This window comes from Alligator mississippiensis, chromosome 6, assembly GCF_030867095.1.
Source record: "Alligator mississippiensis isolate rAllMis1 chromosome 6, rAllMis1, whole genome shotgun sequence".
Lineage (NCBI taxonomy): Eukaryota > Metazoa > Chordata > Crocodylia > Alligatoridae > Alligator > Alligator mississippiensis.
Window position 1 is genome coordinate 24301425 of NC_081829.1, and position 144179 is coordinate 24445603.

General features: G+C 46.3%; 2 protein-coding genes and 1 pseudogene across 4 annotated transcripts; 1 reads left to right on the forward strand and 2 right to left on the reverse strand.

Moving 5' to 3' along the window:
- Window positions 1-4949: 4949 nt before the first annotated feature.
- On the reverse strand, window positions 4950-19306 carry ECHS1 (enoyl-CoA hydratase, short chain 1). Its single transcript, XM_059729703.1, has 8 exons — window positions 19180-19306; window positions 15258-15455; window positions 12939-13066; window positions 11959-12058; window positions 9954-10058; window positions 7486-7605; window positions 5510-5577; window positions 4950-5425 (listed from the first exon to the last, which is right to left on the reverse strand). The coding sequence occupies exons 1-8, from the start codon at window positions 19289-19291 to the stop codon at window positions 5360-5362; spliced, it is 897 nt and encodes a 298-aa protein (XP_059585686.1). The 5' UTR covers window positions 19292-19306; the 3' UTR covers window positions 4950-5359.
- A 23164-nt stretch (window positions 19307-42470) lies between these two features.
- On the forward strand, window positions 42471-51650 carry LOC102559439 (zona pellucida sperm-binding protein 4-like; annotated as a pseudogene).
- A 9397-nt stretch (window positions 51651-61047) lies between these two features.
- On the reverse strand, window positions 61048-121668 carry LOC102558739 (uncharacterized). Of its 3 annotated transcripts, none has more exons than XM_059729704.1 (8): window positions 121057-121668; window positions 99473-100347; window positions 85227-85388; window positions 78484-78670; window positions 76601-76749; window positions 72921-73039; window positions 64758-64877; window positions 61048-63600 (listed from the first exon to the last, which is right to left on the reverse strand). In XM_059729704.1, the coding sequence occupies exons 1-7, from the start codon at window positions 121106-121108 to the stop codon at window positions 64781-64783; spliced, it is 1641 nt and encodes a 546-aa protein (XP_059585687.1). In that variant the 5' UTR covers window positions 121109-121668; the 3' UTR covers window positions 61048-63600; window positions 64758-64780. The 3 variants fall into 3 exon arrangements, with proteins under 3 accessions (XP_059585687.1, XP_006275645.2, XP_014456957.1); XM_006275583.4 differs by having other exon boundaries at window positions 99473-100272; window positions 121057-121666; XM_014601471.3 differs by having other exon boundaries at window positions 99473-100275; window positions 121057-121666.
- Between the last annotated feature and the right edge of the window lie 22511 nt (window positions 121669-144179).

Below are 144179 nucleotides of genomic sequence, written 5' to 3' on the forward strand. Positions count from 1 at the left end.
TGAAATGAAACGGAACAGTGCTTTCGAAATTAAATGAAACTCGAAACAAAACACTGTTCTGGTGAAATGTCGAAATGGAAGTTGAAGCAGAATGGTGCTGTTTCCCACAGCCCTATCAAACAGCAGCTAAACCTGCAAGTTAAGTATAGTTAAGGATGTGCTCAGAAATGGACATGTGATGGTATTTCCAATCCTCTTGGATTCTTGACCAGTAGTGGATGGGAGCCTTTTGTCGTTTGACATGCAGGAAACTAACAGGACAGGCAAGTCTTGACAATTCCCAAACCAGTGGGCAAATACAAGTCTCACAGAACCCAATAGTGACAATGATAGTCTCCCTACAATTGGCTTCCACATCTTCCCTCCTCACTGGCAGTACCTTTGGCAAGATAATGGGCATTATCCCTGGCATAAACAGCATAGCTCATAACTATGTCCCCTTACTAAGCCCCTATATCATGTTTAGGGAAGAAGTGTAAATGTGCCCCTGTGGCTGAGAGCCCTGTCAGCAGAGGGGACTCCCAGTTGCAGAAGCCTGCTTCTTAACAGGATTAGGCTTCCCTACACCAGTAATAAGGCACAATGGGATCTAAAGAGCAATCCCACAATCATGCCTCCTGCCATTGCAGGAGGTACGATTGTGTGGATGGTGTATTAGGTCCCATTGCACATTTACCCACCCATATAGAGGGGACCATAGAGTCTGAATGAAACAAGACTCCCTCTGCTCTCCTGGTCCCATCCAGTTGTCCACTTGAAGAGAAGACACAGTGGGCTGCACACAGCTGAGCTGTGAGCACCACCCAGTGGTAGCTTGTGGCATGTACACCCAGAGAAGTTCCTGCAGCAGGAAGAAGCAATTAAGAACTGATATATGTGTATGACAGGGCACACACCCTGCATCTTGGAGGGGATGAGGCAGTCAGACACAGGGATGTCAGAGCAACTGTGCTGTGGCCCTGCCAGGGACCTGGGGATATGGTGCTCTGCATTTCTGGAGAGTGTGCTGTTGGGAGGAGGGTGCTATAAATGAAGAATGGGAGGGAGGGAAAGGGGAGGGAAGCACCACGGCCATACTTCTTTGTCCCATGGCAGGGTGGTACCCATGGGTGCAGGGATGGCGATTTCAACCATTTACAAACCAGGAAAGGGTGGTCTTGTCATTTGGTCTCTGGCCTGGACCTGTAGTCGATGTGGGTTCAATTCTGTTTGCCCTGTGAGCTCTCCGTGGCTGGGGTGCAGACATAGCTAGGTGGTTCCCTGCTCTCAGATAGACTTCTCCCAGGATCACTGCGGCTCTCACGCTTACCGATTCACACTCCTGTTCTTCAAGCCACAACCAGAACTAGGCAAGGGACAGCTGCTTCCTTGGTACCCAGTGCACCTTGTGCTGGCAAGGGCTACATCAAGCCCCAGCGTGGAGCAGAGGAGCCCACAGGATGCCCAAGCCAGCACCTGATCACCTGCAACCCCAAGGAACTATTGTACAAACTAGGACTAGGCAGAGCACATCAGTACCCTGGTCACTCCTCCTTCCACTGCTCTACTACTGACATGCCCTGTGCCCCTTGGTCTCCTTCAGGGACTATTTTAAAGCTAGCTCCAGAACCATGGTGAAGGGGTATACCTGACCATATTGTCATGGGACTGAAGCCAGTAGGTGGTGTTCTAAACTCCAATTCTCACAATAATCATCTTCAGAAGCCTCTACTTACCCCACAGTTACCCTGATATTGCTCTGTTGCCCTTCCAGCTTCACTGCCCCCATCATCCTGAAAGGACACCCTTCTTCCCTGAGCACAGCAAGCACATGCCCACTGCTAGTATCAGCAATTGGGAGGGGAAGGGGTGAGACGGAGGCAGCAACTTCAGCTAATGAGAAAGCAATAAAAAACCAGGTGGGCCAACAATCAGCCATTGAATGGGAACAATGGGCATTTTTTGATTAGCTTGTTCAATACTGTGGGAGAGGTAAGGTGAGCCCCTAAAGCACAACTGCTGAAAAGTATACACACCAATGTGAAATCCAAGGCATATGCAGCGCACAATCACATCTGTCATCATGGATGGCAGCTCTCACAGGGGGCAGCATTAATGGCTAAGTGGTTTTAGCTAATTAGAATTACTGCTGATTAGTATGGGGGGGGGGGAGAGAGAGGCAATGGTGAGACAGTCACCTGGCTTGCAATTTGCCTTGAAGGCAGCATAACCAGTCACTAACACTCAGAAGTCATAAGCTGGGTTTCAAAAAAGTTTTAAGAATCCCAAAATCATTAAGCAATCAGGATTGCTTTCTACTTCTTCTGGTTCCAGACCCCTAGATCATATATTTGGCTTTTTCTCTGGCAGCAGGAGCAATAGAAACTGAAACTGTTAAGTCAGCTATGATTGGCAGGATAACCTAATGCAGGAATGGGCAATTATTTCGGGTGGAGGGCTGCTTACTGAGTTTTGGCAAGCCATTGAGGGCCACATGACAGGCAGCCAGGGGCAGATAAATATTAATTTTCTAAATTTTTTAGGGGCCCCATGGGCCAAATAGAATGGCCTGGCAGGCCACATCCAGCCTGCAGGCTGCATTTTGCCTACCCCTGACCTAATGTCTCTCAGGGCTGGAGCAGTAAAAGGGGAGGGACCCCTAAGTATTGAAAAAGTGGCAAGGAAGTGGTGAGAGATTATTCAATCCAAAAGCAGGAGCAGCAAACCCAAATCCTCTCTCCTGAACCCCTGGGAAGTCAGCAGTTGTTAATGCCAGATTTACATTGCAGTAACTGCAGCAGATGACTCTGGAGGCAGTCATAACAACAGTAGCCACCGGAGATGGAAGGGCAACAGGGACTTGAGCATGGAAATAGAGACATACTGCCTGCATAGAAATGGGGAAGTACAAGCACACCAGCAGGGGATTGTGCCTATGACCCCAACTTGAACATGCTTCCACGCCCCATCCTCTATCAGAGCAGCATGAGCCACCCTGGGGTATACTTGCCATAACTAATGCTTCCAACAGTTCAGTTCTGACACCCAGATACAAGCAGGCTGCTAATTAGGGTGCTGACCTGAGACTCAGATCTGGGTCCTAGTTTCAGCTCTACCAGATTGTTTGTCCTTTTGCATGTCACTAAACCTTTCTGTACCTCCATTCCCTAGCTAGAAAATGAGGATAACTACTTATCAGGGCTGTGCAAAACAGCAGTGTTCTGTTTCAACCAGCATTTCGACGGAACAGCATTCCATTTCGAATTTTGTTTCAATTTGAAACAGCTGTTCCGATCCGTTCCGTTGAAACAGGGTCGAAGCGGCTAAACTTTCGACATTTCGCCCACAGGATATAATCAGGAAGGTTGAAACAGCCTATAACCTTGTCATATCTGGCCTGATTTGGATGAAACTTGCAGCAATGGTAGCCCCTGCTGAGGCCACAAAGAATGCTAAGTTTCACTAAGATAGGTGCAGGGGCTTGGGGAAAACTGTACCTCAAGCTGCAGACAAGCAAGACTCGTGACATGGGTGACATCGTGTGTCAAGGCACAGCAGGGTGAAAGCTGCTGGCATGGTAGCCCCTGCTGAGGCCACGAAGCCTGCCAACTTTCAAGGAGATAGGTTGAGGGGTTCTGGGGCCTGTACCTCTAGCTGCTGACAGACAAAACTTGTATCATAGGTGCTTGTGCAACTGTGTCTGTCTTGGGGCACAGGGTGGGAGGAAACTACTGCAGGCCTGGCTGCTAGGCCCTGCTAAGGCCACAAAGCCTGCCAGCTGTCAAGGAGATGGGTGCAGGGGGGTTCTGAGGCCTGGAAGAACTGTTTCAAAGCCATATCTCCTAAGACTAGGCTCCAGTTACTCATAGATTCATAGGCTGTAAGGGACTTTGGAAGATCATTGGGTCCAGCTCCCTGTACCAAGCAGAAAAGATAACTGGGGGTCAGGTGACCCCAGCAGGGTGCCTGTCTAGTCTCCTCTTGAAGATTTCCAGGGTAGGTGATCGCACCACCTCTGGAGGGAGCTTATTCCAGTCTGGACACCCTAGTCGTGAAGTAGTTTTTTGTAATGGTGAGCCTGAAACGAGCCTGAAACAACCTTCCAGGAGTTTGTGACCAGTATTTCTTCAAATACTGAAGAAAAAGCCCTTGCTTTCTGGCTACCGGCCTTCAGCCACTGCTTACTTGGCTTGTGGCAACAGCTGCCAGTCTCCAGCCATGCAACACTACTATGTCCAAAGATCTGGGGTTCCTCCCTGTTGGCAGCTGACCACTGTAGGGCAGGATACAGCAATAAAACCCCAGAGCCCTCCTTACGTGTTTTTCCCAGTGGGGAAGCTAGTCTTTCCAAGACCTTCTCTTCAGAACCAGATCTCTTTGATGAGTATAACCCTCCTAACACAACAAGCCCAGAAACCATCTTGGTTACTTGAATGAAGGATAAGGACCCAGGCCAACCTACAGGCCCGACAAAGGCAGTAGGTTTCTCTGGGTAGATGCTGCTAAAATGCAATGCTTAATGGTGTCCTTTAACATTAGGCCTTCAGCAGTGACCAAGGCAAGGATGAAGGGTCTTTCTTTTAACTTTTTTAAAAAGTTCTTCTGATTCAACTGTTGTGTTTGTCGAGGAAATGGGGATAAGTTAGGGGTTGTGGATTTGGAAGGGACATTGGGAGAGGGTGTAGGGATCACCCCTTCAGGTGAGGCAGGGATGTGAGAAGTGGGGAGGAAGAGGTTTCTCATATCTGGATGTAAATAGCATCTGGAAAGCATGGTTGGGATTGGCCAGAGAGGGTTTGCTTGTATACGGGTTTTGGTATGGAAATGGTAGATGTTTTGCAGGGTAGAGGGAAGAAGAAGGGGAATTGGAGTTCTCAAGTTTTGGGAATCCTGTCTGTGGGTGTCTGTTTATTCTAAGTCATTCTGAGCCTTATGAAGTGGGCAAGATATAATTCTAATAAATAAATAAATAAACCAGAAAGACCCCTTTATTTTAAATCACAAAACAATTTCCATTTTACCTTCTCTAATATAGCCAAAAGCACCAAGATATTTGAAATTAAGATCAGACATGTTCCTGCTCCCTGTAAACTGATTATACTGAAGGGCCTAAATTAGTAGGCTGAAGTGCAGCATCCCCTTCTCCAATGTGCCTGAGCAACAGAGCTTTTGTTTCCAAGGACCTTTCACCAAGGTTCACTCAGAAGTTATAGATTAACAGAATTAGGCATGTGTTATGATTAATAGGGTGCAACATTTGCTATGATGACCATTTGTCAATTCACACATTCTGAGGAGAAAAAAGGAGTCTCCACCTCTGTTCTATGCCAAGTCAGCAACTCTTAGAGCATGAACCAGCAACCATTTCACTCCAGGGGGTTCAGTGGTCCTTGAAGTTTGCCTTTCTCTTCTCCACAAAAGCAGTCATGCCTTCCTTTCGATCATCCTGGGAGAAAGAGTGAGAGTTCTTAGAGGCCTGGTCAATACAGTAGGGACTACAGATGAACTGCCTAATAAACTATGTACTCACTGTAGCAAAGGTGGCATAGAAGAGTCTTTTCTCTGTTTTATTCCCCTCAGATAATGTTGTCTCAAAAGCTGAAAAATAAGAGTGTGGTAAGTGCAAAGGGATGTATTTCGTAGCCGTCTTGGTCTGAAACAAAAATAAATGCAAAAAACTCTAGAACTCTTGGTTCAGAGATGATGCCTTTTACAAGACCACCTAAGAAATCACAACAACAAAAATCTTTTTCTGCAAACTTTTGGGCGCGAGCACACACACATACACACACACACTACCCTAGGCTCAGGGAAAATTCAAGATGGTAAAGAGTTCCCATAGGTAGAAACTAAACTTCATTTTTGCACAGAGAAAGCTGAAGGTGGAAGTCTGTTCCTCTGGATCCATGAGAGTGTCTTTATGAGTTGCTCTTTGATGTGCAGATAAGGCAGAATGCCTTCCCTTGTGGTGTCAGATGGCAGAAAGGCAGGAAGGTATAGAAATCTTTCTTGCTGTGCAGCATGGAAGTTTAAATCCAAAATCAGCTAAAATTCAGTATTATCCATGTTTCAGGGATGTGTTTAGAGCCATGTTGGTGCAAGACAAAAAGAAATGCAGAACTCTAGAACTCTTGGTTCAGAAATGATACCTTTTATTAGACCAATTAAGAAATCACATAAAAGATCATCTTTTGCAGAAAAAGATTTTTTTTTTTTTTTTTTTTTTTGCGATTTCTTAGTCTAATAAAAGGCATCATCTCTGAACCAAGAATTCTACAGTTTTGCATTTCTTTTGGTCTCAGACCAACACTGCTATCAAATACATCCCTGAAACATGGAAGATGCCAAATTTCAGCCACTTCTGGATTTAAACTTCATTGCTGAACAACACGAAAGATTTCTGCACCTTCCTGCCATGAACCCAGAGGAACAGACTTCCACCTTCAGCTTCCTCTGTGCAAAAATGAAGTTTAGTGTCTACCTATGGGAACTTTTTACCATCTTGAATTTTCCCTAAGCCTGAAGAAGGGTGTGCGCGCCCAAAAGCTTGCAGGAAAAGTGTTTTTTTTTGCAATTTCTTAGTTGGCCTAATAAAAGGCATCATCTCTGAACCAAGAGGTCTAGGAGTTTTGCATTTCATAAGCACAAAGGTCATTTAACAAGCCTAAGATAACCTGACCCCAGAGAGTAGAGTCCCCAGTGATGACTATAGGCTTGATACTGCCTCACCTCAAATTCCACAGAGTGAAGACCAGAATTATCCACATCACAGCTCCTCCTCCCTCCTGCACCCCAATTGGGATTTCTCTAGAAATTCCTTGGCATTTAGGAAGCAAAAGACTTATCCCCAATGCCACATGCAAAACCCTAAGATACAGCAACAGCTTCATTTACATGAAACAAATGACAATTAGAACACCATGCTTAGTACAGATTCTTCCAAGTGCTCAATGACACTCAGCTCTAGGCTGTTCCCATTTCAAGATGCAGATATTTGTATCAACAGAAATAGACTGCCCACATTCTCAAGAGGGGAATCTGGGGGCTTTGGCAGCAGGGTTGGGAAAAGGATGGGATCTGGGCACATGGACAAGTGAGGGAGGCTGCTTGGAGCTCTGGATCAAGTATATTAGCTAGATAGTTCTGCTAAAGTGATCAGAAGTGACAATGTTAATGCTGACATTCACACTGTCCCTGTAAAGCTGTGGCATGAACTAAGAAGCCACTCTGCCCCGAGAGTTCAGGCAGCCTCTAAATGCACCCCTGTACCAGCTACGCTCAGTTCCCATTTTCAAGGGCTACAAAGTATTTTTCTCTCATTACTACTTCAAGTTTGGGGTGCTTCTCCTAGAATGGATCAAGTCTGCAGCCACAGGACCCAAGTACCTTGCCCCCCCATTACCATAGGCACTCCCAGTGTGAGGATATGTCCCAAAAAACACACACACACACACACACACACACACACACACACACACACCCCCCCTCAGTAGGAATAGCTAGTACCTGCATTGACCGCTTCTTTGGCTATTGCTACCACCAACTTGGAATTCCCAGCAATTTTCTCACCGCAACTGATGGCTTCTTCCAGCAGTTTTTCCACAGGGAATATTTTACTGACAAGGCCTAAGAAGAACAAGGGCAAGTTACTGGACAGACATTACAATATTGCAGTCCTAACATCCAGTCTAGCACAAGAAATCATGCCACAGCATAGCAAGTTTGTCAGGCACAGACAACACACAGCAGCCCGAACAAGATCCAGCACCTCACACTGACAATGCAGAGCTTTTAGGGCTGCTGCAGGTCCACACACCAAGGTCCAGAACCTCAGATCAATCTGTTGGCTCCACAAGTGCTGTCCCACTGATATGAGGTTTAGTTGTAGTCAGAGAAATGCTTGTATAACATAATTTCTTTTTTCCACAGAGATGCCCCTTTGGCGCCACATCCACTACCATCCAGCCATTTTGTCTCAAGTGGTTCATAGTGCCCAACACCACCATGCTGTCATGCTAGAAGTGGATCAGTTGTTAGCATGGAATCTGAATCTGGCCATTCAAAGGCCTGACTACAGCAGTTCACTCCATTCCCATGAGGCCTGAAGGGCTGGCAGAGCCAAACAAAAGGAAGTGGAGCCTACTCTTCAGGATCTTTATTGCCAATTGCTCTTGTGACAGACAGAAGCCAGCTACACTGAATCTGCAGTTCAGAATGTCTTCAATGTCTTCAAATTGAAAAGCCCTCTTCCAAAGCAAGCATGTTTAATTTGATCTTAGCAAGAGAGACAGCAGAGCCACACTTCATTTCAGAGTTGATTTCAAAGAATGTCCAAGTTCAAACTTTCCACTTCCCTTGGAATCACACTCCTGACAGAGAAGTGACAGCTGGAAATGGCCAAGCGATGCTTGCCAAGGCTATTAGGAATACAAGTAATGCAAGTCACACAGCACAGGGCTTGTATATACAGGCATCAAATAGCCCAACAACAGGCATCCATCAAAGCAAAACACCCCATACTGAATGGAATTTATACTCAGGGCTCCTGGCTGAAAACGCATATTAGACAGAAGCAGCCATAGCATGGAATGAACCATAGCATGTATAGTCCAGTTCTACCATGAAGATGGCATGAAAGGGAGATGGATGGGGTTCCTGCCCTCTTATATTTTTAGCAGCACAGTAAAGCTGTGGGTTTAAGAGAAAGAGAGCCCTCTACCATGCACCTGACCACAACTCCAGCTGGAAGCATCAGCTCCCTTCACCCCCAGCATGAGCAGCAGGTCACAGAGGAGACCTGACAACCCACAGCATCCAAGGACTGCATTCTTCCCAAAAGTCCTTAGGTCTTTGCCCCTTGTTGTGCCCCTTGAGCTGACCTCTCCACTACCACAGTCATGTGAGACTGGAAGCACAACATTGAAGGATGAATAGTTTTTATGACCAGGAAGAAAGTTTTCCCTCACAAATGCTTTTTTAGTTTGTTTTTCTTCACTGCCCTCCTCTGAAGCACTAAATGTTACTCACAGAAAAAGCTGGGGGGGGGAGGGGTGCATTAGCTGGGATGTACTGGAACTTGAAAACCTCTGAGGTTCCTGGCTCTAGGGTCTTGCTCTGCTGCTCAGGATCAAAATGCTCACCAAATACGAAGTTAGGAAGAAATATTATTTCTAGTCAGACTGACAAAGACTTGTGCATGTGTGGCAAGAAGGGAAGCTGGGTGGAAGCAGGGGGGAGGGGTTGCCTTTTTCTCTAGTGTGGGGTTTCATTCTTTTCCTAGGGTCCTCTTAGTATGAATTGACCAAATATTTCTCTGCCACTGCAGTAGTAGTGCAATGGCAGTAGCCTTATCTCCTCTATTTTTCCTGTAGCAGGTTGCAAGATATTTTTGGCTTGTAGTTGTGGGTGACAGTTGGGAATAAATGTTTTTTAAGCACCTGTGTAAATGGTCGCCTATGAATGCAGATGGCCTGGAAATCATCAGTCATTAGGCTGCATCCTCTGATAAAAATCCAGTCAGGCATGCTAATATGATACCTCATCTTCTGGTTCTCCAGCACCAGGGGTGACCAGGCCAAAAATGTAGCAGAAAGAAGCTGCTGCACAGAACACTTGTTATATGTGTTTTGGTAGGGCTGGAAGCCTAACGTGGACCAAGGGCCCCGTAGACCAGGCAACCAACTGAGGAAGTACTCTTTATCCCAACTATATTAAGTATAGGGAAGCAGACAGCCATCCATGGGCAGCATATCCCTAAGGAAGGCCATGAAGTAAGTGATATGGGTTCCATTACCTATCTCAGAGCAGAGATACCCCAATAACTAACAGTGAAGAAGCTGCAAGCTGGCTTGGGCTCCAATATCTAGCTGAATCACCTCCTCTCTCCTACTGCAGAAAGGATTCTGCCTCCATCTCTTGCCATACAGGGCCACCTGAAAAGGGCCCAATTAGAAGGCAGACACTTGTGCCCATACCTGCCTCTTTAGCTTCCTGAGCAGAAATTCTATCCCCAGTGAGGACCATTTCCATAGCTAACGATTTGCCCACTGCTCTCGTGAGTCGTTGAGTCCCACCAGATCCTGTGTTTGAAGAGGAAGACAGCAGTTAGATTACAAAGTTCATTAAGAAGGAACTTCCTAGACCATGGGTCAGGTGGTTTTGCTGCTGCTTGTGAGCTGGAACCCTGTTGCAGGAACCAAGCAAGCAGTAGGACCCTAGGGATGCCCCCTCTGCTGCCCTGGCTGCAGCATGCTACCAATTCTCCCAAGCTGCTCCAGATCCAGACTCTTTGCAACTCAAAACCTGCCCCCAGTTTGTAGGTTGCCAACCCTTGAGCTTGACAAACATACTCTGATCTCTCACAGATTCAAAGGCAGCAGCACAGCTGGGAGGGGGAAAAAGATTGTGCAAGGAAGGCAAACTGCTGGATCTTCATGGAATACACAGGTGGAAACAGGGATTTTTCCACTGGCTAGCCACTGCTGCCTCACTGAGTTCTAGGGACTAGCTCTGCCCTTGTGCTTGGATGTCACCTTACCCCGCTACAGAATTAGAGGACACAGAGTAAAAGACAGAAGAGTGTGTGTAATTCACTCAATTATACATCACAATTATGCTTGACATGCAACATGTCCCCTCTAACAGGGCCCCAACACAACTGTGTAATGGGTATTCTGCGCATAATGCTCTGATGTAGATGTAAACTAATTAAAATGAAAGTATATCCAGCTACTAAATGACCACAAGGTTCTAAATGAATCAGCAATCATATTATCAGACCTACTAGGGGGACAAAACTCCTTAGTAGATGAGAAAGCAACCAACAACATATATACTGCTGGCATCAAGGATCATCTTGACTTAGCAGAAAAAGAGAAAGCGGCTTTCTGTTTTATTGTTAGGGCACACAATAGCATAGCACATCATTGGTATGGGACAGTTCACTCAGATCCAATTAAGAAAAAGAAAAGAAAACCAAGGTTAACATTCAGACCCAAAAATGTCTTATAGTACACACACAGAAACAAACACCATATTTACTGAATTCAAAGATGAGGGGTTTTTTTCCCCATTAACATGCGTGGGAAAGACAGGGTTAGGTATGGAGATGGAGCTGCTGCCTGTACCTCCACCCCTGTAGCTTTCGGCCCCCTGTCTCCCTGTTTCCCAACACTTGGAAGCCTCTGTTGTCCTGCAACTGCTACAGGGCAGGGCTGGGGCTGAAGCAAACATATGATCCTTCCTCTGGGCTGCAGTAGGGATGGAGCCCACCAGAGCAAAAGTAAGGGTCCCCCATATGACCCCCTCCTGCCCCACACCCTTAGGGCCCCCTTCCCATCTCCCCCTGCACCTGGGCAGCCTCTGCCTCCCCACCTCCTGCCCACCTACTTCTGCCTTACTGCCTGTCCCCCTGCCATTGTTTTCCTCACTGCAGTGGTGGGAGGCACAAATTTAAGGTGACCCACCAATAATTACATTCTATACATGGAAAATTCTAATAGAGTTCAGAAAAGAAGTGTTCAGAATCATTCTGGCATTTAAAGGATCAATGGGAACAAACATAGGTATGGCCATTTAAACAGAGAAGTGTGTGAGAAACAGCTAAGGAAGGATCTTTTCTAAAAACAACGTTTCTCTCTGTGACCGCTATGCATGCTTTCATAGAAGCATTTAGCAGCCACTACATAGTTAGAAGCCATTTGACATTTGCACTAGAAAGCCTGATAAGTAAGGACTCAAAAGTCATAAAAGTTGCCTTGGTTTTAACTGGTCACAGTCACATCTATATCTGTAGGACTAGTCAGCATCTTCTATACTCTGGGTGCAGGTACGTAGCAGGTCTATAATACCATTATTACTAAAATGCAACCATGTCCAGTGGCTTTAGGTAACTAACAGTGATAGGGGCTGAAAGAAGCTTGGCCACACTAAGTTATGCCTAGCGAACACAAAGAAAGGAATTCACTCAGTAAAAGTTACCTGGAATGGTTCCCAGCAAGATTTCTGGTTGTCCAAACTGTGCCTTCTCACCAGCATAAATGATATCGCACATCATGGCCAACTCACAGCCACCACCCAGCTTTGGAAGACAGAATAGAATTAGGACCTGTTCAGTGCCACTTCGTGCACAATGCTAACTTGATCTACCTACCTACCAGTCTCCATCACCATCGTATCAGAGGCCCCAGCACAACCTACGCAACATTCTTTGGAGGTGGGAAAATGCTATTATCCACATTCCACAGTGGGAGAATGAAGGCAAAGGACAGATTCAGAGACCTGCTCAAAACCATAATGGAAGTCTGGGGCTGAGCCAGTAATTGACTTTGTAGTTCCCAAACTCTGTCCAATGGCTGAGCCACTGACAGCATCCCAGGATTGGCTCAGGAAGCCCAAACCAGTATGGTTTACAAAGATAAACTGTATAAAACAAACTGTTTCAAATTCAGCTCCTTTCTTGTATGAGGACCCCAAAGGGGTGAGACGAGAGGAAGTTAAAGCAATAAACTCCACAGCCAGAACTGCAGGGAGCTCTTTGATAGACATGTCTGGATGTATTTTCTTTATTTCACTGCTGTGACTCAGTCTTTCTGCCCAGATTCAGTCCGAAGTCTCTTATATGTGTTATTGAACAACCCTTACCTGATTTTTATTTCTAATTTACAGAGATGGAAGAAAGCTCCCCACTGATGCCACCCTCAGCATAAGGTATTTTATTATCCTTCAGCAATCAGAGAATAACCCCAAATGTCCAAACCTTACAATAGTTAAATATGGAGGCAGCACAACAAAAGTCTTAAGAACATTAAAACTCCCATTGGAGCTTGGCTTGAGTCTGCATGGAGGCACCTGTGACAAGAATATAAACTATTCCTATGGTATGACATTGACACAGTAGCATTCTTGGTCAGGTGAATGTGGGGAGGGAAGAGATTACAGAATGGGAAACCCAGACTCACAGCATAACCATTAACAGCCGCTATGACTGGCTTTCTGACTGTAGAGACTCTGTTCCAACCAGCGAGGAAGTTGCTCCTATAACATTCCTGAAAGGTGCTGTTCTGCATTTCTTTTATATCTGCTCCAGCTGAAAGACAGATTATTTTTTATATGGGATAAGCCAGAAAAAAAATCACTGTGCTTGATTCTGTAAATAAACAGCAGTGGATTAATTTAAATAAATTTTAAATAAAGTTTCAAGAAGCCCTTAATTAGGGGTCAACTTGAAATCTTGTCAGTTCCAAAAAATAAACCTAACCCCACCCCACCCCCAATAAGTACTGTAGTTTTCACATATCACCAAAATCTTCCCTACTACTTTCTCTTCCCTATCACTACATGAAGGTATCAAACAAACAGAAAACATGACATGTTTTTACCAGGGGAATGAATGAATTGGTTGGAAAAGAAAAATTATTTTCTCTGATCACTTTTTCAGTGATCTTAGAAGTTACTTGTAACAGTAAGCAAGTAAAAGTACACAGACAAAGATATGATGCTTAAGCCCTTTTGCAAGAATAGCTGTCACATGACAGACCTAAAACGCATGGTTATAAAATATTCACAGTATTAAAAATAACCTTCTCCATCCTTGGAACTGTACAGAGTTGCCAGCCACAATTCAAGACTGACTTGTTTTGTTTAGAAACTACGTTGTTTCCTAAAGGGACTGGATCTTGTAACATTTGGAGCATTTAAAATAAGACTCAACAAAAAGCTATAAAGCATTCTGTAGGGAACAGCCCTTCACTAGCCTCTGAATGCAGGATAAGACCAAAAAGATATTTGCTAGTTCTAAGAGCCTGGAAGATGATATACTGATATTTGCACAGGTGTAACTTACATGGGTTTTCTCCACCAATGTAAACTGCATTGGGATCTAAAACATGTAAGTGAGCAGCAATTCTGGGGTAGCTGCATGCAGTAGGCAGCTATCACTGTGTTTCAGCAGTAAGTGGTAAAGTACATACTTTGAAATTTTACGACAACAACAGAAGACAGAAAAACAGGAGCAGCAGAAACAGCATGTTGTGGACTGAACCAAGAACCCACAGCCACCCACCCGGCATGAAAACATGTGCATGAGCTGCAACAGAGTCTGCTGATCCCATGTAGACCTTGTCAGCCCCCTTCAGACCCACAGATAAAGCAATCATCTTTGACTGTGAGGAGGACAATCATCCTTGACTGCCAGGGATTGCTGATGATTGTAAAGTGTACAAAACAGCTCGTCTATCTTGGGCAAGTGGCTACCCCAAGCTAAGTTGCAGAGACACCTATACTGGTGTAATTTACCCAATTCATTTGGGGGTAATTCAACACAATGGGATTAAGCTAACCCAGTATAAGAGTTTACCCTGTCTGCCTGTTCCTTTCTTACATCTGCATAAACATGTCATCTGCCCAGGTCCTAAAAGCTTTTTTACCTCCACTGCCATTGCAAAGCATGGTCTGGCAGAAATGTTTGGGGAAATGAACGGCCTGGCTAATCCAGCCTGTCTCCACCTGGAGATCAAGCCTTTTTCAGTCCACCGTGATAAGTTTGCCATTTTGCAGACAAAATTGCTCATATCCAAGCAGGGCTTGGGAACCACCACTCTTGCTGCAAAGTCAGAGTTTAGGATTGAGGAAGTGAAGACTTGTCCCATTTTTATGGGTTGCTTTACATCGCTGTTACTCTCTGATGCAGAGGATGTGCTTAGAAGGATATAGGAGACCAACTATGAACTAAACCTATGTCTGGGCTGGCTGGCGAAAGTCAACCAGGAGACACTGCACCCACTGCTGGCATAGGCTGTCAATGCCTCCCTTCAGGAGGGCAGGATGCCAGACATTAAGTCTACAATTGTCTGGCCCTGTCACAAGAAACCCTTATCTTGTTGCCCCTCCTATTCTGTCTGTATGAGGCCACTGGGCAAAGTCGTGTGGAGATTAAGAGTGAAGTGATGACACCCAGATCTACCTCTCTCATTTGATCCCAACTCTGGGGTCTCCATCCATTTTCAAGTACCTGGTAACTGTGTGTCAATGCATTTTTGAAGGAGAGATGACAGCTGGACTCATTTTTCCCTTAATTCTCACATACCCTCCTGGAAATAAAGGTATCAAGAGCCATACAAATCTGTCTTTCCATAAGAGTATGATGTCCACACACTTCCTCCACCAGCAACAGGTAACACATGAAGCAGACCAGTACCAGCTCTAATTCCTACACATCTCACTTTCAGAGATGCCCAGTTTGCTGCTCTAGAGATCTACATGTTGCCCACTATCCTTACCTGCAAAGGCTTTCTCATTTCCTGTGATGACAATGGCTCCCACTTGAGGGTCATTCTCAAACAAGTCCAGGGCCACCTTCATCTCATTCATCAGACCATCACAGAGGGCATTTAAGGCCTTGGGGCGGTTGAGCTGGATCACACCTATATTCTGCTTAGTTCCTTTCTTCTGAACCATGATGTACTGGAACTGAGAACCTGACAGGAAAGGAAAATAATTAGTCATTGCAAAAATAAGCCTCCACTCCCTCCCTCCCACCAGAATAGAACTGCTTCCTTGATGACTGGATCCTACCCCAGGAATTACTTTTCTGTCCTCCTCTGCTAAGCCCCATCTCCCAATATACTTCTACTGATGCCTCTAACATCCATGTTTCCCTGCATCAGTAGGGAGCAGCCTCCACTACTTGCCTGTTCTAGGCGTTGAGAGTCTGGTCTGTCAGCTTGTGTCTTGCACTAACAGTAAGTCAGGACAGAACACAGCTTCCTGGACTTTACATGGCAACAAGCACATAGCTGACACACACTTTCCCCTGAGAGTCTTGCTCTTTGCTGAAACCATTGACTGGATGCTAAGAGATCTGGGAAAGCTGCAAAGACAGACTCCAAGGAAACATGTGGATGAAATCTTACTGAGGCTCTCCTGGTACCTTGTAAATGCCCATATCTCACTTCAGATTCTGGCCTCATAAAAACTTTCCCCCATCTACAAAAAGGGAGACAACACTCTCCATCTCTCTCCTCCTCATGACTAACACAGTGGAGGGTTCATTACTCTGCCCCTCCCACAGAGCATGTGTTTGAGAACAGAAAGGAACATGATCTCTTATTCTATAACTCGCCATCTCCTCCAGGGTTTTTCCAAATGCTTGCCTCTTCTACTGCTCACAGCAGCATGACATGCTCAGATTCATGCCTATTTCACCTGGTGCAGGGTGCCAAACATCATCCCCAAACTGACCATCATCTTGCTAATTTCACTCTGTCACTGCTTAGGAAAACTTTGGACACAGAGAGAAGGCCTGGGATTCCTGTCAGCAAACACAGGCAGAAAGGGCTACCCAGTGGAAAAAATAATTCATTACCATTAAGCTCCTGGTAATATCTTGTTAACTAAGTCACGCCTTGCTTTTATTTTGAGATTATCAAGAAATCTAAAGCTTTTTACAAAGATGGGTCCGTTTCATTACCCCTTTACCCTAGACAAACCCTGCTTGGAGAGTAATTTGGCAAAGACCACAGCCCAATTCAATGGCAGAGGTCACGAGTACAAGCCTTGGAGACTCCACTCCAGTGAAAAGCTTAAAACCACCAGCTTCTTCAGAATTAAACAGAGCACCCCCCCTCACTTTGCCAAGATTTCGGACATGGCTCTGACAAGTAGCATTACCAACTCATGTAAAATGGACATCAATTATATTCATATTCACATGGTTCTACTGCAATAGCAACAAGCTGCTGTAGCAGCAGGTAACAAAGAGACCACTTATAGTAGTATATCACAGAGGACAGTTTCAGTTGGTCAAAGCAACAAGTTAAAAATCAACCTTCACATGCAAGAATCTCTAATAAACTGCACTGTAGTAGAATGGAAACCCTTCATTTGGTCAGACTGCATTTGCTCTTGTATGTGCTCACAGGTACACTTGACTCTTTTCCAGACTAACTGCTCCTTTCAAACTGAACCTTCCAGGCAGGTCAAATGAAGGCACTGCTTTTGTCATAACAACCTGCTGGAAGGACTATTTTAGGAGAGGAGGCATTCAGCTCTATGGTGCCCACCACCCCTATTCCTGACATGCAGGGTGTGGCACAGTCATCATTTCCATAGATAGGCACCTAAATGAAGTAGTCTGTTTTGTACAACTGCTAGGCATCTACAAGACCCACTGGTGTCAATGAGCAATACTGAACACATACACCTGCCAAAGTCAACCTGCTTCTATGAGAGGAGCCAGCTATGGACTTTGAAATCCAACATTAACCAACATCAAAAATTTTAAATCAGAAAAGCCATCTCCCCAAGCTTGCATGAATCTGGATGGTCAGAGGTTGGCTGGAATTGGCCTGGCCTGGACCAGTTTTTTCTACCCTTACTCACATTCCCTCCATAGCTGTAGCTTTTTAGCACTACAGCCACAACCAGCAATCCACCAACAGGCCTCAGAATAAGTCAGTCTAAAGAAAGAATTATTTTTCCCCTCTCATTACTAGACAGAAGGGACAGAAATTCCACTTTCACATGGGGACCCCAAATAATCAAGAGAAACACACAACCCTTATTAAGCTATTAATACCTCGCCTGAGTAACTGAAATAAGAAAATGAAAATACACTGAAAAAAAAATCAAAGTACCCCATCTTCAGATGAAAGGAGATCATAACCAGATAACGTTTCCTGCCCAGCTGAGGCTGAAGTCTTCTCTCAAACATACCAGTAGCTTTAACTCCACTGTACCACTCAAAGCAGATTTTCTTCCACTGAGAGCACAGTGTGTGAACCCTGATTTAATAAGTGAATTTGAAAAAAATGACCCTGCCCGCCCCCCCCCCCCCCCAATGCCTTTGTTGGGATGGGTGCCATATAAATCTAAATAAATAAACAATAAATGTTATCTATCTCTTACAAAAGGCATGCAAGCCAGTGACACATGCATACTACAATCTGCATGAAAGGATTATCCAGCAGTTACAATAGCTGGAAATTGCTAGAGATATATACCAGGTAAATATAACAACTTTCCTCCCGCTAAGTCACTGATTTATGTTTCTCAGCAGACCTCAAACTACAACTAAACACACAAATACGTGTGAATACATAACCTAAAAGAATCTGTTTCTCTTCCTGTTATTATTTGGAGGGGAGAGAGGGTTGCAGAGGGGAAATAGGATTTTGCTCCTAATGCATCTGCCTGCTAATGCCTTTGCTGAATCCACTTAACTGTAGATTCAAGATTCCTGTAAATTCAAGAAATCCTTTGAAAAGAAAGGACAAATTATTATGCAGGGTCTCACATAACTGCCTAGCTGCACCTCCAACCTCGGCTCTGACTGCCTCACCCTTCTGCCACCACGCAGACGGCCAACTCAGGTGTTCAGGCAGCTCCTCCTTGCCAGCTGATACGGCACCAGGATCAGTTATTACAAGGGTCTATCCAGATCAGCACTAAGATTTATTCCTGCATGACAAAACATGAAGACCGTACATCTTCAAGGCCCCCTGGATGGCTAGCATACCCTTACAGTTACATCCGTTCAAGAGCCAACGTAAAGGCCTGTGAAAATAATGAGATATGACCAGCTCAAAGGGCTCAATCCAGTAAAGCATCAGAAGGGCAGCAGGGATATTGAGACCCCTCTTGCAGAGTGCATGTGCTGAACTAGGAGTCACAGCACGACTCAACCCTCCTTCCACCAGAGAAAACAGGTCACCAAAAGAGCCCCTTGAGTACAACCCTGGTATCATCGTTACCAGCCCACCGCCCAGGCCAAAAGCCACGTGCAGTGGAAAGCAGCCCACTACCAAGGCTCTGAGCAGTGCCCTGGGAAGGCTGGAGGGACTCCGAGTATTTCGGGAGAAAGCTGCCAGGAGGGAGGGAGGGGTCCCGGCGGTCCGCACTCCGGGAAAGGCAGGAGGGCGCTCAGGCTGCGTCCGGGGCCAGACCGAGAAGTCAGGGGCTGAACTGACAGCAGGGAAGACGTGCACAGCGCCGGACAGGCCACCCTGTCTGCGGGTAGGGGCGAGGCGAGGCGAGGCGGGGCTCCCCGAGCCCACTCCGGGAGGCGTTCCTGCGGGCGGCCCCGGCCTGCAGCCAGGCGCCCGCCCTCACGGCTCGGGCTCGAGCCAGGGCCAGGGCCAGGGCCCAGCCTCGGCCACAGGGCCCAGGGGCCCGAGCCTGCTGGGAGTGCCCCGCCCCGCTCACCGGCGGCGCAGTGCCGGGCCCCGGCGCTGGGGGGCGCTGGCGGCAGCAGGAAGCGCGCGGGGGCGCGGGCCCGGGCCGGGCGGAGCAGCGCACGGACGGCGGCGGCGGCCATGGCTGAGCGTGCTGGAGGCGGGGGCGGGACTGCAGGCACCCGGCGCCGCCCCGCCCCGCTCGTCCCCCCAGCGCCTGGAGCACGTGTTGAACGGGGCCAAGCGAGACCCCGGCGGCGCTGCGCGCCCTGCTGGCTCGTGGGCTGAGCTGCTCTGCTCGTGCGCTGGCTGAGAAGCTGCAGAGCTCCGCCTCCCCCCCACTGCTCGGGCCTGGCTGCCACAGCCGCGTCTGCGTGCGGGCCGGGCCGGGAGCTGGAGGGAGCCGTGTCCGCTTGCAGCGCAGGTTGCTTCAGTGCAAGGGAACATGGTTTCCTTTGCTTCTCCACCAAGCGATCCTGGCAGGGGAAATGCCATGTATCTGGGTTCATGCAGGCAGCTCGGAATAACTGCTTTTCTGGCTGGTTTAGTAGCCCGAGGTGTTGGGGCTTAAAGCCCACGGTATGGAAAGGGGAGGCTCCTCCCTTGCTTGCTCGTGTGGCTGAGCGCAGGTGAAACGCGGGGGCATCCGAACCCCGAGCCTCCGGGCTTGGGCCTGCAAGTAGGATGCCTGCCAAAAGACTTTGGAAATATCTGAAGCGCCTGGTGGGGATGGAGGATGTTTGCCAGGTCAGGGCCACTTATGGTTCTGGACTGGCTCCTGGATTTGGACTTGATTTGGCTTGGAATAACAGGGTGGAGTTTGACCCATAGCTGAGGGGGCAGAGGACATGGGAAACAAGGAGGCCAGGACCAGGCAGAGACAGGGGCTGGGGCAATCACACTGCCTGACCGGGGGGCACTGAAGACGGTGCTCCTGCTGCTGCTGATAGGCGCTGCTCTAGTCTTCCCCGCTCGGAACATGTGGTTGGCAGAGTCCAGAGCCACCCATGTTTTCTTTTGGCGCTCCACATGGGAGAAAGGTGGCAAGGGCCAAGCTGTTCAAAGCGAAACAGTCCTGAGGCAAAGGGATGCCAGATGTCCTGCTCTTCCTCTGGGCCAAGTACATGAGCCAGGTTTGCAAACGCAACGGGTGGGATCTAAAACAGCCAGCTTAAGTATTTTGTAGGGCAGCTGCTGTGACAGTGGCAAGCGCACACAACAGCTAGTGGGAGCCCATATTTTCCCCACGGTTTTACAAGCTTCTGAAGTGCTTTAGAGAGAAATGCAAACTGCAGGATGCTACCCTATGGGGACTAAGTGCAAGTTTTATTCTCCCAGCACAATCAAGGCATATATGCTCAAGAGGGCAGAGAAAGTACTTAAAGGTCATCCTCAAGGCTAGCTTGAAAAAAATGCAATATCGACATCAGCTCATGGGAGACTTACCCAGGACTGCCCCAAATGGAGGAAGACTCTGCTGCAAGGTTCTCAGTACTTTGAAACCTCACAATGACAACAGGAGATGGAAAAGTGGGAGCAGCAGAAACAGCATGTTTTGGACTGAATCAAGAACCCAGAGCCACCCATGGAAACATGTGCCTGAGCTGCAACATAGTCTGTTGATCTTGGATAGGCCTCATCAGTCATCTACAGACCCACAGATAAGATAATCATGAAAGACAATCATGTTTAGCTGCAAAGGATTTTGGATGATTAGTTCAGATGGCCTTTAGCTGGTGCCGGCTCACTTTTTCCTTGTAATAAGCCCTGTTTCATTTGCTTATTTGCTTACAAGCAGGGAAATTTGCACACACTAGAGCACCCAATCAGAATGTACTTCCCCAGCTTTCTGGTTGAGGCATGAACCAGGTTGAGGCTGGTAGGAGCTGTTAAGCTCCTAAATTTGAACCCAGCCCTTGTTACTCGCAGTAAGGTTACTCTTGCTTTGTATTTCCTCTTGGTTTCACATCTAGTGATCCTGCTTCACTTAAGGTCTTGGATGGTCTTGCCTTTGTTAAGTGCTGTTGCTCCAGGTAGCTGTAGCTTTATTCAGCTGCTACTGTGTGCCTACCAGAGGTTCATCTGTAAGTCTCTCGAAATAGGTGTCTTTTGTGAAGTATTCCTAATTGCCCTTCTTTCACAGCAAAGTACTGATAGTCTGCTGTAGTAAAGTTGTGCAGGTTCAACCATATGTTCACAACAATGAATTGTATGGTGACTCCATCCTATTTCTAACCAAGATGGAGAAAGAAAGTTGTAATATCTATTTCCATTGGAGTCTGCCAAAAAGTGGCTTGACAAACATCCCTCTCATGGTTTAGGAAGAGAAAATCTTGCCTTTTGTAGGAAGTTGGACTACAGGTTTCCCTCAATTTATGCAGGTTCTGTATATGAGAATTCGCTCGTATGCGATGACTCTTTTTATACCCCAAATTCGTTATATGCAAGGTAAATTCACTCTTATGCGATCAGCATAGGCACGCTCCCCCCTCCCCCAAGCAGATAAGTCTGTGAGGGGAGGGGAAAGGGCTGGGAGGGGAAGGGAGGGGAAAAGACCATGGGGCCAGGGCCCCACTCACCCCAGCCCCTACTGCAGCTGCTCTGGGAGCGGCCAATGCCAGCAGCTTGCAGCTGTGGACTGCACCACGCCCCAAACCCCCAAGGCTCTGCTTCCCCATTCACCCCTGCTGCAGGGGCCCCAGGAGTAGCAGATGCCAGCTGCCCACACCAAGGAGGGCTGTGGGGCTGTGCCAGGCTCTGCAGCCTCTGCATGCAGAGCAAGAGCAGGCTGCCATTGCAAGCTGGAGCCGGCAGCAGCACTGGGCCCTTCATGGTGTTCAGGGCTGGCGGCTGACTGCTTTTGTCCTGCTGCAGGCTGGGGCTGATGGCAACACTGGGCTCTTCCTGGTGTTTGGGGCAGGCCGCAGTGATGGGAGAGCGGCGCTGCCACCCCTAAATTTGCCGTAGCCCCACCTGCCCTCCAAGAGCTGCCGCCAAGCAGCAGGAAGAGCCCAGTGCTGCTGCCACCCCCAGCCTGCTCTTGTCCAGTTGCAGGCTGCCACCCACCCCGAGCACCAGGAGAAGCCCAGTGCCACCCCTGCTGCAGCACCCAGGGGTGGCTTACACTACCTGCTTGCAGCCACTGGGCTGCACCGCACCCTTCTCCCTGCCCCTTCCCTAGCCCCAGTCTCACTCCCTCCCTCACCACGGTAGGAATGTATCCCTATTTGTTACGTTATAAACTGGGTTCCCTTTATATGAATTCTGTTTATGCGCAGTTTTCCAGGAACGCATCTACTGCATAAATCGAGGGAAACCTGTATGTGACCATGATGGTCCTTCCAAACGTACAGGTAGGAAGGACTTGGGGCTATGTTGAAGTGCCAATATCACTTGAAGCTCTGGCTATCAGTGCAGTGGCCTGAATTGTATTTCTTTTCAAACCGTTTATGTTGTTCCCTGAAACTTGCAGTAACTGTTTTTTATAATATGCAATATAAAAACATTCCTCAATCTTTAAGTTGTTTCTTTTTTCTAGGATTCCTCTCTGATAATTTCCTTGTCCACAAGTGAATGAGCCTTAGCCTCTGTTGGGTTTGTCCTCAAATAATTTGGCTGCTTGATTCTATTTTCATTTACTAATTGTTTTGTGATCTCATGTTACAGTGCCAAGGATTAGGGCCGCTTTGTATTAGGCCCTATAGACACACTTGCAGTAGGAGCTAGTGTCTTAGCGAAGGAGTTTTTGTCCCTTTTGGTTTTTACGCTACTGTTTGTATAAGCTTATATTCAACCTGTATGAGTACAAGTGCTGACCTGTGGGGACCTAATGTTTGAAGAAGTCTGCTTCCCTGCTTGCCCTTCCATTCCTGAAAAACTAAAACACAAAGGCATTTTTCATTATCATTGGGTATAGGGAAGACTGGAAAATGAAATTGTGGGGCATTGGCATGTGATTTTTTTTTTCTTTTCTTTTCTTTTCTTTTTGCCCAAAGGTAGTCAGCCTTTCCCAGAGTCAGGTTACTGGAGCCTGGACTTAGTAGTTTGTCTGAAGTTTTTTTGTATATGAGCCTTAAAAGGTAACCTTTGGCCACATGGGCTGCTTGTACATGTAATGGGGTTTAATCCTCATTAAATTAAATAGGTTTATTACATTTAAAATTGTTTATTTTAAAATGTCGCATCAGTGTGTGCACGTGGTAGTCTTTACAACAAATTAAGCCCAGTGTGCAATTCCCTGTAAATTCCAGCAGGGGGAGGCGCATACCAATCCACTCCACTGAATTACAGCAGGGGGTGCATGTAAATCACTAATCCCCTCCCTCACTCCCGAAAGCTCCCCACCCCTCCAAAGCCAGGGATCCTGATCCTAAGACCCCCAACCAAGACGCAGACTCCTGCACAGTCATAGGCCCCCAGCTACCCACAGTCATAAGCCCCTATCCCATCCCATACCCCCAAAGCACATGAACTCCCACCCCATATGAACTCCTACCCCCGCCCGTCCCCTCTCACCACCCCCCGCCTCCCAAAGGGCCACCTAATGGCCTCCCCGCAAGCCAGGGATCCCCATGCTAAGCTGTGGTCATCACTACCCCACCCACCCCTGAAACGCATGGACTCCCACACCAGTCCATCTATGAAAATGTGGCGGTGGTGGGCGGAGGAGCGGGCCCAATGTGGATTGGGGGAATAGCAGGCGCACCATGGTGGCAGGGGGAGGGGAGGAGTGGTCCTGGGCCCCATGTGGGGGCGGAGGAGGAGGTCTGAGCCCAAGCTGGGGGAGAAGCTGACCCGCCATGGCGGAGGGAGCAGCGGGCCTGGGCCTACCTGGTGGCAGTGGGGGAACAGGAGAAGCATACTCGGAGCCGACAGAAGGGGGAGGAGGACGGGTGGGGGAGGAGTGGGCCCGGGCCCAAGGCGGGGAAGAAGCTCACTCTTCCCCTCCCCCAGTTGCTGCCGCGTCGGGCCGGGCCCACTGCTCCCCCACCGCCACCACAGCGGGCCGGCCTGTTCCCTGGCTCAGGCTCTGGCCTCCTCCCCATCTCAGGTGGGTCCAGACCCACTCCTCCCACACCCCACCTCTTCCCTGCTGTCACCTCCAAGCCTGCTCCTCCCATTCCCCTACCACCACTAGGTTGGCCCGGGCCCACTGCTCCCCTCACCGCAGCAGCCCGGCTTCTCCCCACCCTCGGGCTCAGGCCTCTCCCACATCGGGCCTGGGCCCACTCCTCCCCCCCCCGCCACTGCAGTGGGGAGGGTGGGGAGCGGGCCTGGACCCCAAGCAGTAGGAGGTAAAGGGGGAGCGGGCCTGGGCGGGGGGGCACGAAGCTCCGTCCCCGCACACTCCCTCCCCCCATCATTCCTGACAGGCAGTTGGCTAGTTACCAGTATAAAAATACAGTGTCTGTGTAGAAAAATAAATTTACAGTATAAAAAGTAAAAAAAAAAACCCCAAAAACCTGCATTGCCCCTTTCATGCTTAAACAAATAAATTAAAGCATCAATATGTACCAAGCCACACCCACTCCCTCAGTTACAAACTTACTGGTGGCTGCAATCCTGCAGCAACCGCTCGTCCCAGGTGCTGGGCACGGTGGTGGTGGGAGGACCATGGACGCTACCAGTGGTGCTGGTTGAACCACCACCACCATGACAGAGTACCACAGTACAGGCACCAGTGCTGGGGCAGAGTAGTTCCCTTGCTGCCCCTCCATGTTTTTTCTATCATTACTGGACTATGTTTCCCAGCAGCCCCTGCCATTGCATCTTGGGCTGGTTTCCATGGAGACTGACCCCTGTGGCAGCTGCGCTGTGAGATCATGGCCCAGAGGTTTCTGTGGATTCTGGGCCAGATGCGCGGGGCTGTGCGTGTGGACGTGATAATTTTGGGGTGGGTACAGCCACCCCCCCTTAGCTAGCGGTGGCCCTGCTGTCAAGGCATGTGGTAGGCACACAGCATGGTGTGTTTTTAGCTTCTCTTATAGATCTTTATTCTTTATAATTTTTATTTTAGAATATTTTTATCATTATTTTATACGTATTTCTAGTTGCTGGCTTTAACTCCACATTAAACATTTTTTATCCAAATTTTTATCGTCTCAGAGGTACCTTTATGTAATTGTACCAATGGCCAAAAGAGAGGTGTCTTTGCCAGCCAAGCAATCCAGAGCGACTAAGTTTAGTAGGGGTGTGTGAAATGGGCCCTATTCATTTAGGATTCGGCCCGGATCAGGAACAGTGATTCGATTAATTGATTTGGATCACTGTTCCTGATTCAATTTGGCTGAATCTGAATCTGAAGATTTGCTGCTGATTTGGAGAATCAGCAATTCGGCCATAAACACAGCTTGAAATATTTTTTCTACATACCTCAAGGCAGCTCGTGAACGCTGCGATGCTGGGGCAGATGCAGCATCCCACAGGAGTGCAGGGGAGGCCCCGCGTGCTCAGCAGCGACCCCAGAAGTGGGCAGGAAGTACTTCTGGTCCTCCAAGGAACGCTCTGGGGGCCCCTCCCACCCCCCTGGCTTGGCAATCAGCCATGGGGGCACCCCAGGTGCCCCCCCCAGACCCAGAAGGCACCAGTTGCCAAGCCAGGGGGGGGGGTGTGGAGGGTCCCCCCAGCATGCTCTCCGGTGGACCCATAAGTGGACCAGAAGTGCTTTTGGTCCATTCCCGGGTCTGCTGTCAAGCGTACTGGGGAGCCTCCCATGCTTCTATGGGACGCTCCATGTGCCCCAGCACTGCAGCATTCATGAGCCGCCTGGTACCTTGAGGTACGTGGAAAAAGCATTTAAAGCTGTGTGTATGTCCGAATCGCCAAATCTTTCCGAATCTCTCTGAATCAATTTGAAGGGTCCCGATTCGATTCGGAGAGATTAAAAGGTCTCCTGATTTGATTCGGATTAGAAGATTCAGCTGCTGAATTGGGCCAAATCTCCACCAAATCAAATCAGGGACCAAAGCTTCACACAGCCCTAATGGGTAGGCACCTCACTTAATATCAGCTCAACTCTTACCAGTTCAGTTCACAAAAGTTCAGGCCATTTCCAGCTCAGATGGTGAAAGCTGAATTTGGGTGAGTTTGGTCATCATCACAGTTAACAGGTTAATCCATTTACTGCTCATTAATGAAAATGCTATCCTAACCCTACAGATGTGGGATCAACTCTCAGCTCTGCTGGTGCATGCAAGTTTGGGCAAAAAACTTTGGACCAGTCCAGAATAGGAAACCATTGTTTCTGTTCTATACGTTTTTTCAAGACTTCAAAACTGTTTCTGGTCCTTGTCAAGTGGGGGGACCCAATATTTTTCCAAAGAAAATTTTGAAAGAAGATATACAAAGACTGAAACTTCAGGGGAAATGCTCCCACCAATTGCTTTGAACCTCCTTGAAGCCGGCGTGCCAGGCTGCCATTAGCAAGCCCGCCACATCAGGCAGGCCTGCCAGCCATGTTCTGTGGCTCTAGTGCTTGTGTGGTGAGCTGCAGACCTAGAGGTGGTGAGTTAAAGCCTGGGTATGGGTCCCTGAGTTTACTTAAAACAGTCTTTTCAAACTGTACACTAACCTACCTGGGGAATATGAATCCTCCTTGTTTCTAGCTACTAAGTTGCCTGAAAAGACAGATTAAGCCAGGGATGACCTTGAGCAGGGCAAGAGTGACTACAGGGCTCTGGGTGCAAGGTTGAAAGGGATGGGGCACAGGTGGTATTCTCCTTGACCCTTCTGGTCAAGGGAAAGGGCCCCACAGGAGCAGACACATCCTGCAGATCAATGTGTGGCTGCACAACTGGTGTCAGCAACAAGAATTTAGCTTCTTTGACCATGGGATGTTGTTCCAAGAAGGTTTTTTAGGAAGAGATGGGATCCACCTGAAGAAGAGAGGGAAGAGTATCTTCACAAACAGGCTCACTAACCTAGTGAGGAGGGCTTGAAACTAGGGATGGAGCCAAGGGATGAAGACCAAAGCCCTGAGGTAAGTGGGAAAGCGGAAGACCTGGAGTAAGCACAAGGGGGCAACAGGGGAGGCCTACCCATTCTTCCTGAGAAAGTAGACCAATCAACTACTTGCCTCTGGTATCTGTACACATACACGTGGAGCCTGGGAAACAAGCAGGAAGAATCAGAAGTCCTTGCCCATTCAAGGAACTATGACATGATTGGAATAACAGAGACTTGATAGGATAGCTCACTTGACTGGAGCACTGTCATGGATGGGTATAAACTGTTCAGGAAGGACAGTCAGGAGAGAAGAGGAGGAGGAGTTGTGCTGTATGTAAAAGAACGGTGTGATTGCTCAGAACTCCAGTAGGAAACTGGAGATAGGCCTGTTGAAATGCTCTGGTGTAACAGGGCAAGGAACATCCCTGTTCCTTTGGTGCTACAAAGTTGCAAGTGTGTGGGAGAGTCTGGTCAGGGACAGGGCAAGGATAATTACATAGTAGGCACAGTTGGGGAGAGGGTGAATGTTGCCTGATTAAGAAAGAGTCAGTACCTATTACAGTCCACAGCAGGGGGGTTATTCTTTGCCCCCTGGGGCACTGCATGAGGAAAGTCAGCAGGGAAAGCCAGGAGCGGCAAACCCAGTGCTAGAACAGATCACTGATAAGACCAACTGATGGGGTGAAGGTAACCACAGCGATCAGCAAAACAAAGAGGTGAGAGAGACAGGGGAGATACATACCAGGTTGATCCTCTGGTGGAGAGAAGGTTGGTCCCACAGAGGAAGAATCAGCTGATACCTGTGAAGGAAGGAAAAAGAGAGAAACTGAAGGCAAACCAACAGGCTCAAGGAAGTGGGTTGCATGATGGTGGAGGGCAAAGGAAGACAGCTGTGAAAACAGCTGGGGTTACCCACAACCTGCTGGGAATTCACTAATAAACCAATTTACTTTTATCCTGCTTCTGAGGTGATGTACTACATCCTCTCTCATTGGGGAATTAACTTCTTATTCTTCCATTACATCAAGGCGTGGCAGCAGAGCACCGGGGAGAGAGATTTTGTTAGTTACCCCCACACAGCCACATCTGGGTTAAGGTTAGAGAGGAGACCAACAAGGATAATGTTGTGGTGGGAGTCTGCTATAGACCACTAGACCAAGAGGAAGTGGTAGATGAAGCTTTCTTCAGGCAACTAGTGGAAGTTTCCAGGTCACAAACCCTGGTTCATCAATCACCCTGACATCTGCTGGGAGGGCAATACAGCAGTGCACAGGCAATTCAGGAAGTTTTTGGACAGTGTTGGAGACAATTTCCTGGTGCAAGCGTGGGAGACCAACTAGGGGCCGTGCTCTTCTTGACCTGCTGCTCACGAACAGGGAGGAATTGTTGTAGGATGTAGAAGTGGAAGGCAAGTTGAGTAGCAGTGACCAGAAGATAATCAAGTTTCAGATCCTAGCAAAAAGAAGAAAGGAGAGCAGCAGACTATGGACCCTGGACTTCAGAAAACCAGACTTTGACTCCCTCAGGGAACCGATGGTCAGGATCCCCTGAGAGGCTAGTCTGAAGGGGAAAGAAGTTCAGGAGGGAACAATCCACCCTAATGTGCAGGAAAAATAGCAAATATGGCAGATGACCAGCTTGGCTTAGCAGAAAACTCTTTAGTGAGCATAAACACAAAAAGGAAGCCTCCAAGAAGTGGAAGCTTGGACAGATGACTCAGGAGAAGTATAAGAATATTGCTTGGGCATGCAGGGATGAAATCAGGATGGCCAAAGCACAATTGGAGTTGCAGCTTGGGACATGAAAGGTAACAAGAAGGGTTTCTACAGCTATGTTAGCAACAAGAGGAAGGTCAGGGAAAGTGTGGGTCCCTTACTGAATGGGGGAGACAACCTAGTGACAGATGATGAGGAAGAGGCTGAAGTACCAAATGCTTTTTTTACCTCAGTCTTCACAGGCAAGGAACAGTCAGCATGGATTCACCCAGGGCAAGTCATGCCTGACCAATCTGATTCCCTTCTATGATGAGATGAATGACTCTATAGATGCGGGGAAAACAGCAGATGTGATATATTTGGACATTAACAAGGCTTTTTATATGGTCTGTCACAACATTCTTGCAAGCAAGCTGAGGAAGTATGGGTTGGATGAATGGACTGTAAGGTGGATAGAAAGCTGGATGGATTGCATCTTCAGCAAGTTCGCAGATGACACCAAGCTGGGGGGTGTACTAGATATGCTGGAGGGTAGGTCTAGGATTCAGAGTGACCTAGACAACTTGGAGGATTGGACCAAAAGATATCTCATGAGGCCTAACAAGGAGAAGTGTGAAGTCCTGCACTTGGGACAGAACAATCCTATGCACTGCTACAGGCTTCGGACCAACTGGCTAAGCAGCAGCTCTGAAGAAGAGGTTATCTATTCCACCCCCCTGCTCAAAGCAGGACCATCTCCAACTAGATCATTCCAGCTAGGGCCTTGTCAAGCTGGGCCTTAAAAACCTCCAAGGATGGAGATTCCATCACCTCTCTAGGTAACCAGTTTCAGTGCTTCACCACCCTCCTAGTGAAAGAGTTTTTCCTAATATGCAACCTAAACCTCCCTTATTACAATTTGAGACCATGGCTCCTTGTTCTGTCATTTACTATCACTGAAAACAATCTCGCTCAACCTCTTTGGAACTGCCCTTCAGTTAGTTAAAGGATGCTATCAAATCCCCACCTTAATCTTCTCTTATGCAGACTAAATAAGCCATGTTCCTTCAGCTTCTCCTCAAAAGTCATGTTCCCCAGCCCCCTAACCATTTTCATTGCCCTCTGCTGTACTCTCTCTACCTTGTCTACATCCTTTCTATAGTTGGGGGGGGGGCAAAACTGGACATAGTACTCCAGATGTGGCCTCACCAGTGCAGAATAGAGGGGAATAATTACTTCCCTCAATCTGTTGACAATACTCCTACTAATGCAGTATGCTGTTACCCTTCTTGACAACAAGGGGACACTGTTGACATATATGCAGCTTATTGTCCACTGCAACCCCAAGGTACTTTTCTTATGCACCCTGTTACCTGTTTTATCTTGACGAGGAAGCAGTCAATAAATCCTGAAGTTAGCTGGGATCAAGAAAGCCTTGATGCTTTTTTGGTCTGAGACAAACTCTTTCAAAGCACCGAAGTTTGTGAACAACCTTTTACGAGGGCCAGGTAAGACAGTCATGAGAGATGGTAACAGTAGGTAGAGCTAGAAGGAATAAGAAGGCAACATGTCTGCTACATGTCTGATCATATTGATCACTGGACACACAGAAGGGCAAAGAATGAAATGCTTGCCCCATTGTGGGATTACATGGGAATTGTTTTGGGCCCTAATGTGTCACTTGTATTGAGACAAGTGCAACTTCACAGACCATGAAGAGTATTGGAATTGCACCGTGTTAGATAGAATCACAAGAGCGATCAATAAGAGTAATTCACATTGGTTGATAACAGTTTATGTCCTGGTCCACAACCTGCTGAATCAGTGGGCCTGTTTTCAGTGCCTTGAGTAGATTCTGTTTATGTTACTATGATTATCCATCAAATAAATGAGGCTTTGTGTGGAAATGAATTTGAGTCCCAACTGCTCTGTAGTAGTATGTTGGGCACTGGTAAGTGGGTGCAATGTGTCTTCTAGTGCCCCTGGTCCACTGAAATTGTCTCTTACAACCCAGCCTTTAGGACTTCCAGTGACAAAAGCAGCATTTCTTCACCTAGATAGCTCTTAAATTGAGTGTGGTAACATGTTATCTGTGTGTGGAGCAAGCTACTCAGCAGGTCATCCACCATAGGCTGGATCCAGCCTGCCAAGGGATTTTATCTGGCCTACAGAGGGTCCGTCAGACCAGCCCAGCCCTGGCTTGGGTGGTGCAGTCTAGGCCATGGTACATGGAGCCAATCCCACTGTCCCTGGACATGCAGCAGCACTAGGGCAGTGCAGCTGCCAGCCTCCACTTCCTGGCCACCCCTTGCCACCACCAGCATTGCCACCGCCACCAGCCCCAGCCCTGCTGCCTGGGCACTCCAGCTGGTTCACCCCGCACCTACCACCCAGGGCACTAGATGGAGCCAGTAGGCAGGGTTTCCCAACAGTCAGGGTCTGCTTGGCTGGACAGGTGGGAAAGGGCCATGGGTGGATGGGGAGCAGCACCCAAGAGCAGGATGGGCAGGCAGGACCAGGGCTGGGTTCATGGCGTAGTGACAGTACAGGGCTGGAGCCAGGATAGAGTTGCGATCTGCTCCCTGCATGCACGCGTGTACACATGGCCACCAGGCAGCTTCCGCGAGTGAGTCTGGCAAGGGCGGGGGGGGATTGAGACCCTCATAGGGAAGGAGAGAGGGAGTTTCATAGATTCATAAATTGTAAGGCCGGAAGGGACCTAGGAAGATCATCAGGTCCAGCCTCCTACACCAAGCAGGAAAGACAACTGGGGGTCAGGTGACCCCAGCAAGATGACTGTCTAGTCTCCTCTTGAAGATTTCCAGGGTAGGTGATTGCACCACCTCTACAGGGAGCTTATTCCAGTCTGGATACCCTGACTGTGAAGAAGTTTTTCCTAACGTTGAGCCTGAATCAGCTTTCCAGGAGTTTGTGGCCATTACTCCTGGTTTTCCCCTTGGGTGCCATGGTGAACAGTTGCTCACCAAGCCGTTGATGTATTCCCCTAGTGTAGCGGTAAGCTACTACCAGGTCCCCTCTCAGCCTTCTTTTCCTCAGGCTGAAGAATCCCAGATCCCTCAGCCATTCCTCATATGGCATGTCGTGTAAGACTCTGATCATACGGGTGGCTCTTCTTTGGATTCTCTCGAACTTGTCCACGTCCTTGTTAGTATGGTGCCCAGAAGTGGATGCAGGTCTCACCAGTGCTGAGTAAAGCGGAAGAATCACCTCCTTGGTTTTGCTGGAGCTGCATTGATTGATGCACACCAGAGTATTATTTGCCCTACTGGCTACAGCATTGCACTGCCACTCATATTCATACTCTGATCTATTTCCCCCAGGTCCCTTTCATTTATGGTGTTACTCAGTTTGGTGCCACCAAGCCTGTAGGTGTGTTGGGGGTTGCTCGTCCTGAGGTGGAGCACTTTACATTTCTCGACGTTCAATTTAATCAGTTTCCAATCCGCAAAGCTTGCTAGGTCCCCCTGTATCTATAGCCTATCCTCAAGCGTGACCACACTCCCCCATAACTTGGTGTTGTTCACAAACTTGGCCAGTGAGTTCTTCACCCCCATATCCAAATCATTAATAAAGATGTTGAAAAGTACCTCACTGAGCACCAAACCCTGCAGGACACTGCTGCCCACTTCTCACAAGGATGACACAGATCTGTTCAGTATGACTCTCTGGGACCTATCCTGCAGCCAGTTTCTCATCTACCTGTCTCAGAGTTAAATCCACAATCCTCCAATTTTCTCGCAAGCACATTGTGGGATACTAAATCAAAGGCCTTTTGGAATTCTCGGTATACAATGTCAACCTGCTCTCTCGTGTCCAGGTGGCGAGTTACCTGGTCATAGAAGGAGATGAGATTGGTAAGGCAAAACCTGCCCACAAGGAAGCCATGCTGGTTGTCATTCATAATCTTACCTTCTGCAAGCTGCTTGCAGATAGACTCTTAGATGAACTTTTCTAGGATTTTCCCAAGGATGGAAGTTAGGCTGATTGGCCTATAGTTACCAGGGCCCTCCCTCCTGCCCTTCTTGTGCATGGGCACAACACTGGCCCACTTCCAGTCCTCAGGGACTTCTCCAGAGTGCCACAAGTTGTGGAAGAGTTTCACCAGGGGTTCTGCAATGACTTCGGCCAGCTCCTTCAGCATTCTTGGATGAAGATCATCCAGTCCCGCTGACTTGTATATGTCTCATTTTTTTAAGTAGTCATACACCAATCCTATGACAATAGTAGGAAGGCAATTATTCCTACCATACTCATCCTCTCCTCTACCTGGCGTGGTTTTCCCCTTGGTCCGGTGAAAGACTGAGGCGAAGTAGTTATTCAGAAGTTCAGCTTTCTCCTGGGTGCTGGTAAGGAGTTCTCCTGAGTTGCTGAGCAATGGCCCCACACTCTCATTTGTTTTCCTTCTGTTCCCTATGTACCTAAAGAAGGACTTCTTGTTGTCCTTGATTCCCATTGCTAGTCTAAGTTTGGTCACCACTTTAGCCTGTCTTATCTGTTCCCTGCAGATGCAGGCCATCATGGAATAGTCCTCCTTGGGGCCTGCCCCAAGCTTCCATTGTTTATAAGCTTCTTTCTTAAGAGGACCGTGATTTCCCTGTTTAGTCAAGAGGGCTTCCCAGCCCTTCTGTGACCTTTTCTCCACATAGGAATGGGCTTCCTTTGTGCTTCAGGAATTGTGTCCTTAAGGAACAACCACTCTTCATGCACACCTTTCACCTGCAGTCCCTGGTCCCACAGCACTTGCCCTGCTAGTGACCTAAACTTGTTGAAATTTGCATTTTTGAAGTCCAAGACTTCAGTCCCACTTTGTATGCCTTACGTCAAACAGTGAACATGATGGTTTCATGGTCGCTGTTGCCCAGACTTCCCTCCATATTTAAGTCAGTCACAAGGTCATCTTCTTTGGCCAGGACTAAGTCTAGCATTTGGTAGGGCTCATTGCTACCACACAGTAGTGTTAGTTGGGCAGGGCTCATTGCTTTTTGCTCCAGAGTTAATTGCTCCCAGGTATATGTTCAAACAGCGCATCCTGGAGCAATCAACTCCAGGGTAGTAAGCTCCACAGTTTATTTAGGCACCATAATTGCATGTGTAGATGTTCACCCTGGACCCCAAGTAAAGTCTTTTCTGAAGCTGAATCTTTCCTGCACTGCTTGCCATTACTTAGCATATGAGCAAGGGTCTTGGACCTTATTTAAAGCCATTCTTATTAGGTTGGCAGCCCTTATGAAAAAAACACTCTCCCCACTTTTCAGTAGGTAACAGCATCTCTTCCCATCAGCCATACCATCCCCTGGTCAAAGAAGCTAAAATTCTGCTGGTGACGCCATCCACACAGCCACATGTTGATCTCCAGGATGCCTCTGCTCCTACCTCAGCCTTTACTCTTGATTTTGGGATCTATGACTGTCTGTTATGCAATTTGCTGAAAAAGCTCCTGTGCTGCATTTCTATAATGAGGATAGCTTGCTGATTCAAACCCCAACCTGACAGAGTCTTTGACCCATCTAGCTGGGGTGACCCTAGCAGGAGTTAACACTCCTGCTGGCTCTGTTTCCTGAGTTATTGGAACATGGAAACCTCCATACTGCATCAAGGAACCATCTCCAAGGAAGGGACACAGAAATGAAGGAACATCAATCTAATCTCCAGAACTGCATTTTTATTTTTTTTTTGTAAAACACAAATTTCATTTTCTGGCCAGCTTTCCTTAGCTCAGGGCATACAGCAACACATGGGCCAAATCACATACAGAACCTAGGATTCCAGGAACTCTCCAATTCCATTATCTGCTCCAACCACTGACCAACCATACTACATCCCACCCAGATTCTATCAGCGTTGTTAATCGAGTAATTTACTGGCTTTGTTTGCTGACTTGTCACAATTCTTGTTCTAATTAAAATAAAGTACTTTTGTCTGTATTTATCCCCAATAACTTCTGTAGAGCTATATTCAGGATGACCTTTTTTTGTGTGTGTGACTCCAAGTGTCAACTTCTTTGCTTTATGTTATCCTTATTTTCAGATTAACTGTTTTTCTGGTCATCAGCCCTTTCTCTCTACTGCTTCCAATGTATTTCTTGGTAGGTGGTGGTTTTGATTCTTTGTCATGTTTGCTTTTTAAAAAATCTCTGTTCATGGCCTGCAGGGAAACTGTTTGCTGACATTTCAGTGAAGCTATATATCAACTGAGTTCATGCAAGTTCAGTCAATGTCAACCCAACTGTTGTCTGTTCAGTCATGAAGACAAAGATTGTTGCCAAGTCGCTTCAGAAAAGTTGAGTTCAGGTGAGTTTGAGTCATTACTGCTGATCAAGCAATCACTTCAAGGACAAGGGCTTTTTGTGCTACATTTTTATTAGACTAACTGTATGGAAATGGGTTAACTTTTCCTTAACTGGACCTGGGAGTTGAGGTGGGTCTCTGTCTCAGCTACTAAAGAATGGGCCTGGAGAATAAAATGGATCAATTTGCATATGAAGACACACTGGAGCACTAGGGAATTGAGACCTTTCAGCTGGAGATCCCTTGATGCCCTTTGGTATCCAGGAAAGACTTCAAAGAAGCCCCACTGTGAGAGAAGAGCTTGTCACAAAGAATGCTTAGCTTTCTGGATGACTTCACCAAAATTGGGTGAGTTTTCATAGAAAGGGCAAAGGGCACATTCCTGGCACAAAGGAAATTGAAGTCCATGCTCCATCACATTAGGGTGCTATAGATTAGTTGGGTTAGCAAAAAAGTTGTCAGTAAGAGGAGAGGTTTGTTTTTTTTGAAGTTGAAAACAAACCTTTTAAGATAGGGCATGTTGAATTCAAATATGATTTTCAACAAGCTGCTTGTTGTGCATAAGGCCCTCTACCAAAAGAACATAGTAACACACTGAAATTAGTGAGCTGTAAATCTTTGTTTCCTTTTAACATAGGATTAAGAAAAGTCAGCTGGTTCTTAATGCATTGTAGGTTGTAATACACCTGATCTGAGGATAGGCACCCCCTTTTCTAAAACAACTGAAGTTCAGTTTCTTATTTGCAAGAGGTAGTAGAAATCTTGTAATATGTTATACAACCACAGAGGAATGTGTTTACATCATTCTTAAAACTTGAACTTTACCACCTTGAAACAAAAGTAAACAAGCTGATCTAACAATCAGCAAGTCAACACACAATCTGGAAACCTCTGTTTTCAAAGCGCATTGAAATACTTTATCAGCTGAGCCAGTGGTGATGCATAGGGGGTGCACAGGGGTGCATGTGCACCCCCTGAGAGCACTGGTGCACCCCCTGACCATCTGTGCTCACCACTTAGGCAACGGGCAGGGAGTGCGTGCGGGAGCGCCACTGCCCGTCCCCCACAAGCGCCAGCCGGGAAGTTGAGTGCCATGACACTCCCAGAAGCGGCCGCGGCCACTTTTGGAAACAGCCGCAGGAGGACACTCTTGCCCCCTCCAGTCAGTGGGATCGGCCGTGGGGGACTCTCCCCCTCGGTCAGCAAGGTTGGCTGCAGAGGGATTCCACTCCCCCCCCCCCGGTCACTGACTGGTCGCTGGGGGGCATGTGCCCCCCCCTGACTAAGGTGGCACCAGTCACCCATGAGCTGAGCAGTAAGTAAACATTTCAATGCACACAAGGTGAGCATGAGTACTAATTCAAGAAACCTGGCATACAGTGGCAGCTTGAGTCAACATTGTATTTGGTACCTTTATGTGACACCTCTTTTTATTTGATAATATTGTCCTTAATAACTAAATGCCAGGTACATTGGCATTCAAGTTGCCTACACTGCATACTCCTATACAGACAAATCATGCTGTTGTACAAGTGTATTGCTGATTTTGCACTTTTTTATGCAGCCTCAAATTATTGCCTCCATGAAGACTGCTGCTTTTGGCAGAAATGGCATGAGTGCTCTTCCAGTAGCAGAACTGGGGTGGGACAAGAGGGGCACCAGGAGGGGCCCCCAACACTGGGGGCCCTAGCCCTGGGCACTAGCCCTGGGCACCAACTTAGAGAAGGGGGTGGTATGGATGCCTTCCCCCTCCTCCCCCCGCAAATCTTTCCACAGCACACAAAGCCCTGCATAGCCTAGCCATAGGGAGTGGGGAGGCAGAGTGGGCAGGCATAGTGCTATGCCCAGCAGTGTGTCTGGTGGGAGACAGGGGAGTGGACTGATGCCCCTTTCCCCCAGGGGGCCTTTGCCATGGGAGGCTCAGCCCTATTTCCAGGAATGAATGGGGCACCAGGAGGGGCCCCCAACACTGCTGTTCTTCTGTGGCAATAGCTCAGCCCATGCTGTTAAAGTAGCAGTGGTAGCACCTGCCACTCAAGGGAGGAGAGACTATGCAGGTAAGTCTCCCCTCCCTTGCTAGGGGTCAGTATAATTCTTCCCCCACCTCCCCCATCACTGAAAAAGCTTATTATACTTCTGCCATCTTCTACCCCACTGTACCTGAAGGAAGAGCTAATGGAACCGGACATTGTATCTGTATCCAGACTAGTGACTGGCAATGGCATTTCTCTGTGTAGAGTCTCTGATGATCATACATGTATGTACAGAATGGTCTGTGGTTTATCAGTGCTGTGGACCATAGGCAAACTTATAAATAAACTTTTCTGTGCTTTTTGCCTTCTTTGAGTCATGCATAGCCACCCAAGATGCATGAAGTGATGGCATTGATGGAAAAGTTTCCATGCAGTCTTGGTGTGTCCAGCAATAGAAGACAGCGTATCATAACTAGTCATGACCTGAAATTAGAAGTGCACCGATACATCAGTCCCATATCAGATCAGCATCAATATAAGGAAAATTTACTGTATCGGCAATCGGCTTTTTATGGCTGATGTGGCCGATAATGTCGCTAATAAATGCCTCATGCATGCTCACAGCCTCGTAGATACATAGATTCACAGATGCTAAGGTCGGAAGGGACCTCAATAGATCATCGAGTCCGACCCCCTGCATAGGCAGGAAAGAGTGCTGGGTCTAGATGACCCCAGCTAGATGCCTTTCTAACCCCCTCTTGAAGGCCCCCAGGGTAGGGGAGAGCACCACCTCCCTTGGGAGCCCATTCCAGACCTTGGCCACTCTAACTGTAAAGAAGTTCTTCCTAATGTCTAGTCTAAATCTGCTCTCTGCTAGCTTGTGGCCATTATTTCTTGTAACCCCCGGGGGCGCTTTGGTGAATAAAACCTCACCAATTCCCTTCTGTGCCCCCGTGATGAACTTATAGGCAGCCACAAGGTCGCCTCTCAACCTTCTCTTGCAGGGGCTGAAGAGGTCCAGGTGCCCCAGTCTCTCCTCATAGGGCTTGGCCTGCAAGCCCTTAACCATACGAGTGGCCCTTCTCTGGACCCTCTCCAGGTAATCCACACCTCTCTTCAAGTGCGGCGCCCAAAACTGCACGCAGTATTCCAACTGCGGTCTGACCAGCGCCCGATAGAGGGGAAGTATCACCTCCTTGGATCTGTTCGCCATGCATCTGCTGATGCATGATAAAGTGCCATTAGCTTTTCTGATGGCTTCGTCACACTGATGACTCATGTTCATCTTGGAGTCCACTAGGACTCCAAGATCCCTTTCCGCTTCCGTGCCACCAAGCAGGTCATTTCCTAAGCAGTAGGTATGCTGGACATTTTTCCTCCCTAGGTGCAGCACTTTGCATTTCTCCTTGTTGAATTGCATTCTGTTGTTTTCTGCTCATTTGTCCAACCTGTCCAGGTCTGCTTGTAGTTGTTCCCTGCCCTCTGGCGTGTCTACTTCTCCCCACATTTTTGTGTCATCCGCAAACTTGGACAGAGTACACTTCACTCCCTCGTCCAAGTCGCTGGTGAAGACATTGAAGAGTATCGGTCCTAGGACCGAGCCCTGCGGGACCCCACTGCCCACACCCTTCCAGGTCGAAACCGACACATCCACCACGACTCTCTGGGTGCGACCCTCCAGCCAATTTGCCACCCACCGGACTGTGTAGTCATCCAAGTCACAGCCTCTTAACTTGTTCACCAGTATGGGGTGGGATACCGTATCGAAGGCCTTCCTGAAGTCTAAGTATATGACGTCAACCCCTACTCCTGCGTCCAGGCGTTTTGTAACCTGGTCATAAAAAGAGACTAGATTAGTCAGGTATGATCTACCTGCTATGAACCCGTGCTGGTTTCACCTCAGCATAATTTTTCTTGCCGGGCTCTCGCAAATGTGAGCCTTGATAATTTTTTCAAAGACTTTGCCAAGGGTGGAGGTGAGACTGACTGGCCTATAGTTGCCTGGGTCCTCCTTCCTCCCCTTCTTGAAAATGGGGACCACATTGGCCCTTTTCCAGTCCTCCGGGACCTGGCCCGTGCGCCACGAGTGTTCAAATATTCCCGCCAGTGGCTGTGCAATGACGTCAGCCAGTGCCTTCAGTACCCTCGGATGGAGCTCATCCGGGCCCGCCGACTTAAAGGCATCCAGTTCCTCCAAGTGACTCTGCACCATCTCAGGGTCTACGCATGGCAGTCTGGCGCCCTGCTGCTGGCTCTCTACCATCCCAGTGAGAGACTTGTCTTGCCCCTCACTTAGGAACACTGAGGCAAAGAACTCATTGAGGAGTTCAGCCTTGTCCCCCCTGTCCATCACCAATTGCTTCTGCCCATTTAGCAGGGGTCCTATTCCACCCTGGGCCTTCCTTTTACTCCCTATATAGCTGAAAAACAATTTCTTGTTATCCTTAACTTGGGATGCCATCCTCAGCTCCATGGTAGCTTTGGCCCGTCTAACTGCCTCCCTACAAGCGCGAGCAGAGGAGGTATACTCCTCTTTGGTAATCTCTCCCTGTTTCCACTTTTCATATGCTCCCCCTTTAGCCCGTAGGCTGCTCTGGATTTCTCTGGTCAGCCAGGGAAGCTTTCTGGCCTCTTTCCCTCTTTTTCCTCGCATCGGGATCGTCTCCCTCTGTGCCCGAAGGATCATTTCCTTAAGGCACAGCCACCCTTCCTGGGCTCCTATCTCTTCAAAACTCCTACTCTGCAGTGCATCCTTGACTAATCGCCTGAGTTCATTGAAATCAGCTTTCCTAAAGTCTAGCACTTTCACCCTACTAGTTACCTTACCCACTCGATGTCTTATGATGAATTCTATTATTTGGTGATCACTGTCCCCCAGGTGATCACCGATCTGTAGGTCCCCTACCATGTCATCCCCTATTGCCAAGACCAGGTCCAGTAAGGTATTCCCCCTAGTGGGACCATGTACCTCCTGCGTCAGGTGGAGGTCCTGTACACAGGATTGGAACCTGCATGAACGGTGGGACTTTGCTGTCTGCGTCTCCCAGCAGATGTCTGGGTAGTTTAGGTCCCCCATGACTAATACCTCCTTAGTTTTTATGGTCTCCGAGAGCTGCCTCAGGAGCCCCAAATCTAGCTCTTCCCCTTGGTGTGGGGGTCTGTAGCAGACCCCTACCACCAAATCCCTTTCTCCTTAACCCCCATGTAACCTAACCCACAATCCTTCTACTTTCTCCTCCTTCAATTCCGTCTGGATAAGGGTCGATGTATATTGCTCATTGACATAAAGCGCAACCCCTCCCCCTTTCTTCCCCACCCTGTCCTTTCTGTACAGTTTATAACCCTCAATATGTACCACCCAGTCATGGGAAGAATCCCACCAGGTTTCTGTTAGCCCTACTAAGTCGTAGGTGCTTTCTGCAAGCAGGAGTGCCTGCTCATCCTGCTTGCTCCCCATGCTCCTAGCATTAGTATATAGGCACTTGAGCCCTGTGACTGGCGCCTTTGATGCCCCCCAGCTCTGATGCCCAAAGGGCCCCTTATTGCTTACCTGCTTATTGCTTACCTGTGGTGTACTGCTGGCCGCCCCATGGCTTGCAGGTTCCCGATGTTCTCCTTCTTCAGGCTGGGCTGTCCTTGTGGGTGCAACATGGTTTGGTGGTCAACGGCTTCCCCCACCCTCATCTTCCCCTCCCCACAACGAGCCTAGTTTAAAGCCCGCCGGAGGAGATCTGCCAACCTAGAAGAGAACACACGCTTACCTTTGGGGGCAGGTGAAGCCCATCCCAACTGAGCATGTCCCTTGTTGTGATGTGTGGGTCATTGTCAAGGAAGCTGAAGCTTGCCTCAAAACACCATTGCCGAAGCCGCCAATTGGCCTCTCTAATGCAGTTCTCGTGTCGTCTTCCACGTCCTCTCACTGGTAGGACAGAAGAGAATACCACCTGTGCACCGATCTCCCTCAGCACGCTGCCCAGAGCATGGCAGTCTGTCATCAGGTGACCGGGGCTTCTCCTGGCCGCATCATTAGTACCCACATGGACAAGGACCATGGGGTAGTAATCGTTGGGCTGAATCCTGGCCTGGATTATTCCCATCACATCCCAAATCTTTGCTCCGGGCAGGCAGTATACCTCTCGTGTGGAGGGGTCCTGGCGATAAATGGGCCCTTCTGTACCCCTCAGGATGGAGTCGCCTATGACGATCACTCGACGCCTCCTCCTCTGGGTCCACTTGGTTCTCTTGACCTGTTTGGAGTGTGGAGAATGTGGCGTTGCTTCCTGCCCAGAGGTTTCCTCCTCTCCTTCCATCTCCTGCAGGGTCGCCAGGGCCTCATACCTGTTCTCCAGTCAGACTGGAGGAACTGGTACCGGTTTACTGTGAGCAGCTCTGGTCCTGGATGTGACAGTCTGCCACTCTGCTGTGGAGGACACTCCCCGGGGTGCTTCTTCCTTGGGTGCCTGGTCCTGCAGTGAAAGGAAATAGATCTCGGCACAGCATGCAGGCAGCCAGGAGTGCAGCTCGGCAGCATGGAACGCAGCTGGATCTGGCTGGTAAGTCTGTTGTGAGGGAAGGGGCATGGGGGGGGGCAGATGGGGGCCCCCATGGTGAGAAAGGGAGTGGGACTGGGGCAGGGGCAGGCACTGCACATCCAGGGCAGGGCACAGGATGGACCCATGAGCGGCTTGTCTGGGAGGTGTGGAGAGGGGGGGCAGCTCCTACTGCTGCACACCTCAAGAGGGCATGGGGGGGAGGCGGCTCCTACTGGTATACATACCCCAGGAGGGCATGGGGGCGTGTGCCCCCAGATCTGTGCATGGGGAGAAGGTAGGCTGCCACTGAGGGCTGGGGACAGGGCTGTGCTGAGCTCTTCCCGGCAGGGGGCCGATCCAGGCTGCACTTGGGGTGGGCGGCAGCAGCGCTGGGAGGGGGCATGAGGTGGGGGGGGGCTATGGCAAATTCTGGGGTGGCTGCAGTCCCTCCCCCCCATAGTCCCCTTCCCAGTGCTCTGCCGCCGCCTGCCCCAAGCACAGCCCAACCCAGCCCCTGCACTGAGAAGAGTTTGGTACTGCCCTGGCCCCAGCCTGCAGTGGCAGCCCACTCTCACCCTGCATGCCCTCACAGGGTGTACATACTGGTGAGAGCCACCCTCCCCTGAATGCTCTGAATGAGATGCTCGTGGCTCCATCCCATGCCCTGCCCCACCCCACCCCAGCTGTGCAGTGCCTGCCCCTGCCTCAACCCCAGCCCCAGCCCCACTCCCTCCCTCATTGTGGAGCCTCGATCTGCCCCCCCCACCATGGTCCTTTCCCCTACCACCCCTTCCCCCACAATGCACTTACCAGCTGGATGCTGCTCTCTAAGCTGCCCAGCTACATATCAGCAATCAGATCATTAGCCGATATGGCTCATTACAAATCGGCCATCAGTAACGGCTCAAAAAATCTCTATCGGTGCACCCCTACCTGAAATGGTAGCAGAGTTTCCAGAACAGTGGGCCATAGTGTAGTTTCTCACAAATGAAAAAAATAGGATTCCTTTGATGTACTGGTTTTATCCAAAGCTGCTTACACATCATTTTGCTGTAATTACCCACTGAAAGTATAAGTATCCCAGGATCCCTGGAGGCAACAACCACACAGGATATCTGTTTCTTTCTGATGAGCATACAGTGATTCATATCAAATGCTTTTGTCAAGCAGTGAACTTCAGCTGAAGGCCACTATTGAGAATGATGGCTTTTATCACATGGTGCTTGTGTCTTTAGTTGCTCAGAAAATATTGTGTTGAAGTCTGCGTGGAGGTGAAATGAAAGTCATTCATTGGCACTTACCTGCCTTCCATCTCTTTGTCCATAGTTCTTTTATCTCTTGAGCATGTTTGTCTTTAATAGATTCCTGGTAGCACTTGTCAAACACATCTATTCTGTTGAAGGTTGCATCTGCCCTAAGGACTCATCTGTTTGTATACATGTGTCCCCAAGGTCTTCAAATTACTTCAAATTACTTCTCTAGGGCTTATACCAGTGTTTGTGCACTTATGACTAGGCAGCTTCTCCCAACAGGGCTGTCTGACCCTCGGCAATAAACATCAGTTCTCGCTACATTGGCTGGTATAGCTTTTATGTCTGTTCTCAGACTGCCATTTGTCTGTTCTAATGCCCTAAGAACAGACATTAATTTGTGTTTCAAAATCTGTTACAAATTTACAATCCTGCCACCTTCATAGGCTGTGACTAGTGTGTTGTCTTTGGACTTCTTTCACATCTCATACAGCCGTGATCTTAGCTGAGGCCAGTATGTATTGCTTCTGTACAAAAATAATATTCTAACGATCACTTCAAGAGAGGTGGATAGGGAATACATAAAGAAATTAGCATGGTCTGTATTTGTATTGCTGAAGGCAGGGAAGGAGTGGGCAAGGGGGATAATGAGGCAAAATCACCCCTCTCTCTTCTGAGTATCCAGAGAAAGGATGGGGATGTCACCAATGTTTAAGGTGAACAGCTACTGACATTTTGCAAGTGTTTCCAAGGGATCATTTGCCAAGTGTGGCCACAGGAGGGCGCAGTGCATCTACTGAAGAATTTTAGGCTCTGGACATATGGATCATCACAGTTGCAAAAGTGAGTTTTCAGGCTGTTCTTAAGGGTTTTTCCTGCCACCAGACTAGTAATGCACTTAGAGCACTTTGCCCAGTAGGGTGTAATCTTAACCCAGCACTAATACTACAAAATGTAGAAAAGAGCTCTTGTGAAAACCAGGGCACATAATAACTGCTAGTCCTTACCCTTTCCCTGTGGAAATACATGTAGGTAAATGCAGAATCCTCACAACACTCATTGCAAGAGTGCCTATATGATCACACATGTTCAACAGGGCTACTGTTAGAAAGCTTCCGTGCTTAGTTTCAATCCTGGACCACATGTTGTAATTCTGGGGGGATTTTTTAGGAGTATGAGTTTGGGAGTTGGGATCATATGTAACCTTCCCAGGTAGATGATGGCAACACTCACACAGGTGTTGGGAGGCAAAGCTTTCTCTGTGATTATTAATCAGATGCCTTTCCCTGCCTGTGTCTCACTTCCTGTCTCTCATAGAGATTTAAGCAGGCTGCTCATATGAGCTGTGGGCCCATCACTGCAGATAGGATCCTATGCCCCAGTCTGCGTGTACACTCTGGTGTGGAGCATTGCAGGAACTGTCATAATGACCATAAGCCTCAAGGGAATGGTTCAAACAGAACAATAGCCAGTGGCTGTGAATAAGTACCCCGTTCTACATGTGCCCACTGTAGTTCACAAATGCTAGGTTTCACTGATGTGTCAGGGCTCCAAAAGGAATTACTAGACAAGATTGTGCCAAGAACACAGACTCATCTCCTTCTCTTTCCTGAGGTGGAGAGGCATCACGCTCACCTCTCAAGGTTCCTCTTCACAAAAGCTGAAGGGTGTGGTGATGAGCTGAGCAGCACCAGTTGGGGGCCCTAGGAGGGTATTACCAGGATTTAGGGGAGGAGCTGGGCTGGGCTGGTCTCACTTGCCTGCTGGAACCATTTGTACCTGGGCTCAGCCTACTTCCAGATGCCTCCAGAGTATAAAGGATCCAGGGAATCCATGGGAATAGATATTCATGCTTGTATAGCAGGGAGTAATGTGGGTGTTATGTGGCAGAAGATATACCCATTGGGTGCTCTGTGCTTCTGGGTATTGAGTAGCCCCCTTGCTATTGTTCTGGGGACTCAGGATGGTTTGCTGTCTGATCCCAACTTGCTGGTTTGTGGCCAAAGAAACCTGCAGCTTGCTCTGCCTTCAAGCCAGGGAGATAGTGTTTCCCTTACAGAGAGTGCTTGGGTTAAGTGAAGTCACTACCATGAGAATTTTGCTGTGGTATGTTGCCCCAGGGCCAACTAATATGAGAGAAAGGAGCTGAATCCCCCCCTCCCACTGAGTCCTCTAAAATATCACATTCCTATCTAGAGGCTGGATCATCCCTCGTGACTCTGATTAATTGCTTAAAGGGACTAATATCTATGTACACATAGCACCTCTGCCGTGGTGTGTAACTGCCTTGAAGCTTGGCTACGTGTATCCAGAGCAGGTTGACACTGACTTCAGAATTAGTTTATCTTCCAAAAGGTACAGTTCCAAAAAATAGTTTATTAAATACAGTGAATAATTCTAACTAAAAAAAGAGGCAATTGAGGGTGGAAGGCAGGGGAATGAAGCACCTCCTCTTGGTTTGGACCAACTACGTAGGTTGTCCCTGTCTTTCTCAATTCCATGTTTTCTTTTTTTTTTTTGGCTAGAACATAGAAGTCCCCTGTTGGCACAGCACTATTTCTATACCTCTCTAGTGTAGGCCCTAGAGCTAGCCAAGATCATGTCCCATATGGAAAGGTGACACAGTAGCTAGTGAGCTGAACCTTGCATCCAGCCTCCTCTGTAACATAGATGCTGAAGCCTCTTTGTTCCTTCCTCTTGTGCTCCTAGATAATGAAAGAAAACTGCATGCTCTGCAGAATGATTCCAGCTGTAGTATCTGGATGTCCCAAGCTCCAGATGGCTTTTGGAAAATAGAAGTCTCCTACACTGGCTGTTGTGTTTTTGAGTGGGTGAGTGACCTGGGGCTGGGGCTTCTGCTAATGCTTCTCTAACAGTCCTGACTTCTTTGGTCCTTTCTTCCCCAGAATGGCAGTTATTTGATGTTGGTTGGGATTGAAGGGATAGATACTGTTGGCCAAAGAGTCCTCCATGAAGAAAAGACAGTCAAGTGCCCCTTTGCTCTGCTAGGTAAGAGTCTGACTAGGAATACCTGACTAGGAATACCAGCCTGTGCCAGACTGCTCTGAAAACTTTCTCCAGAGGTTGTGGCTCTCCAGTCAGGAAAAGGTAGACCTTGCTATACCTACCTTGAAAAGACCCTTCTGCTTCCTTTCTCTCCCACCTCTGGTAAGGTAGCTGTCATGGTGCCAGCATCCCTCACCTCACTCATCTGAAAGATCCTTCGAGGTGTGCACCACCCTGCACAGTGAGGGTCTGGACTAGTATTTCACTGGCACCTACCAAATCTGGTTGGGACTGGTGACTTGCCTCTAACAGCACATCTAGCCTTGGCCCAAGGCCTCTGTCCCTAGCCCAACACCTCAACTGATGATACTGCCCCTTTCCATATGTGGCTCTTGCTGTCCTCTTTAACAGACATGGAATTGAATGAGGAGTCTCTGCTCTGGTATTTGGCAGATCAGGCCTCCACTCTGCTCCAAATCAATACCCTCAGGAAAGATGCCAAGCCAAATATGGGGGGGGGGGGGGTGTCCTGCAGAAGGGTGTATGGTCCCTACACCTTTCCTCATCCAGTCTCAGTCTCTACCCTGCTGTGATTTGCTGTGCAAACTCCCAGCTGCTTCTCTGTAGCCCTGGATGCTCCCAGCCCCCACATCTGTGCTGCTGTCCAAAGCCAGGACATAATGTCCTGTGCCTCCCCATCTGTCACTACAGGAGACTGTGAAGAATGCAGCTGTTGTTACAGCCCTAGTAACAGGGTACATCCCTGTTACTATGGCAACACAGGTGAGCTGCAGGTGTGAATTGCCCATCTGAATGACTGACTGCCCCATGTTGAGAGGGGCAGCAACTAGAATATCTTGCATTTAAAGCCAAAGAGGGCTTGTATGTTCCTAGTCCTGCTGGCAACATAGTGCTCTGGTGGTTGGCCTGAGGCTGAGGAATATCTTGCTCCTGGCTGAAGACTTTCTATGTGCTTTGGCTATGTCCATGAACTGACCCAGCTTCAGGGTTCCAGTATCTGCAGTGCATTCCCTATTGGCCACTGTAACTCTCCTAGGGAGCCTACCCTGTCCTGTCAATCTCTGTGCCCAGCACTTGCCCTTTAGATAGTAAGGGTGGGCAGGAGAGGGCAGCAGCAGCCAGGGACATCCAGGAGGACAGGAAAGGCACAGGCTCCTAGCTCTACTAACTCAAGCCTGGCCTGCCTCCTGTGGGAGAGGGCAACCCTGGGCTCCAGCCTGACCTGCCACTTTCTTGCTTCCAGCGACAGCATAGTGTACACCAGGTGGCCAAGTCTCCATTGCGGTCTCTGAGGATGCGACTTTACCAGCCCTGATCTTAGACTCTGCATCTGGCTAGTGGGCATGGGGCTGTCTGCACCCTGGTGGCAAGGAGCAATGCCTTAATTCTGTATCAGTTTCCACTCTATGCCTGTAGTACCACTTCCCAGGTAAGAGGTAGGGGCTGGGATGGTAGCACTAGAAAGAATGTCAGGGACCTTGCAGATCTCGAACAAGTCACACTAACTGGTTCTTCCTGAGGTTAATTCAATGCCAAACCCTACTGGATAAGCAGTGGACCTTCTGGGGAGTATATCTGGTTCCTAGTGTGTCTGCAACATGCCCCCTGAATGGAGAAAAGCTGGGCATCACTGCCTAATCTTACTACAGGTGGATGGACACTGGAGTGTGTATGAAAAAGAACTGGTGGCAGAGAAAGACAAGAGAATCTGATGACTAGGGTCTATCACCTGGGACAGTGCTTTCAGGTAACATCACTGTTTTCTAAATTGCCCCTCAGCCCTGTGTCTATGGAGCTGTCTCTGCTTGTCACATGAGCCCTGAGCCACCTCTCCTCAGTTGGAGGAAGCTCAAGACCAGTATTCTTGAAAAACCTGTTACACTAGAGTGTCCATAAGAGGTTCGTGGACCCCGTAAAGCTGGGATCCTCCCAACTCACACAAAGGGAGACTCAGAAACTCAAGGGAGGTGTTGTTTGAGGGGAGCCAGGAATGGGATCCACAGAAATCTATCATTTAACAAAGATACTGGGTTGCAGCCTTAAGCTAGCAGCCCCTCCTCACAGATGGGCTTGAGAGGTTCACCTGTCTCCTTCCACTCCATACTGAGTTCCATTTCTAAACCTGGACCTGCTCAATTGTCAGACTTGTTGGTTTTTCTCCACATCAGGTTACATGTTTGCCATCACTACCTTACCAGCAGGAGCTTCCTGCCCCTAGGCATCCAGGTCTTCATACTGCCTTCTCCTCCTGCTGTATCCCAGACTGGGCCCCTGGCTCTGGGACTGTGCATTGCCACAGGTTGGGGAATGCCACAGCCCCTGGGAGGGTGCACTTCTGTCCCTGGGTGCAGGTTTTGGTCTATGCTTAAGACTGAGACTCAGTGGGTGGGAAGGCTAAAAGCAATATATGAAGTCCAGGGAAAGGAAGTTACAGGAGCGAGGTGCTAGGTGGAAAAGAATATTAAGGTACCACTTTAAGTGAATGCCCTATGTAACAGGCAAACTAAGTTATGCTCAGGCTCTTAGCATAACTTTAGGCCTTCCCAGAACTAAGCACTTAAATTGTACAGTGCCTTATAAGGCAATGGGAAAGGTGAATGCTGTAATTGGTATGGTGCGCTTACCAGGTACAGGAGTTTCCCTAGAACGAGGGGAAACCAAAAAATGGAATAGGATTGGAGTACCTTATCTAAAAAGATGGGGTAAGAAACTTAAGGATTGGACAGTTTGAGATGAAAAAGTTACAAAAGTAGCAGACAAAAAAAGAGACAGTGTGTGTTTGTGCTGCCACCCTGGGGAGACAGAGCAACCTTGGTGTCCCAGGGGCACCGGGGTTACAGGAGGACCCCAGGCCAAAATAGAAGAATGCCCCAACTTACCTCCTGCAGGGGCCGAAAGATGTGGGTCAACACGCACGGAGAAACCGCCCACGCGGTTCGTCAGCCGCACTCATATCCAGCTGGGGCCAGGTGACGTCACCTGGAGACGCCACCCAGCGGGCACAAAAGGCGGCCCTGAGGGCACAGGAAGGAGGCCGGTGAACGGGGGCTCCACAGGGAAGCCCACGGCCCGGAAGGCGCAGCTGCTGCGTTGGGCAGCCCGGGAAGATGGGGGCGGAGCCAGCAGAGGCACCAACAGAGAAGCCGGCACCAGAGCTGGCGAAGGCTCCAGCAGAGAAGCCGGCAGCGGAGCTGGCAGAGAAGCTGGCAGGAGAGCCAGCAGCAGGAGAGAAGCCGGCAGCGGAGCCAGCGAAGGCTGCAGCAGTGGAGCCAGCAGAGAAGCCAGCAGCGGAGCCGGTGAAGGCTCCAGCAGAGAAGCCGGCAGCGGAGCTGGCAGAGGAGCTGGCAGGAGAGCCAGCAGCAGGAGAGAAGCCGGCAGCGGAGCCGGCGAAGGCTGCAGCAGTGGAGCCAGCAGAGAAGCCAGCAGCGGAGCCGGTGAAGGCTCCAGCAGAGAAGCCGGCAGTGGAGCCGGCAGAGAAGCTGGCAGCAGAGCCAGCAGCAGGAGAGAAGCCGGCAGAGAAGCCGGCAGCGGAGGCACCGGCAGAGAAGCCGGTGGAGGAGCCAACTGGCAAGCCGGCAGAGGACCCGGCAGGGAAGCCAACTGGCTAGCCGGCAGAAGAGCTGACCAGCAAGCCAGCTGAGAAGCCAACAGAGAAGCTGGCAGAAGAGCCGGCAGGGATGCTGACGAAGGGAGCAGCGGTGAGTGGGGAGAGCCAAGGAGGAGATGAGTGCTGGGGAAGCTGGAGCATCTACGGGGAAGCCCAGAGAAGAGGTAACAAGGGCGGGGTCAACGGGAACCCCAACTGGGATAGCCGCGGGGGAGCAGCAGAAGACCCCAAGTGGGGCTGGTTAACGGAGTAAGGGAGCCTACAGACAGGCCCGCAGCATCCCCAAGAAGAGTCAGCCGCGACCCACAGGTCACCATCCCTGGAGTAGGGTTGAGCCTAGGGAAGAGATAGGAGCCCTGAGTGGGGCAAGCAACCAAGTCTGGGGCACTGAGGCACTGGGAAAACACGGAGCCCGTAGACTGAGGGGCACTTTATATTCCTTTGGGGCCTCCTGGCCCGCCGGTCACATCTCTCTGGCAGTCACGGTGGTGGGGATCTCATGATGAGTCAGCGTGGTTGGAATAGGGAGCTAGGGACACGGGATAGATGAGCCCAGGACCAAAGGGCCTCGGAGCCTTCATGCCTGAGCCGTGGCCCAGGGACACTGGGGACCTGTGGCTGGAGATGGCCAGGGTAGAGACCGAGAGGAACCAGGGACGCTAAAGGGTCAGAAGACCCACGATCGAAGGTAGCAAGTGGCCAGGGTGTAGGGGAGGTCAGAACCCCGTGAGTGCCTGCTGAGAGGCCTGACGGCCCTGGAGGCTGCCTCAAAGGGGAACCCCTCCACCGAGGTTCCATTCAAAGTCGTGGCAGGAGAGGTAAGGGGACCCCCGGACGTCAGCCGGGGTAGCCTTTGGGGTCCACTTGCAGGCCTGGGACAGACAAGATAGATAGTCCGGGCCAAGGCTGCAAGAGAACGCCTGATAGAGCAGAGGCGGGCACACTTGGAATTCGTGTTTCAACAACAAGGAATCCAGAAATTAACATCACACACACCTAGCAGAGGATCTGAGGCCAGTACCACCGAATGTCACTGTTGTAATGCCTGAAGGAACCGCTTGCTAGGTCGTATGACAAGGAAGAATACTTGTAATAAGTCTAGGGATTACTAATAAAGATCACTTGATACCAAATCGGATGAGGGACCGTGTCAATCTTTGGGGGTCTCTGGTAAAAGGAATGTTAGGGGCCTGGTCTGTCTGGTCTTTTACTAATGCATTTTTCATTAGGAGTGAAGAAACACCACATGGTTGTTATAGAAAGATACGCTAGTTCTTAGTCCACAGTGAATGTATCCTACAATAATCACCCAAGCTGGCCGTCTACAGAGGGTGCTATTACAGCACGCTGCCACCGGATGGCAGAAGTCACTTGCATTGAGTGAAGGGCTAGGAAGTGAAATGGGCTCCAGGTAGTAACTACTACATGCGAAAGAGACTTGACCCGACTCCGCAAGAGGCTGAGAAACACATGGGCTTTAGAAAAACTGTTGTGTACCCATACACTAAACTACCCCACTCTGAACAGCAGGACAGTCAGGTTCCATCTCTTCTTTGCCTGCATAGAGTAAGGGACAGCACTTTTGCTGCCCTATTTCCTACCCTACCCTAATTCTGGCCAGTACTGGAGTAATGGAGCATACAGCTGGGAGGAGGCCCTCCTTTAGATAGCCTGTGAAGATATTGGGGTGGGCTGGGACCTGCTGCTTTATCTGCTGCAGACCCAGAATGACCCCTGTGAGCCTATCTCCAGCCCAGAGCAGAGTTATGACTCCTACCGCACAGACTGGGATTATCCCTTGGTGAAAGTTCTGCCTGACCCCATCTATGTAGAGGTCAGACTCTGCAGAGACCTGATGCAACCCCCACCTGGTTCTGGCTCTGCGCCACTGCTGGGCCACCCCGGTGCCGGCCCTCAGCAGGAGCCACAGTGGTCAATCCTGGGAAATGGGTGAGTCCCTGGGGAGTGCAGGGTAACAGCTGAGGCCTGAGGGCGTGTAGGGAAGCCTCTCACTGCTGTTCTCCCTCTCCCCAGGTGTCCATATGCAGGAGACACCTACCAAATGCAACTAGTGCCTGTGGAAGCTGACTCGGGGCTGCAGTTCCCCACTAACTATCAGCAGTTTATTATCAAAACATTCACCTCTGTGGATTCTGATATTTTCTGAGTTCAGCAACAACACTCTGGACACTCCTGGGTTTAACTAACAGTCATTTATTATTATCACTCTCTGGAATCATATCCAGGGTGGATCTTGACAATTGCCATCAGTAGATGTATGCAGAACTTATACTCGCTCTGCCTCTGACTTGACCCAATCCAGTCCTGTGGAGGGAGAGGAACCAAGAATATGTCCCCTGGCTCCTCATGGCAGAGAACATGGAGTTTCCAGTGCTGCAAAACTGCCACAAGCAAACTGAACCCTGCAGCGCTGAACATGAGGGCTTTGGCCTTAAAGGGACAGTGCAAGGAAAACACAATACGACTCAACACCCCTTCACCCTGGACAGAATAGTCAGCCAACCATTTGGGAGGACTCTGCTTCCACTGAGGTCTTCCCATAGAACCAGACGCAGTGAGGGGTTCAGCAGATGACGGCCCTGTCAGTCTATCTGGAGAATCAACAGCAATGCTTCCTTCTGACGGTGATGGCAAAGGGTTTGCATTAGTGGAAACAGGTAGGTACTTCCCCAATGACTCCATGTCTGTCAGTGGTGGATTGGTGCTTGGAGATTGCTCACATGTAGGGCTATCAGTAGGAGAACACCCATACAGCTTGTCCACATGACATCTCCAAACTTGGCCGTCATCAGGCTGGACTGTATGTGATATGGGTCCTGTGGCACTTAAAATTTTAGATTGAACCCACTGTGGGGCTGTCCCGTAGTTCCAAGCAAGCAGTCTCTTGTGGAATGAAAAGACGTAAGGTACCAGATGCCAATGCAGAGTCCAGCTCCTTTTCTTTCCTAAATTGCATGTCTCTCACAAGGTCTGGGTTAACACAGTCAAGGCATGTTTTGAGACGACGAACCATAAGAAGCTCTGATGGGCTGGACCTTGTTGTAAGGCAAGGAATTAAATGTTGAACAAACAGAAATCTGGCCAATCTGGTAGGCCAATCTCCTACAACAATCCTTTTCAGTGCATCTTTTGTAGTCTATGCCATTTGCTCAGCTTGCCCATTGGCCTGTGGCCTGCAAGGTGCAATGGTAACAGTTTGAATGAGGCTGCGGCTGGAAAGATCTTGGAACTCTGCAGAAGTGAATGCCATGCCGTGGTCAGAAACAATAGTGTAGGGCACCCCATGGGTTGAAAACAGCTGACAGAGAGCTGTTATAGTGGCAGTTGATGTAAGAGTTGAGACAATAATCACCTCAAGCCATTTTGAGTATGAGTCAACAACAATTAAGAAGCTCTTACCTTGAAAAGGGAACAATTAAGAACAATTAAGAAGTTCTTACCTTAAAAAGGGCCAGCAAAATCAATGTGGATGCGTGACCAACCCGGGAATTCCTGCTAGCATTTTCTCCACGAACTGCTGGAAAAGTCCTGGTGCCACAGAAATTCCAAACTGGAGGCACTTGACACAGAGCGCTCCCCAGTGTATAACTATTGTTTGGGCCTCAGCAGCCTTATCATCCACTATCAATTGCTGATAGGCTTGAGTGAGGTCAAGTTTCGCAAAAACCTTACCTCCTACAAGAACAGACGTAACTGGTTAATGGCAGGCACTGGGTGCAGGTTCTGCTTAAGTGTTTTATTAACAGCACGCTTGTAATCCCCACAAATGTGAACACTGCCGTTAGGTTTTAAAAGAGGAACAATTGGTGTGGCCCAGCTTGTATGTATGATTGGCTCAAGGACCCCTTGCCGGATAAGCCGATCTAATTCTGCATCAATTTTCGGCCACAGTGAGAAAGGTACGTTCTGAGCCTTCATACAGATAGGGGCCATCGCAAGATCTATTTGGAACGTCACAGGTGGACCTGAGTAAGTTCCTAATTCCTCAGAAAATACCCGGAGAAACTCTCTTGCAAACTGTGATGATGGACATCTCGAGTCCGGTACCACCCGTCATCTAGGTAGCCCCTCCCCCTCGTCCCACCTGCCACGACTTTGCTGTTATGATTGATCTGTGAGAGGGTTTCAGTGGAGCTCTTTAGTTGAGGGGTTCCCCAGTGCGGGTGTACTCACAGTTGACGCTTCTGTTGTTCCACAGGGCTCCGCCACCCCTACACCCCATCCACTCGCCAACTAATCACGTGCTGCTGGTATGGTGGTCTACGGTGCGCTGCAGGCCTGCCATTGGTTTTCCTCCGACTATGTGTACCCAGGCCTAGCGATATCACTGGGCCAGCCTGTCTTCTACTCTCGCTGGCTCCTCCGCTAGCTCTGGCAGTCCTTCTTCCTCCCCTTTTCCTCTAGAAATAATATTCCGCCTGGGCGAGGAGACTTCCCGTACTGGTGTCAGGTACCCAGCGATCCCTAGGAAGGGCTCCACCTATCTCTGCCCCTAATTCCCTTAGGGTACCCGCTCCTCCGTGCAGGGAGCCTCGGTGCTCCCCCTGATTCCCTCCTCCCGAGAGGGATCCTGGAGCTTCTCTGCTCCCTACCTGGGGTAGGACAGGAAGCTTCCTGCCCCCTGCCTCCGATACAGGCTTTGAGCCTCCTCCTGCCTCTGTCAGGGGCTCTAAACCTTGCTTCCGCTGCAGCGTGGATCCATTGCAGCCTTGCTGGTGCCTTTCCAGCGGGGAGCTGCAGCACACCGGTTGTGCTGCCCACCTTCACCTTCTCTCTCTCGCTCCGCAGGTGCTGCCAGGGCTTTTGAACTCTCCCACGGCGGCCACATCGGCCGCTGCGATTGGCTCAGCTGTTTCCCTCACCGGGAACAGCTGCTTAAATAACCAGTGTAATGCTGGCTCGCACGGCTGTAATTGCAGCTGCAGCTGCTGCCACGGTCTTGGCTCCAACGCCGCCGTCTCTCCTGGAGGTAAGTACCCCCACCCGGGGCTCTGTCTCGGGGTTGTATCCACCCCACAACCCTTCCTGCCCTTAGCCTGTGCCCGTGATGGCGGCACGCCGCCGTCACACAAACCTTTCCAGACTTTCTGTGTAGAGACTGTGTACACCTTGAATACTGATTCCCAATGGTGAGAACCAATTTCTCCCCTAAAGACTTTTGCAGGAATCCTTAGTGACAATGAGGGGTAGACACTGTCTAACAGATCCATACTGGATATCTACACTGCAGCTACCCAAAGTTTCCACAATAACTTGGGGAGAGGGTGCTGAAACAACTGGAAGAATGTGTTTTCATCTATGAGGGATACTCCTGAACCCAAGCCCCAAGCCCACTTCCATTTTGCACTTCTGTCCCTTTATTACTACAGTTGCAATCATCTCAGAACCTTGAGTTTCAACAGCACCAACATTTTGAATCAAATATAGTTTTTGTACCTCACGTTCTGGGGACACTAATCTGTGAGTGGTTTGGGAGTGAATGCATTTGCCACAGTCTTTTTGTCTCCTGGAACTGGCCTTCAAGAGGAAAACCCCTCTATGTGGCCAAGCAGGCCATCCAGGAGATCACCGAACTCACAAAATTCAGCAAGGCAACAAAGCTCCGCCAGGTAATCTGCTATACCTTCGTTGGCCTTTTGGTCGTATTTAAAAAATGAAATCTCTGCAGGGTAACAGATGGCCTTGGGCAAAAATGTGCCTTTAGCAGGGCAATTAGTTCAGCATAAGACTTAGTGTTTGGTAAGGCAGGTGCTGTGAGGGAACGAACGATGGGCAATGTCTTGGCACCACAGACTGTCAGGAGGATCGCACGCTTCTGTTCTGGGTTTTCCACTTTGTTGGCTTCCAGGTAATAGGATTTCCACATAAGAGTCCCAAGAAGCCAGCTGCCTCGCATCAAATTCTTCTATATGCCCCAATGTAGCCGTTTTAACTAACATCAGCCATAGACAGAGAAAAATAGAAGGAAAAAAACCTTCCCTCTGATCACAAAACACAGCCTGGTCTCAGAATGTTGTCCTCACAATCTAGGGGTGTCTTTTCAGCAATCAAGCATCCCATCCTTGTTGCCAGATGTTATGGTGTGAGTTCAGCAACGCACTCTGGACACTCCTGGTTTGAACTAACAGTTATTTACAATTAAAGCTGCCTTAACCGGCACCTTACAAGCCGGCATGCTCTATTAACCGGCATGCCAGCTTGTAGGGTAAAAGCGAAACTGGAAGTGCCCACTGTGGCACTCCTGGTTTCGCCGAGCCCCCACAGCACGGGGCAAAGCAGCCTGTGCTGCCGAGCCCCCACGGCCTGGGGCAAAGCAGGCTGTGTGGGGCCTGCGAGGGGGCAGCAATGTGGTGGGAAGGGCAGCAACGCCCCGGACACTGTGGGAGAAACGGTGGCCTGAACAGGCAAAGACACCTGTTCGGGCCTCTCAATTAACCAGCATATTTTGTTGTCCGGCACCCCTCATTCCCCAGGGATGCCAGATAACAAAGCTTTTGCTGTATCATTATAATAATCTGGAATAATATCCAGGGTGGATCTTAACAATTGCCCTTGGTAGATGTATGCAGATCTTATACTTGCTCTGCCTCTTGACTCGACCCAGTCCTGTGAAGGGAGAGGAACGAAGAATATGTCCCGGCTCCTCATGGCAGAGAACAGGGAGTCCCCGGGGCTGCAAAATGCCACAAGTAAACCGAACCCTGCAGTGCTGAACGTGAGGGCTTTGGCCTTAAAGGGACAGTGCAAGGAAAACACAATACGACACAACAGATTCTGCCTCCCAGCAGATGCTTGCAGAGATGGTAAGATCCTGTTGTGAAAGCCCAGAATCTGCCCTAACCTGAGGCTTCTTCCTCCTACATCTGTGAGCCTCTTGGAGCAGGCTAGCTCTGAGGTGCACCCACTTCATGAGGAGTATTGCCTCCTAGTGTGTGCTCCCAGCAATGGAGGTAACTCCCCAAGGCTACCTCCAGTAAAGTAACTCCCCAAGGCTACCTCCAGTCTGTGAGGTTTCTTTCCCTCTCTGCTGTCACATGTGGGAAATGCGTGCAAAATCTTGGTCTAGCCTCAAAGTACATATAGACCCAAATAGAAACTAAGCTGGGGTGGGGCTCAGGAGAACCTGACTTGATTTCTTCCTAACCATCCCCTGTCTCTGGCTGCCGTAATTCCTCTGGTAGACTAAGCTTTTAATCGCTGAGGTATAATGAGGTGGCCAAATCACTACCAATTACAAAATCACTATTTTCCTTAAAACTGGGGTTGTTTATCTCCACTTGATGGGTGAATGTGTTTAAAAAGAACTGTGATTGTATGATCAGCCAGAGATCAAAACCTCATTAGACATCCTGCTTTAAGTGTTTGATGGAAGTCTCATGTTCCGTGCTTCTGCTGGGGAGTCTCCTGGTGTAGTCCAGTATTATCCATAACACAACAGCTGCAATTTCTCCCCCTCCCCACCCCCTTCAGTGGAGCCAACAGGAATTAATGTACCTGCATCCAACAACCCTGGAATCCAGTGAAATTCCAGCCACTGGTGTCCTTTTTTGCACGTGTAAGTGCTGAGCCCTTTAGTGCTGTTGTGAAGGGTCAGGCCTGCTGCCAAGCTCTGCATGCCATAGGTAGAAATGCCTTGCTTGATTTGAAGCAGAAAGTAGAAGCAGGCATTCAGGGGCTTAGGGAAGGACGATGTCCAATGAACCTAGTGAGGGGAGCTGTGGCTTTCACCCTCGAGTGCGGGTTGCAGAGGATTGGCACTTAGGATGAGATTCCTGTTCAAGTACGCAGGCTCAGAGAATGTCTGATTCTAATGATCACTATCATAGGATGGGGAATCTGAATTCATCATCTGACACCTTAAGATGCCCTGGACAAAACTGTCAGGTGGTTGTTGTTGTTTTTTTTTTCCTACAGTGTTGTAACTGCATGATTAGTACCTGGCTTTATTACATCTCTTATTGCTGTTGTTATAAGAACCATGCTTTTACATGTTTGGCGTGAGCACCAGACTGCCTGGAACTTAGTGGAAGCCCACAGCTGTAGTTGTGGGTTGCTGCTGCCAGCAGCTGTAGCCTGTCCCAGGCTTGCTTCATACTTGATCCAGCATGAATTTTAATGGAGTCTGACCTGGCTGGGTTTCTAATTAGCCAGTGCAGGTGTGGAGGCTGCCCTATTGGAGCAGCTTAGGTGAGTGATATATAATGCTTTCTAGGCAAGCTTTGAAAGAAAGTAAAGGCCAATGACACTCTACAGAGGACAGTAACTGATAGCTAAAGGGACTATTTGTCTGAAGGCAGGGTAGAGGTTCATCTCCAATTCAATGAGTTCATAAGGTGCATAAGCTTTCATGAGCAGGAGCTCATAGTAACTTCCTGTGCTAAGGCGGGAACCTTGTCCTTCTCCATCCCCAATTTTAATCCAGTTTTGCTTGGCTAAACTGAAACATTTGTTGCAGTTTCTTTTGAGTATCTTGCTCCTTGTACAACCCTGCCTCCAGCTGTGCCTAATCAACAGAAAAAGAATCTGCTTCCATTCCAGTTGGAGAACTTTTGCTTCTTAGCTCTGTAAAATACCAGTCCAATCCCTAACTTCTGCCAGTGCATCATCAATGGCAACATCTGGTTGCTGCTTGACTGTCTGTCAGCTTGAAATAACCTTACAAAGGTCCCATCATGAAACCACCTGCCATCTCGGCAGGTCACTTACTATGATGTATTGCCCTATAAAGCACTTTCAAGCAGGCAACCACCTGAAGTCCTGCCCCAAGCAAGTCTAGCCTTGACCTGTGACTTTTATAGAAATTAACCCACAACAGCTGTTGAGAACACTTGGCGTTATTAGCCATAAGTCAAGCTAGGCCCAGACAGCCCAATGTCTGAAGAATATAAGGGATGATAGTGCTTGTAGACCTATGGCATGCACCTTCATCCTAACTTGTGCAAGTGCTCACAGGGAGAACAAAACAGGCTTTTGGCCTTGAGTCTGCCATTTACCTATGATTTATTTTTTTTAGGAAAACAAGCCGCATCTTGGTTCTTAAGAGGTTTAGCCTATAGCAGGATAGCTGAATAGTGACCCCAATATCACTTTCTTCCTGTAGTTATATAGATTCCCTAGTCTCCTGACTATTGAGAACAAATATAACTATGGCCTTGAATACACAAGCTGGAACTGGGGAAACAAATCTATTTTGTTACCATCTTCTAGTTTGCTGAAGCTTTTGTTTGGTGGCTTTACCCAAGTGCCCTTGTATCGATAGATGAACACACATCTGTATATGCAAATTAAAACAGACATAAACTGGATCTAAGACATGTGGGAGCATGTCCTTTGTCACATACTTGGGAGGTTGTCAGCGGGCAGGTGAAGTGGAGGGAGGGGGAGGGTCCACAGGGGAAGGAGACCTGTGTTTCTGGAAGCATGAGGAGAGAGAGGGGAATCTACTTCTTCCAGAATTAGAGAATGTAACTTATTCCCAGACCTGGCACTGTGTTAAATACTCCTGTTGCAGGACTTGAAATCAGTATCATAAAGTACATTTGCCTCAAACACATCTCCTGATGAAAAGCCACCTTGTTAGCTAGTGTGTGTGTTGAGGGTTGAAAGACCAAAAGAACACTCAAATTCTGATTGCCAGACTTTTTTCGGTTGGGGGGGAAGTGGAGGGGCAAGTTGCAACTAAACTGAAAACCCCATGGCTTGTCTTTCTTCATTAAAGCTAGTTGGAGCTTGAAACTTTTTCTTCCAACACCTGTTTAGAGAACAAACAGGCATGGAGAGGCTGGAGAAATACATAGAAAGGAGTGGTTTAGGAGCCTTTCTCCTTCTTAGGGTGGTAGCTTTAAGTGGACAAAAACTTCATGTCACCCCAGAGCAGCCCTTTGGGTGGCTGGAGGACTGTCAGTTTTCTCAGTACTTAAGCTCTCACAATGTTCTGTGTGCTATTATCTGTCTTTCAATCACTTTGAAAATCTTTATACAAAGCACCATTTTGGTGCCAAGTAACATGGTACTTCTGACACTGATAATTCATCATATACAGGTCACCTGGGTTCATTTAATACCTCTGAGGCACTTATCTTTGTGATACTTGTCTGCTGTTGGCAGGCAAAGAAATGGCAAGCTCAAATGCCTATATATACAGAGTTGGGCATGGAAATGGGTAAAGCACCTGAGAGTCCTGTTAGTCCCACTTTCTTCTAGCTTTCATTAGCATCCTAGAAATGGCAAAGAGCTCTTGATGCACAGTCTGTCTCTTAGACTTCTAATAGTAGATAGATAATAGAAGCTGTGTACAACAAGTTAGTACTCACCACGCCAGTATATCCCCAGAACAGTCATAGCACAAGCATCAATGAGACAACCTCCCACTCTGCTGTCTCCATATTTTTTTGTCCTGCCACAGGAGCACAGGTCCCTTCTTTTCTTCACCTGTATCGTTCATGGCTTCCAGTAAGCCTCCACTCCTTGCATACAGTTTGTATGACTTTATAGTTTTCCTTCCTATTTTGCTCTACTTCTCAATCTCAGGACCTCCCCCCATGTATGTGTGAGCCTGGCTTGCATGTCTCGGCAAAGTTATTCTTACACTGGGGAAAAAACTGGGCTCTTGTCTAGGTTTTTTCTTTTCTTTCTTTTTTTTTTGTCAAAAACTCTTCCGAATATACAGATTTCAAATATAGCCTCTAATGATGAGCATGTCTGTTCCTGGGCACCTATGTAAGCTGCCTTAAGTCTCACTTCAGAAGTGACACATTCTCTCTTCCATCTGGAATCCATGTTTCACACTTCTGAAACTGCAAGGACCCTGTTCAGTCACTCAACATCACCAGCCACTCTTGAAAATGTATATCCAAAAGCTTTTCTAGGGTTTTATCCCGTTCCTCTTAATTTCAATGGGAATAGTATCTTATACCAACAAAATGAGGCGGTCTGACTTTTTTCAGCGGTTGGGGCTGCATCTCCATAGGCTATAGGCTCCCCAGGCCACACATTGCATGGATTCCCTAGCAGTGTCCCCACCCCCGCACACTTCCCTCCCCCACCATGAGCCACTCTGAGCTCCTGCTTTCCTGACCCATATACCCATGAATTCCCCTGTCATGCAGGCTCCCCTTGTTGTGCACCCCACCCACCTCGCACCCCCCTCCCTCTTTGTACAAGCCTCCTTTAGTTCCTACCACTGTGAGGGGCCACCTAGGTCCCTGAGCTCCAGGCTCCCCAGAACTTGCTGTCCTGTCCCTGGGCTGGGGACAGGAAGAGGGTCCAGCAGCAGCAGCTGTAGTTGGAAAGGGGGCTGGCATTTGGAAGGTAGGCTGGGGGCTGCAGTTTAACCCCTTTCAGGCCATCAGTTGGGCAACCCTTCAATAAAACAACTCCAGTTCTTTCCAAATTTGTCAATATTCCTTGAAGCGCAGCATTAAAGAGTAGACCAGTTCTTAGCCAACTTGGTACACCAAACATTTAGCACTCGCCTTCTCACATGCTGAACCTGGAAGAAGCTATTGGTCTCAACTTGGCTACTTACTAAAATAAGACCAAACTTATTTCATAATCGCAATGCTTTTATTAAGCTTGTTACACATGTAATACAATAAATCCACGTGTGGGGAAATATACAGTATGGTGCATGTTATAAATAGATTTCTAAAATATGAGTAAATTTAATATAACATCATAATACAAAAAAAGGAATAATTTGCTTTATAAAACAAGTTACATAAATGTGAAGGTAAGTGTTATGAACTGGGATTTTGACTCCCATCTAGAGCACTTCGGGCCTTATCCAGCACTGATTCACATCCCATGAAGTCAGCAGGATCATGCAGGATGTATCTCAATGCAAGTTTTGGCTTACGTGCTTATGAAGAAATACCGACTATTCACAGAATAATCATGCTTTAAATCTCTACAGCTTTTGGGTGAAGCTGGAAAGATATACAGTGAGGAACAGAAACCCAGACTGGTGGCAGAGACAGCACAACTGAAATATGTTGTAACTGTTGTTTTGGGGGTGGTCAGATTGGAACAGCAAAGGCCTGATTTTTAAGTAGGTTCTAAGCATAAACACTTCTGTAAAACTAGCTTTTGGACTTTTTAACTTAAAAATCAGGCCCAGGCTGTCTTTAGTTGGCCACACAAATTAAAGGTCATTTTTGGAATCTTTTACATGTTTTGGTCTATGTGTCTAAACAGACTTTGATTTTTTTTAAATGGCAGTTCCTCCTTGAATTATGTCATACATGAACACAATTCAAGCCAAATGTCTTCCAACATGTTTTTGCATGTTCTGAATGAAAGATGGACTGAAATCACTGCCTCCCCTCCCCCCCACCACCAGTTGCAAGTAAATTTGGATCCAGATCTGTATCTTTGACTTCTAAACCCAGACAAACCACCTGGATTTAATAGCTTGTTTTCTCTACCTCCCCAACAACTCGTTCACATGCTCTAAATCTGAACCTTATCTGAGCTGGAGTTTGGCTAGCTCTCCTTGTTTCCATTTTCAGCTGTGCAAATAGGCAGAATTACATGAACTCACACCAGAGATTCTGTCATTTAGAGACTTCCTAGTTCTATGGATCTGGAAGTTCAAGATAAGTAAAGGCAAATCAGTTAAGCTTTTGGATACTTATTCTAATTCTGAATCTTCTGAAATTTGCTCAGCTCTGTTGGTTTATCAACCTCCTGGAGTTCTAGAGCAGGTCAGATCTTTAAATTCCTATCTGAGATCCTTTAACTTTGAGGCTTGCTTGACAAGTAGCTCTGCAACATGATTCTAATGTTGCAACATGCAATAAGCAGAAACTAGTTTTCTAAACTTCTACCCCACATGCATGACCCCTTGGACCAAAAGTTGTATGCTTGCTGGAATGCTACTGTAGCCATGGCTTCCCTGGGACCCTTCTCACTATGGTCTGACTGTCTCTTAAGACTGTTCAATGGTGGACATTGGATGATTGGCAACAGTCCAGCTGTGTATGGTCTAAGAACTCTAAGGTAATGAACAGAGTGGAAGGAGTATAGCCCCTAGAAGGAAACAGAAGTGACTTGTAAAAGACATGTCTATCTTATTGACTTTCTTTTCCACTCCTGGCTTCCCAGTTCTTTTGGGAAGAGCTCTAAACCTGCGCTCAATCCAAGAGGGCGTAGGGTTTAGCTAATCTGTCCAGTGTGTGAGCCTGTCCCAAAACCTTTGGCACCTGGCACTTGAACAAGCAAGTTGTCTCATAAAGCCAAAATCTTTGATTTAGACTGCCCAGAACTTTTTTGTTTTAAATGAGGACCTGAGTTTGGCTCCCAAGAGAAAACAGGTCACCTGGCTTTTCTAAACCATGGGTGCCTAAGTAATCAAGGATCATTGTGAGTGTTTCCTCAAAACTTGAAGATAAGGCTGCTTATTTAAGTGTCTTTGGGGCCTCAGTGACCTCAGTATTGGTGTAATCTCCTGTCTACCTGGAGATCTGCTGAATTTACTGGGGCTTCACTGAGATAAAGTGGGTTGCATGTACTGGATTGGGTCTTAATCATTGATTTGAATATAGTTTTAGAAAATCTTAGCTTTCAGGGACTCAGTGATTGCTTGGGTTTCATTAACGTTTCCTTGCCAATCACAGATGGACAATGACTGTTTCAGAATGTGAATGTGGTTTAGGTATGTATGCAGCTGGAAATGTAAAACTCCCTTGAGCCTGACACCCCACAACCAGCAACTTCTACCATATGCAAAGAGTCTATGGAATTTTTGTAAGCTCAAGACTGTTTCCACTGGAGTAAAACTTCAGAGAACAAGGACACAGAACAAGTAGCAGCACACAAATATCTGTGCATAGCCCAGAAAAGAGGTTTCACACCAAATGCTAAGCATACCTGTTATTTCTGTTGCTGTGACCAGTAATTATGCTTGTGATATGTAGCTTTGTTTTTAAGCACACTCTAGATTGGAGAGCAAAGCCATACAGAGCCAAACATGCCACTCTTCAACAAACCTTTCTCTACCTCCCTAATTTCTACTCTTCCTCTTCCTTCCATGACACAGCCTGGAAAATATAGGTGCATCCCAGGGCTTGTGGTTTAGGGTCCAGTAATGTTCTTCTCTGAAACAAGAAAGTGCAGGAGATTAGAAAGAGACCCTGCTGCCTTTGCCCAGTTGACAGCTTTTCAGTGGTGGAAACAAAGTATGAGCTCCCTCTTTTTCCCCTTTTAATTTAACTAAAGGGATGTTGTCAGGTAACAAGCCAAAGGTCTGCCTGAGCCTAGCAGACCTTCAAGGTTAAAGCACAACAGTTTCCATAACCATGGGCACACAAGTGATGTGGCCAGAATCTCATCTGGCTGACTCTACCCCGCCAAACTGAATGACCAGGTGCCCAATTACACAGCTGAGTTAAATGCAGGGGGCTTCACTGCTAATCCTGACAGGGCTTGCATTCACATGTCTAGAGAATGTAGGAAGACAGACCCTCCCTGCTCTGCTACCACTGCCCAATATCATTTGGAGGTCTTAAATTCCATTTATAAGGTCACTGACCATAGCTAAGGCTGGCCCTGCTATTCCACTCAGTCATACCAATAGCCAGATTTGGAGTCAGGCAGGAATTTTTCCTGTATGTTAGAGGCACAGATTATGAGATTTTTGCCTTCCACTGTAGTGTGGGGTTCAGATCTTTTCCCAGGATTGTTTAAGTATATACTGAGCAAGTACTTCCCTGCCATTGCTGTGACAGGGCATTTTATACGTGGTTGGTTTGTTTTGTTTTGTGATGGTGTTGCTGATCCTGTTCCTTGTAGCTTTAAGTGAGGGTTTGAAGTAGTGATTTTCATTCTGGGAGGAGGAGAAGGTGTAATTCCTAGACTGCCTGCAACTGCAGGAGACTAGACTTGATATCCTAGAAAGCATCTTTCTCACCCATTGACTCCTCAATCTACATTTTCACTGACTACCTGTCTTGTATGCATACCAGCCCAGCTGCTGGCTTCTTCACTTTTCATTCCATCCAGCAAGAGCACACACCAACTGCTGAAACTTCCTTAGCCTGACAAAGGGTTTTTGAACCTGAAAGCTTGCTTAATAATTATTTTCCAACTATTTGGGTTGGTCTAATAAAAGATATCCAATTCACCCAAGGAACCTTGTCTGCCTCTTTCCAACCTTGTGTTCCTACAGATGGGTTCTTGAACTTGATGTAGGAATTTCTGGGAGAAATTCTCTGGCTTCTGCTATGCAACCCCTCTCCCCTGGTCATTTGCTTACCTTGTTCCATTCCATCCAGATTATCAGAGAGGCCAGATGTTTTCATTCTTTGTGCTGTGCCCCAGCACTATCATAGAGTTCCTTTCTGTCTTCCTCAGATCTGAAGACATAATATCTGGCCTAAACAAATGGAAAAATGCTATTAATGTTTATAGCACTTGGAACATATGGTGGCATGCTTTTGCACATGTTAGCTAGTGTGCAGGCACACACACCTGAGCTACGCCCAGCTCTATTATTTCCTCCTGCCTAAATTTCCAAAGCTGAGGTTTTCACAATATTTGGGGCAGCTTCCAAAAAGGGAGAGCTATAACATGCATTGCTTAGCACTGAGTCCCAGCATAACAGAAAGAACTGTGAAAATATGGCTCTCTGTGAGAATAAGCAGTGTTTAACCCCCAGAGGTTGGTGGGTGGTGGGGAAATTACAGGGAGAGTCACCTTTTAAAAATCTAGCACTTTTTAGTGGGTAGGAAATAAGGTGTTGAGAAACAAGGTCAATTATCTGTGCTAGGCAGGGTAGATTAGCACCTTAGACCTTTATAGAATAGTGTGCTATTCAGGAAGTTTGTCCTGCTTCCATGTCAAGTCCAGGGCTGCTGGTGAGAAGCAGGACCTGCCCATATGCTCCTGCACTGCGTATGCCCATTCCTGGATGTGAGGCAATGTAGATGCCTCAGAATGATCCGGTGTCCTCTTCCCAGTGGCACTTTCAGGCACACTCATCAGCACACACTCAAAGCTGCTCTATAGCTACTCCATTGCCTTGCTCCAACAGAAGCCCACTCCCATTGACTGCAACATAGACAAACTCTTATTTCTGAATCTAAAACACACTGCAAGTCTATGGAAGGATTCCCTTTGATTTTAGTGAGCTTTAGATTAGGCCCTGTGGGCTAGTAAAAGATAAAGTGTAGAGCTTGCCAAAATACTTTTAATCACATTTTACAGTGATTTTTAAAAAATCCTTTCTTGGAAATAGAGTTTTTGCCACCAAGGAATTATTTGTGAGTTTCTAAATCCAAAATAATTAAAAGGTTATAGATAATGGGTCATTGCTGAAAATCACCATTTGGGTATCTGATATAAAGATTTTGTTTAAATTGTAAAGTGTAAATGTAAAATTAATCTGTTTTTAAAATCTTTAAAATGAGCACAATGATTTCCTACTTCATTTTACTGAAGTTGGTTATTTTCATTCATATCTTGCCACAGAGACTAGGTTCCCATATGAGCAGGAGCATAAAGTATCACACAGGGGCTGTTCCCAGGGTCATTCCCAACCTCTGGCTGTGTGCCACCATAACTGGGAGGTCAATTTGTATGGAACCGCATAGACCACCCCAGCTCGTTGTCCACAATGTAGCCATTTTTCTTGGTTGTTACCAAAGAGTGAGGAATTACCCTAGCAAACAAAGAGGTTTTAACAACCCCAACTCAGCCTAGTCCTACTGAGCTACATTAGCAGTACATCTCTATGTATACATATATGGAGAAATCCTAAGTGATGAGGTTGTAAAAGACCATGGGGTTCCTGATCCCTCAGAATTTCACAGCTCATATTCATCGCTAGAAAGAATTAGCAAGGGGGGAACCAAGAACATATTTTGTTTATAGGGGTCCTTCAGAAAAGCTCAGATCTTTCTGGGAACTGTCTGGGTGGGTCCACTGCTTTTCATATATATGACTGCTTGTGGGATATAGCCAAAACTAGAAACACGTAGTGGGAGATCAGTCATAAGTAAAACTGTCTTTATGGTATATCTAGCTCCTCCAGCAGCAAGAAGCATTACGAATAGCAGGCACATCTAAATATTCGCCCGACTGCACAGTTGTTACTGTGCAGTTATTTAGTACTTGCTTTAGCAAGTACAGCAAGTACTAAATGATTACATAGTAACTGGCATTACTTGGCACCACATGGGTCATTTCTGACCCTACTGCACTGTAGCAACAAGCTACTGCACAAAAAATTGGAAAGGGTCCAGAGAAGATCAGGGACTTGCAAAACAAGTCATATGAGGAGAGGCTGAGGGACTTGGGCCTCTTCAGCCTATAGAAGAGAAGGCTGAGGGGACTTGGTAGCAGCTTACCGCTACATCAGGGGAGTACATCAAGCACTTGGTGAACAGCTGTTAACCAGGGCACCCCCGGGGAAGACCAGGAGTAATGGATACAAACTTCTGGAAGGCCGCTTCAGGCTTAATTCCAGGAAAACCTCCTTCACAGTCAGGGTGTCCAGACTGTGGAATAAACTCCCTCCAGTGGTGGTACAATCACCTACCCTGGAAATCTTCAAAAGGAGACTTGACAGTCACCTCACTGGGGCCACTTGACCCCAGTTGTCTTTTCCTGTCAAGTGCAGGGGGACTGGACCCAATGATCTATAAGGTCCCTTCCAGCCCCTAACAATCTATGAATCTATGAATGAGGGGAGAACTTGGATGAAGTCACAGACCACTCTCAAAACGTCATGCTCTGATACCAGGCCAATGGAAGGGTAGCAAAAATACAGAGGCAGATTCCCAAAGCATTTCCAGTCTGACTCTTGCATCCAGGACTCAGCTCTCACCATAAGATCTGAAATCCCACCAGAATGCTTATCTGTTGCCTAGAGCCAATTCTTGATGTTCTGAAGTTCATTCGTTGCTTAAGAAAATCTTTAAAACAGTAAGATCAGCTCAAGGGAAACAGGTTGGGAAAAACCTCTTCTCTCAAACTAGGGACAGACATTCAAAAAGCTGGAGCCTGAATTGATTTAATCTTTTCAAGTGAATCTACCCTGTGTAGAATATGAACCAATTTGCAAGTGAACAGACATTCACTTTTGACTCTGGATGCAGGTCAATGCCTGCAGTGGCTCAAGCCAGAAGCTGCAGGGCACTAGAGCAAGCCCTCAGCTGGAGGGGAACTAAGCTAAGGGAAAGGACATGGCCAGGCCTGCAGGGACCCCAGCCAGAGTCTGCGTGGAGTGGGGAAGCTGCCTCTGTCAGGGGTCCCCACCCCCCCACCCCCACTCACTTGCTGGCTGGCAGCAAGAGTGGGTGCATGGCCAGACCCCAGTAGCCTGAGAGGAAGCATGGATTTAATACTTCCATTGCAGAGGTGGCGGTGCTTGTGTATCCAGGACCATGGCAGCCAGACTCCAGTAGCCTGAAGGAGAAGGGGGGGAGGGTTTAATCCCCCCATTGCAGTCAGCAGTGGCATGGGCACAAACGCGGTGCCCTGGGCCGAGTCCCTTCAAGGAGTGACCAGCCAGCCACGGGGAGGGGGTGTGGGACCTGGCTGTGGGGGTGGGGAGCCACAGCTAGTTACGGAGCCTGACTTATCGCTGCCTCTGGCTGCGGCAGTGCAGTCCAGGCTGGGGCGGCTACAGGGACCAAGGGTCAGCACCTGCCGTCTCCCATCTCCAGCCCCACGTGGGGGCCACAGTTTGCAGCTGGGCTGTAGCTGCAGTGCAGCTTCCCACCACCATTGCCTCCCAGTGGTGGCAGAGCAAATTAACATGGCAGGCAGAGGTGAAGCACCTGTCACCTGCCGCCTGTTCGGGGTGGGCTGCTGCAGGCCAGGTGCATGAGCAGTGGTGGGGGGAGGCAATGAACTGCCATAATCCGGTCTGACCTGGCCCTGCAGCCCAGGAGTGCAGCCCGGTCCAATCCAGCCGAGCCTGCAGCCGAGGCATAGGCAGCAACTGGTCCACTACAGTCCACCCCAAACACCCAGGTGCTGCCATGAGCAGGCAGCAGCTGACAGGTACCTCGCCTCTGTCTACTGTGATGGTTTGCTCCACCACCACCACCTGGAGAGGGAGGAGTAAGCTACTGTGGGTCAGTCACTGCCTATGCCCCTGAGCCGTAGGGTCGGGCCAGACTGGGCTGCAGTCCTGGGCCATGGGGCTGGGCTGGGCTGGACGAGACTGTGGAGGTCCATTGCCTCCCCCCACCACTGCCCATGCCTCTGCCCCACAGCAGCCTACCCTGAGTGCCCAGTGCCACCACAAGCAGGCAGTGAGTGACAGTGCTTCACCTCTACCTACTGTGATAGTTTGCTCCACCACTGCTGGGACAGGGTGGGGGCAGGGGCAACGTGTAGGGGGTGCACATGGGTGCACGTGCACCCCCTGAGCGTGGTGGTGCACCCCCTGCAAAAAGGCACCGCTGACACTGTCAGCAGCAGCCAGCAGGCGGTCAGCAATCCCCACTGGCCACTGCCAACAATGCCAGCGGTGCCTGCAGGTGGTTGCCAAATGCTGGTCAACGTTCACACACACACACCCCCACTGCTGCCGCCAGTGCCACCGCTGGCTGCAGGAGCTCCCTGCTTGCTACTGCTGTGCTCCTGCCACTGCCGCGCTCCCACTGCCGCCAGCACAGCTGTGCTCCCTCAACCGCCAGGGGCAGGGAGCCACACTGCAGCTACGGCCTACCTGCAAACCATGGCCCCCACATAGGGCTGGAGGTGGGAGGCAGCAGGTGCTGACCCCCACCCACTGCGGCTGCCCCAACCTAGACTGCATTGCTGCAGTGGGAGGCAGCGGTTAGTCAGGCTCCATAACTAGCCCTGGCTGCCCGCACCCCCTGCAGCCAGGTCACATCCCCCCTCCCCCCCATGCCCACACTACCACCTGACCCCCTGCAATGGGGGGAATTAAACTCCCGCTTCCCTTCAGGCTACCGGGGTCTGGCCTGCTTTTGCCACTGGAGCAGAAAGGGGGGTGGGGGGCTGGGAACACCTGGCACAGGCTGCTGTCCCCTTGCCAGGCAGACCTGGCAACACTCCAGAACAGGGTTTCCCACCCCCATCTCTTTCTCAGCCAGCCAGAGCAGCGACAGTGCTCTGGCTAGGGAGGAGGGGGAGGGGCTAACCCTGCTTGGGTGGAACAGGCAGCCCAGCCCAGCCCAGCCCAGGCCTGCAGAACATGATGGGATGCTGGAAGACTCTGATTTAACTTAAACCAGGAAGCAATCTGGGACAGAAGTTCCATAAACTGGCTTGACCTCAATTGGTTAAGTGTGATACTACATTCAACCAGATTTATCTCAAACCAGTTTGGGCCATTTTAAGAGTGGTTTATGTGCACTGAACGTATGTTCCGTTACAGGTTTAAACCAGTTTCTGATCACTTAAACCAGTTGATGTGTAATATCTGTCCCTAGCTTCAATAGACAACTAGGCTGGAATAAGTTCTTTGTCCAGGGGCCACTAAATGATACTTTTGGGGGTGAAATGTATCCCCTTTGAGGGCCGTATCCAGGTCTGTGCACTTCTGCAGGTCCTCTGCATAGGGGTGAACACTGTTCTGTATGAAGGAAGAGTCAGTATGAAAATTGCAAATAAAAAATATTGTCCTGTTTAAAACAGTGCAAAGCAAATCACTATTGCCTGTGGCTGTTGTTTAACTTGGCAGGAGCCCATTTCTCACTGTGTTCAGCCTCAGGTTCTTTATCTAATATATGAATACTTTTGTGGATGTTAAAAAAAACACCCTTGAGCACATCATTCATTGTAACGCACATGGGAGTATGGAAAGGGATTTGCTTTTGACCTAGTTATAAAAAGAAAAAACAAAAGAGACTTTTTTCTAATTGCCTGAATTACTCAAATGGGACTGAGTAAAAAAAAAAGCAAACAGTAATGCATCTTGACTTCTCTCAGGTTTATATGTTAATAAATAAATGTTGACTCTGTGGGTACTCCAGGGCTCAAGCACCCACCAAAAAAAATTAACAGGTGCTCAGCACCCATGAGCCACACCACGGCTGTTTTGGCACAGGCTGTTTGGAGACGTTAAAAAAAAAAATAAATAAAAAAGCGCTTCACTGGAAGAAGCAGCGCATTACTTCAACCTGGCTCTGGAGTGTCTGTAAAGATCAGGCACTTCAGTGGGGCTTTTTGGCACTTTTAGCTAAAGCTGATACCAACAGCTATTAGATAAAAGCACCTAAAAGCCCCACTAAAGCGCCTGATCTTTACAGGTGCTGCAGAGCCGGGTTGAAGTAACATACTGCCTCTTCTGGGCTTGCACTGGGCTTGGCATGGAAATTCACTAAGTTTAACATAAAGTGCCAGTTTTGTTGTTTTTTCACATCTGCAAGCACCCACCAGGAAAAAACAAATTTTGCATCTATGCATTGATAGATGGAAATAGGCTCCACCTGAGCTTATTTCAGTTCAATACCACAGGAGTAGTACTCGAGGTACCAAGGAAGATTAGGTTCATATAATCACTGTCCTACTGTAGCTAATGGTCTGATACTGGAGATCAGATTGGGGCTGAAGCCCAGAATTTCATCAGAGATGCAGGCACCTACACTTTACAAATATAACAAGGCTTGTGGTCCTAAATGCTGGTGTGGTCATGGCCCCATACAGCCAACAACAGGCGAAGCTCCTCCTTTACTTTTGAATCCAGGTTACTAATCTTTTGTCTTCCCCATGTCAACTCCTCTCCTACCACGGGGAGGACACAGCACTTCATGCAGCAGCACCTGCACAGGACCCCTAAGGACCCCTTGCAAGGACCCTTAAGGCCTGAGGTTTCACAGGGGCCAATGGATCAACTGCAGTGTGCCTTTGCTCTTTTAGGTGCTATTGAAACTCTCTGTGTAAACACACATTTGCTCCACCTTCTGTCTGATGGGGAATTTAATCGTGGCAGAAAGAAAGAAGAAACAAAGCATGGAAGCAAGCTAAAGAGGGAAAGATAAGAAATAAAGGTGAGGGCCGGAAGTTGGGGGAGAGAGGTAGCGGAGGTTTATGTGTGCAAACTTCAACTCTGAGATTTCTGGTGCCACTTCCTGCACTTCCACTGGGTTCCAGCTAGAGCCATTAGGAACAAAAGCAATTCTACAATGAGTGCGGCTCTCATTTGGGCCCACTCCCTTCAGCAGTACTATACCATTTTACCCATTTGAAGCACAGACCCATAGTACTCATTTCTCCAGCCCTTACATCCTGTAGAGAGTAGGGGAAAGGCTCAGAAGGAGCTTACAGCCCTAAATAGATTGACAGAGAGCTTTTCTGAATCCCAGGTAAAGTCTGAGTTTAGGCCAGGTTTAAAGCAAAGTTTCTAAATAGCTTGTATTTTCTTCCCAATTGGATTGCTTATGCCACCATCTATTTTAAATGAACTGTTTGATCTCTCTTTGTTTTGTATTTCTTTCACTTTCCCAAACAATAGCAGGAAGCTGGCCTGTTACATGTATTTGGTCTTAAATCAAGTTTGTGTTCCTCCCTCCCCCAGCTGGGAAAATCACCCTAATAGCTGACCGACAGTTTTCCAGCTGTAACTACACAGAACCTAATTTGAACACGTATTTTGTAAAATTGTAACACTACCTATGGGAATCATGGGACATTCCTGAATTATTAAGGCACTGTTCCCTGACTAAAAATTGAAAAAAGCCTACGCTTAGTATAGCTATTGCCTTCAATGGTAGTAAAACCCCAGCTGAACAAACATAGCATGGTTGCACAGTTTCATGTCATGCTCCTGCTGTAGTGAGTATGTAAGCATTACCTAGTTATAAATACAAAGCACCAGAGATCTCTAAAACAGCTGGGAGGCCTTTACAAGATAAGAGAGAATATCTGTACAGGGGGTGACTGGAAATGGACAGTCTTGGAAACACACATATACTCAAGATATGAGTATATACTGAGTATACTCAGGAAGATGTTAAGTAAATAGGTAATCATTATTCCCCCCAATGGGAGATGTACAGAGGAACATAGAGATGTATAGATGTCAGTGTATAGATTGATGGTAAAGCTAAGGAGAGTCTTAAAACAAAAAACGGGGTATGGAGGGAATCCGAACTGGTCATGGCCAGTCACTGTCTGTTGCTTTGAGGTGAACTGCCCAAGAGTCTTAAATTTTGTGAAGAGAAAGAAGGTATTTTTGTACTGAACTTTAGTATTAGCTAGTGCTGTTCACTCAGTGGGGCTAATAACTTCTACAGATCTAGTGGCATCTTAAATCACCAGGACAACAGACATTAATAGCTTGTGTGTGCACCAGAGCAGCAGCAAACAATGAGGATGAGTGGTCTTGGCTAAGACAAGTACTCTCCCCTCCATCAGTAGTCTCAGACAAATGTTTACGCTTCTTTACTACCTCTTCCAAACACTCCTGTAAACATCCCACTTGCATGTGGTGCCATACCTGTAGAGCTGTGGGCAGGACCTTTTCAGAGAAGCTGAAGACAGCCCCAATTTGCTCTGGTTCCGCAGCCTCGTCTTCTTCATGAGATCCCTCACTCTGCCCCAAGCATGGCCTTCACCCTACATCATGAAAGCAAAACCATGATTTATGTGGCAAGGAAATCTGGGATGATGCTGAGGGAATGCCCCTGTCCTGTGATATGGAGGTGACTTTTGCTTAAAAGAGCAAGCTATCCAAAATCTCATCACCACCCTAGATACCACTACAAGACTGTTATTTTCTGGTCCCTTCTTCAGCCCAGATTCTATTTGTTTGGTTAGTTTTGGTTTTAGCTCAGTCTAGTTTCAGGTCAAGACAATAGAATTCTAACAGCTGCTGGTGGAAATTACTTCATAGATTCTGAGGATAGGAAATTAGTCCCCTGGTATTAACCCTGCACTTGTGATCAGAGCCAGTTACAGGGGTGAGCAGCCAGGGCATTGCCCAGAGCTCCAGGCCAGAGGAGACACCACTAGCCTAAGTCAGGTCATATCTACTGAGGAGCAATGCAAGTCATTCAGTGTATGGGTGATGGCAGGAAGGGACCTATTTCTTAGCATCTGTCCAGAACTCCCCTACAAATCCAATGCCAGATCTGATTGTGTTTATTAAGAACTTGAGCCTAACACAGAGAGAAAGAGGGAGAGAGAGGGATGTAACATTGCTGTGCTTATGAGAGGTCTTTCTGAGTTAAAGTTTAAGAGACTGACAGCAATTTGGTGAATGCTGCTGGTAGCTACCTAAAGGCACATTTAACCTAATTGTTTTACTGTATTAAGGAACAGGCTGATCTGATTTCCTACATCCTTACATCTACCCAAGGTGTTGCTTACAAAAAAATTCCCCCTAAAAATAACAGCCTAGCTTTCCTTGCTAAGTTTCAGTTATGTTGTTGTAACTCTCATTTCCACAAAACTGCTTTTTAGTTGACACCAAAGTCAAGGAGCGGTCACTGAGAAACACAAGATTTTTTTCCTGTAACATCAGCAAAAATCCCACCCAGTGGATATCACCATTTGAAACATTAATCACAGTCCATTCTTATTTTCCACAACTCAGAGAAACTCATTAATGCCTTCTAATGTTCCACCTGGGACTCAACTCATCCTAAGAAGTTCAAAAGGGATGTGATTCAAAAGTCTTCATGTTAAATGCTGCATTGTTTTGGAAATCCTGGAGTGAATGTTTGGTAGGAGACCACTGGAAAAGAATTAAAAATAATTTTCCCATGTTAAGGTAATGATGTATATTTAGCTGAGGTTTTTTCCAAGCCATTTGCATTACCATAATGAACTTCATTCAGAAAGCTCCTAAAGTTCCTTACTGTGTTAACAGAGTGAAGAAATCACCCTTACCTCCCACTGAACTGCAACCACCTCTGGAATAGAAGCTGGCAGCTGTTCAACAGCAAACACCTATGCTGCACAAGCTTATGATGGCTGGGAGACGTAATTTTTAGACTCTAGTGAGTTTTCATCCCAAGGCCCTCATGTATCATAAAATCAGATGAAGACTGAAATATTGGTTTTAATGGTAGGGAGTAAATTGTCCTTACCTAACACCATGTCCAGGCTAAAATATCAAATCTTTATATTGTTGTTGTTGTTATTATTATTAGTGTATTTTGTGGAAGGGCCTGACTTCCTTATGCAGTTTGATCCTCCTCCCCCCACCCCAGCCACCCATGTAAGATACTGATGTGGTTTAGGAAAAGCTATGCCCACTTTAACAGAAAGCCCCAATATAAGGCTTGGCTTAGGATGCTTGGGATCATGCTGCTGCCTGTAGTTAATATGGGAGGGCAATTGATCCACCTTCAATGAAGAACACCAAGAAGGGCTACAATGTATAAAGAAGACTAGGGTACCACTAGCTCTGTTACTTAGACTGTAGTTATTTGGAGCTGGTACCATATTTTTGTTCTGTGATTGTATAGAGTCTGGCATTCTGGAATCTAAGATCATCACTGGGACTATGAGGTGTTTCCATAATAATAATAGAGATATCATGTCAGTGGGAACTAGATCTAACAAAATCCATACTTACTGAGATGGCCTTGCTGACATCAGAACCCTATAAAGGTAAAGTGGGTTCCTAGTTAACATGGATGGGATGATCATGTGGTTAGACACTAGATTGGATTTGCTTCCTAACTCTCACTGGGCACATCTACATGTGCAATGAATGTGCCTGAATAAACACTGATGCAGTTTACACCAGAGTTTATTGCTCCCAGGTCCATATTTACATGTTCGTCCAGAGTGCAGCACATTGAGCCAGGGCAGTGCAGCCTCAGATGGCCGGAGGCCTAGAGGGTCAGCCTGCCAGCCTGGAGCCATTCCACCCCAGCTCAACATACTACAGAGGGGTGGCTGAGACATGAGGGTGCTACAGTTCTGGGCTAGCCAGCAGGCAGCCCTACAGTGTAGCACCCTTGTGCCCCAGCCAGCCCCAATCACCATCTACAAATGCATTGTGGCAAGGTAAATAACTCCACCATAGTACTTGTGTCAGGTAGTACTAACCTATGGTGCAGTTAATTAGTTTACTCTGGCCTAATAGCTGCATGTGTGTAAATGGTGACACTTTAATGAAGAGCTCATTAGGCAGCTCTGCAGTAAGCATCTCATGTAGATTCTCCCACAGGCTCCTTGCTTTACCTTGCTCAAGTCCCTTAATCTCTTTATAGCTCAGTCCCCTTCTATAACCTGAGGATAATGACCCTTTCTTTTCCCTATCCTTCTTATGTCTCATCTGTAATGTGAACAGCACAGTATTATCATAATGACACCTTGATCTTGGTTAAGGTCCATGGCCACTGCCATAATACAAATATGGTTATATCCCCTAGCTATATTGCTGTGCTTAAAGTTAAGCATGTGCCTAAACTTTGGCTGGATCCCTGAAGCTCATCCAAATAATCTGAATCTCTGGAGCCTGCAACACTGGTGTGGGAAGTCCATGAGAATAGTCTTTCTCACAAGATTCTACTTCTTCCTCTTTCCTGTCAAGATGTAAATACTGTGATTACAGACTGTAGTCTTCCTGATCTTCCCCCAGAACCAGAAAGCACAGAGGCAGTTGCAAACAATGGAGAAGAATAAGAGAGGAAGAGTGTTCACCTAAACTCTGTCAGGCTGAGGTAAGTTAGTTTCCCTCCCATATGCACTGGGGTGCAGGCTGGTTATGCCAACATGCTCCAGGTCAGCCTCAACTGCATCAAACTCCATGTCCACGCAGCAAACCCCCTTCAGGCCCCTGGGTAGGCCCTCTAGTTGCTAGCACATGATAAAGCCTGTGCTGCTGTGTCTTCACTGCAATTGTTACCTGTCTGGCTAAATCAAGCTAGTGCACAAATGCCAGCACATGCTACAATCCCACTTGCATGTTTCTTTGGAGACACACCTAATGTGTTCATTTAGGCTTTGATCATGAGAAGTGCTAATCACCCAGAACTCTCACTGAACCCCACCAACATCCTTCCAGTTGTCAGCAGCTTTCAAGATCAGCCCCTAAGCTTGAACCATGTCTGAATCCCCAGGCTGATCTCATGCCATTTTGCTGCACAGCACTGTGATCTTTTATCTCAGCCCTGTCATTAGGGCCTGCTCATTGTTTCTGCCTCTGAGTTTATCTCTCACCTTTTTCATAGCTTGGTCCTTTAATGCTTGTACATCAGTTACATTATAAGAATCTCTGAACTCATTCTCCTCTCTACTCCGTTTACTTGATGATTTCCTGAGCCCAGTCACCAGCTGACTGTTTCCAGATTCCAGGTGTCTGTCACTTCCTGCAATTGAATGCACAGACTTAGTCACAGTTCACAAAGTGGCTGGGTATGGACTCCTCTGGGCAGTGCTGTTTACAGGTGGTGACCTGCCAACCCATATGAGAACTCCGGCTGATGTTCTTTCTCTCTTGGAGTACCTGAGCCCTGGTCTTACCACAAATAGCTGAGGCTGCAGTCTCCAATAGAAAGAGGTGTTGTGTTAAAGTCAAGTAGATCTCCATAGCACTGGCCCCTCTCCATCCCTCATAGGGGACTTGTATTCACATGATACAAGGAGCAAAATCGTGGTCCCTTTGAAATCAATGACAAAATTCCTATTGGCCACAGTAGGGTCAGGATTTCATTCAAGGTGTGTCATACACTACAGACACCAACAGTTATGCCTGCAACACCCAGTTTGTGTATGGACATGATCAGAGATGACCCTAGCAGGGTGTGGGGCCCAGTGTAAATCAGCTTGTGCGGGGCCTGGACACGAAGAAGCTGGTGGCAGCCAGATGCGAAGCCGGTGACAGCAGTGGCGACACGGAGTCACCAGCATTAGGCGTGCCCTGCAGGAGGGGCCACAGCTGCTCTGCCCAGCTCCGCGGGGCCCTCTAAATCCCTGATTCGCCCTCCTCCCCCAGGTATGGCCCTGGACATGATACCTCTTTCCAATGAGATGTATGACTGACAAGCTTTCTAATGAGCTTCTCAATAGCATTTTTGGCACTCTTGGTCATAGTCTGAAACCACAAGTTGGGAAGTGAAGGGGAAAAGCTACTGAAGCATTCCATAAACTTAACCTTAGAGATGGGCCTCAAGAGAACCCCTTGACAGTCAACACCATTTACATTCTGTCTGACTATACCTGAGAAAGCTTGTTTTTGCTGTATATGTCCCTGTGTCTAGGAGACAGGGCTAAATCTAACCATGCTCTTTCAACATGTGGGCTAGTTTGTATCCAAACTTCCCAGCTGGTTGTATCCTTTATGACAGATCTAGACTCAACCCTCCAAACTTCTGGGAAAATCTGCATTGGAATAGAAAATTTGCAGCTGAGGTTTATCTCCATCTTGCTTATAGAATACGTTGCACCCAAGGTACATGTTCTATGCCTGTTTGAGATGGTAGGATGCTTAGCTCAAATCACATCTTGTTTGGGGATCTTAAAGCATTGATAAGGAACTAATATACTCACTGGGCAATGGCAAATTCCCACCAGCGATGCAGTCCCTCCAGCTATGTCTACACTAGGAATAGAGCTATGTTTAAACACATTAACTAACCCATGTAAAAAGCTTTGTGTACTTTTAACATATGTTATCTAGCTAAGATGAACCACTAGCAACCCCATAGAATATACCTGGATGAGCTAATATGGCTTAAAAACACATCTTTCCTTGTTTATACAAGGATTTTAACATGTATCTGTTACATTTATAGATGGTAAATATACTTCTTTTTCCTGCTAAAGGTGAGGCCAGAGACTCAGGGACTTCAGACCCCCATAGATTTCAGATTGTTCCACTTTTAAGTGATCTCCATTGCCTTTGCATTTTACCTGTGTAAAATGAAGACAAAGTGGGTATAACCCCCCTCCCCACCAACCAGATCTCACAGAGAAGCATTTTAAATTCATTTTGCATAAGCACTAATGATCACCAAAGGTGTATGGCAATAGAAAATCAGAGAACTCATTTTCAGCTAGAGCCATCACTACTGAAATCTGTCAACATCAGAACTGAAACCCACCTCTGTAGTTGCTCAGCTTTTCGCTGTGGACTGCTATTTCTGGAATGATTGAAAGATCGGAGTGGTTTCCATTCTGAACCAAGAGACTATGTGGTCTGCTCCTCCCAGTAAAAAGTTTCTTCACCTCCTGGTACGAATTGAGCAAGATGCTGGCAGCTCCACAGGAACAGTGTTGCAGAAAATACTCCTACACCAGAAAAGGAGAAAAATATGCAGGTTGTTACACTGTAATGGCTGAGTAGCTGAGCAATGAGATTGTATGGACAAATTGCAAGCATTCCAAACTGGTTCTTATCCCAAGACCTGTCAGGACTCAGACAAATGTATGTAAGTCTTTCAAAATGGCCTAGCAACTAGAAAGCTAGAGCTAAATTTCTCTGTAGCTTAGGATTTTATGCCCCAATGATTCTGGAATGAATTCATGTTTAAAAAATCAGTAGCTGGGGTTTTCAGCCAAGATAAATTGGGGTTTTCTTAAAACTGTAAAGTTAAAGCAGAACTGATGTTAAAACAGCCTCCTGTTGACACAAGCCAGGGGAATCAGTGGAGGAATAAGTTTTAATTAGCTTTCTTCAGAACTTTTTTCTGGGAGGCTTTGTTGGCTTTCCCTGCCTCTATGTCCAGCTCCCCTGCACTGCAGTGCTCTAGAACACCACTAACATACAAAGAATCAGCAGCTGCATTTGATTTCTGGCCCCAGTTGAGAACATGGCCCTAGCCATATTGACCAGAAATGAGGCAGATCCAAAGCCCCATATCCAAATAGTTCCAAACTCAAAGATTTTCCAATCCAGCACTTGAATCCAGAGCTGCATTTTGCAAATGAGTCTTGTCTTTGTAATGCGTCAAGCCAAATCCAAAAAAAAGAAAAAGTCACCTGAAATTTGGGTTCAAATGTTGTGGACTGAGTCAATCAGGAGTCCTGGGGTCTTCTTAGTGACTCAGAAAATTGAGGGGAGATCCAGATTTTGGGAAAGTTAAAATCATTTTGAAACAGCTTGTATACAAATTAGCTATGCTGGCTCCTATCCATTTTACTGCATTCCTGCCTTGGCTTTGTAGTCACCTTTTTTAAATGTGTTGGCTCCTTCTGTCTTGTGATCATTTCTGAAGACTAATCCCAGTGGATTCTAATGTGCCTTTTACAGACGGCTCTATTTTCAGGTGTCTAGCTTAAGAAACTTAAATTTCACTACTCCAGATCCTCAGCTAGTATAAATCAGAGCAGCTCTGTTGACTTCAGTGCCAAGTCACAACAGTGAAGGATCTGGCCCTTCATGATTTCAAGTATTTCCATCAGCACACCAAGAGTGACTTTCTTCTAAAATTTGTTTAATCTAGCAGCTGATCACTAAACAAGGGGGAAGATTTTGGGTGCTTTGAAAATACTGGTTTCTTCTAGAGACCTGGACATTGGAAGTGCTTGTATCAATGAATGATTTTTTGATCCATGCATCAGTACCATACTAAAAAAATATAGATACCTAAAGTGCCTGGTAATTAAGATATTTCAAGATTGCTTCCACAAATGAACTGCATACACATTTCTAAAAGTACAGCTGCTCAGCCAAGACGCACGAAGTGTAAGTAAATGTATCTCATTTTAACAGTGACTCGCAATTTAAGATAATATTATTTATTTAAGAACATATACAAACAATACAATTGTGTTTGTATTGTTGGGATGCCACAGACAGATTAAATGCTGCTTAGCAAATACACAGTATGTAGTATTCAGCCACTTGCCAAAGCAGTGGCATTTTAATTTCTTTAAATGTATGAGGTGTTTTGTTTTTTTATCAGTGCAAGGACATTTTGCACTTAAATGATTCCATGTAATTGGTCCATTCTTTACCCAGTACACTAAAGGCTTTGCTAATGTCAAGTGTGCAATATGTAGTTCTTCCTACAAGACCTCCATCCATAGTATGGAATGGATGATTTTTTAACCGCACTCACCAATGCTGCAAAGGAGTTTAGGACTGGAGGGTACATTATCCAATTGAAACTATGAAGGGCATAGAATTAGGTAGATTTTTGCTGGTGCTGGAATTTGACCAAGACATCCAAGTTAGCCACTTTTGAGACCCACAATAAATAGTCAGTACCTTCATTTAAACTTTTTTTCTGGTGGTTTCCCCACTAGCATTGTATCCTGTAAAGCCTAGGGTGTTGCTTCACCAATCAGAAGAGATGATCTTGCTTACTTAGGCTGGGATTTTCAAACAGGACCCTAGGGAATTATCTGAAAATCAAAAGGCATTTTCTGCCGGCCTCCTTAGCTTCTTTTGAAAATTCTGGCCCTAATGTCATTCCCTAGAGCACCTGTTATGGTGGGTACATAACATGGAGGTCTTTCACCCAAGTCCTGATCTGCTCTGTGGCTGCTCAGGCGGTGAGATCACATAAGATCACAGTCAAAGGCAGGTAGCATTCTGATCTTGATACTTCTGTGAGAGATCTTTCTCTCTCTCTCTAGCTTTCCACAACTGCTCTCAGCAAAGCAGTACTTTGTAATATCAGAATACTTTCCATGCACTTGAATTACCCTCTAGGAAGGAGTTGCTGAGATCCATTACAATAAAAAGGAGCATCTCCAGTCCAAGATTTTCCAATCCCTTGCTCATTTAAGATACAATCCTATGAGATGCAGAGTGCTCCCAACTCCCATTGAAGTCAATGGGACAGGTCCTCAGCTGGAGTAAATCAATACATTACTGTCAACTTCAGTGTCTAAGTCATGTAGGTGCTTTTATAAAGTGAGTCCAGAGAAATGCCTTGCACAAATGGGGAGAATAGTATTCCCTTACCTCACAGCAAGGCTGTGAGTATTAATACTGTAAGGATGCTGAGGTACTCAGATATTGAGAAACCATGGAACCTGAGATAAATTAGTTAATGTTGGTAAAGTGCTTTTAAAATTAAAAGAATTAGGTATTACTTGTGTGGTCTTAATACCCCAGGAATGGGTGCATGAAACTTGCAGACTGGGAACTTCTGCTAAGGCATCTTTGCAAACACATCCGAGGTAAAAATGTAAGGGTAGATCCTCAGCAAGTGAAATTCAGCAGAGCTCCTTCCATCTCAACTGGGGCAATTCCTATTTAAACCAGCTGAGGTTTTGGCCCCAAGGGTGCAGATTAGAAAGGAATTGATGCAAACAGTGACTCACAACTGGTAAAGCTTTCAGGAAATGTGTTAGCAATTCTCAGGCCCATGTAGGAGGTAGCATTCCTTTGAGTGTGAAATATGGGTATGTGGAAATGATGTGCTGGTTTGCAGCCTGATTCACAAGTCAGCAGTGACTTTATTTCTGAAAGGCAGTTGGACACCTATTTCAAGTGCAACAGGAACAGGAGAAGGAATAGCTCATGAGGATGTCACACAGTTCAAAGAACAAAGGAGCCACTGCAGGACTGATAAAAACAAATTGCTGAGTCAACAAACCCCTTCTATTCCATTGCTAGTGATATGTTAATAAAAATGTTAATAAAAGTGTTGTTTAACACAGAGAAATGTAAAGTGCTCCCCCTTGGAAAAAATAATCCACAACACACTTACAGGCTTGGCAGTGCTGCGCTTGCCAGCACCACAACTGAAGAAGATCTGGGTGTCATGGCTGAAAACCAAATGAACATGAACCACCAATGCAATGCCATAACTGGCAGAGCTAATCAAACACTGGCATGCATCCACCAAGGCATCTCAAGCAGAGCAAAGGATGTCATCCTCTCGCTCTACTCAGCATAGGTCAGACCGCAACTGGAGTACTACATCCAGTTCTGGGCACCGCACTTCAAGAAGGATGTGCAGAAGCTTGAGAGAGTCTGAAGGCATGATTAGAGGCCTAGAGACCAGGGAATATGAGGAGAGGCTGAAAGACTTGAAGTTGTTCAGCCTGGAGAAGAGAAGACTCAGAAGAGACTTGTTGGCAGCCTATTAGTATACCAAGGGCGTACATCACGGATTGGGGGAGCATCTATTCACCAAAGCATCCCAGGGGAGGACAAGAAATAATGGGCACAAACTGATTGAAGACCACTTCAGGCTCAACAGTAGGAAAAACTTCTTTACAAGTTGAGTGCCGAGGGTTTGGAACAGGCTCCCCCCAGAGGTGGTACAGCCACCTGCCCTGGCGATGTTCAAGAGACAACTTGACACCCATCTTGCTGGGGTCATCTGATCCCAACAGTCTTTCCTGCTCAAGTGCAGGAGGGCTGGACCTGATGATCTGTAAGGTCCCCTTACTTGAGTTGACGGCATTGACAAGGCAACCTGAGCCAATTGGTACAGCTCACATCTAGATATTTTCTGAGTCTCCCAGTATTTAAAAATATTTACATCTTTATTCAATCGTGGCTCGTCCACAAATGAGTCCAGCAATGGACCAATCCTGTTTGACTGGGTGCCAGAAGATCATGATTCTTGCCGCTTCAAGTTCTCTCTTGACTGAAGGAATGATTCTTCATCAGCATTTTCTGTGTGTCGTATGCAGATTAGAGTCAAATGATGATTCTACATTCATGCCATTGCCATGAACAACAGTTCTCATCCTCTGCCATGTTGACATGAGATGACACTTGGCTTTAGTTCTATCCATGTCAGACAACAGCAATTGATACCTAGCATCCAGGTATATAGCTGCAAGTATCACCTCATTTTCAAAAAGATATTTTTCACGTTTTTTCATGCTGCCTACTAACTTGCTAGAAAACTGTGTTGCTACTTTTGAGATTTCCAGCTGACCCTTCCACCATGTCCCATAGAAATCCCCTATGGTAAGCTGTGACACTCCTACTGATCCAACCAGATCTAGACCCAGCCCTCCAATTGTTTAAAGAAGGCCTTGTTCACCTCCTCTCGTCCTGGTTTGATGGCTTGTAACAGATGCCCACCATAACTTCCCCTCTGCTACTGTCCTTTCTGATCTTTATCCAGAGGCTGTCAGCAGGCCTACCTTCCACTTTGTACAGTACCTCAGAACACCTATACATCTCCTTTGAATATACAGCAACACCTCCTCCTTTTTCCCCACCATCTATCTTTCCTGAATAAGCTATAGCCACTCATAACCCTACTGCAGTCATGCAAACTATCCCACTATGTCTCTGTAATCCCAATTAAATCAGAACTCTATGATCAAACTAGGACCTCTAATCATTCCTGTTTGTTCCCCATTCTTCTTGCATTAGTATATAAACACTTCAGGTATCTAACTGAAAAAGATTTAAAAAAACCTTTTGATGACATTTTCCCAGATGTTTGGCATCTGAACACCAAAATCAATTTGGCTTGTGACAACTGAAAACTGAAAGGCTTTTGGCTTAGGACAGAACTTTTATTTGAATTTTTAATTTTTGATTAAACCCTACATTTCTAAGAAAATGGAAATTTTTCCCCATTTTGTCAAATGGTTTCACAGCTTAGTCAAAAAGCCATTTTTCACAGAAAAAAATTCATCCAATGTTATCCAAAATTTGGATGAAAAATTTCCAACAAGTTTTACCACATATTAGTGCTAAATAGAAAAGGGAAAGACACAATAATTATACTAAGATTCATGAGACTACAATTTCCCACAATTTGGAGACTGAGACTAAAACATTCAGAAGGATTCTATACATTTCAATTAGAAGTTTCATAAGAGATTACTTATAACACAAAGGTCTTCCTCTTTAAGGACCAGAAGATTGTGACCAGCTAATCCTGTTTGCTTAAGAGACCCAACTGGATAGAGGTCAAAATAAAGGCCTGCAAAGTAAGAGGCTAAGACCTTCACCTGGGGGAGCAAATGAATGGCATGCAAGTGACTGGCTGGCCCTGAATGAGGAAGAGATGCAAAAGGAAAGGCCTAGGGGCCTCTGCAGCCTGTTTGGTCATATGAATAGTTTTGTTCTGTACTACTATACAAGATTTTGTGTCCAAGTTACAAATCCATTCTCTGAGGGATGGCCTTAAAAGGGATTTAGATGGATGAGCGACATTGAATTTTTTCTTGACTAGAGGATGAGCTAGTAGGCTACAGCTACTTCGTCTTGCAACTGCTATTAAGTGGGCAGTTTAGGATTATACTCAGACATCAAAATGCCAGGTAGCAAAAGCAATCTTAATGGCTGTCAGTCCCCGAGTTCGGCTTTGTCTAACCAAAGCATCTAATAGAACTATGTGTGAGTCTCAGCTTCCATTTTGTGGGAAATTCCTTGACTTTGTTTTCATGCTGAATCAGAATGGAAATTCCAAGAAATCTCTTAGTTTCCTGTTAAATAAACTTTAAAATATATATGTGCAGTCAAAATGTTCTGTCTGATAAAATTGGGAGGTTGGGGGAGGTTTTTTTAGAAAACTTTCAACTAGACCTAGGAAAAGATCAAAGCTGCTGGCCATAACTGTCCAGGCAATTAGAAAAAAAGGAGCCAACTTCAATTAATACCAAGATCTGGCTGTAGAGGGGGGAAGGTGGAAATTTTAAGAAACTGTGAGAAGAGTAGAGTAGAGAAGCAAAAATACCCAAGGATGGGCTGAGCCAAGTGTTGTGCAGGAATGGGAAGGTCTCCGTGTATAGCCTTCAAGCAGCCTGCCCTTTCCAGAAAACACCCTTGCCAAGGTAAACATGTGCTTTGCCTGTTTTAGACCTCTCACATTTGTGCTAGGAGTTATGGTGATAGAAGAGGGACAGTATTTTCCTTCAGTTCAGCCAAATTGTGATTGTTTTTCCCACTCAGGTTCTGACTTCATCATCTTACCTCCTTTATCTGGTGCATCTTCTGCTCTTTCTGCAAGCTGCACACTTGTTTTTGGAGCCGGAGGTTGTGCTCCTGTAGTTGTCCAATTTTCTCGATGAGCTGACAGATGTGTTCCAGATACCCCAGGCCAGAGCCAAGCACCTTGGTGTTCCCTTGATTCACCTGAAAAGACAGTATTATTCAGGCCTTAAATTGTGAGCAAAAAAATCCTATCTAGCTACTATATAGGATAAAGCAGATAGAGTTAAGGTATCGATCCAAATTGCTGAGTGCCCATCACACCCTCCAAAAATTCCATTTATACCTGCCATGAGGCCCCTTTCCCTGTCAGAGTGGTGTGAAAGGCCTTTGATATAATCTGTCTTGTAATTTATGTCTTCACCATGTCCAGCATTCCCAGAACTAAATTCATCTACTGTGCATGTAGACGTAACTGCTATTGGGCCAAACTCATCCCTAATGTAACTCCAATGAGTTTAATGCAGCTACATTATAGAGAAATTTAGTCCATTGACCTCAATGTGAGTTGTAAAGGAGCTGTTTGATTCCTTCCAAATGCCACATGCATGTGTATTCAAGTACTTTGTACTCTTGGGATCAGTGAGGAGTAGGATTCACACTGTCCTTTGCACCTGCACAGAATGGTTATTAAATACAGCTGTCATTGTAAGAAAATACAGAAGTCTGATTTGGTGGCCTTTTCAGCTTAATGCACATGGGTGTAAATGAAGAGACAAGGTAGGTAAATGGCAATAGTGAATTGGGCTGTGATCCTTTATAAATGACAGTGGAAGAAAGTTTGATCATTGCTTTAATTTGCACATTCAAAAGTAATTCTTGTGACAAGAGTAGCTTCCTAAGAGCCAGATATTTTGAGATTTCTGGGGGAGAGGGACAGCTTGCAGGTCATTTGTGACCAACTCATTCCAGGACTGACATGCATGAATATAAATCAAGTGACACTTAGAACTTAACAAGACTGCAACTCTGATTTCGGACCTGCAAGGTTCTAAAATTCTGCTACCACTCTGCAAAGGAGCTATACGAGTGCCAGAGTAAGTCATCAGTGACCAAAGAAAAAGCACTACTTTTCCAGGCTTCTTTTCATATCTTACTGCCCTTTGACTCCTTAGCAGGCCCTTTGTTTGGCAAAAACTTGTACATGTGATATCGGTAAGTATAATAAACCCAGATCTCTGCAAAAGCTCTGCTCTAAACTTTATCTTGCTGTAGAAAGTCAACTGCCTTCACAAAAGCAGGAAGCTTACTCTGTCTCCTTTCCCACAACAGTCCACATTTTTTTAGGAAATGCCAACCTTGGGACTCTTCCTGTCTTTTCATTATGTTAAAAACCTCTTGCTGGGTTCAAAAAAAGATTATCAACATTATGATTACTACTTTTTAAACAAATGATGACACAATGTTGCTTATAAATAACTGTTATTATGCTTTTATGTCCAAGTCTGTGACGTAGGTCACATGAAATGGAATTAAGAAAATAACTTGACACTGGATAAATCTGGAATCTAAGAGCACTTTTTCCTTAGGATTCCTTTTTTTTTAAAAAAAGGAGTCAGGGTGGATTTTGTTCAAATGTAAAAATGGTTCTTTAAATATGTTTAATAGAATCAAGTCACCGATCCAAGACCACTTCAGAGAACTCAGAGGCCATGTCTACACGAGCATGGATGTTTGGTTCCCTGCGGACAAAGAGTGCCACCACTAGTTGTCCCTGAGGAACGCGTGTACCACACGCTCTCTGGCCCACAGCAGGTTACCCCAGGTGGGGAAGGGGAGGCGGGGCCAGCACTGGGCTGGCCCCAGCAGTCTTACCTGGGGCCCTGGGAGCTTCCTGGGGCTGCAGCAGCAGCAATCCTTATGCTCGGAGCCTGGCAAGCAGCTGGAGTGTGGTTCCAGCTGGCCAGGCTCTGGTTTTGAGCAGTGCATGCTGCCCCTGCGTGCGCCATTCCACTTTTATTTTGTGTGGGGGGTTTTAACCCCTGGATATCCAGGGGTTGAAAAGCCCTCCTGCATTGCTCCCTTGCAGCACAGAGAACAGCTGAACGTGCAGTATGTGGTGCCACAGATGTGTCTGCAATGCCACATACTGTATGGCCACGCTTATCTGGATGCGGCCAGAATCTGCGGGTTGTTGTTCTGGCAAAAGCATGATCCATTAACTCTAGCCAAGGCATTCAAAAGTGACCAGTGGTTTTTTTGGTGCTGAACTGAGATACCTGACCTTGTGAAAATCAGGCCCATTGAAGGTGGCTGAAGTTAGAAAGTTACCAGTTATTTTGGAGAATCTTGGCTTGTAGCTATTCTCAATATCTAAAAGGAGGTATTATCCTCTTCCTCTAATTGTGCTGCTTTTAGATGCTTTTGTAATTCTGCGATAACTGGTGCTTTGCTTGTCCATGTGATCATCACAAATGGCTTTATACTGAGCCTCAGAGGTAACTGTATAGAAAGCAAAGGAGAAGCAGTGGGGATAAACTAGCTGTGCCCCATAAAATAATGGGGGAAGGAAAAAAGCCCCTGGCTCCTGAGTCAATAAAAGAGAAGGCAAGGTTTTGATTGTAAACTCTTTGGTATGGACTCTCTTTTGTTCTGTGTTAGTACAGCAAGTGGCACCACAAGGTACAGCACCTAGCCCATAACTACAGCTCCAGTATGTTTCTGCAATAGAAGAAGAGAAAAGATCATCTGGATTTTCAAACACCATGTAGTGAGGTTAGGAAGCAAAGATGAGTTGGAGGTAACTGTGTGCTCCCTGTGCAGTAGGGCAGATAAGAACTTTACGGCCCTCAGCACAAGTTAGAAAGTAATCCTTGGACTGCTAGAACTAATGCTCTGCTAATGCCTGTGAAACCTAGTAAGGACAGAATGGCTGTAGTGCAGCATGTTCCTGCTACTTCTCTGAAGGTCAGCAGAGCTGTGGCAGTATGCCCAGCCAAAGATCTAAGCCAAACTGAACATCACAGCCATCTTGACTGGCATAGCACATGCCTAGGTTCCAAAGCAGCTCTTCAGTGGCGGCTCCCTGTGGGTAAACCTCCAGTGAATTGATTAACATCATTCTGTGCCTATCCCAGTAGTACAAATGGAGAGATAAAGAACTTAAAATGTCAGGCAAGCCCTAAATTGTACCATAACTGCTTTGTAGCAAGCTGCGTATTCACTATGTCTGAGCTCCTTAGGCAGTGCTATGCACTCTGAGAGGGATACATAGCTGAAACTACTCTATTGTACACCTAGTCTGGGCCAGGTTTGTGTCTGACTTAATACTGAAACCAATGGAATGGATATCAAAACCAGAAAGCTTCACTGGTGTCATTCTTCAGGTTGCCTCTAATGGTTTCTCAGCAAGGACCCTTCTGAGGCCTTTCCAGGAATGCCTTTCAATGGACTGCAAGTATTTAAGCAGCACTCCCTAAATAGGCTCTGGTTCATGTCATATACTATACAGAACCTGCTCTGTGACATTCTGGTCTAAATATATTTTCCTAGTGCAATTGCAAATGAAGGTTTATGACAGCTGTTATGCAAGTGATGCAAGTGCAAGCCATTCAGAGGTTTCAAAACATTTTCTATTCTAAACTTTCTCCCCTGTTTCTACCAGATTTGTAGGTTCCTGAAATATTTACTGTCAGAGCTGACATATTCCCTTGTTACAAAAAGATCTCTATGTAGGAGCATGTTTGTGCAAGATCCGTTCAACCATTTTGGAGCTGAGATATATAATAGCAGGGAAATATATTGATGACCATTTTGACTGAGAGGAGGCAGAGATGGGAAACACAACATAACAAAGATGAATTTGGAAGATTTAGAAGTGGTCTATAACTAAGGGCCAGATTCTGCTCCAGATATACTAGTGTAGTGATTCTCAGTCAGGGTACCAGGGCATGCTGGGGTGCCTCCAAATTCTTTGAAGAGTGCCACAAAGAGATGTAAGGAGATAAGTGAGGTGTGAGGCAATAAACAGATACGCTAAGCAAATAACCCAGGCTAGGTGCTTCACAGATTCACAGAAGTTTAGGGCTGGAAGGGACCTTATTAGATCATCGGGTCCAGCCCCCCCTGCTGTGGGCAGGAAAGACTGTTGGGGTCAAACAACCCCAGCAAGGTATGCATCCAGTCCCCATTTGAAGATCTCCAGGGTAGATGCCTGCACCAACCCCACTGGGAGTCTATTCCCGAGTCTGGTCACACGAACCGTGAAGTTTTTCCTTATATCCAGTCTGAAACCTTCTTCTAGGAGTTTATGACCATTGCTCCTGGTTTTCCTCTGGGACACTTTGGTGAATAGTTGTTCACCTAGCCCCTGATGCTCACCCCTGATATATTTGTAAGCTGCCACCAAATCCCACCAAAGTCTGCTCTTTTCTAGGCTGAACAGTCCCATATCTGCCAGCCTTTCCTTGTATGGCTTGCTCTTCAGGCCTCTAATCATACAAGTGACTCTTCTCTGGACTCTCTCAAGTTTCTCCACATCTTTCTTGAGGTATGGCGCCCAGAACCAGACACAGTATTCCAGCTGTGGCCTCACCAATGACAAGTAGAGTGGGAGAATAACTTCCTTAGTTTTGCTTGAGATGCTTCGGTTGATGCATGCCAGCATATTGTTTGCTCTGCTAACTGTAGCATCATACTGGTGGCTCATATTTATCTGATGGTCAATTATGTCCTCCAGCCCCTTTTGGATGCTAGTGCCTTTTGGTGCTAGCTAGCATAGCACCACCAAGTCTGTAAGTTTGTTGTGGACTTTTCCTTCCCAGATGGAGCACTTTACACTTCTCAGTGCTGAACAGCATCTAGTTCTGGTCCACCCATCTAACTAATGTGTTGAGGTCCGCCTGGATCTTCAGTCAACCTTGATGCATGGCCGCACTTCCCCACAGCCTAGTATTATCGGGAAACTTTGCCAGTTTGCTTTTCATTCCCACATCCAGATCATTAATGAAGATGTTGAAAAGCACTGGTCCAAGTACCGAACCCTGGGGGACCCCACTGGCTACCTTCTGCCAGGTCGACACCGATCCATCTATTAGTACTCTCTGAGTCTGACCTCACAACCAGTTTCCCACCCATCTGACCATTGAATTGTTGAGCCCCTAGTCCCCTAGTTTTACCTTGGGACCCTCATGGGACACCAAGTCAATCTTCACATAGCCAGGCATCCATGCTCTTTTCTCTTAGTTCTTTGGGAGAAGACCCTGATAGTAATCAATCTCCTGCTCATGGGCCCGGATGGCACAAAGCCTGCCTACCTGGTCCTGGAGCACAGTCACCTGGAACTCCAGGGACCTCACTAAAAAACATACCCTACAGGTGAGGATGACCTTCCTCCCATTCCCAGTTGTTGGCAGCTGTGCCAGGCAGCCCCCATAGCCTGGAACCAGGGCCTCCATCTGGGTGGAGGCCAGAACCATGAGTTCTCGCTGGGTAAAGGCCTCAGTAGTGCAAGTGGGGGAAGCATCAGCTGGGACCAAGGTGGGAAGCCATGGGATATGATGCATCTCTACCATTGTACAGTAATAGATTATGCCACTACCCATGAACTGGCCTAGAAACTGGCCTGAGAACTGCTTACCCTGTTTGCAGTCCCTGGTCACTGGCTCCCTGGTCACCTGGGGAGTCTCCTTTTATGCCCTGCTGGGCCTGGACTAGCTCTGCCCCCTCCTTAGGGCTTCTGTCAGACCCAGGCAGCAATCACTCAACAATCACTCAACAATCAACAATCAGCAATTCCTCAGCAGTCAGCTTGTTCCTGCCTAGTTGATCCCCAACCCTTACTGCCCAGCCTGTGTCAGAAAGTAAGCGCTGTAATATAGAAATTACTTTTTGAAATTGGATGCCACTCAAGTCACAAAATTTATGGGGGGGTGCGTCTAGTCCAGTGAGAGGAGTCTCAGTCCAAAAAGCTTGTGAACCACTGCAATAAGATTGGCCATATCCTCAGCCCAAGTATAGTATACTCGTGTATCTCCACTCACTCTAACAGACTTGCAGGATTATATCAGCTGAGGCTCTGACATATTAACTCTGCTGGATTCAGTGGGATGACTCTGGATTTCCCCTGATATAAATGACTGTAGACTCTAGCCTGGACCACCTCAGTTAATGTATCCCCAGCAGTCTGGGCACATGTGGCCAGATCCTCAGTTAGGATAAATGGTCATTGCCCCATTGGATTGGACCCTGGCTTTTTAATACAAGGTTATGAGTGTCAAAACATGCAGGACTGTGTATCTGCAGCAGAAACTTTTAAACTCTTTAGTGTCTGGATCACATGTTTAGCTGATGTAAATTAGCATTGTTTCTTTCAAGTCTCTGGAGCTAGCTGAGAATTTGTCCTCTTCTCTTGAATGCATTGCATTAGAAAGCTTATCCAAGTTTTGCCCAACTGTGCAGCTGGTCCAATAAAAGATATCACCCACAAGAATCCCGGCCCCTCACATTTTTCCCAGACCATCACAGCTACATCACTCCCACTTCTCCCCACTTGGTATTTACAAAGCACTTGGGATCTGTGTGCTGTATTTGCCTAACTGCAACAGGTTCTGCCAAAGGAAAGGGGAGGTTGGCATAGTTCCTTCAACTAATTCAGGTGTGATTAGAACCTATGATCATCTCTGCTGTGACTCATCCAGTCTGGGTTCAATCCTAGGATGATGACTCTGCACACTGTCTTTCTACAAAGGTGAAGCAATCAAGGATCTCCAATTGAAGGGCGCTCTAGGGCAGGGGTTGTCAACCCCTGGGGAGGGGCGAGGGCAGTGGCTCCCCTCTGCAGGCTGCACAAGCGCTGCTTGGCTGACTGGACACAATGGGGGAGAGCTCGCATGCAGGGGCTGCTACTACCATCCACCACTTTGCACCGCCACCACCACATGCGAGTTCCCCGCTGCTCTGCATCTGGTCACCACCACCTCCACCCCACACAAGACTCCATGTCCAGGCACCACCAGCCCCCACCCCACTCTGCCATAAGTGTACCTATAAAAAGGTTGAAAACCCCTGCTCTATGGCCTTGGAAACTGCTATTGCAAAGGCCACAGACAGGTGTAGTAAATGCATCAAGTGACCTCAGACACTGCTTTTCTGGCCTGTGTGTGAGGTGTTGAGTGCATTCTGAGAGGCTCTGAGATCCCCTAACAATGCACATGCATACAAAAGACACACTGAATCTTGGATCAGCTCATCATCTTGTAACTCTTGTACAGGGTGTCGCATACTAGAGGGCATATGAGCAAAGGCTGCACATGGATGCAAGCAAAGTAAGATTCTAGATATAGTTCTCTGAACTGAGCAGTGCAAAGTGTTAAGACTACTGTGACAGCTCTTGCTTTCAGGATTAAATGTGTGGTTGGAAGGTGGGTGTGCCCTGAAGACAGTGATACTGATAAGGTGATCTAGCCCACTGAGGAGGCAGCATGATATAGAGCAGGGGCGGGCAATTATTTCGGACAGAGGGCTGCTTAGTGAGTTTTGGCAAGCCATCAAGGGCCGCATGGGTAGCCCTGCCCCTTGACAGGTGCCCCACCCCCTGGTCACCATCTTGGGACCATAAGTCCTGCCCCCTAACCCCTGACCTTTGCCACCAGAAGTCCCTCCCCTTGCCCCCCAGAATTACTCCTTTCAGCAAGGGGTTTTGCCATCTCTGAACCAGAAAAATACCAAATTATAGTCTAAAAATCAAACATGTTCTACATCATTCATTAATTTTATTTCAAAAAATATTTTTGTCCTGATTTACATGTGTCTATGCAGTATACATAGAAATGATAGTATAATAGCTTAAAATGAAGTCCTACTCTTGTGTATTGTGGGAGGATGTAGGTGGGAGGGTTGGTATAGGGGCGTGTGGGGGTGTGGGTGGGGATGGGTTTTATGGTGGGATGTGAGTGTGTGGGGGAAGGGGAGGGTTGTGGCTTGCATGGAGGGAGAGAATTTGCCCACAGCCTGCCCCCTCCCACCTCCATGATAGGCAGAGCCCCTGCCAGTGCAACCATGGGTTCTGTGCTCCTGCCACTCCTGGCCCTGGGCACAGACTCTGTGCACCCACTCACTGCTGCTTGCCCCCCCTCTGCCACTGCTGCCCTTCTCCTGCCACTTCCCCATCCCCACCAGCCCCTGCCTGCTCTGACACCACATCCCAGCTGCTTCTGCAGTCCCAGGGCTGCATCTGGGAACCACGTGATGCTGGAGCATGGTAAGCAGGTGAGGGGAGCAGGGAAATGGCTGTGGCAGGCAGGGGGATGGGGCAGTGAGCGGGCACACAGAGCACAGCAACAGCCAGTCAGGAGCACAAGGCCTGCACTGGTGCGCCAGGGCCAGCGTCAGTGGGGCCCAGAGTGGAGCAGCAGGAGTGTGGGGGCCAGGCTGCCAGGGGCTCTATGGAGCCGTGCTGGCTCCCTCCTCTCCGTACTTGAGCAGCACAGCCTGGCTCCATAGAGCTCCTGGCAGCCCGCACCCCACACTCCTGCTGCCCCACTTTGGGCCCCGCTGGTGCTGTGCTGGCCCCAGTGCACCAGTGCAGGCCCCATGCTCCAGCCCAGCTTTTGCTGTGCTCTGCGCACCCACTTGCTGCCCCTTCCCCACACCTGCCCCAGCCATTTTCCAGCTCCCCCCTACCACTGGCATCACATGGTTCCTGGCTGCAGTGCCAGGACCACAGGAGCCAGCTCAACTGGGCCTGAGGACTGGGGTCATCATGCATGGTCCTCCCCTGCCTCCCTCCCTCCCGCTCCTTCTTATTTGTATTTCCCTTGGTGTAGGGAGGCAAGAGCAAACCCAGGCCAGATTGGAGGGGGGGAGGGCAGGGCAGGACTTGCTGCTGCAGCTGTTTAGTTCTGCTGCCGGCTCCCCTTGGGTCCTACAGTCCCTGGTTCTTATCATCTTTGACAGGAAGGCAGGGGGAGATAAATATTAATTTTCTATGTTTTTTAGGGCCCCTATAAGCTGGATAGAATGGCCTGGCATGCCAGATCCAGCCCATGGGCTGTATTTTGTTTGCCCCGATATAGTGGATAGGGCATTGGAATTTAGGAGTCCTGGTTTCTAAGCCTGGGTTTGCCACCTTGCTTTGTGATATTGTACAAGTTGCTTGCCTGCTCTGCTTCCTCTTCCATGCATTGTCTGTCCAGTGACTCTAAACAGCTTAGGCCAGGATGGTTTATCACTGTGCTTGTACAACACACTGTACAATAGGCTTCCAATTTGGTTTGGGACCTAATATAATAATAACTGTAGTCTCACTCCCACTCTTATTAATTCAAGCTTGCATCCCAAAGAACGTGCTGTGCAATATTTATGCCAACAGCCCTGAAATGCTATAGTACATGGCATATTATAGGCTTGGAATAGTTGATCGGTGATGTCATACGTTGAGTGGGAAACATTTTTCAGTGGAAGTTGACAACTCTGGTAGTACATCTGAATAACAGGAAAAAGAGGGCTCATTCTGTATGTTTCTAATCTACCCCACCCAGTGTTTTGCATTGCTCTCCAGGAACAGTCACGATCACTGATAACCTGCGGCTTCCTCTGAGCAACACGCACATACTATGGAAGCTGAATAGCGTAGATTGCAATAACCTCTGAGTTTTTCCCATCAATGCAAAATTATACCTATATCTATTGACAAATATTCCAGGGGACTCAATTGACCTGATGAATTAGGAATCAGAACTATGTAAGTAATGGAAATTTTGATGAGGTGGTTACACAAAAATGTTTAAAGAAAGAAAGAAAGAAAGAAAGAAAGAAAGAAAGAAAGAAAATCCACAGAGAGACATTTCAGTTTGGTTTGGCCTGATATGGAAAATATTAGTTTCAAGTTGACCCCAAATTTTTCATTTGATACACACACAAAAAAGAGATGTTGATTTGCATCTTTGAGTGTTGGGTTATTTCAGTGGTGTTAATAGAGGTAGGCAACCAGGGCACCAGCCCCAGGCATTGATTTACAAGGGGGCAAGAACAACAGCTGCTGCCCCCTGGGACACAGAACCTGTTTGCTTTGGCTCTGGATTATTATGTCTTCTTTTTCCCCCTGCCCCTCTTTTATTTTTTGTCAGTTTCAAAATGAAAATCATTTACAACTAGAAAGTCAAAATGGTGTATTTAAAAATGCTGAACTGACTCACTTTGGCACATTCTACTTTTTTTACTTGTCTTGGTCAAAATTATTCACTGACTTTGCCCCAGGTGCATAATTTATTTTGTTCTCCTTAAAAAATAAATCATTTTTCATCCAATGATATTATTCATTAAGAAAAATAATCACTCAGCTCTGTTGATAGTGATAACATTAGTTTGAGTTTCTGAGGCAAATCCAACCTTGGTCACAACTTGTTCTCCATCTGATGGGTGCCAGGTGGATCATTGCTTAGTGGACAGGTTATGGCTTGCCTTGGCCATCCTGGAGAAAGCTAAGCAGCAGCTGGACCATATTGATTGAATTGCTACCCAGTCCCTTTGAGGCTGTTCTGCCATTGTAGGGTTGCCGATATGAGAAAGTTTGGTGTGTTGCTACCCTTGGTGCACTTCTCCTTTGTCTTCATGAAGATGTAGGACTGTTCTTACACCAGCATGACATCAAACAAATCCTCACTAGCTTGGGAATTGCCCTGACAGTGGAAAAATTGGCTTTACCAAGCTATCTAAATCAGCCGGTGCATCCAGTAATACCCCCACAGTACTGACCTTTCAAATCAGGGAACTGCATTAAAGAGACACTTGAGACTAGCTATAGTTATAGTTTGAGCAACTGCTGTTTTTGTCACATTGCAATATATAGCTGCTCCCTCAACATCACCTACACTTCCTACAGTATAAATCACATCTGTATTTGCACATCTAAATAAAAGCATTAGCTTCAGGGCATTGACTTAGAGCTCTAACGTTCAGCTGGGAAGGATATTAAAGAGAAGGAAAAATGAATCCCTGACACAAAGCTTCATTTCCTCTGCTACTTTTTATTTCTTTTATCGTTTACTCTTTTTTTGCTTAGTTAAATAATCAATGTTGGGAGATCATGGCTGTATCTCACAGAGGATTCAAAATAATTCCCCCAGGCAGATAACATGGCTCTCAGACAAAGTTACCACCTGTCCTAGTTTTTGCAAACACCTCTGTGTAGGATGGAAACAATACTGACCTCTCAACTCTTCAGAGCTTCCTGCACCCAGCTGGCCTGTATCAGCTCCCTTTTGCTGCATCCACCCCAATAACAGTTCCTTTAGAAGCTATTTCTCAATACATTTTTGTGCTCATGCCTCATGAGAGAAGGCTCTTAATTCTGAGGAAGAAGGAGCTGCTTAGTCTTGCTGCAAGGCAGATGTGCTCTCTGGGAACATTGTTATCATCTACAAAGCCCACCTCTACACTTCTTCAGTGTTCGGATCATCCAAAAAATAAGGAAGATTCAGTGATAAGCTGAGAGGCCAGTAAACAGAAAATCTTTAGGAAGGTTCATAATAATGGGTGTTCACCATGCATGTGTACAGTGCCTGGCCTGGTAATGCAGACTGTATCACCAAAGTACTGCTCCAGCTAAACTTCACGACAGAGTTGCTCAGTGCACTTATCACATCCTTAATAAGCAAAGTCTTTTGAGCTGTTTTCTCATTAGAAGACAGGTACACAAACCTGAATCTCTTAAGATAGTGATTCTTAAGCAAGGTACCACAGTTGTAGGGTGCCATACTGTTAGCTCTGTTAGGTGTGTAAACACTCAAAAACAGAGAACTAAAATGTGAATCATAGTATTAAAACATTCTGACCTGGTATGGTCTTTCTGAGTTCATTGCAGCAGAATTACTCTACTTTTTTCTATAGTCAAAAACATTAATTAAAATTAAGAGTTGGCATTTCCCAAGGATTGCCTTGAGTTTAAGGAGGAGTATCTTGAGTCCAAAAAGGTTGAGAACCACTGCTGTAATTCTACAGTTCCTCAGATATGATCAACAATTTAAGATGCTTCAGTGTTCATGGTGACCAGTGTGAGCTACCTTAACAAAGCCTGATTTTCAGGGGATGGGGTGCTCTGAACTTTCTGCCAATCATGTCCCTGTAAAGTGCCTTTAAAGTGAGCTACCAAAACCCAAGGACACAGAAACCGCTAATCACATCCAAAAATCTTGGCCCAAGTACTTACAGCCAGATTTCTTTAAAGGTATTTAGGCACCTAATTCCCACTGAAATCTGTGGGTTAGACACCTAAGTGCCTTTAATCTGGACTTTACTGCTTTCAACCCTGCAACCGTTTTCCTTTGCTTTCTCTTCAAAAGAATTAAATGTCAGGGACTGATCTTACATTATTCTCATAGACAGGTTAGAGAAGGAGACTGGCAGCCTGATCTATCTGTGGAAAAGAATTCTCCATTATGCAGCTTTCAACAGGGTTGGTGTATTTGTGTGATTATTATTGGACAAGGCTGTGCATCTCCTCCCCTTTGATCGCTCTCTGCTTTGGTCTCTCTTTCTTTCAAGAATTATTTTTTTTATTATATTTTCTCATCACTGGGTCTTGAAAGGAAAGGCCCAAGGTAGCGAGTCAGCAATCTGTCAGTACATTACTGTTCAAGCTTCAAATAAAGCACTGAAGCAAGCTCTTGCCAACATCCCATTTGAGAACCATTGCACAAAGGAATTTGTTATTCTCCTGTCAGTGACTAGAACAATTTTATAGCTGTACATAAGGTTCAGCAGGTTGCATATTATACCCAGTGACAGGGAAACAAACAAATGCATGAAATAGGCCAAGCTACCAAGGAAGACCAAACCCTGTGCTTATATACAGCACCTTCCATCTGCCAGTCTGAAAGTACTGGGGTTGCTTTGCTCATGTGTGCTATTGCTTAGTTGAAATAGGATCTTCATCTTGTAGCACAGCAGAGTTTCTTCCATTCATGCTTTAGAAGCTCGTATGTTGTGTTATGTTCACTTATTTCCAAAAAGCCTAGTGGGCCATTGGTCTAGTGTGGTTAAGGCACTCTCATTTCTGTAGCCAAAGGCATCAAGGGAGGGATGCATCACATTCACCTGCCTTTGACTTCCCAGGCTAAATTAACAATTATGGGTTTGGAGCTGGATTGACTGGAAGCAGCCTTTTAAGTCAAGGCCCAGATGCATGCTCCCATCTGCTCTGTGTATTTACTATACCAAGGAGCAAGCCCTGAATCCAACACACAGGCCAGGATTCTCAGGAGATGTACACAAGGGAAAGAGAAGAGGCAGGTTTCTCCCAAAGGAGCCCTGTTTTGCCCAGTGACTGCCCTACCACTCCCTGTTTCAGGTCTTTCTGGCCCTAGCAATGTACCATGTTGTGATCATAGTTTTAAGTCTATAACCTCCTCCTCATACTACCACAGATGGAACAATACCAAGAGATGGGCTACCTTGACCCACCATCACTTACAAAACCTGTTCATAATTAATAGAAGCACAGTAACTTTAGCCTTTGGTCTAAGGCTTTACAAGACAACATCTTTGGGTGCTAGAATCTAGTCTAGCCTCACTAACTCAGCAGAGATGTGTTGATTTTTATCAGGTGAGGATCTTGCCCCAATATCTCTAAATTGCTCAAAAATGTAATTTCATGTAAATACATTTCAGATCCTTTAACAAATTTATCACAGACTGTAATACATTAGAGTGAGGTTTTCATAAGCACTCAAAACTGGTCTCATTCTACTTTCACTGGGCACGTTTACATGTGCATATTAATGTGACACAATAAACTCTGGCACAGTTTGCGTTGGAGTTTATTGCTCCTGGGTGAAACATTTGCACGTGTGCCCAGGACTGCAGCATGCTGAGCCAGGGCAGAGCATCCCCAGCTGGCAGGGAACCTGGGAGGCTCAACATGTTGTAAAAGGGATGGCTGGGGCACAAGGGTGCTTCAGTGCACGACTTGCCAGCAGGCAGCCCCTGCACTGAAGCATACTCATGCCCCAACCAGTCCCAACAGCATCTATACGTGTGTTGCAACAGAGTAAATAACTCCGCTGTAGGATAGTACTTGTATCTGGCATATCCGTCAGTACTAACCTATAGCAGAGTTAATTAGTTTACTGCAGCCTAATTGTTCCACATGTAGACTGGTGACACTTTACTGTGAAGCTAATTAGGCAACTTTGCAGTAAGCCTCTCGTGTAAACACACCCACTGAGATTTAGACAAATCTTTTCACAAACCTAGCTGCAGCATTCCAACATGCACATCCATTTCCTTACCTCACTTAATCGACAGCACTCATCCATGTACTCATTCAGACTGTCACTCGTGGGATATTTCTTAAGTTGATTTCCATGAATTTGAAGATCCTGCATGCTGCCAAAGGTCTCTTTGTAATGGCTAGTGGTGGTCTTTTGCTCTTCCATGGGAGGCACAGTTGGAGGAGTGTCATGAATGGGGAGGTCTGTCTCATTGCTGGGTTCCTCTTCTAAAGACTGCCCTTTGCTTTGGCCAAAAAGTTGATCAGGACTTTCTCCCTTCTGACAATTGCTGAAATCTTCCAAGGAAGATGCAGGAATCTGCACAGAGTCTATCACCTGGCTGTAGTGCTCCACTTGCTTTTTGCTCTCTGGAGCATGCTGGTTAGCTTCTTCAGGGTCTTGACATGTTCTCATTATAATGTGGTCAATTTCTGGAGAGGAAGAGGCACTGAGCACTCCAGAGTCACAAGAGGAGTCTCTGCTGTGAAGCACAAAACTCTTTTCAGAGCCCTTTGGTGTGGATGGAGAATTAGCCCCACTTGGCAACTCAACCCCGGAGTCCTCAGATTCAAATTTGGAGAATCTGTGAAGCCGGCACTGGGTCTCCAAGGTGCTGAGATCAGACAGGGTAGCTGTGTAATCTGGATTTGCTAGAGTGTCTGTAACATCAAGGTTTCCCTGGATGTTGACCTGGGGAAGCCTGGATTCTTCTGCACAATCTGGAGCTGCAGCAGACTCCAGATCCTGACTCCCTTCATTGCTTAGCATCTTCATGTGAGTTAGCACGACTTTGTCCTCAGAGGGAGGGCTTTTCTTGCCTGCTAAAGCAAAAGCACACTGACAGTCACAAGGGCAACATAGTTTATTCCATGCAGTCATATGCAGCTCTCCTCCTGAAAGGAATGAAATATGGACAGCTAAATTCATGGCTTATGCAAGCATTAAGCAAACACTGATGGGGTGGGGGAAGGGAAGGGGATGCGTACATGCATGAATGAGTAAAATAGACTTTTCCTAGCACATTATATCTATAGAAAAAATGTTACGTGACACAAATACAGGCTACTATCAGTAGTGCAATGGTTGCTACCAACAACACAGTATTGGTAGGGCAGTACAGTTTTTTGTACAGATGACTTATAAACTTGTGCTTCAACAGCAGAATTATGCTTTATAGACACCCAGTCCTTCAGAAAGAGTCCTAAATGTAGGTTGAGTACCTGAGGGTTGAATTTCCACGTGGCACAGATATGAAACAACACATGTAATCAGCTGACCCCTTTAGTGATTGCACATGTACAGATGATGAAGAGCTAAGATAATAATCAAATTAAGTTGAGAATTCTGTCCCACCCCGTCTCTCCCCACTCCTATTGATTTATTTCTTGCCTTCCCCTCTCTCTAACAGCAGAAATTGGAGTAACAACATTTGAATCTTCAAGGCATCTGTATAAATTCTAGGTTGTAATAAGCAAATTTACAGGCTGTTTGGTTAATGGCTGAATATCCTCTGCATCAGATGCAGATGTTAAAATGCAGGAAATGACTAAAAAAAAAAATCAGCCAGGAACTACAGTTGTCTCCAATTCCTTTTGGGTGGACATGAAATGAAATGTTTACACAGGGTAACTGGCATTAAAAAGATAGTGGGCAGATGACAGCATACCCCTATAACTAAAATAACTTCACCAAGTCCAGTGGAGAATTACCCCTGAAAAAATAAGAAGTAAAATTCTATTGGGGTAAGTTTAAATTGCATCTGCCTGTGTCCATCACTCGGTAGCTGTTTGCTGAAGACAAACAGGTAACCTGCTCCTATGTTGCCTAACAATGAAGCATAATCATAACAACCTGCTATGAGTGCTACCCTGCTTATCTGCCCGTTCCTTATCCCAGTGTAGTTTGCATTGGTATACAATATAAGTTACTGCATAATTACACTCATCCGTGTTTCCATGGATGGAGAATCTGTACTTTTACAGAGAATGTTAGATGCAGCAACATCTTAACAATAAGATTGACTTGACCTTGGAATTGCCTCTCAGAGAAATACTGAAAACCACATCACATGAGTCATTGAAATATAGACTGGGCCAATATAAAAAATGTGTTGTAAGGAGCAATCTTGTGCTATTTTAGTTTCTTTTACATGAGTAGGAATTAAACATATTTAACAGAGTACAAAGGCACTTAACTTACTGGTACGTGCTTTTATATCATTTCTAAGTACTATACTGGGGCATGATTGGATATGTAAATCATAGTGTGTGCATAGGGCAGTTTTCCAGTGTAAATCCTTGGAGGATTCCCTGGAGGCTCTTGACATGAATAGGAAGAGTGATCCTGGAGCCAGTGGGTATAGGTCAGTCTTACTTACAGATTCTCAGGCTCTGGAGAGTAAAGTGTAATATCTTTTGGTGGATATAGTCCTGGGATATGAAAAATTAGTGGGGTACACATGCTGTTTTGCATGAATAATACTTCCACAGTAGTGCCGTGCACCATTCCTGTTAGGATTAGGAAATGTCATGCCCAGCCATAGATCCAGGCTCTGATACCTGTACTTGCACTGAGCATGATTGCAGCTTACATACAGTCCTACTGAATTTCCTAAACAGTACAATCATGGCCCTTGGTAAATGGCCCTCTGGCAACTGCAAATAACCCTGGTTTTCCACTTGAATTCAATACTAACCATATTCTTATGGTGTGAACAATACCTCTGATTACCAGTCAACATATCCAGAGCCTGATTCTACTCTGTCTTTACTCCAGATTTACACTGTGACAAGAAAAAAGAACATCAAGCCATGGAGTATCTTGTATAGAGGTCACTAAAACTCTCTTTGGAGAAAGATGTAGCAGGGGGACTCCTACCTCTGCTACTAGGACTGACTGAGTGCAGTGCCACAGGAAGGCTAGCTGCAAAATGGTAAGCCAGGGGCCCAGTGAACAAGTGGAAAAGGGTATGAAGTCCAGACAGAGCCCTGCCAGTGTACAAGACCATATGGACTACATGGGCAAAAGCTGAGACTGGGTCAGGGGCCCAGTAAATTCCCTGCTAGGACCTGGTGTGAGCTGAAACTGAGAGGGCAAATAGGCCCAGTGGGCTGACACTCAGATGGGACTGGGAGCCCCGGGGAAGTTTGAGGAAGATCACTGAGGCATAAGCATGGCAATGGGGCAACTGAAGGCCATGATTACTACCCTTAAGGTGATTAGGGGCAGGGGAAGATGAATAGGGCCAATAAGGTCATGGCTGATGCTGGCAGCACACAGGTGGTGCCAGTTAGACTTGGAGAACTAGCTAGAGGGTCCAGGATCTGTGACACTGAGGCAGGGCTGGCAGGCCCAGAGCCAAGGAGGGTGAGGCCATGCTGGGGGCCTGGAGCCAAGAAAAAGAACAAAAGAGTAATGCCTTGGTCAGGCAGGAACTGAGACCAGAATGTCACCACCCAGAGATCAGCAAGGCGAAGCAAGGCGCCCAAAGCTTATTCTGGTCTCTGAGGACAGTCTTCCATATTTCTCAATTAGACATCACAGTATGGCAGGCAAGCAAAAGGCGATGGCCTGAAAGACCAGCAGGCCAGGACAGTGTCCAAGTTGCTATTAGAGTGTGCCATGGCCATCCTCCACAAGCAGATCCTGTCACAAGGGTCTATCTTTTTGGTTCTGTAGTTGTACAGCACCTAGCACCATGGAGTCCTGGGCTGTCACCGGAGTTTCTAAGCACAGTGGCAATATAACTGGTAAACAGTGACAGTAATTGCAAATGTGGCAGGAACAAAAACTGAGGTGCTCGTCATATGTGCTATATCCTAGAATTGACTCACTTTGTGCTTTAGGAACTTCACTCTGTTGTCTCGGGGCTGTTCCCCAGCTGAGATGAATAGCCTTTGCTTTCGTGGAGCTATGCTGATGTGGCAGCTTGCCAGCAGCAGCACGGCTCAGAAAGGCTCCGAGCGACTGGTGGGACATTCCCACCAATCAGGAGATGGCAGGGGAAAGACTTGCCCCGCCCCTACCCGGGGCAAGAGCCAGACCTGAGACAGGACTGATCCCCCCCTCTCTTTTGATTGGTCCGTTTTCAATCTGGGGGCAGAGCCCCAGAAGAGAATAAAAAGGCAGCGTGCCCGGCACACAGGCAGTTGCGTCGAGGGATGAAGAAGAAGATAAAGAAGAACTGGCAGAGGTGGCCAGTGGGGTGGAGCTGTTGCCCCAGAAGAGCCTGAAGTCTCCTTGTTGGGTAGGGAGAGGTGAGGCGGCCAAGTCCCCCAGCCCCGCCGTGAGGGATCGTGGTGAGCAGTGCACAGAGGGTCCGAGAGGGACTGAGATCCTGAGAGCTGCATGAGGCACCTTGGGTCTCCAACCCCTGGCATGAGGCCAGGCAGTCAGTGCACAGCTGGTGCATGGAGGGTTTGGGAGTAGACTGAGATCCAGGAGCCACTTGAGGCAGCTCAGGTCTCTAATCCCTGGCACAAGGCCGGGAACACGATGCACAGGCAGTGCACAGAAGGTCTGGGAGTGGACTGAGACCCCGGCGCTGCACAAGGCGGCTCGGATCTCCAACCTCTGGCACAAGGCTGGACATGCAGCATAGAAGGGCCATCGGTGCACAGGACCAGGACAGTGCACAGGGCCTAGAGAGGGCTCAGGCCAGAGACAGCCAGGAGCAGCTGGGGACTTCCTTGCTGAGGGAGGAAATGCCTCACCCAGGGAAACCAATGCAGCTTCATCAAGCTGGGAGAGTTGTGGGTTGTCCTAGGAAGGGGGATTCCCACAGGGTAGGAGGGATTCCCCACCCCCACATGTTGGGGCTAGTGGCTGGAGGGAAAGCCCTAAAGGGAAAGGGCTCCTGGGGGTCTTGAGGGTTCCCCTTTGTGGGCTATTCAGGCTGGGTAGCAGGGAGCCTGAAGGGCCCTGGGGATCTTTCCCCTCTCATTATTTTTGGGGCATGCCACTGCCCCAGGAAAAGGGCTGCTTTTTTGTTCCTTTTAGAGATCTAACTTTTCATCTGATGTTTCTGCACCTCATATTTTGTGAACCCCGCACCTTATGCTTTGTAGATAAGTATTTCACTAAAGTATAAAAGTGCATGATGTTTACGGAGACCCTTTGTTTCCCAGATCCCTCACCTGCACCCAGAGTATATGCATTGACGTGTGTGTGTGTGTGTGTGTGTGTGTGTACATACACACACACATATATATATATATATTGCACATAATTCCCAGGTCCTTTGTATATATGTTCTATTTTAACTCTTTTTCTATGTATATTAATAAATTTGTACATGGTTAAGTTATTGAGTGTCTTGATCTGGCTCTATAGGAGAAGGAGGGAAACTGCATGCAGCCAGCAGTTTCACCCCACAGCACACTGCTAACATTCCCTTCAATTAGAGAGGGGAATACATAATTGGGCACTACCCGGGCTACACTGATATACCACCCACAGATCTGGGCCCTGGTTTCTTTTGTGTCTGCCAAACTAACATTTTGCAACCCCATGTTCCAGGTTATGCTTGGGATGGATTCAAACCAAGCCTCTGGATCCAACCCACTATGAACCTTATAAAAGCTGAAGTCTAGATTTACCTCTGAATTTTGCAGCTTGGGATCAAACTCAAGGTTTTTATGACCCCTTCATCCATTGACTGGTTGATAGGAGCACTTCAGAAGAGCTGCAATACCCCAGAAAGCACATATATGTACATTACATGATATCTGGCCTCCTGTTTCATTTCCTTCCATTCCCATGCTCTCTCTCTTCCTTTCTACACACCAAAAACTACTTCACGCAGTAGCTCCTGGTGATGTAATGATTCCTAGCTAGAAAGGGAAGAAACCAAAAGCTGGAAATAGAATAAAGAGAAGAATAAATAGAATAAATAAAATAAATGTGTGGACCATTTTCAGAATGGCCCAGAGACCTCCCCTATTCCAGGCCTGTCTCAGGAATATTTCTGCTATCTTTCATCCTCCCTCTGGCTTTCTTCCCTCCTTGCAGCATTTCCCACTAATAGTCTCTAGGTCAGGAGTGAGCAAAATACCCACCAGGCATTTTCATCTGGCCTGCAGCACCACCCAACAAATTGTGCCCCACCCAACCCTTCTGCCTGCAAGGGTGGGAGCAAGGTGCCTACACCCACCCCTAACATATCCTATCATGCCTCACTCCCACCCTCATGGGTGGAAGGGCAGGTCCTGCTAGCACCGGGTAGGGCTGCTGCTGCAGGCTTCCCCAGCATCCCACTCCTTCTGGGTATCAGGTAGGGAAGCTGTGAGCAAGGGCAGGGCTGCAGCTGGGTGGGAGCACAGAGCGTGGGGCTGGGGCTGGGGCTGGCTGCAGCATGGAGCCCTTGCCCAGGGGGACAGCAGCAGCACGAAGCTCGGGTGGGCAGGGTGTGGGTGTGAGGGGTACAGGAACCCCTCCCACACTCCCCCCATGGCACACAGCCCTGGCAGGCAGTAGGGGGCGGCAGTGGCATGGAGGGTGAGGGGGGTGCTCTGCTTGGCGCTGGTGCCTGGCTCCGGCCAGCGCTTCAGGGAGCACAGCACCCACCGAGCGGTTTATTTCCCCAGTGCTCCCCGCACTCGCAGGGCACAGCAGGGAAGCCCCAGGCACAAGTGGGCTGGGGTGGGGAAAGCAGCAGCTCCAGCTTCTGGGGCTTGCCTCCTGTGCCCCGTGAGTGCGGGCAGTGCCAGGGAAACAAAGCTGGGGGTTGTGCTCCTTGCTCCAATGTGCAGCGCTGACCAGAGCCAAGCACCAGTGCCCCCACCTGCTGCTGCAACATGGGGGGAGTGTGTGGGGGATCCCCACACCCCTCCCCCCTCCCGCAGTGTTGCATGGATTGACTGCAGGACAGTGTGTTCCAGAGCCACACACCCACACCCCACAAACACCACACAACCCCCCAACATATCCTATGCCCCCCACACACAGCCACACCCTCTCACAAACTCCCGCCCACACATACACCTCTATACAGTACAAAAACACAAATCATGACAAAAATATTTTTTGTAATAAAACTAAAATGTTATAGTAGGTGGTTGACTTTTAGTGTATGATTTGTTTTTTTCTGGTTCTAAGATGGCAACACCCCCCCTCCCCCCCCCCCCCCACACACACACACACACACACAAAAGGAGTATTTCCAGGGGGCAAGGGAAGGGACTTCTGGTGGCAAATGTCAGGGGTTAGGGGTGGGACTTCCGATCCCAAGATGATGGCCAGGGGCGGAGCACCTCTCAAGGGGTGGGGCTACCAATGAGGCCCTGAACAGCTCACCAAACCTCATTAAGCAGCCCTCTGCTGGAAATAATTGCCCACCCCTGCTCTGGGTCTTGGTAAGGTCAAGCTGGAGTCTGAAAAAACATCCCTCTGCTTTAGTCATGCAAGTCGCATTTGCTCTAAAGGATCCATCAGGATTCCTTTCTGCTGCTCCTCCTCAAACTACATAATATCTAAAATTTATGTATAGTAGTGGCTTTTGTTACTGGGAATTCAGTATGGCACTGGGAATTTAATAGGGAATCAAATTGCATTGAATTTCATCCTCTTCGAATATCCACTGCTTGACCAATTAAACCAACACTTATTGAAAGGAAGGGGAGCTTTGTTTTCTGCTTATATGTATGTGTGCATGTGTGTGTGCGTGTGCGTGTAAATCTCTGCCTGGGAACTCTCTGTTTCTCTCGCCACTGATATGCAGAGAGCTCTAGGGTAGGCTTGAGGCAATGGTTAGCCTCAAGGCTACCCTACAGATCTGGGACAAGAGTAATGATAATAGGCTGTGGAAACTCCAGGAGAAATGTATTCACAGAGCTCCTCAAGTTGGACTATGGGTAACATTCTTGTGATGAGTGCCAGAGGAATTTAGGTAACCATAAAGGGTCATGATCTCAGCTTTACATTTCACCCACCAAAAGCCACCTCCAGTAACAGACTACTCATAACACCATTCCAGGGAAAGTTTGATTCAGTTCTGACTCAGTAGCATGAAGGCCACCTGCTCAGCCACAAACTCCTCTTCCCTGAACCAGTGACAATGCACCATAACCACATGGAAAAGAAAAGGGTACAGGGCCTTTCTGATGGCATTACTCCAGTGAATAGCACTTTAAGCCCAAACAAATAGGAAGTGAGAGTTGGGGGCAGGGGAAATAATATTCAGTACTGGGTTTTGTTTTTAAAAACAAATAAATGCCCGCATCATCTATTCCACAGGAAGAAAGAATCTATTCCACAGGAATCACAATGTAGAGTGAGTAACATTCTTTTTTCATAGGAATCTGTACTGAATTTGGCTGTTAATCATAACCTGTATTTGCTTTGCTTGGGATTTTCTTTATGTCCCTTATTTCTTGCTTAACCAGTTTCCCCTGGCCCACACTCAAACATTTCTTTGCCTGAAATTAATCAGTGCCATATTAAAATGATGCCTCCCTGCTTTCAAAAGGAGCTGTCAGATTCACTAATTCATACTTTAAATGACCACAAAGGCCCTGCTAGTACACCAGGAAGTTTGATGGTAGTTGAAAGAAATGAAAAAGCATTGAACATGAAACTTCTGACCGTTTAGGTACCTTGGGGTTGTGATCAACAGCATCTGAGCATCTCAAAGTCCACAATACATTCAACCCCCAACTCCCTCTGAAATAGGAAAACACTATTATTTACATTTTACATAAGCAGAACTAGGACACAGGGACACCACGTTTTTCATAGTAGTTAGGCACCCAACTCTCATTAATTTCAATGGTATGCTCCCATGGCCTGTCCCGTACCAAGAACTGAGCACAGATTTTCTGGGTCTTGGGAATGCCTTACCCACAAGACCAGCCTTTTCTCATCTGTAGGGGAACAATTTCTTTTTCTTTCTATAATAAACACTTTTGGAATCCAAGCCATTGGTTTTCTAAGAAGCAAATCAGTTTTGCAAGAAATATGAAGAGGACCACACAGAAATCCTAGTTTTTTACTTTTTCAAGTGTTTAGCCAATTAACAGACATATGGTTCAATTACTGTTTGAACACTAAGAGGGGTCTAGGTCTTCAGCTGGTATAAATTAATAATTCCTTTGAAGTCAATGGAACTGTGTCAGTTAGCAGCTGAAGATTTGGTCTGCTAAATTTCTATGCAACAATGTCTTTTCATCTCAAAAGACTCCAAAACAAAGTGAAGAAGATGGAAGCATTGCTTACTTGTTACAGAAGCAAAAGCCCCTTGTGAAGAGAATGAGGTATCAATGCTGCATGAAGCTTTTGTAAACAGGGAAATGAATGACTTCTTCAGTAAGGTGTACAAAGGAGATTAAGGTTGGTGGAACAATTACTCATGTTGGTGTTTTGCCACTGGGCTTGAGTCTACTATTTCCGGTGAGCACTCCCAATAGATCTCCTTTTTGCATCAGCTGAAAGATGTCAACCAGTACTAATGATGAGACCCCAAACAAGAAGAGCCCACTTCAAGGCTGAAGGACTATATTCTAATTTCTTGGTTCCAGTCCTATATTCTTTGGTGACTGAAGCCTGCATTAGTCAGACTTTTAAAAAAATCATACACAATACAGAGTATAAGATTGCATGACACTTACGGAGACCCTTTGTTTTAGTTAAGTTATTGAGTGTCTTGATCTGGCTTTATAGAGGAAGGAGGGAAACTACGTGCAGCCAGCAGTTTCACCCCACAGAACACCTACCCTGCTAACATTCCCTTCAATTGGAGAGGGGAGTACATAACTGGGTACTACCCAGGCTACACTGATATACCACAACATAAACTTTAAGTCAGCCAGCCAGCCAGAAATTTCTAGCAGCAGGCTGGGGTATTGTTTCACCACCTGCTAGAGAAAATCCGATCTACTATGGGAACTGTATGTACAGTGTAACCGCATTATAACAGACTCCCATGGGATTGAGGAAAAAAGTTGTTAAAGGATGGTGTTTGCTATTGTAGCTTCAGTCACTATGTCATAATAAAAAATTGTTTCTTGTTGGAACAGAATTCCTTAGTTCTAATGCTCTCTCTGCTACTGTTGACCTCATGCAAGTCATCCACCCCTATGCATCTGTAAAATAAAAAGGGATAACAGCACATACTTACTTACCTAATACAGAAAGAGGCAAGGAGGGTTACAGTAGTTAGTTAATATTTGAAGGTGCTAAGTGGTGACATGGTAATGGGCTCTTGAACAACATATTTAAAATGCAGTGAAAGGAACAGCTGCATCTCAAATAATTTACAATAACTTTACCTGGCATCCTTTTCAAATAACTAAGACAGATGCCTACATGTAAGCTGTCAGTTTTTAAAACCCTGAAAGATAAGATTAAGTTTTCCAGTGACCTCAAGGCTTTCCTTACCTTTATTGGTCTCTCTTAAAAGCAGAAATCTCCTTTTCCAAGCACGTTTTTCCTGTTATACAATAACCAGTGGCAGTAGGGGCAGACCGAAGTGCATTGCTTCTGGGATTTCTGATCCAGGGAACAAAGATGCACAGCTAACCAGACAACTACTTTGAAATTATCGTTTTGTGTCTTCAGAACTAGGAGGTAGGGCTGTGTGAAACGGACCCTATTTGATTCGGATTTGGATTCAGCCTGAATGAGGGACAGTGATTCGATCCATTGCTTCGGATCACTGTCCCTGATTCTATTTGGCCGAATCCGAATCTGAAGATTCGATGCTGATTCAGTAAATCAGAGATTCGGACACAGGCACAGCTTTAAAAGTTTTTTCTACATACCTTGAAGTAGCAAGCGCGGCTTGTGATTGCTGTGGTGCTGGGGCGCATGGAGTGTCCTACAGGGGTGTGGGGGTCCCTCTATATGCTCAGCAGCAAACAGGAAGGGAACCAGAAGTACTTCTGGTCCCCTTCCAGGTCTGCTGGGGAGCATGCAGGGGGCCCCCCATGCTCCCCTGGCTCAGTGATCAGCTGGAACCCTGGGTGCCACCCCCTCCCCCCAACCCAGAAAGCATCAGTCGCCAAGCCGGGAAGGTGTGGGGTGGATCAGGAAGTGGACCGGAAGTGCTTCTGGTCCACTTACAGGTCTGCTGCTGAGCAGACTGGGGAGCACCCTGTACTTCTGTGGGACACTCCATGCACCCCAGCATCGCAGCATTCAGAGCCCCTGCTACGTAGAGGTATGTAGAATAAATATTTAAAGCTGTGTCTACGTCCAAATCACTGAATCTGTCCAAATCTCTCCAAATCAGTTTGGAGGGCTCCGATTCAATTCAGAGATTCAAGGGTCCTCTGATTCGATTTGAATTCAGAGATTTGGCCACCAAATCAGGCCAAATCTCCACCAAATCAAATCAGGGACTGAAGCTTCGCACAGCTCTACTAGGAGGACATGCAGGAGAGGGCTGAATACAACCGCTAAGTCTGATGTCACCAAGCTATTCAGAAACCTAGTTTGGAACCAAATTATGCAAATGGATTCTGCCTATAATGGGCAACCAAAACTATCAAAATCCTCAAACTTAGCAGTGCTCAATATCGTGATCCATATTTTGCATCTTGACTCTATGTTTAGAAAACACAAAGACACATTATACCTCCTGGCTCTACCAGTACAACCCAGTGAAGTCAATGCAGTTCCACCAGAATAGCTGAGAGCAATGTTTGGCCCCTGATATAAATACTCAAAATTTATATGATGCTGTATAATACTTCTAAATCTTTGAATAGTGCAGGCTTTGGTCACCTGTAAATATAGGACTGAGCCACCAAATTGGAATCCAGCACTTCAGCCCTGATTCTACAGCTTTCTTGCTTGGGGTCCCATTATTGGTATACCTGTTCTTTAAATACTGCTGTTTTTAGTTCTAATCAGCATGGTCCTGCATACTGATAAATGAAGATACCTTAGTCTCACATGTCTGAGAGTTCATCATTTTGCTTTGTCTGGATGTACATTCAGTGCTGGAGAGTAGTGCCAACTGACAGCCTGATATTAGTGCATGTGTTATGTAGGTATGTATGTATGTATACAGGGGTATAGGCTGTAGCCATGTTGGTCTAAGGAGATAGGCAGACAAAATTCTTTTGGTGAATCTGATATCTCTTATTAGACCAACTCAAATAGGTGGAAAAATTCTTCTTTGCAAGCTTTTGGGTATAAATACCTTGTGTCAGGCTGAGGAAGCATCTGCAGTTAGTGTGTGCTCTTCCTGGATGGAATTAAACCATTCTTCTTGACAAAGGCTCAGAGAGACTTATAGAAGCAAGCAAATAATGTATAAAACAAGTAAACAAAAGAAAAAAAATAACTTGTAAAAGCCAATCAAGTATTAAAATAAAAACTGCGAAACGGTGTTTGAACCTAGTCTGACATATAGCACTTCCAGAAGATGTCCAAGCTCATGGTCTCATGCAGAAGAGAGTTCCAGAGTTGAGGAGTGATGACTGAGAATGTCCTCCAGCCTGGCTTTGTCAAGTGAATGTGGTGCAGTGATGGTACTTGCAGGAGAATGGTATTGGCCACCAGGGGGTCCTATTTATGATGACAAGAGGCTGCTATAATACACGTGCTACTTGCACCAGTAATCACAACCACGAAGAGTGAAGTACTTTGCTTATTGCCAGAGCCAATACAGAACTGCAAGCTCCAAACTTATTGTCCTGCTAACACGCCTCACTCATGTTCTGAAGGAATTGACTCTAAGACCGAGGGCTAGTTCAGTTTCCATCAGCCATTCAAGCCTTGGCTGTTTTACTGATGTTGCTTTCGAGAATAACTTCAGTCAGATGATTGTTGCCCTCTGGGAACTGCGCTAAGATCCCTTAACTCACCTCTGTCACACTGCAGGCACCAGGTTAAAAAAGTAGTAATTGCAGGAAGTTCTAAACAACCATCAGAGAGTAATGAATTTCAGTTACCAGTGGCCTAGATTTAAGCTAATGACCTACAGGTGAAAGGCTTCATTTCCTATTCAGAGGTATCATAGATGTCCATTTCCCCATTTCTTTCCTTTTATAAATGCCCTTTATTCTTAGTTGCTTAATCCCTGTTATGTATTCTTCCAATTTTCCCATCAGGATAGCACAGGTGGCATTTCCCTTTGTTAAAAGCCCTTTCACTGCAAATGTTGAGATCTATGTTTCCCAGAATTTAAGAGAAAAAGAGTCACTTCCTTTCTCAAACAATAGGTATTTCTTTCTGCTGACATCTCCATCATGTGTGCTAAAAATGGGAGTGTGGTTAACTAGGAAAGGCTACCATCTAGAACTCTGCTTCACCCTCAATGTAGTACAATGACTTCACACTGGTGCTAATAATGCTGTACTACCAGTATTTTTGTGGCTGGGTATTTGTTGTGTCCTGGATGTTCACCTGAACAGAAGGACCTGCAAGTGGGCAGACATCTTGGTGCCTAGAGGATTCAGCTCAACCTCACCCTAAGGGGCTTACCATCACTCATTGATTATTCCCCATAGGGTAAAATCCTGACATAAATAAATAAAGGTAAGCTTCATCATTAACATTAATGGGATCAGGATTATACCCTTGGTGCTTAGCTGACCTACCAGATGGATGGCTGTTATAGCCCTATAGTTACGTTGTAGGGCTCTGGCTGCCTAAATAAGCTACTTGGCAACACAGGGCGCATCTACACATTCATTAATGTGCAGTTTCTATGCATTTAATTTAGTACTTGTATAATCAAGTACTAAATAAATGCACAGTAACCAGAGTTACTGTGCATTAGTTTCAGCAAATGCCTTTTTAGTGACACTACTGCACAGTAGCCTAATACTACTGTGCAGTAGTGTATTAGCACTGTTGGTGCTGTGATGCCGTACTGCATGGTATTATTAGGCTATTGCACAGTTAGCATCTTGTGTAGACACACCCACAGAGAAAGCTTTAGTTCCCAGTTCACCTCTGAGTCTGCAGCCCAGATAGCCTTTGAAACTTCTCCACCTTACAGGGCTATTCCTACCTCCTGCCTGTCATACAGTGCAAATCAGAAGAATAATATGGCTGAAGATCAATTCTACCATCATCTGACCTGGGTATCTCTGTGAGGATTCCTCTGAAGCTACTGGTGTCCTAGAAGTTTCCAGAATGATTTTGTGATCATCTCACAAGTAACTCCTCCCTTCACCAATTTCAGAGTTCTTATAAATATGTATAAGGCCCCTGTGATGTGAAGGTTTCAGAATCCATGTCCTAGCAATAGTGTTTACTAGAACAGTGAGGTTTAAGCAAATATTAGAACATTAGCCGTGCCATACTTGGTCAAACCTATGGTCCTTCTAGCCCAGTATTCTGTTGCTGACAGTGGCAGAAATGTATACTATAGAGGGAGAGAATCAAATCAGATATCTCTAGTGTGATCTATCCCTTATTAATACACCTCACCACCCGGCCTCAACTATTATTGATTTAGAGAGGCCAAAGGAAATATCTCCAACCATTCAGTTCAATAGCAATTAATAGATCTATTGCCCATGCACTTATCTAGTCCCTTTTTGATCCTGACTTTGGTATCTGCCTCAACCACCTCTTGTGGCAATGAATTTTGTAAATTAACTATGTATTGCCTAAAAAAGTACTTTCTCTTGTTATTGCAGTACATTCATAGGAAAATAGATTTCAGGTTAATTACTGTGAATGTTTACAGCAGAAACAGGATTTTACGAGTTACAATGATCCAGTCTGGGCACCGAAATATACCACGGAACCTGCATATCCGATTAAATCAGCTCAATCAGTGCCATAGCAATGAAGTTTGGGGCACGGGGCAAAGCCCGCAGCGGCAGCCTGCCCTTGCCCCACGCACAGATCCAAGGGGTACGTGCCCTGTTCCATGCTTGTCCAGGAGTGCACGCAGCAGCAGCTGCCCTTCCCCCATCCCCGCACCGCCTCCCCCACCCCAAACAAGCTGCTTGCAACTCCATCCCACACCCTGCCCCATCTGGGCAGTGCCTGTTGGCACCCCTTCACTTGGGTGCCTGGAGTGGTCTCCCCACTCACCCCCCACTCCTTGCTATGGCACTGAGCTCAATGGTGACAGCCTGAATGAGTCGTTTTGATAAATTTGTGATTTGTACAGGGATAGGATAGGAATGGAAAAGGAAGACATTCATGAAAGCAATGTGTTGTAAGTTGTTCTGCTATCAGTAAAGTGTCTAAAATAGTTTTGATTTTTTTTTGGTGAAAGATACGCTTAGCCTATGATATTAAACTCAGTATAATATGAAGACTGATGAATTAGGAGAAGAAATCAGGGAAGGGTGACAAAAATAGAAAGAGAATTAAAGGACGTTGTGTATAAAGAGTGGCTCAACTGACTTAACATGTCCAATTCATAGGAGAGGGAGAGATTTATAACTGTCTGCAAGGGCTTTGAGGATGCAGTAGAGTGGGAAAGGGAGATGCTTTGTTTACAGGAGTAGATAACTGGTGGAATAAAGAGAGAAAATGACTTTTCAAGTGAAAGGCCCACTTGAAATTTCTACAGCTTGTTCCTCTTTGCTGTAATTGACCTGGGATTTTTTTTATTTTTATTTTGGGGGTGGGGGGGAAATAGGGCAAGGGTCAGCAAAGATGCTCTGATGCTCCAGGGCAAGGGTCAGCAATGTGTTTGGGAAAAGTGCCAAAAACACCCACAAACTCAACTTGTAAGACATTGGCATGCCAGGAATGGACAGTGGGGGAGCTACGATAGGCCCAATCTTGTTGTGGCAGTGCAGCCCCAGCCCCTTCCCCGCTGTCCACCCCAAGGCACACATGCCAAGCAAAATGCCTGCGCGTGCCATGCTCTGGCACCTATGCCAGGGGTGTCTACCCCTGCTCCAGAGGAAGCCACTAGCTTGTAGTGGAAATCAACATAGCTCAACTGGATCATTCTCAGTGGGCGCATCTATACAGGACTCTAACTGCACAGTAGCCTAATAATACAGTGCAGTAGCATATCACAGTACAGACAGTGCTAATACATGACTGCACAGTATTATTAGGCTACTGAATAACGGCATTACTAAAAAGGCATTTTCTGGCGCTACTGTGCAGTAACTCTGGGTACCGTGCATTTACTTAGTACTTGATGATATAAAAACTAAATTAAATGCACAGTCACCACTGTGCATCAATGAACATGTAGATATGCCCATTATCTATTTATTAATATAGATTTCATAAATTTCGTAGACATTAGGGGCTGGAAGGGACCTTGTGAGATTGAGTTCAGCCCCCAACCCCCGCTATAGGCAGGAAGTCAGCTGGGATCAAGTGACCCCAGCAAGAAATACATTCAAATGTTTTTTGAATGAGTCCAGAGTAGGTGCTTGCACCACCTCTGGGAGGAATTTGTTCCAGACCCTGGACACTCGCACCATAAAGAACTTTTTTCTTATGTCTAGTCTAAATAGGCCTTCCTGGAGTTTATGGCCATCAGAACTTGTTATCCCTTGGGGAGCTCTGGTGAAGAGCTGTTCTCCCAGGTCCTAATGTACCCCTCTTATATAATTGTAGGCTGCCACAATTTATAGACTTAAAGTCTATATAATCATAGGTTTTAAGACTGGGATTCTGAACTCCTGCATAACACAAGCCAGATGGCCTCAATCAATAATATCTGCTTTGAGCCCATAACTTATTTATTTAGAACTAAATAAAAATAATAACAAGGCTAGAGGCATCCTAACACACACACTACAATTCCAGCAGCATTAAAATAATCATTTCAGTACATGCCCAGCTTCCCAATCATCTCAAAAACTACCACCCTCCCTGTAATGTTGTTCAGGAAGACACACTTTAAGCTGTACCCAGGTACTTTCCATTGAGCCTACTGGAATTTCCACTAAGGAAAGTTTTAAAACCTTAACCAAAGGAAAACTTTAGAGTAGACCTTAGGGTAGGAAACAGTGACTGTGATTAAGCACTGGAATAATCTGCCTGGAGAGGCAGGTGAACCACCTTCAGAAAGAATGGACACATGAAGGACTAGAACAAATGAAATACCTGCTTTGTATATTGTGCAGGGCAGTGTCCTAAGATCGCTGCTGACAAACAAACCCCATCTGCTCACTCTCAGTCTGCAGCACCATATGCTGGAAAAAATGTCTGCTTGGGTGTTGAAGAAGGATGTTCCAGACTTGGGTATCTTCCTGAGGGAGCTCTGGGCACACCTGCCACCACTCTGTGAGTGACTACATGATCATTTCTTCTACTTGCGGCATACAAGGAGTGGGAACAAATGGGTGGGGCTTTTTCATTGACAGGAGCCTCAGGATTAAATCAGGCATGTCAAATGTATGACCTGCATGCCAGATCCAGAGTCATGTCATCTGACCTGCAGGGCTCCCAGAGAGAATAGGAATTCAGGGTGCGAGGTGAACAGGGGTAGGGCAGCCTGTCACTGAAGTTGGGGTTACACAGCCCTTTTGGGAATACACATTAGCAGTTGGAGCAAGAGACAGCTGCATTAACCCCCATGCTGCCACAGTTATTGCTTGCCCACGCCACATCTGGATCTGGCCTGGGGGGCTGGATGAGTCTGACACCCCCCCCCCACAATATAGACAAACCCTTTTAGTACTGGCCCTCTGTGTCTTATTTTTTTAATTCATTGTTAAAATGAGGGAGAATAAATAAATCCTTTTCCAGATTAAGAATTAGGAAACCAGTGCAAGCAAAACTTCTCATCTCCTTTACTGGGAATAGCACAGCAACCAGCCTTTCTTACCACTCCCTTTTCATGGCCCCATCCTCACTTACCCTTCTACTTAAACATGCACAGGTTCGCCAGTAATGAACTCTGATATACCATCTCCTATTATTGACCTTGTTGTATAGAAACTCCTCCTTGTTCAGCCTATGAGTAAAGGTTAGATCAATGGGTCAGGTGGTCAACTAAAGCACCGAATCATTTGACATGCCCCATCAGGCAGAAAAAAACAACAATGGTCAGGTGGACCCCCCAGTCCTCAATACACACGTTTAGGATGCTTCATTGCTACAAAAGTGTCCAGTTCTATCCTCTGTCCCTATGGCTTGCCAACTGCAGCCAAATGTGGTGGCCCTTTAAACTTTTTTTTCTTTGTGCCAATGCTTTGTAGATGCTTGGGGTTCTTTTTACTGTAACTGCCTGTCCCCTAAACTCCTTTGTGAGCAGCCACCAGCATCACCACGGCTTCCCCTTTCTCCTTCCCTCTGCCTGTTTATTAGAGGGTAAGGTTTGATGGTAATGAAAGATGAGAATTGTGCCTGGCAGAGAGCGCATACCTTTGTCCATGCTTTTCTTCAGCTGATTAAGGAAAATTTAGCTTCAAATCCTCACATGCCTCCTCTACTTCTCAAATGCCCTTTCATTTTTTTTCCTCCTTTTGAAGTTCCACACACTCCTTCCTTTAGCCAGCAGTATCAAGCTGTTGACAGGTTCATCAGAAATGTAGAGCTGACCCCAGCAGTGAGGGAGAGGCCTGGTTTTCATTATCTTCCCAAAGCTGCTGTTGCAGATGCAGTTTTTGAGCCCTGCCACAGAATTTCCAAGAAATGCAGCAAATTCTTGGCTGCTCTTAACAGAGATGGGGCCTAATCCAGAGCACTGAATCAGACTTGCCGCCTCTCCTGGGGCTCAAGGAAATTGACTTCATGCCTTGTGGCCTGCACCTAGCGTAAAACAATCTGAGCAAGTTTATTTTTCTGATTTTTTTTAATGCCCATTGCAATGAGGTCTGTTCTCCTGCCAAGGTCTCCACCCACTAATGTAACAGTAATTCTTGTTCTCCATGGGGTGAAGGACACTTCCAGGCAAAATAGCAAAGTTTCTTTCCTCCCTGACCTTGCTGTGACATGTTCACACTGTTCCTTGGGGAATCAGAATCTGGTTTGTGGCCAGACTGCAAATTACCACAAGCCAAAAGGTTCACCTTCCCCACTTTTGTAAATGGCAGCACATTGTACATGTGAGGCCCAGCAGTACTTGCCCTGGAGAAATTGTTCAAGAGGGTTAGTAAATATAATCTGAAGCATATCAAGTATAGCACTGTGCTCCAGCAATCTCATCCCTTTGCGATAAGTGAGGCTATTATCCACCAGTGAGAGTTAGAATAGCTCAGACTTGCATCTGGGCCAGTTTGGCAGCTGCCAGAATAAGGGCAGATTGACTGGAAACAAGGCCATTTAAATCTCTAAATGGAAAGCCTTCATTTAAATATTCAATTTTCATAAACTTTTACATGTTCTTATTGGCTGACATAAGGCGCATTCTCATTGGTTGACATAACCATTAAAAATGAATATACTAATAGAGCTTTTCCCCTTGGCTTAATATATCCTTTTACTACCCAAAAGGATCTGCTATAAATATGTACATTTATTTCAGTAATTAAACAGCTTAATAGTTTAGATTCTTATTATTCTTATATTCAGATCTTTGTTATGGTTAGAAGTCTTTCCCTGATTCTTTCTTGCTGTAGACAAGCACACAGCCTGCAAATCAAAGATTTTTTTCTAGAGGCCTCTGAATACATTACATTCATTTTTATTTAAATGTTTAGTCTATTTTGTATTCAGTGTGGTTCAGTACAGATTTTGATTGAAACAGGTTTACCTTTAAACATATAACTGTGTGTGTGCAAGATGAGGGCGCCATGGAAATTTATTTGTTATGGTTAATATTGCAAGCAAGCAGGCAGCTACATGCTGCCTCAGCTGCTGTATGTGGTCTCCAGGGGTTGCTGTGTGTGGAGCACATTGCAGCAATCCAAATCATAAAGTTTTGGATTATTATTGTGAGGTCCTTAAGAGAGAGAAAAATAAAGATAGATGCCCATGCTGGATAGACCAGTTTAGTACAAATCTTCAAAATGTACTTATTAACCATGCTGCCTTTGTGTAGATAAAGCCCAACTAAATTATGTCCATAGTCACTTCAGAGTTTGTCACTTCCTCAGATGCCTTTTTTGTCTTTCATCCCTGTTTTTATCAAGAGCTGAATTTCTGGTGCTAGTGAGAAGTACCAGATTGTGCAACCAAAGATCTTTCTTGGGAGCCCTGAAGATCACATAATTCAGCAACATATGCTGGGGATACTTTGCAATATCTACCACATCCAAAAGTCTCAGCCACCTCCGCCTCCCCCATGCAGCTACATCCTATGAAACCAGGGTGACTGCACCATTTATTGTAGTGAAGATGCATGCAAATGGCCATAGGCAGACAAGGTTCTTTGGGTAAATCTGATATCTTTTATTAGACCAACTCAAGATATCAGATTTACCCAAAGAACCTTATCTGCCTATGTCCTTAGACCAACACGACTACAACCTATACCCCTGTATAAATAAATGGCCATGGCACCAACAGCCATCTCCCTCAGCAGCTTCTCATACACAGTGAATGGGACAGGGTAAAAGAATAGGAGTGTATGACCAATACAATGCACCGTCCTAAAGAAACATATTTAACATTGGTGTCCAACCTCATAACTGATTTTCACGGTCTTCGGCCAGATTCTGAGCTGAGTAACTGGTACAAACTGGAGTAAGTACCCTGTAATTGATGCATTACACCCATGTAAATACAGAATAAGGAAGCTCAAAGTCTGATCCTGCATTCTTAACAACTTTTTTTAATCTCATTGCCCAGAGTGATTCAACAGCCTTGGCCAAATTTAAGCTCTTAATATTAAAATTACAAACCCCTGATATGGATAGAAACTAGTTTGCATTTGCAATACAAAAACATCCAAGCCTGCAGTTCACCTAATTCTCTTCCTACAGCCCTGTCTTAAAACTGCGAAGTGGCCAAGATGCTGGGGTTGTCTCACCTCCCCCAACCTCCTACATTTCATTTTTAAATAGAGAATGTTGCCCCCTTCCCCCCCCCCACAAGAGCTGTAGTCTTCTTAGCCTAGCTTTAACCAAGACTCGGGTGTTATGGCTGTGCTGTAAAGCCCTGGACAAATGTTTGTAATAGACACGTTGGGGCAATGTTGACCCAAACTCTTACCTGTGCTAAAACAAAGTAATTCATAAAGCAGCAAGTGCACCATTTAATTGCGAGCAAGATCAACTGCTGATAAGGTTTATTATCACCAGGACAACCAAGGGAGCCTATTTGTCATGACACTACTTTGTAGAAATATTAGTTGAAGGCTGTTTTTGGCTCTTTGGGAGCCTGTTCCAAAGATTGCTGAAATAATGGACCACAATGAGATTTGGACTGGATCCTAAGTCATGTTGCAAACTCTGGGTGGGTGATAAAGAAGCAGATGACATAGGTGAGTATTGGGTCTAAGGTAGAACTTAAGGACAAACACATAGTCAATGGTGCTGGGTGCAGTCAATCAGTGGTAAATAACAGGTTCTCTGGACTTCAAAAGATTTAGCCCTTGCTCTGCATCTTTCTGTGAAGTTCCTAGATCGCCTTGAGAGGCAGGCAACATCAAAATCAAAAACCCATTGTTATAGCACAGGCAATAAGTGACATGTAATAACATACTTTCTCTCTTACTGGCAACATGGAAAACAGGAACGATACCCATGTACCTCCTCACTTGATAGAGCTAACAAGTAAAAAGCCACCCAGGAGCTGCCTGGGATCAAGAGCAGACCCTGTATGCCACAACGTACCTCTTCTCCACAGAGCTCCAACGGTGAATGTCTTGTGCCAGCTGAACATCATGGAGACATTCAATTGCCATCCAAATGGAGAAGTGTCCTGCAAATCTCCGTCCAGTCACTGACAGGTAGGAGGATTTGAGTGTGGCAGAGCCATTCTTCCAGTGGTCAACGCCCCTTGCTGTCCTTAGGGCTATCGCTGTTTGCTTTAAATCAAATGCTCCTTGGCTCCCAGCTTTCTCATCTTATCACTGTGGCAGGCTCTCTCGGAAGAAAGAAGGGGGAGAGAAGCAGCCCACGGAGCGATGTCTATTTTCCCTTCCCACTTTCCAGAACTATGGAGTCTTTCCTAAGAGGAAACTAAAACGCTCTCAGCGGCAGCAGCAGCACCAGCCAGGGGGCTGTTCTTTTCAGAGGTTGCTGAACTGTAAACGGGCACACAGCCAGCAGTGACTTATAAAGGGAGCAGCCCTGTGGAATGTATCTCCTTTGGCTGATAAGCCAAGATGACTGTAGGGGTTTGAACTACCTTAGCTATCAAAGCACCCCCTGGGAAAAAAATGCCTAGCCCCTTGCATAATATCAATAAAAAAAATTCATCTCAACTTGGTGTTTAAGTGGGGGAAAGGAAAGCAAGGAATGCAGGCATTTTTTCCCCTCAGGAGTAATTGTGTCACTGACTTGTACAAATCTCTGCCTTCCTCTAATAGGGCTACAGAATATTATTAAAAGGGGAGGGGGGAGCAGAAAAGTCTAAATTATTTCCAGCCCCACTGGCTTGGATTGTAGAGTTTGTGCTGCAGCCCCTATGATCCAGTGTCTGTGGAATGATTATAAAACTGCAAGCAGACGTGAAGGGCTCATTTTATTACCCAAACAGTCCTATTGCTAAGCCACAGCTTTCCTGGAGAATTGCATGTTTGGAAGCTGGTCTGCGGGATTTGTACCTCACCAGAACTATGTTTACTGGTCCGTTGTCGCCCATGTAAATGTCCCATAAGCTGAGTTGAGGCAGAGCAAGAAAACCTCAACCCAAACATAGCCTCTCCCCTGTGTTTGCCTGATCCCACATTCCACTCTGAAGCCAGACACCTATTGACTTCAGAGCCATGGGGATGAAATCGGCTATTACACCAGTTAAACCAGAGGAGTTCTGTTGACTTTAGTGGGCATAGTGCCCATGTGAAAGCTGCAGGATTGGGTCCCTGATGAGATGATAGATAGGGTTTGTATTGCCAGTGTTTGTATTGTTGGAGTGCCAGGTTTTGAGGAAGTGGATCTGGTTTGGGGACCTGATGTGTATTAGCACTGGTGCAAATGCACTGAGAAAATCAAACAGGCAGTGAACTGTCAGAAAAGAGCCCATCCAGCTGCCCCAGTGGCTCCCTCCATCTCCTACTTGCTACCAGGTGCCAGATTAGTCCAGCTTCCCCCCTGCTCATCTCCCCCATATGACATTCTTTATCCCCTCCCTTTGAAACAAACATTGTTGGCCAGATCCTTGCCTGGCGTAAACTGATTCTTCACCATTGAAGTGAGTGGAACTGTGCCAATTTAGACCATCTGCCTTTTTACACCAGCTGCCTTTACACTCAGCTTTTGGTGATATGAACCAAGAACTATCTCCTAATGAATAGTTACTATGACTAAAATCTTTAGGGCTTCCAAGGTCTGAGTTATGTCAATGAACACGGCTTCCTTCTCCTAGTACAGCTACCAAATGTATTATATTGTCTCTTTGGAAGGATGGCCCCAGAGCACTAAGATGCACAAGACCCTTATACATAGATGGTAGCATGCTTTGGGCATGGTGGACCAAGAGATAAGCATTGAATGCATTCAAAGGCCTGGGCCATTGTCCTTAATGGTCACCCAATAAACACTCACACTCTTGTAGTAAGTAAAAGAGGAGTCTGGATAGGGACGGCAGGGGGGAAAGGGCACTGTTGTGCTCAGCACACTCTTAGAGACAAAAGCAAATTTATCATGCTGCCTCCTATAGAGAAGAGCCCAAACTAATATCAACTAGTCCCATTCAACAAGCTTTAGTTAAAGCACCCTCGCCACCATTTTTCAGCACAGGGACACTGATACATGTGGTGCTAGAGTCTGCTGAAGTACAGTAATTACCACATTCCAACAGACTTGATTAAATTTTAGGTACATAGGGAACAGGAGGAAAACAAATGAGAGTGTGGGGCCATTGCTCAACAACTCAGGAGAACTCCTTACCAGCACCCAGGAGAAAGCTGAACTCCTGAATGACTACTTCGCCTCAGTCTTTCACTAGACCAAGAGGAAAACCATGCCAGGTAGAGGATGAGCACGGTAGAAATAATCGCCTTCTTACTATTGCCATAAAATTGGTGTATGACCAGTTAAAAAAATTAGACATATACAAATCAGTGGGACTGGATGATCTTCATCTGAGACTGCTGAAGGAGCTGGCCAAAGTCATTGCAGAACCCCTGGTGAAACTCTTCCACAACTTGTGACACTCTGGAAAAGTCCCTGAGGACTGGAAGAGGGCCAGTGTTGTGCCCATCCACAAGAACGGCAGGAGGAAGGACCCGGGTAACTATAGGCCAATCAACCTAACTTCCATCCTTGGGAAAAGCCTAAAAAAGTTCATCTAGGAGTCTATATGCAAGAAGCTTGCAGAAGGTAAGATTCTGAATGACAGCCAGCATGGCTTCCTTGTGGGCAGGTCTTGCTTTACCAATCTCATCTCCTTCTATGACCAGGTAACTCACCACCTGGACATGAGCGAGCAGGTTGACATTATATACCTTGACTTCCAAAAGGCCTTTGATCTAGTATCCCACAATGTCCTTGCAAGAAAATTGGAGGATCGTGGGCTTAACTCCGAAATAGTCAGGTGGGTGAGAAACTGGCTGCAGGATAGGACCCAGAGAGTCATAGTGAATGGATCTGTGTCATCCTGGCGAGAAGTGGGCAGCAGTGTCCCGTAGGGGTCAGTGCTCGGTCCAGTACTTTTCAAAATCTTTATGACACCAAGTTACGGGGGAAGGTGATCACACTTGAAGATAGGCTATAGTTACAGGCAGACCTAAACAGGCTAGCAAGTTGGGTGGATCAGAACCTAATGAAGTTCAATGTCGAGAAATGTAAAGTGCTCCACCTCAAGACGAGTAACCCCCAACACACCTACAGGCTTGGTGGCACCAAACTGACTAGCACCACCAGAGAAAGGGACCTGGGGGTAATAATAGACCACAGTATGAATATGAGCCAGCAGTGCAATGCTATAGCCAGTAGAGCTAATAATACTGTGGCATGCATCAATCGATGCATCTCCAGCAAAACCAAGGAAGTGATTGTTCCGCTTTAGTCAACACTGGTGAGACTGCAGCTGGAGTACTGCATCCAGTTCTGAGCTCCACACTTTAACAAGGACATGGACAAGCTTGAGAGAGTCCAAAGAAGAGTCATCCCTATGATTTGTGTCTTAAAAAGCAAGCCTAACCCCAGTTATCTTTCCTGCTTGATGCAGGGGGCTGGACCCAATGATCTTCCGAGGTCCCTTCCAGCCTCACAATCTATTAATCCAATGCACTGTGGGCAGACTCGATTAATCTATTCACCTTACAGTCCACTCATCCAGCCCATACTCCCTCAGCTTGCTTGTAAGAAGGCTGTGGCAGATGGTGCCAAAAGCCTTGCTAAAGTCAAAGTATATTATGTCCACTGCTTTCCACGCATCCACAGAGACAGTTAGCATAGAAGGCAATCAGGTTGGTCAGGCATGACTTGCATTTGGTGAATCCATGCTGACTGTTCCTAATCAACTTCTTCTCCAAGTGCTTAGAAATGGATTCCTTGAGGATCTGCTCCACGATTTTTCCAGGGGCTGAGGTGAAACTGACTGCTCTGTAGTTCCTAAGATCCTCCTTCTTCTCTTTCTTAAAGATAGGTACTATATTTGCCCTTTTCCAAACATCTGGGACCTCTCTCAATCACCAAGAGTTTTCAAAAATAATTGCCAGCAGCTCTGCAATCACATTGGTTTTTGGGTTTTTGTTCCTGCTATTTGGGTGCATATATTGTACTGCTGATCAGCAACAAGTCCGTTGACACAAGTAAAAAAGTAGAGTTTGCTGTTCTTGGAGGTTAGGACAGTTCTCTTTCTCTACTAGGGCTACTCAGAAAGTTTCTACAAAGCACAGTTTTGATTGAAAACACCAATTCATTGAGCCTGAAATGTGTCATTCCATACGTCATTCTCCCCCTGTACTCGGCCTTAGTGAGGCCGCAGCTGGAGTACTGCGTCCAGTTTTGGGCTCCACAATTCAAAAAGGATGTGGAGAAGCTTGAGAGAGTCCAGAGAAGAGCCACGCGCATGATCAGGGGTCAGGGAAGCAGACCCTACGATGACAGGCTGAGAGCCCTGGGGCTCTTTAGCCTGGAAAAGCGCAGGCTCAGGGGTGATCTGATGGCCACCTACAAGTTTATCAGGGGTGATCACCAGTATCTAGGCGAACGTTTGTTCACCAGAGCGCCCCAAGGGATGACGAGGACGAATGGTCACAAACTACTACAAGATCGAATGACTGGGATGAGGGAACTTAGGCATATTCAGTGGTTCTTTGATGACTTTCTAACAGGCTTTCTCAAGGCCATTCTCCACCTCCCTCCATGGCAAGTTGGTGCCCAACCCTCTGAGTGGCACAGTGGGTTTTGAACAGCACCTCCTGTTCAGCATTTCATTGTATAAGATGATGAATCTCTTCTGGGGAGAAAAACAGAGATGCTGGACTACTGAGCTGGCTGCACAGCTGCAAGTTAATTCACAGGTGCCTTAGAAGGAATCTAACAGTTTAAAGACAAAGAGTCCCCCCCCCCCCCCCGCCATCATGCCACATACCTCCCTGTTCCTCAAATGGGAAGCATTTATAGCTTCCTAGTACTCATTTGTTTCTATTGTAACCTGAATACCCCCCACCTACTGCCCAGGGGGGTGCTAATTTTTAATTAGCTTGAAAAACAAGCTGTTGTGCTGATGTGTATTTATGATTGTGATTCAAAAGACTTTGGGCACTAAGAAAAGATGGTAATTATCACTCCACACCCTTAGCATGGCACATTCCCATTTTAATAATTATGTTATTGAAAGTTATTTCCTCCTTTGCAAATTCCTTTTTACCCAGCCCTTCTTGAAGACATACCTCCTCAGGTCAAATTTAGCCCCAGATTAAACACCAAATCTAAGAAGTTCCTAGAACCTAGGCCAAGGTTTCCAGCAGTGCATGTTGGGAGATGCCCAACTTTAGAGAAATAGCCTTGGTTTGCAAAGGGCAGGTCACTGAGCCCTTTCTGAACAAGGGGTTGCTTTAAGGCAGCGTTTCTCAACCTGTGGGTCGCGACCCAAAAGTGGGTTGCAAGAGTATATGAAAGGGTCACGAACAAGCTTTAAAAATGGATTCTCCTTTAAAGGAGAAAAATGTGGGAAACCATGGCTTTTCCCTTGCAGGCTGGCAGAGTTCCACCCTGCAGGGGGCTACTTGGTGTTCCCCATGTCCCACACACACCCTGCCCTGTACACTGAGGGGCAGGGGGCAGTGGATCAGGAGTGAGGGACATTGGGTCAGGACTGGCCATGAATGTTACAAATGGGTCCTGGTAACCACTGCTTTAAGAATAGATCACTGAATACCTGAGACCTCCCCTCCCACCACCCCAACATCATTTATCTTGAGCTGCCCCCTGTAGGCCATTGTGTTGTCTGAATCCTTTTAGCTTGCATTATAGTAGTTTTCATAGGCCTTTGGCTCTGTTAAGCTTAAATTCAAATTAGGCCAAATTATGAGGCATGGGGAAGTGTTACTAAAGGAACCTGACTACAGTGTGTTTAAGCCTGATTACAATATGACATAAAAACATGGCTTTTCTGGCCATATTTGTCTGTTCTGACCACATAATTTTGTAGGCCTTTGTTTGAGGGGAGAGACAAAAAAGGAACTCAGTATTCTGAGCTGTGTTTCTCTGGCATTCTTTGCTGAGGTTCTCCTCTGCAGATGTAATGAAGATCCAATACCACTTGGAATTTGGTCTCTGAATTTGGATAAAGATCTCCCTCGTAGGCTAACCACCTCTTGGAAATTTTTAGGATTGTAAGGAGTAGAGATTCTAAATTGTATGACTACTTATTTCTTTTTGGCTTTTAAAAGTATATCTAGATGTATTGTGTTTATTTGTTATTTGCTAACAATAGTCATATTTTGAGAATTTTAATAAAGTTTGTTTTTGCATTCACTACATTGAAGAACTCATTTCACTGAGAAAAGGGGCTGTCAAAAGATAACCTTCAGACCCCTAAACTTCCTTCTCTTCAACAGATTATCAGGGCCAGTAGAAATGACCCACTTTTCTAACAATTCCAGTGGCAATAGGCTTTTAAATATAAAAGGCTAAACAAACAAAGTAAATAAATCAATCGATACCCGTTCCCCTCTTTCTGCAACCAAAACTTTCCAGTGTTGGGCTTGTACAAGAATATGGAAGTGAAAAAGACTGAAAACAAAGACTGAAAACCATTAGATATCTACGTGTAATGTATATGCACATGTAAGCTTATGAGAATGATGAGAGTTAATATTAAATGCTCTATATTGACATAATGTTGGGAAATTTGAGAATTTGGGAAACACAGTTTGGAAAAGCTGTTGATGTTTTGTGTTGTAAATGGTTTTTAATCTCTTAACAAAAACAGCCTAAAAGTGACTTACCTCTTTTCTGTGTCCAAGATTGAGTGATATACACAAAAAAAAGAGATTTTTTTTTTTTAAATCATAAGTGCCCCTGCCTAGGAAAAGTCATCCTGGATTACAAAAAATATAGGGAACTAGTTTGGTGCCTAAATGTTGTGAGGGACGGGGAAAGAGAAAAGACCTGTCTTGGCCATCTCCCACAGTTTTATCAGAAGTCTTGTGATAGTTACTCTTTTCTGGAAGTGCAAGTGACTGGAATCAAGGGAACTTACTGGTTTTAATCAAGTAAGTTTCCAGCCCTTGTGTTTAAGAATCTGATGACTTGAATTAAATTTATCTTTAAAAAAACAGATATTAGATCAAAAGAAAAAAAGTGTATTAATTTATTTAAACTTCAGGGATTAAAAACTGATTCATGATTGGAGGGCCAAGGGGCTTAGCTCTTGATGCTTTGAGCACTTGAGTTCAGCAATGCTACAGAAACAAGGCACTGTCACAGTCCTTATCCTCTCCTTAGGACAGGATGAGGCCTACACCTTCCTAGTGCTCTGCTGACTGCTGTTGTCCCCTGAAGAGAGGCAGGTGGATATAGAAGAAGGTGGGATCATAGCATCACTCCAAGTTCTTCAAGAAAACCCATGCTAGGATTGTAAGGTGGCTGTGATTCCCAGAAGCAATGAGAAACCTGCTTGCCTTCAGCCCAAGCCACACTTGGCAGGAAATTCACTCTCAGGTTGCACAGGATGTAAGAGGAAGAGGAAAAACCACTGAGTCAGCCCCTACTGCATTTCTGATGAATAAATCAGTTTCCTTAGACATGGGAAAGCCCTCCGCCCAAAGAAGTCACTGAACATGGAAAGCTGTTGTGCTCCAGAATCCCCTGTGTATACAGCTGCATCCTCTTGTTCCCGTCACCTTTGTTTGACTTGGGATAGGTAGGAAACAAGCACAAGAGCTGACAAAACTTCCCTACTTAAAGTGCACATACACAATCCACAGAGGAGGTTCTCAGACTGTGCTTTTGGAGGCACTGCCTGCAGGAGGGTTCTACAGAGAACTAACTATGCACATGGTTTTCAAAAGCAACCTATACATTTGAGTGCCTTGGTTTTCAACTGGAGGGGCACCGGTCCTCATTTTCTCAGGCACTGGGAGTACTCATAACCATAATCTATTTAATAGGATTTTTGTGTGGTTAGTGCTCCTGAAAATCCTTGTGGCTTTATTCTCTGTCTCAGGTCCTATCCTGTAGAACAAGTGCAATAATATTTCCTTACTCCCATCCTCTGCCTGTCTTCTCTCATTAGACAAAGCCTAGGGATCGTCTCTTACAATACAGTGTGTAATGTAAACAGTGCTTACAGCATGTTGGCCCCTGAAAAAGTAAAGCCTCCAAATTCAGTGCCCATTTTTGAAAATGTAGGCAGTGCTGCTGGTTCTTCCTTGCTCAGAACTTACTATATCACATTAGGTGGTTAAGAACTTTCCTGACTTTTTCCACAGAGACAGCTGCTATATGGGTGGCTATGTGGTCCATCTAAGACATTCTTCAGTTAAAGTGCAGTCCAACCTTTGAAAAAGCATGAGAAACTTTTATAGTAATGGAATGAAATATTGACTTGCCTAGTGTTAGATGACTGGTTTCCTGATAAGAACTGATGTTCCACTGCTGCTATGCTTGAGACAATCACTGGGGAAAACCACCCTGCCCTCCTTTGTCACCATTCAGCTGGCAGAACAGGATTTTACAGCAGCCCATGCAGTGGTGCCCTGCTCCTGATGGACTTGTCAATGGTGGAATTCAAATCCAGATCATCTCTGTGCTGGAGCTGAGCTGAGCCGGGGCTGGTCGGAAAGAGGAGGTAGGTGCATTCCCCAAAAGCTGCTTATGCTCCTTTTTATGCCACCAGCATGGCACAAAGGGACAGCTACCACACACAAGGGTAGTGGCTACTTCCAGTTGGAGCAATGGTGTAGCTGTGGCTGCTGCTCTTTTTTCCACTCTCCTTAAAATTCAATGCTTGGGGTGGCTGCCCCTGCTGTACTGCCCTAGTTACATCACTGCAACTTACCACCAGACTGGGAAAGGACAGCCAAGACAAATGGAGGCATACAATCTCTCACACACATCCTGTGGCACCATTTTGGCTGGGTAATTCCATCATCTGACAGAAATCTGAGGGCTCAGTCTTTGTTTTACACGTGTGTATGTGTCTGTGAGGGTGCATAGACTTTTGAGTTACCACTATGTTGGAACACACCAGACCTTCATTCCATCCTCTCATTTGCCCACCACACCCTAATGGATTGATTTTCTTGGAAGGGTTGGATGACTCCTTAAACAAGGGTCCATCTAGCTAAATAATCGGTTTTTCTGCAGGACTCCACCTCCCCTAGACCCTGCCCCTGTGAAGAGCCCAAGAGTTCTTACCAAGAGCGGGCCCCTAGCCAGGGGAATTTGCCCAGCTGGAATGGTATAACTATGCTGCAACGGGAACTCCCAGTCTGCTTTGGTCCTGCTTTATCACCTCTCTGGGTGAGACGGATTGGCCTAATTAAGCAGCCAGAGCTATTTCCAGTCCCGGGAGATGGGACAAGAGGAGGGAGTGTAGAAGAAGAGGACGGTGCAGGCAGGTAGGGCGGATACCCTTCTGCTGCCCGAGACTGAAGTCCCCGGGAATGGGGAAAGAGACCTGTTCGGTCTTGCGAGCTCAGAGGAGCTCACACCTAAAAAGAAAAAAAAAGAGAGGATAGAGACGGTTTTCTGCATTAATTGGCTGCCATGGGCAGTCAAGTAAGCTGGCATGGTGTCAATTACTGCGAGTGAAGAAAAAAACCCCTGCCTGCTCGCAACGATCAAGCACTAGTGGGGTGAAAGCAAGGAAAGGAGAAAGGCTGCCTTCGAGTTCCCTGCAACAGAAGAAGAAACAATGTGCAGACAGCAAGGGGTTTTTTTGTTTACTTTATTTTCCTTTGCAAAGAAATTTTGATCTGACATTGGAGCAAGTGCCAGTCAACATTGAGTTGGGGAGTCACCATCCCTCGCCCCTTAATTAAGTCATCAAAGTCGTGGCAGGTGAGATAAGAGAGAGGAAGACCAACCCAATTATGCTGACTGGCACTGGCCTGTGAGGAGAAGAAGGCCAGTGAATGTCAACAGGGTGCAAAGGCCCATGTCTGTACTCGGTGATCTCACAACAGCCCCTTTCCTCTCAAGCCTGTGGTGGAGGACCCCACGAGTCTAACATTTGGGTCCCTGCTGCGAGCCTCTCTCAAGGCCGCCCTGGATTCCTTCATTCATTGATTCACTGCCCTTATTTCTTCTTTCACTAAATTACTATCCAGGTTCCAAAACAATTGGTTATCTGTAAACACAACATTAATTAAGTTCTTACTGCTCAATCTATTATGTGCATTCATTCATGACACTCATGAATTCATTTAACAAGTCCACAGATCAACTTATTTATCGTTCCTTAATTCCACAAATTCATTGAAATGTTACAAATTTAATCACTATGTGCCTTCTTAATCACTGTTATATATCCATTGGAATTCATAAATCAATCCCCTTCTCATTTCTTCATGATGACTATAAGTCACTCAAAATTTATAAACTAATTTATGGCATGTTTCTCAATTACAGCCACCAAGTCATTCAAAGTTCATAAATCAATCTCTCTTTCTTCTTAATCTCTACTATAATTCATTTGGGATTTATAAATGAATCCCCACTCTTCTTTCTTCTTATCTCAGGTTTACGGTGTAAATCCCTCTTTGGGTTCCCCCAAAATCCCTGCCTTCGCTATGTTGGGCAGCTCCCTGTCTTTGCTGTACGCTCTTCTCTTCAAGGGAAGCTGAACACCAGTCCCTCTTCTGACTCTCTCTTAAATTGCCTTATCAGCCTTCCAGGCTAATAATGGCAGGCTCCTTTTGGCATGTGGTCCTGGACCCCTAGAGAACTGTTCCTTCTCTGACTTGCCCCCAGACCCTCTTCTCAGTGCACCAGTGGCCAAATGAGTCTCCTAGGCATGATCAGGTGAGTTCCCTGCTGGCTTGGCTGACTCTTCAGGTCTGTAGCAGGAGCTTGATCCCAGCTCCTGCTACAGTGTCATACAAGGCTTCCTGGCATAGCTATGTTGGGCAGCTGATACAGTTATGCCAGCAAAACACCCCCATCTGGATACAGCTATGTTTGGCTAACCTTCTGGGTTTTTTTGCGGGGTGGCATAGCTTAGCTGAAGATAAAACCTCTTCTGCCGCCATATTCTGCATCTCTACAAGGAGGCTCTGTCACCAGGTTCCTCAGCTTAGCAGTGACAGCAGGAGCCCTCTCATATGGACAAGCCTTTGTTTTTTATGAGGACTACAGCACTGATAAGGCTCAGCATATGAAACATGGGCATTGCAATGTATATCAAGAGAGGTCCATTTGAGCCAGCACTGAACTGTGGGGTAAGAGATAGTTTCTGTTCCCTTTTTTGTGACCCGAGGACAGTTGCTTCCCCTCCCTATGCCTGTTTCTTTTCCCCTCCTTTTATCTCGTCAATTTAGACAGGGACTTCCCCAGAGCAGGGACTTTCTCTCTCTTGTGTATATATTACTGCAGTCTAAGATGGCGCTTGTAGGCAGTAGTGCAATACATAATATGAATAAGAGCTCAGGAAAAGGCTGTAAATGTCATTAGCCAACTACATGCCCCATCAAAGCTGTGACATGTTGTGATGTCTCTCAGAGGCCAACTTCAAAACAAAATTTTAAAAAGGAAATAAAAGTGTTCATTTCTATAAACAAAAGGGTTCCAGAAGACACTAGTTTCCTGTGGAATAGTTCTCTGGCTAATTTGGCAATGGTCCAGATGTGTACAGTATGTCCAGGTGAAGGCATGGGGTTAAGAGAGAGGAAGTTATTGTTTTACATTCCACTTATAGTACAAAATATAGACCTGGGGGGCACTGTGATTATCTCAGGTCTGTTTGTTTTAATGCATAATCATGCATTTTATGATGAGATGACTGGCTCTGTGGAGTGGAGAAAACAGAGGACATGAGATACCTGGACTTTAGCAAGGCTTTTGATATGGCCTCCAACAGCATTCTTGCAAGCAAGCTGAGGAAGTATGGGTTGCATGAATGGACTGTAAGGTGGATAGAAAGCTGGCTAGACTGTTGGGCTCAGCAGGTAGGATCAAGGTCTTGAGATCTAGCTAGCAGGCTGTATCAAGTGGAGTGCCCCAGGAGTCAGTTCTGGGCCAGTTTTGTTCAATATCTTCATTAACAGTCTGGAAGATGGGATGGAGTGCACCCTAAGTAAGTTCACAGATTACACCAATCTGGAGGAGTAGTAGATACACTAGAAGGTAGGGCTAGGATTCAGAGAGACCTCAACAAATTGGGGGATTGGGCCAAAAGAAATTTCATGAGGTTCAACAAGGACAAATGCAAAGCCCTGCACTTAGGATGGAAGAATCCCACTCATTGCTATAGGCTTGGGACCAAATGGATAAGCAGCAGCTCTGCAGAAAAGGACCTGGAGGTTACAGTGAACAACAAGGTGGATATGAGTCAAAAGTGTGCCCTTGTTGCCAAGAAGGCTAACATTATACTGAGATGCATTAGTAGGAACGTTACTAGCAGATTGAGGGAAGTAATTATTCCCCTCTATTCTGCACTGGTGAGGCCACATCTGGAGTACTATGTCCAGTTTTGGACCCCCCACTACAGAAAGGATATGGACAAGTTGTAGAGTCCAGTGGAGGGCAAAGAAAATGGTTAGGGTTCTGGGGCACATGTCTTATAAGGAGAGGCTGAGGGAACTGGGTTTATTTAGTCTGCAGAAGAGGAGAATGAGGGGAGATTTATAAGTCTTTAACTACCTGAAGGGTGGTTCCACAGGGGATGGAGCTAGACTTCTCTCAGTGGTGGCAATTGACAGAACAAGGAGCAATGATTTCAAATTGAAGCAAGGGAAGTTGACATTGGATATTAGGAAAAACTTTCTCTCTGGGAGGGTGGTGAATCACTGGAATGGTTACCTAGAGAGGTGGTGGAATCTCCATCCTTGGATGTTTTTAAGGCCCAGCTCAACAAAAACTCATGCTATACATTTAGTTAGTCGATAAGGTGTAAATCTGCCTTGCTTCCTTCCTGTTCCTAGCCAATGTATCCACAAGCTGGAATGATCAACCAATGGCTGGAATGATCTAGTTGGGTATGGTCCTGCTTTGAGCAGGGGGTTGGACTAGATGACCTCCTGAGGTCCCTTCCAGCTCTAATTTTCTATCATTCTGTGATTCTATAACCCCTTCATTACTATATCCCTTAGTCAATGTATGTTATGCCCTTCTCTTATAAGCCATAGACTGTATTTAGTCAATATACACAGCAAGTAAGACCTAGCTATGCATGCATATTTACATTGCTGTTCTGGTTTGTTTCTGAAACACAGAACACATTGAGCACTACAAGAGGGTTCACAAACTATTTCATAGATTTCATAGACATTGGGGCTAAAAGGGACCTCGCAAGATCATTGGGTCCAGCCCCCTGCCCAAAGGGCAAGCAGTCAACAGGGTCAAATTATCCCAGCAAGATAGGCATCCAAGTGTTTCTTAAAGGAATCCAGAGTAGGTGCATGCACCACCTCTGAGGGAAATCTATTCCAGGCCCTGGGGACTTGGACCGTAAAGAAGTTTTTCTTTATGTCCAGCCTAAAAGGGTCTTCCAGGAGTTTGTGACCATTGGATCTAGTCTTCCCATGGGGTGCAGTGGTGAACAGATGTTCTCCCAGTTCCTGGTGCACACCCCTTATATACTTATATGCTGTCACCAAGTCACCCCTGAGCCTACACTTTTCCAGGCCTAAGAGTCCCATGTCTCTCAGCCTCTCCTCATAAGGCCTGTTCTCTTGTCCTCTAATTATTCATGTGGTTCTCCTCTGGACTCTGTTGAGCTTCTCCACATCCTTTCTGAATTGCAGAGCCCAGAACTGGACGCAGTATTCCAGCTGTGGTCTCACCTGCGTCGCAAGATGCAGGCCAGAGTTTTGTTTACTTTGCTGGCTGCGGCATTGCTTTGGTGGCTAATGTTCATCGTGTGGTCAATCATGACCCCCAAGTCTCTTTCAGATGCAGTGATAGTTGGCATAGCACTGCTGAGCCTGTAAGTGTGGTGTGGGTTCTTTCTCCCAAGGTAGAGCACTTTGCATTTCTCAGCGTTGAAAGCCATCAGGTTTTGGTCTGCCCACCTTGTAAGCCTGTCGAGTTCAGCCTGGATTGCCAGCCTATCCTCTAAGGTGGCTGCACTTCCCCATAGTTTGGTGTCATCAGCAAACTTAGCCAGTCCACTTATAACACCCGAGTCCAGATCATTTATAAATACATTGAAGAGTACAGGTCTGAGGACAGAGCCCTGAGGGACACCACTGGTTGTCCAATGTGCTAAGTTGATTTGTTTCCATCAACTGTAGCTCTCTGGGTCTGTTCACAGAGCCAGTTCCCCAGCCATCAGACTGTGAAATTGTCTAGGCCACAATTCCCCAATTTTTCCATGAGGACATCAGGGGACACCGGGTCAAAGGCTTGCTTGAAGTCCAAGAATATCCACCTCTTCTCCTATGTCCAGGTGATGTGCCACCTGGTCATAGAAGGAAATCAGATTGGTCAGACAAGATCTACCTGCCATGAAGCCATGTTGGCTCTCTCTCAGAATATTACTTTCTGTTAGTATGTTGGTAATGATTTCCTTGATGATTTTTTCCAGGATCTTTCCATGTATTGAGGTCAAGCTAACTGGCCTGTAGTTCCCTGGATCTTCCCTTCTCCCTTTCTTGAAGATAGGCACCACATTGGCCCTCTTCCAACCATCAGGCACCTCACCCAAGTGCCACCAGCTCTTGAATATTCTCACCATAGGCTGTGCTATAATGTCAGCTAGTTCCTTTGGCACTCTTGGGTACTTTCCATCCAGGCCAGCTGATTTGTGGATGTCCAGCCTCTTAAGGTATTCCCTCACAAGATCAGTGATAATGATGGGCGCAGGTTCACCCTTCCTCTGATGGTTCTGCATCTTGTCAGGCAGGGTGGTCCCACTGGACTGATGGAAGACCAACACAAAGTAGTCATTAAGGAGATTGGCTTTTTCCTGAGTGTCAGTTGTTAGGTGCCCCACTTGGTTAAGTAAGGGTCCAATGTTACCCTTGTTCTTCTCCCGAACAAGGAAATTTAAAGGAATATTATCTTACTCCTGTATAGTATAGTATAGTATAGTATAGTATAGTATAGTATAGTATAGTATATCCATTCCAATAAGAGGAAGATTTCAATGTACTTGATGCTGTTTAATTTCTAAGTGTGACATATTTCTTGAACATACCTGCAGAGATGTGGGGCTGAAAAAATTTCCATGGAAAATTTTCCAGTGCTTTATTTTGCTGTGGGAAATTTTCCATTTCTAAAAATTCATTGTTTCATAAAACTCATTAGTAACAATGAATGGATGTGAATACAATATTAGGGAAGCTTAGCAGTTTCAAAGTCAAAATTAATGTTTTTCAGGTGATTATCCCTAGAAAGTGTGTGAGACAGTACGTTTTATTCATTTATAAACAGGAGGGTAAATACACTCACATAATAATCCAAACCAAAAATCAAGTTATGAATTCACCTAATTGACTGTGCAAGTCAAATCAAAACCTAAGCTAAAATTCTTATTTCATCTCAGACTGCAAGTGAAAGCAAAACCAAAACTAAAACTGTGATTAATTTTTGTTTCACTTTCAGTTCAGCAAACACAGAGCAGTGTCTCATTTCTTTTCTTGAGTTGGGGCAGTTGGGACTATTTGCATAAGATCTGCTAGTTTTTTAGTGCTTTTGGTTTGAAGTAGTCATAATAATGCCCCATCAGAAAAAAACAAACAAACTATTGTGTGGCATCATTATAGTGAGGTCCAAGCCACTAAAGGAAGGAAAAATGTTGATAGATGTAAATATTGCAGGCAGGGGTATGCTAATAATGCAACAAGAATGAAGAAACATTTAATAACATGTAGAAACTGTCCTGAAAGAGTACAAGCCATATACAGAAAGCTAATACAACGAAGTGATGGATCAGCATCATCTGAGAAAAGTCTACTTCAGGAATCCTAGGTAAATAAACAAATTAATATGTTAAACAACATGTGATGGCGTTAGGTATTATAGGACTTGCTACCACTGCCCTGAGCTCGTCTGCCTACAGGTGGCAATAGGGTGGACCTTGGCTCTGGATCACCTGGTCTGTCAGGAAGTGGATCTGATGTTTTCTCGTCTGCCACGACTTTGATGATGTATATTCCCAGGAGGCACTGCCCATGGTGATCCTGCCTGGTCTTGATCCCTGTTTCTTCTGTGAGGCTCCAAAACCTCCCCTTTACCCCAGCCTAGCCTCTCCAAATGGTGTTCACAATATTCTTCTGCAGCCAGGTCACAGTGCTGCCTGTTGTAGTATTATTTTTAGCCCTCTACCCCAGGATGACCTTGGGTCTCTGTTAGGTACCCCTTCCAGGGCTCGTCTTGGGCTGTGCTCAAAAAAAATTTTTTTAAAACAGCAAAAACCAAAGAAAAACCTGGCTGCTTCTCTGCCTTCTTGTCAGGCTCCGTCTATGTCCCTTTGACCCAGGATCAGGTAGTCAAAATCCCAATCACCATAATCAAGACAAAATCCCTTAGTCCAGTCTTTGCTATGTGCTGGCCTTCCCTGCACCCCTATAAACGTTCACAGTCTCGTTGGGGTCTCCCCCATGTGCAGGAAAGCTCTACCTGTGATTGTAGTTTTTTCTCAGGCCCTCCTCTGGATCCTCTGTTGAAAAGCTCTGCTCCAGAGATTATCCCAGGCCTTGTGGACTCTCTCGCTCCGGGTCCTCAGCTGTAGCTCCGCTCTGGAGATTACCACCAGCCAGGTGGTCACTCCCCCAGCATTCCTCAGGCAGGATCTGCAGTCTTTGCTTGCCCAGACACTCAGCCACTCCTCTATACCTGTGGCCTGCAGGGAACTGACCTTGCTCTGCCCCTCTCCAGGGCCAGTAATACCTTTGGGCAGCCTCCCTCCTCCAATCCTGAGTGAGATGCTGCTCCGGAAGTGGGGTGGGTATTTTCCTTCCCTTCTGGTCTCCAGCTGCAGCCCTGCCGGCCCTCCATGCTGTGAGCTTTGTCTCACTCCTTCACACAACATACAGTATAGACTAGCATCTATATTGTTTTAAAACGTTATAATTTTAAAAGCTGTTAATACAACTCTAGACTATTTTTTTTTTTTAATATTTGTATCCTGTTTTTCTGCTTGCACTAAGCACTCAACGTGGCTTAGCCTTAACAATATATTTTTTTTTAATTACATAATAGATAAATAGCTATTTCAACCCAGCAGAGCGAGCTTAGTCTTCTGGCTGATGGCAGAGGCCAGACTATACGTCCCTTTGACTCTGCAGTCCCAGGGCAACTGAGTAGCAAGTTGAGCAGCAGAGTGTTCTCTCTGGCAGAGAGGGGGGAAGCAAGCTCCCTGCCATTTCTCCTTCTCCTTTTGATGGATGAAGCCAGACTAGAATAGGCTAAAATAAAAAATCTTTTCCCCCTTTTGTTGCAGGAACTTGGTAGCTCATGTGAAATAGCAGATTTGCAAAAAATGGAAAATGAAAATGTTGAGCTGCCAGATCTGGGGAAAGAAGAAGCAGGATCCTCGCTTTCAAGATCACTGTCACCAGATAGGCGATCCACCATGAGTAGCTGTTCAAGACAGTCAAGCTTTTTATCAAGCTTTGTGGACAAAACGTCAAAAGAAGATCAAGAAAAAGCAGTTGAGACATTATCTCGAGCTATATTTGCAAGTGATGCACCTCTTTCCATAACTGAAAATCAATACTGGAAGGAACATTACAAACTAATTCACCCATCATATAAGTTACTGTCACATTATCACTTATCACATTCTCTCTTAGATAGAGAGTATGACAGAGTTCAAACAATGGTTATTCAAAGGATTGGTCACTGTTACAGAGCAGAAAGGTGCCCTGTGCCTGAAGAGGGGAAAACTGCCAGGGAAAGAGCCCTAGCAGGGACTAAGGAGCCCAGCTGTGGGTTGCCAGGGCAACCAAAGGAGGTCAGCTGACCCTAAGGGGCAGGGCCTGACTCTTATAAAGCCCAGGAGCTGAGGCCAGAGGCAGTTCCCTGCCAGCAACCAGAGAGGCAGGAGCTCCCTAAGCTAGGATACAGGAAGAAGCCTGACCACAGGTACGGCTTATGGCAGCTCTTGAGGCTTGAGCAATGTTGTTTTAGCCAGGCGGCTTCAATTTATGTTACAGCCCAGGGGCTTGTGTTTTGTTGTTGTTACAAGACCGGTGGTTTGGGTGAGGCTATTAGGGGTTGGAGGAAGCCTCATAGGGGACTCACAGCAGAGTGTGAGGACCCCCAGCACCAGTGCAGGCACAGCATAGGGGGTACATAGACCCAGCCCCAGAGGGGGGCGACTGAGAAGCCCCAGTGCGGGCGTGGCAAGCCCCAGGAGAGGGCATCGTGATTGAGGATTCCAAGTTGGGCACTATGAGCCCCAGGATAGGGCATCGTGATTGAGGAGTCCAAGTTGGGCACTATGAGCCCCAGGATAGGGCATCGTGATTGAAGAGTCCAAGTTGGGCACTGTGAGCCCCAGGATAGGGCATCGTGATTGAGGAGTCCAAGTTGGACACGGTGAGCCCCAGATAGGGGGCAACATTACTCGGAAGCCCAAGTTGGGCACGGCAAGCCCCAGATAGGGGGGCAGCATAATTCAGGAAGCCCAAGTGTGGGCACAGCGAGCCCCAGATAGGGGGCAACACTATTAAGAAGCCCAAGTGTGGGCACGGCAAGCCCCAGATAGGGGGCAACATTACTCGGAAGCCCAAGATGGGCATGGCAAGCCCCAGATAGGGGGGCAGCATAATTCAGGAAGCCCAAGTTGGGCACGAGGAGCCCCAGGAGAGGGCGTTAGCATCACAGAGAAGGCCCAGAGAGAACAGGAAGGGGCCAAGATAGGGATAGACTTGAGTTAACATCTGCGAGGCTTGGGCTGTGGTATTGGGGAGGAAAGGAGCCGCAGATAGCACCCCCTAGCGGAGGGGGCAGTATAAGGGCAGCCTTCCACTAATTAATACTACTTAATTAAGATCAAGGCGTGGCAGGAGAGTAGGTGGGCGGTTGCCCCGGAGACAGGTGTGTGGGCCACATTAAGGGCGGCCCAGAGCGGATACCTGTCACAGTCACACAGAATTACTGACTCAGATGGATGGACTGATACACAAGAAAATCCTTTAGAACATGATGTTAGCAACACCTGAACCAACATTCCTGAAAGCAACTGCTACCAAATCTTGCTGTCATACAGGTGAATGCATAGCCAAATTACTGAGTTAAGAGACTGAAAGTGGAGGTCCCTCCAGGGTATGGGCCCTTGTAACTGATAATGCGAGTAACATGAAAGCTGCATGGCAAATATTGAAGGGAAAGTATCCTCATTTAATAGTATTTGGCTGCTTGCTCATGGGTTGAATCTTCTGGCAAAGGACACAGTAAATGTGAATACAATGAAGATAATATTGGCAAACTGCGAAGTGATTGTGAAGGTATTCAACAATCATCATGTTGCTAATCAGTCTTTGAAGCAATTACAAAAAGAGAAGCAGGGGAAGGAAAGTGCACTTTTATTGCCAGGAGAAACTAGATGGGGCTTGGCTGCAAAGTGTTTACATATTTTGCTGTGCACAAAGAACTGTTTGCAGTGTGCTTCAATTGATGACACAGTATCCCAGTGAACATTTGGAAGCAGATTCTTGTTAATGATGTGTTCTGGGTTTGAGATCAAGGAGAATTCAATTTGCTACTACCAGTTTCACTGGCTATCAAGAAACGTGAAGGAGGTACAGCAAGCCTTTCAAATGTTCCAGAGATATTCAAACAACTGAATGAAAATCTAATTGAGCTTTTGTCTTCTTCACGTCTATCCAAAAAAGAAATAAAACAAATACTTACTAAGAGATCTGAGTTTTGCTCTCATTCAGTTCATCTAGCAGCAAACCTTTTGGATCCTGAATACAGAGGACAACATTTATTAGAAGATGAATTATCTACTGCTCTCAATACAATTATGGAATTAGCTAAGAATGTTCTCAACATTGACAAAATAGCTGTAATGACAGACATTGCTGAGCACCGCACAAAAGAAAAACTTTGGAGCAAAGACATCATTTGGAGAGCAGCAGAGAATATGTCTCCTCTCACATAGGGATACCATAACACCCGACTGTTGTCCAGGATTCCTCCAAGCATCCTAAGCATTCCACCAAGAGCAGCTTCTTGTGAATGGAACTGGAAGGCTTTCAGCTCAATCTAGACAAAAAAGAGGAATAGACTAAAAAATGAGTGCACCGCTAAGCTTGTTTCTATTTTTCAGAATCTCTTCCTTCTGAAGAATCAGTCAGAAGTACAATTAGTGAAGAAGATTCAGTGTGATAAGTTGACCTTGCCCATAGACTCATTGGTAAAGCCATCCTTTAGAAAAAGAGAATGTGGTTCAAGTAATTCTGATTCAGATTTGCCTCAATCTGATTTTGAAATGGAACTAATAAGTGCAAGTGACTCTACAGATAGTGACAGTGAAACTGGAGGTGCCGCAATGACCTCAGTGGAAAAGAGTTACATTCTGTTGAAGTAGATGAGTGGAGAACCATGGCATATCATGCACAGTTCTTTGGGTGTGCTAAAATTAGTATGTCAACAGTTTTCGGTGCCTTTGGTTTTTTTTCTTAAATTTAAACAAACAATGTAAGTGAAATTCATGCTAACATGTATTGTCTTTACATTTTTACAAGTATTCCAATAAAATAATTTCTTTCCACATAATTTGTTTTAATATAGCATTTAAACCACACTAAGTGTGCTGTATTTAATTTTTTCCTAATCAAATATTTCAGTTCAAATACTTGTGGCTATTGGGACATAAAATTAATATGGGGGTACTTTTTTAGTTTTGTTTACTAAATGTGAGTCATATCACGCTCCATTTAAGGCATTGGAAAATTTTCCAGAAAAATTTCCAATTCAAAATTTTCTGGAAAACCCACATCTCTGCATACCTGGTTGTTTGGGGAGAATGGAAGAGATGGCAATATCCTATGTGGTTACACTGGCTAGGAAAAGGATGAAGGCAAGGCAGATTTGCACCTTATACACTAACTAAATCAGAGGTGTATAGCATGAGCTTTTATGAGCCCAAGTTCACTTCTTCAGATGCTATGAAAAGAAAAAAATGCTAGGAGTTCTCCACTGTAATGCTAAAAGCATTAGCTGGCCACCAGTGAGATTTGGGAAGGAATTTTCCATACATGTGGCAGATACACCCAAAGTATTTGAAATGCACACATCTCAAGCCCCACAGCCACTCTGTAGCAATAGAGTTATAGCAGTATGACAAGTAATTTTTACTTACCTAATTAAGGGAATTGAGTTCAAGCTTGCCTGTGATGACTGATGAGTCAACTATCCACTGTCTCCCCAGATGATCCTGATCAGTGGGGGATCAGGCAACCTGAGACAGTTGCCAACCTCAGTGGAGAAGAACTTGATATGTTTGGGAGGGTAAAACTCCTAGCAGATGGCTGGAGGTAGGCTAGGAATAAGGATCCAGCCTACTGAGAATGAGAGCGGGGAAGGGCTTCAGGGAAGAATCCTTTAGGTGTACAATTTGATACAGACCGGGAAATGAACCTGGGGATTGAAGACTCATTTGTTTTGGATTTAGACATTGGAAGGGACAGGTTCTTTCTTCAGTAGCTCAGCTGGAAGGTCAAGTCATTGCAGTAAAGGTACCATAGCTCTGGAACCACAGGAAGTTGTCCTGGGTGGAAACTGAGACAAAAGAGGCCACCAGTGGGTGCTGTGGAGGCTGGCCTGGATGCATCCTAATATTAACAGGGTGGCCATACACCATGATTTGGCTCAGAGGGTCCTGTACTTCACAGCCATTTAAAATTAAAACAAGCATCCCAGGCAGGGGGCAGAGAGGTAGAACAGCATGCGCTGGGAGCCCTAATAGACAGCAAAGTTCCCCTAAAATAGGTTAGCTGGATTAGCGGTATGACCATTAAAAAGGGGAAATGATTGTTAACACCTGTGAAGTAAAGAACACTGGATCATTAATAGGCCACTGACTCTCTTAGCTGCCTTAATAGTAATTCCAGAGCTGTACCACTATGCCCTGCACTCACCCTGCCTCTGCCTGCAGCAGTGCCACTAACTTGGGGGGGGGGGGAGCAGTGTCCCAGATTTCACATTGTCCCATATGGTCACCCTAGGTCAGGGGTGAACAAAATGCATCCCATGGGCTGGATGCGGCCCTCCAAGCCATTCTATCTGGCCCGTGGGGCCCCTAAAAATTTAGAAAATGAATACTTATTTGCCCCTGGCTGCCTGTCATGCAGCCCTTGATGGCTTGCCAAAACTCAGTAAGTGGCCCTCTGCCCAAAATAATTGCCCACCCCTGCCCTATGTATTGAGGTACTCAGAAGTGCACAAAATATTCTTCAAGAAACATAGTCTACCCTAGACCTTCAACTTTCCTATCCATTACACAACCTCCCTTCAGAAAGGAACAAATCCTGGAGCCACTGATACAGATATGAGTTTTCTCATACAAAGTCAATCAGAGTAAGTCTTCGGGGGACAAACTTTTTAAAAGTATCGAGATGTTTGTTGGGAGTTTCAAAAGTGCTTGAGGAAGCAGAGGTGTGGTATTGTGGTCATGACATTGCAGGGAATAGGTGAGAGGCAGAATTTATTTGATAATTTCTCTTCTTTGAACTAACCTTATTGTAGGGAGATATTAAACCAGCTTTTGGGCACTTAAGTGCCCTTCCTCAGGTCCAGGAAAGAAGCAGATACAATCTAAGCTACCAGTTGAACCAATTACCTTTGTTTAACTCCATTATGCTAATCGAAGTGACCACTTAAAACAAAACCGGCAGTAAATCTCTGGAGCAAAGAAAAGTTATCAGCAGTAGTTAAGGACCAAGTAAAAAACAGTTGCTAGAGAAATACCTAATTATGCAAAAGAATAAGACCATTGAAAAGGGAAGAAGGGCCATTATCACCTGTGGAGCAGGGGTGGTTTACCAGGGAAGTAGGTAAGTTATAATGAATCATAAATCCATTGTCTGTGTTAAGTATGTGGTGTTTGATGTCCAGTAGTTAACTTTTGTTCTCAGGGCCCTCTCTGAAAGGTATTGCATAGCTTTCCTCTTAGGACAGGCACAGCCAGGTGGGAGGTGGAGTGATGTTCTATGAAGTGTTCTCCCATGGTTGGTTAGATGTTGGTGTCCTTCAGAATAAACTCTCATAGAAAAAAA

Bases quoted from the DNA above. Each gene is read 5' to 3' on its own strand.
- LOC102558739 (XM_059729704.1), bottom strand. From the start codon at position 121,108: ATGATGTTCAGCTGGCACAAGACATTCACCGTTGGAGCTCTGTGGAGA. The intron at 85,389-99,472 runs GTAAGGAAATGG...CTGTCTTTTCAG, and splicing joins AGTGCTGTCGATTAAGTGAG to GTGAATCAAGGGAACACCAA. The intron at 73,040-76,600 runs GTGAGAGATAAA...TTCATGATGTAG, and splicing joins AGGACCAAGCTATGAAAAAG to GGTGAAGGCCATGCTTGGGG.
- ECHS1 (XM_059729703.1), bottom strand. From the start codon at position 19,291: ATGGCCGCCGCCGCCGTCCGTGCGCTGCTCCGCCCGGCCCGGGCCCGC. The intron at 12,059-12,938 runs GTGAGTCTGGGT...TGTCTTCCAAAG, and splicing joins CGGCTGTTAATGGTTATGCT to CTGGGTGGTGGCTGTGAGTT. The intron at 5,426-5,509 runs GTGAGTACATAG...TCTTTCTCCCAG, and splicing joins TCTATGCCACCTTTGCTACA to GATGATCGAAAGGAAGGCAT.